The following is a 130115-nucleotide window of genomic DNA, read 5'->3' on the forward strand; positions in this document are numbered from 1 at the left end:
TGAATCAAGCTGCACCACGTCATAATAGTAGTGAATCGTGCTGCACCACGTCATAATAGTAGTGAATCGTGCTGCACCACGTCATAATAGTAGTGAATCAATCTGCACCACGTCATAATAGTAGTGAATCGTGCTGCACCACGTCATAATAGTAGTGAATCAAGCTGCACCACGTCGTAATAGTAGTGAATCGTGCTGCACCACGTCATAATAGTAGTGAATCGTGCTGCACCACGTCATAATAGTAGTGAATCGTGTTGCACCACGTCGTAATAGTAGTGAATCGTGCTGCACCACGTCATAATAGTAGTGAATCGTGCTGCACCACGTCATAATAGTAGTGAATCGTGAAGCACCACGTCATAATAGTAGTGAATCAATCTGCACCACGTCATAATAGTAGTGAATCGTGCTGCACCACGTCGTAATAGTAGTGAATCGTGAAGCACCGCGTCGTAATAGTAGTGAATCGTGTTGCACCACGTCGTAATAGTAGTGAATCGTGTTGCACCACGTCGTAATAGTAGTGAATCGTGCTACACCACGTCATAATAGTAGTGAATCGTGCTGCACCACGTCATAATAGTAGTGAATCAAGCTGCACCACGTCGTAATAGTAGTGAATCGTGTTGCACCACGTCGTAATAGTAGTGAATCGTGCTGCACCACGTCATAATAGTAGTGAATCAAGCTGCACCACGTCGTAATAGTAGTGAATCGTGCTGCACCACGTCATAATAGTAGTGAATCGTGCTGCACCACGTCGTAATAGTAGTGAATCAAGCTGCACCACGTCGTAATAGTAGTGAATCAAGCTGCACCACGTCGTAATAGTAGTGAATCGTGCTGCACCACGTCATAATAGTAGTGAATCGTGCTGCACCACGTCATAATAGTAGTGAATCAAGCTGCACCACGTCGTAATAGTAGTGAATCGTGTTGCACCACGTCGTAATAGTAGTGAATCGTGCTGCACCACGTCATAATAGTAGTGAATCAAGCTGCACCACGTCGTAATAGTAGTGAATCGTGCTGCACCACGTCATAATAGTAGTGAATCGTGTTGCACCGCGTCGTAATAGTAGTGAATCAAGCTGCACCACGTCGTAATAGTAGTGAATCGTGCTGCACCACGTCGTAATAGTAGTGAATCAAGCTGCACCACGTCGTAATAGTAGTGAATCAAGCTGCACCACGTCGTAATAGTAGTGAATCGTGCTGCACCACGTCATAATAGTAGTGAATCGTGCTGCACCACGTCATAATAGTAGTGAATCGTGTTGCACCACGTCGTAATAGTAGTGAATCAATCTGCACCACGTCATAATAGTAGTGAATCGTGAAGCACCACGTCATAATAGTAGTGAATCAATCTGCACCACGTCATAATAGTAGTGAATCGTGCTGCACCACGTCGTAATAGTAGTGAATCGTGAAGCACCGCGTCGTAATAGTAGTGAATCGTGTTGCACCACGTCGTAATAGTAGTGAATCGTGTTGCACCACGTCGTAATAGTAGTGAATCGTGCTGCACCACGTCGTAATAGTAGTGAATCGTGTTGCACCACGTCGTAATAGTAGTGAATCGTGTTGCACCACGTCGTAATAGTAGTGAATCGTGTTGCACCACGTCGTAATAGTAGTGAATCAAGCTGCACCGCTTCATAATAGTAGTGAATCGTGCTGCACCACGTCATAATAGTAGTGAATCGTGTTGCACCACGTCCTAATAGTAGTGAACCGTGTTGCACCACGTCGTAATAGTAGTGAATCGTGTTGCACCACGTCGTAATAGTAGTGAATCGTGTTGCACCACGTCGTAATAGTAGTGAATCAATCTGCACCACGTCGTAATAGTAGTGAATCGTGCTGCACCACGTCGTAATAGTAGTGAATCAAGCTGCACCACGTCGTAATAGTAGTGAATCAAGCTGCACCACGTCGTAATAGTAGTGAATCAAGCTGCACCACGTCGTAATAGTAGTGAATCGTGCTGCACCACGTCATAATAATAGTGAATCGTGTTGCACCACGTCGTAATAGTAGTGAATCGTGCTGCACCACGTCGTAATAGTAGTGAATCGTGTTGCACCACGTCGTAATAGTAGTGAATCGTGTTGCACCACGTCGTAATAGTAGTGAATCGTGCTGCACCACGTCGTAATAGTAGTGAATCGTGTTGCACCACGTCGTAATAGTAGTGAATCGTGTTGCACCACGTCGTAATAGTAGTGAATCGTGTTGCACCACGTCGTAATAGTAGTGAATCGTGCTGCACCACGTCGTAATAGTAGTGAATCGTGTTGCACCACGTCGTAATAGTAGTGAATCGTGCTGCACCACGTCGTAATAGTAGTGAATCGTGCTGCACCGCGTCATAATAGTAGTGAATCGTGTTGCACCACGTCATAATAGTAGTGAATCGTGAAGCACCACGTCGTAATAGTAGTGAATCGTGAAGCACCACGTCATAATAGTAGTGAATCAAGCTGCACCACGTCGTAATAGTAGTGAATCGTGTTGCACCACGTCGTAATAGTAGTGAATCGTGCTGCACCACGTCGTAATAGTAGTGAATCGTGCTGCACCGCGTCGTAATAGTAGTGAATCGTGTTGCACCACGTCGTAATAGTAGTGAATCAAGCTGCACCACGTCATAATAGTAGTGAATCGTGTTGCACCACGTCGTAATAGTAGTGAATCGTGAAGCACCACGTCATAATAGTAGTGAATCGTGCTGCACCACGTCGTAATAGTAGTGAATCGTGTTGCACCACGTCGTAATAGTAGTGAATCGTGCTGCACCACGTCGTAATAGTAGTGAATCGTGCTGCACCGCGTCATAATAGTAGTGAATCGTGTTGCACCACGTCGTAATAGTAGTGAATCAAGCTGCACCACGTCATAATAGTAGTGAATCGTGTTGCACCACGTCGTAATAGTAGTGAATCGTGAAGCACCACGTCATAATAGTAGTGAATCGTGAAGCACCACGTCATAATAGTAGTGAATCGTGAAGCACCACGTCGTAATAGTAGTGAATCGTGAAGCACCACGTCATAATAGTAGTGAATCGTGAAGCACCGCGTCGTAAAAATAGTGAATCGTGAAGCACCACGTCATAATAGTAGTGAATCGTGTTGCACCACGTCGTAATAGTAGTGAATCGTGAAGCACCACGTCATAATAGTAGTGAATCGTGTTGCACCACGTCGTAATAGTAGTGAATCGTGAAGCACCGCGTCGTAATAGTAGTGAATCGTGTTGCACCACGTCGTAATAGTAGTGAATCGTGCTGCACCGCGTCGTAATAGTAGTGAATCGTGAAGCACCGCGTCGTAATAGTAGTGAATCGTGTTGCACCACGTCGTAATAGTAGTGAATCGTGTTGCACCACGTCGTAATAGTAGTGAATCGTGTTGCACCACGTCGTAATAGTAGTGAATCGTGTTGCACCACGACGTAATAGTAGTGAATCGTGTTGCACCACGTCGTAATAGTAGTGAATCGTGTTGCACCACGTCGTAATAGTAGTGAATCGTGTTGCACCACGTCGTAATAGTAGTGAATCGTGCTGCACCACGTCGTAATAGTAGTGAATCGTGTTGCACCACGTCGTAATAGTAGTGAATCAAGCTGCACCACGTCGTAATAGTAGTGAATCGTGTTGCACCACGTCGTAATAGTAGTGAATCGTGTTGCACCACGTCGTAATAGTAGTGAATCGTGCTGCACCGCGTCGTAATAGTAGTGAATCGTGAAGCACCGCGTCGTAATAGTAGTGAATCGTGTTGCACCGCGTCGTAATAGTAGTGAATCGTGCTGCACCACGTCGTAATAGTAGTGAATCGTGTTGCACCACGTCGTAATAGTAGTGAATCGTGCTGCACCGCGTCGTAATAGTAGTGAATCGTGAAGCACCGCGCGTAATAGTAGTGAATCGTGTTGCACCGCGTCGTAATAGTAGTGAATCGTGCTGCACCACGTCGTAATAGTAGTGAATCGTGTTGCACCACGTCGTAATAGTAGTGAATCGTGTTGCACCGCGTCGTAATAGTAGTGAATCGTGTTGCACCACGTCGTAATAGTAGTGAATCGTGTTGCACCGCGTCGTAATAGTAGTGAATCGTGTTGCACCGCGTCGTAATAGTAGTGAATCGTGTTGCACCACGTCGTAATAGTAGTGAATCGTGCTGCACCACGTCGTAATAATAGTGAATCGTGTTGCACCACGTCGTAATAGTAGTGAATCGTGCTGCACCACGTCGTAATAATAGTGAATCGTGTTGCACCACGTCGTAATAGTAGTGAATCGTGTTGCACCACGTCGTAATAGTAGTGAATCGTGTTGCACCGCGTCGTAATAGTAGTGAATCGTGCTGCACCACGTCGTAATAATAGTGAATCGTGTTGCACCACGTCGTAATAGTAGTGAATCGTGTTGCACCACGTCGTAATAGTAGTGAATCGTGTTGCACCACGTCGTAATAGTAGTGAATCGTGTTGCACCACGTCGTAATAATAGTGAATCGTGTTGCACCACGTCGTAATAATAGTGAATCGTGTTGCACCACGTCGTAATAGTAGTGAATCGTGCTGCACCGCGTCGTAATAGTAGTGAATCGTGTTGCACCGCGTCGTAATAGTAGTGAATCGTGTTGCACCGCGTCGTAATAGTAGTGAATCAAGCTGCACCACGTCGTAATAGTAGTGAATCGTGTTGCACCACGTCGTAATAGTAGTGAATCGTGCTGCACCACGTCGTAATAGTAGGTGAGGAGAAAAACATTAAACTTGCCGCTGTTCTTCATTCAGCTTGTCTCGCCATCTGGCAAGTGGGGCAACTGGACATTTCTTCTCGGCTAGCTTGTTTATTAACAATAGCTTGTGCCACATTTGTGTGCTCCTTGCTCTTTTCATGTTTGTCAAATAAAGGATGGTTGAAATTCTTTGAGAATTTCCTTTATAAAACGCACCTGTTTTGTCTGCTAGATGTGGACTTGATCGGCAAATCTTGCACCACATTTCAGTGCACTCATCGTTAGCTTCAAGCAACAAAGTATTTTTTTTCGGCTCTGGCTCCAGTTGGCGTTTCTTTGTAGGTGGCGAAACGCCAAAGAAGCTGCTTAATGTCTGTTGCTTTTTGGACATCTCTGACAGTATAACTTAGTTGACAAGCAACATGTCATGTGTAAGGTTAGATGAGAAGATCGGTTAAGTATGCAAAGGTGCGGAATAACCGTCGCATTACGCATTCCTGATTTTTGTCGCACATGCATAGCTGCATATCAGTTATGTGCACCCGTGGTTATAGACAATATAAAAATATTTAGTTTGTTACCTATTAATTTTATCTGTATGGTTACTGTGTTTTATAGAGAAAGTACTGATGGACTGTGATGGATCAGACTCTGAAAATGAGACTGGAAATGGTGCTTCACCTTCAGATTCAGCAGGTATGTAGTCAGCTACTGAAAGGGAATGATAAGAAAGCTAGAAAAGGCTTCTTACGTCTTCTTAAGTCTCACCAGTTTAAACATTCACGTGATCTTAAACTATTCGGTAGGCTACTTGTGCGCTGTCGAGATTTCTGTCGGGTTTTTTTTCGTCACACATACAAGCCGCCTCACAAACAGCTCACGGGTAACAAACTTTATTTTTCGTGGATTATATCACTTTAACAGTCAAAAACATGCGAAAATCATGTCAATTTCGGTCTTGGTGAGTATCCTCTAAACACATTCGGTTATGTCTTAATAAGCATACATCGCACGTGACCGTATAATGTTGGTACTACAGGATCTGTGCACGAGCTCACAGTGACAGCAGCCATATGTCTAGTCTGTCAGTAATTTGGTTGTCAAAACAACAAAACATAGCTTTAATTTTAATGAATCAGGATTAATATCCTATGTATTTAATTTAGTCAGGACTAAAATACTACCCTGTGTTATTTTACATTTGATTAATTTATTCAGTCTCTGTAGTATTTCTGAATACTAGTGTCAGACCTAAGCAAAAACTTTTCTCTTTATAGGTATCTTTATTCTATTGTATTTATTTGTGCTACTTTTTTTCAATTTAATTCAAAGATTGAAATCAAGCTTCCTTGTGTTGTATAAATTCTTAAGAACAAAAATACCCCATTGTAAAAATGCAATGAGTGAGCATATAGGAGATAAAAGTAATTAAAAAAAAAGTCTAAACTTCCCCCATCAAATAAAAAAAATATTTTTTAATTAAATCCCCCCCCCCCCCCCCCCCCTGGATAAAGACTGTAAAGACTGCACAATTTGTCAAGAAGAAAACACTGTGGGGTGCGGCAGCTTTAGTTAGGTCCTATAACTAAAATGTTTAGTTTCTAAAGGCTTAAACATGTAAAGAAAAGAATTTACTTCTTCAATTTCCCAAGCAGTATTTTATGGTTAAGACCAATAAAGCCTAAATATTGTCACATTTTCAACCATGATAACTAGATTTTAGCAAACATGTATGTATAAAACTGTAAAGAAATGAGAGAAAAAACAAAGACCATGTATTTATTTGATATGTTATTCACGTTCATGTCGTGTGGGAATAAAATAAAAATAACTTTTATCCCAATCACAATTACTAATATTTATTTTTATTTTATTCAGTATCTTCACAAAACCCACGGAGAAAGTGGTCTAAAGAGGAGATCCAGGCTGTGGAAAACACTCTGATGAACAACATCCACTCTGGGAAGGTTCCTGGTAAAGCCCAATGCATGGAGTGCATTGAAAGGTCACCAGCAGCACTTCAGGGGAGAAGTTGGGAGGGGGTGAAATTTTATGTTAAAAATCGTATGCTTTAAAGCGAAAAATGTAAAAGTCCTTTACCTAGATGGGGGTTTATTTTCTGTTTGGGCAACAAGTTCAAAATGTGTTTCAAAACTCAAGTGAAAACACTGGTACTTAAATAAATGTTCAAGAGCATTAAGAAAACATAGATTCTTGTTTTTTTTTGTAATAGCCCAAATGTCCAAACTTCTCTTGGGGAAGTTTATGGGGGTTCTACGTCAAATGTCTTCTACTCAAAAGAATTCGGTGTGGTCCCAAAATTGTGGCACACTTGCATAAAAAATATAGATGGATAAACAGACCGATATAAAGACATACAGATGCCAGATTGATAGATAATACAGATAGATAATACAGTTTTGTGTTGAGTTTAAGGATAAAAGATTTCCTCTTTTCTTTTTCTCTTTTTAAGAAGAGAGAGGACAACAAAATCATCCTCACTGCTTAAAGACTGTTTTGTATTGTTTGGCGATTTTTTCCACAACGAATTAATACATATTGGACTCATGGGGCTTCCCAGGTTTCTGTACGTGACAAATTTGTAGTATTACGAATAAGAAAAACACAAATAGCAGTATATTTCGCAACCCTGTTGAATGCCAGGCATGTGCTGTTTTAATTCAGAGTTGATTCCAGTATGCGCAGATCATTATTCAGCAAACACAATTATACCCGTGGGGTCAATGCCCCATGACCATTTCCTGCTTGTCATACAACATGACTGTCTTATTTATCAAAATGTGGACCTTTTCAGATTCTCAGAGTTGAAGAAAAATAGATTCCTGTTAATCAGGAAGTGAGGTGAGGCTGTTGTCACTTTTTACATCCATACAAATGGTCTATTCAAATATAGGGAATTAGTGAATTGTAAAATGAAGTAAAAATCCATACAAATATAAATATAGACAATTCTCCCTTTTAAACAATTCTTTAATGATTATCTAAACTTAATATTTATTGTTAATCTGGTACAGGTTTAAATTTGTGTAAAAAAATCGTTAATCTACAGATAACTCATAATAGTGCCACACAGTGGTGGTTTGTGGTAAGACACAATGGGGACGTCCCCACCAGAATAGAAAAACCTGACAAATATTAAGCTTTCTAAAATTAAGAATTTATGATAATAAAGTTGATTTTTGGGATTCAAAAATTCCCCCAGACACTTCTGACTTAAAATGATGGCTTTATTGTATTTAGAAATTGCTGTCCCCACGTGTCACCTTCTAGTCATGAGTCCCCACAACGTAGCAAAAACAAGTATGTGTGTGTGTGTGTGTGTGTGTGTGTGTGTGTGTGTGTGTGTGTCCTTCAAATACATCCCCAGTATCATATTTTTTTATGATATAACTGCTGGGTGAACAAGTAATCACAAAAAAACATTGACAGAGTAGACTAGGCTATATAATGAAGATTTTACCAGAAATTTTAACTGAAAAGGCAAACGGCAAATTTGTCACGTGTTGCAATTTATCAAACGATAATGAGTGGTAACTTTAATCAACATGGCAGATTTGGCTGTAAACACAGCCCTGCAAATATTCAGTAGCCTACTACAGCACGAGACTGTGAATATGATTACTTTTATAGTTCGATAAATAAGACATTATTATTAAGTAACTTACATCAACCGCTGCGTCTCCGAGTGCTGTTTCGAATGAATCAAGAGGTTGAAGAGAATTGTTCAACGAATCACTCAGTGAGACAGTCACGTGTCACCACTTACTGGCCGAGTGATACAAGCTGCAGAAAGATAAAAAAATATATAAAAAATAAAAAAATAACACGGTTTCAGAAGGCTTAAACCTTAAAATGCATGTTTGAGCAGTTTTACCTGAAAGAAAATTGCCATGACATATCCTAATATGTCAGTGCCATTGTTTTGTCTCAAGATGCACCCCAGTAATTTTTAAGGCACATTTATTAAAGGTACTTAAATGCCCTATTTGAACTAAGGCCAAATTCTGGCTCAATTTAAGCCCTGTTTGTGAAGCAGGCCTTTATGTTTCATTTAGTTTTCTCAGTGCTGAAAAGCCATTAAATGACCTATAATATTTTTCAATGCAAATATTTTGTGGAAGGCTTGTTTTTTTACTTGAAATAAAAGTGAAATATAAATTAAATATATTTCTTCTCAAATCAATGTTAATAAACACCAGCTTCTATTGTGACAACTTACCCCCAATTCACTGACAATGTAAGTTCAGTGAATTGTATTTTTATTTAGCTGTATGTGTAAATTGACTGCCTTTGAATGTTGTATAGCCTATTTTTAAAACAAAAAAAAGAACATTCCATAACTAGGTAATCTTAAAAAATATATATTTAAGACTTTCCGTTTCAAAACCACTTACAATTAAAATAAGGAAGTAAAGCAAGGAATTGATCATATTAAGTGATTTTATGTTTAATAAGGGATACTTTATTTCGACCATCTACAGTGAAAGACAGTGCATTGGTTTTGCACATTCACTCACTTTATTAACGCGCGCCATCTGCTGGTCACTTTCCACACTGCAGTTAATGAAAAGAGCCAAACAGTCAGAGACGTGCTGATATACTGGTGTCTGGTGGGTGAATAATTCGATCATGTTCTAAACAAAAAGACGAATTACGAATTTCACGAATTACTAATAAAAACATTATAATAATGTATTGCATACATTAATAATTTCAAAGTAATGCTTTCATATTTTGGCACTCAGCATAGGATTTCATTTGAATGCTTCATAAACTTAGTCTTTAATCAATAACTGCAAGCATTAAAAGACAGAAGTAGTAAATTAATGAACACTTTGAGATCGTTTTAATTGTCCTGTTGATTGAAAGTTGTATTTAATAGCTCATGGAGATGCAGTATTGGCTTTATCTTCTTCCTCTGCAGGACAGGCCATGTTGCCATGTTCTTGTTTGTAATAAAACTTAAAGAAGATGTTCTTCCAACCCATGGCTTTCGCCAGCATTTCCATGTCTTCACTTATCATATCACAATGAGCCATCACAGTCTGCTTCCAGATCTCCTCTGAGTTACATATCTGGACACACATGTAGGCTACATTAACATAAAAACACATATCACACTCTTATAATTTCTTTAGCACAAAGTTTAAAGGGTTAGTTCACCCAAAATATTTTTTCATTAATTACTCACCCTCAAGTCGTTCAAAAAAACCTGTAAGACTTTTGTTCATCTTCACACAAATGAAGATCTTTTTGATGAAATTAGTTGACAGCTACGCAACTGATACTTTGATGCTTCAAAAAGTTCATAAAGAGATTGTATAATTCATATGAATTGAGCGTTTTAGTCCAAATTCTTTAAAGAGACGATTGCTTTAGTTTGAATTTAGGCTTTTTTTCACATATTGTATAATCCATCAACTCACACATCAGTGGTGGTATATGAAGCTCAAGAATGTTCGCTTGATGTGCGAGAACCAATGAGATTCATTCTCATGTTACGCAGCACATTTGAGCTTCTGCAAGAACCAATTATGTTCATTCTCGTGTTATGCATGTTTGAGCCTCCTCAAGAACCAATGAGATTCATTCTCGTGTGTTACGCAGCACGTTTGAGCTTTTGCAAGAACCAATGAGGTTCATTCTCGTGTTACACAGCACGTTTGAGCTTCTGCAAGAACCAATTATGTTCATTCTCATGTTACGCACGTTTGAGCCTCCTCAAACCAATGAGATTCATTCTTGTATTATGCAGCACGTTTGTGCACTAAAGCAAACTAAAGCAATCGTCTCTTTAAAGAATTTGGACTAAAACGCTCAATTCATATGGATTATACAATCTCTTTATGAACTTTTTGAAGCATCAAAGTATCAGTTGCGTAGCTGTCAACTAATTTCATCAAAAAGATCTTCATTTCTGCAAGAACCAATGAGATTCATTCTTGTATTATGCAGCACGTTTGAGCTTCTGCAAGAACCAATGAGGTTCAGTCTCATGTTACGCAGCACGTTTGAGCTTTTGCAAGAACCAATGAGGTTCATTCTCGTGTTACGCAGCACGTTTGAGCTTCTGCAAGGACCAATGAGGTTCATTCTCGTGTTACGCAGCACGTTTGAGCTTCTGCAAGGACCAATGAGGTTCATTCTCGTGTTACGCAGCACGTTTGAGCCTCCTCAAGAACCAATGAGGTTCATTCTCGTGTTACACAGCACGTTTGAGCTTCTGCAAGGACCAATGAGGTTCATTCTCGTGTTACGCTGGTATTGTGTATGAAATGTGCTATATAAATAAACTTGCCTTGCCTACGCAGCATGTTTGAGCCTCCTCAATAACCAATGAGGTTCATTCTCATGTTACGCAGCACGTTTGAGCTTCCGCAAGAACAAATGAGATTCATTCTCATGTTAGCATGTTTGAGCTTCTGCAAGAACCAATGAGATTCATTCTGGTTTTACGCAGCACGTTTGAGCTTCCACAAGAACCAATGAGATTCATTCTCGTGTTACGCCGGACGTTTGAGCTTTCGCAAGAACCAATGAGATTAATTCTTATGTTACGCAGCACGTTTAAGCTTCTGCAAGAACCAATGAGGTTCGTTCTCGTGTTACGCAGCACGTTTGTGTCACGGTTTTAGAATTCTCGGCCTTCTTCATGTCTCGTGGTTATGTGTGTGCGTGTGATTAGCGTGTGTGTCTGTGTGGGCGCGGCCTCTAAATTCCGCTGATTATTCAGCGCCAGCTGATATCACTTCATCCCGGCTATATATTCTCTGTGACTGATATATCTTGTTGTCAGATCGTTTTGGTATGTTCCTGTGTTGGTTCCTGTTCCGTGTCATGGTCTTCGTTGTGGTCTTCTTCGTGGTCTTCGTCGTCTGGATTTGTTCACCGTGTCTGCACTGCCGTTGCACTCTTAACATTTCCCGGAATGGATTATCACCACTGACCATCACCACCACCCGGTTGCCTATCGAGGTCCCTGTTATTTGTGTCTGACCAGTGCCTCTGAGTTTTGTCATTAAAGACTTTATTTCTGCAGTTTGCTTCCAGTCGTTTCCGAACATAACGATCTGACCAGTTATGAAAGCAGCAGGAGGATCCACAAACAGTCTGGAAGAGTTCATCAATCGCAGTATCGCCCGGATGGATTCGCAAGAGATAAACATCAGCCAAACCAACGATCACGAGCCCATGCAGGTGGGTGGGGCTCGGCTTTCCCGGGAGGAGAAAGAGAGGCGGAGATCCCAAGGACTCTAACTGTACTGCGGGGGAGCGGGCCATTTCAGTAACACCTGCCCGGTAAAAGGCCAAGCCCGATAGTAAATCTGAGGCTACTATCAGGTGGGATCTCCGCCGAAAAGACCTCATCACCCATCATCCACGCTCCTCCCGGTAAGACTTAGATGGGCAACCGGCACTCACACCTGTCAAGCTTTACTGGACTCAGGAGCAGAGGGGAACTTCATTGACAGTAAGCTCGTTCAGAGACTTGGCATTCCGGTTCATTCACTCACCCACAAGATATCTGTTCACGCACTTAATGGACAAGAACTTCCTGGTATTTCACACACCACATCACACACCACAGAACATCACCTCTGGCAATCATACTGAAGACATACCATTTCTCCTCATGGACTCACCTTTAGCACCCATAGTCCTCGGCCACCCCTGGCTTACTGAACATAACCCCCGGGTGGATTGGCACCAACACTCCATTTTAGCGTGGAGTACTCCGTGTTATGAATCTTGTCTTGTCTCTGCTTGTCCATCTGTACCTGTTTCTGTGTTTCAGGAGGAGGCAGGGGATTTATCTAACGTGCCCATCTAGTACCAGGACCTGAAGGAAGTGTTCAGTAAGTCCCGTGCTGCTTCTCTCCCTCCACCTTGTCCCCACGACTGTGCCATAGACTTAGTGCCAGGTAAGTCTCCGCCTAAGGGTAAGTTAAACTCACTCTCTGTCTCAGAGAGGGAGGCCATGGAGAAATACATTTCTGATTCTCTAGCATCAGGGTTCATCCAACCTTCTTCTTCTCCAGCGAGGGCGGGGTTCTTCTTTGTGGGTAAGAAGGATGGGTCCCTGAGACCTTGTATTGACTACCGAGAGTTGAACAACATCACGGTAAAGAATACTTATCCTTTGCCATTGATGTCTTCAGCTTTCGAGAGGTTGCAGGGAGCATCAGTCTTCACTAAGTTGGACTTACGTAATGCTTATCATTTGGTTCGCATCAGGAAGGGGGATGAATAGAAGACTGCTTTTAACACCCCCCAGGGGGCACTTTGAATACTTGGTCATGCCTTTTGGCCTGTCCAACTCCCCAGCAGTCTTCCAGGCACTCGTTAACGACATGCTGCGAGATATGGTTGATCAGTTCATATATGTTTACCTGGATGACATATTGATTTTTCTCTTTCGTACCGCCCGGGTTCTAAAAACATCAAACCCGATTCTTTATTGTGCATTTTTGATCGTTCCGAACGCCCGTCTACTCCCGAGTGCATTTTACCAGATAACCTAATTGTCTCCACACTCACATGGGAGGTCGAATCAAAGGTCAAGACAGCCTTAGAAGGGGTAACGCCTCCGCCTGGGGGTCCACCGAACCGATTATTTGTGCCGGAGGAGTTACGGTCTGACGTTATTCAATGGGGGCATTGTTCCAACGTAGCTTGTCATCCAGGAGTTAATCGTACCAGTTTTTTGGTCAAGCAACGATTTTGGTGGCCATTAATGGCTCGTGACATCCGCAGTTTGTTTTGACTTGCTCGGTTTGTGCCACTGGTAAGACCTCCAACCGACCCCCAGATGGGTTACTCCAACCTGGTCCCACATTGCCCTAGATTTTATCACCGCCCTCCCACCCTCTCAGGGTATGACGGTCGTTTTGACCGTAGTGGACCGGTTCTCGAAGGCGGTGGTGGAGTACGCTCATAATTCGTTACCAGTGTCATCCACGGGTCCATCTCCGTTTGAAGGTAGCTTAGGTTCACTAGCCACCTGTTTTTCCGAGTCGCGGTCCCCTCCGCCCGCTTTTTTCTCCAGATGTGCCACCGCACATGGACCAGAGCCCGCGAGACTCTGCTCCAAGTGGGGGCACACACCAAGGCTACGGCCGATCGCCACCGGTCGAAACCTCCCGTATACGTCGTTGGTCAAAAAGTGTGGCTTTCTACCAAGAACATCCCTTTGCGCTCCATCTCTAAAAAACTAGTTCCCACATTTATTGGCCCATTTGCCGTCACCAAGATCATTAGTCCGGTGACGGTCCGACTCAAACTACCTCCTGCCAACAGGAGAATTCATCCCGCTTTTCATGTGTCAAAGATCAAGCCCGTGTTTTATTCTCACATTAGTCCGCCAGTCCCGGTTCCCCCTCCACCGCGTCTCGTAGATGGGGAACCTACTTATTCGGTTAACCGTATTCTGGACTCGAGACGGAGGGGACGAGGATTTCAGTATCTGGTGGACTGGGAAGGTTATGGTCCGGAGGAGAGAAGTTGGGTACCTGCTAGGGACCTCCTGGATCACTCTCTTATCGATGATTACAATCGACAGGTAAGGGAGTCAGGTAACGCCAGGCGGCGTTCCTAGAGAGGAGGGTACTGTCACGGTTTTTCAATTCTCTGCCTTCTTCATGTCTCGTGATTATGTGTGTGCATGTGATTAGTATTATATATTCTCTGTGACTGATATATCTTGTTGTCAGATCGTTTTGGTATGTTCCTGTGTTGGTTCCTGTTCCGTGTCGTGGTCTTCGTTGTGGTCTTCTTCGTGGTCTTCGTCGTCTGGATTTGTTCACCGTGTCTGCACTGCCGTTGCACTCTCAACATTTCCCGGACTGGATTATCACCACTGACCATCACCACCACCCGGTTTCCTATCGAGGTCCCTGCGTCACTCGCCCTGTGCTGTTGTCTCTGTGTTATTTGTGTCTGACCAGTACCTCTGAGTTTTGTCATAAAAGACTTTATTTTTGCAGTTTGCTTCCAGTCGTTTCCTAACAGTTTGAGCTTTCGCAAGAACCAATGGGGTTCGTTCGCGTGTTACACAGCACGTTTGAGCTTTCGCAAGAACCAATGAGATTTATTCTCGTGTTACGATTCATGTTTGAGCTTCTGCAAGAACCAATGAGATTCATTCTCGTGTGTTACGCAGCACGTTTGAGCTTCTGCAAGAAAGAATGAGATTAATTCTTGTGTGTTACGCAGCACGTTTGAGCTTCCTCAAGAACCAATGAGATTCATTCTCGTGTTACGATTCATGTTTGAGCTTCTGCAAGAACCAATTAGATTAATTCCCTTGTTACACAGCATATTTGAGCTTCCTCAAGAACCAATAAGATTCATTCTTGTGTGTTACGCAGCATGTTTGAGCTTCTGGAAGAAAGAATGAGATTAATTCTCGTGTGTTTGAGCTTCCTCAAGAACCAATGAGATTAATTCTCATCTGTCACGCAGCACGTTTGAGCTTCTGCAAGAACCAATTAGGTTCATTCTCATGTTACGAAGCACGTTTGAGCTTCTGCAAGAACCAACAAGGTTTGTTCTCGAATGTCAAGCAGGTTCAGTTGAGCTTCTGTTTATGTTCACTGATCAATGTTTATATGTAAATAAAAGCCTAAATTAAATCTGTTCATCATGTAAAGCAGTTGAGTTTCTTCAGAAAAATTGGACTAAAACACTCAATTCATATGGATTAGTTTTACGATCTCTTTATGAACTTTTTAAAGCGTCAAAGTGTCAGTTGCGTAGCTGTCAATGGAGGGACAGAAAGCTCTCAGATTTCATCAAAAAGAGCTTAATTTGTGTTCCATAGATAAACGAAAGTCTTACGGGTTTGGAACGACATGAGGGAGTAATTAATGACTTATTTTTGATTTTTGGGTGAACTATCCCTTTAATAGGCTACTTAGTGTTTGGGGTTATGAGCAATAGTAATAGTGATGTTTTCTTTAGCAATGATCAGTAATAATAAAACAGATTCAAAATATAGAAAAATCCCTACATTTTTACCATGTAAAATATTATTTGACAGACATGAAACCTTCATTTGGCTAAACAACAACAACAACAAAAACAGAGAAAGGGACAGAGTATTGTTCTAACCTTCTTAAACCTGTTTGAGGTTTGGCTGAGACAGCCAATGTCCTGAATGGACATGTAGGAAAGGATTTTAAGGAGCAGCCGGTCAGGTAAGCGTTCCAGGTAGTCAAAATGCCCTTGACACAAAGCCAAAGTGTACTCCAGAGTCCTGGTGCCAAACACCACAGCTAACTGCTCTAAAATCAGGAATAGCATTCACAAAACATGATTACAAGTCGGATCACATATTTAAATGTAAAGCTGGAGAATAACTCAGACTGGATTGTTACCCTGCAACTTTGAATCATTCAAAAAGTCATGGTGGAACATTTTGATCTCTCCAGGTGCTGTCCCTCTGAATTCAGTTCGGACTGAAATCTTCCACCATCTCCATATAAGCTGTTGGTAATAAAGAGTTATGAAACGCTTAATATGACTATATAAACATTTATGTTTTTTTTTGTTATCTTAGTATGACAGATGTTATGTTAAAGTTAAAGAATTTTTATGGAATATTGACATAATGATTATAAATGATTCATCCGTGCACATTTTTTTTTTTTAAATGCATGTGCCCTCGTAATCTTTAATCACAATAATTTCTCCTCCCTCTTGCAGAGACATCTCTTCTCTGATGACGTCACCACTGGCACGAGGGCGGGACAACCTGTCACTCATATGAGATTGACCAATATCAAACCACAATTAATTCCTGATGGACAAAATCAAATCCCGCCCTACAGTTTTCTTTTTCGAGAAGCCGTTTTGCTCCGATATACATATCACAAATAGGGAAAAAAGACAATTGCAACTTCTGTTTCATGCTGACTTTAACAGGATAATCTATTTTGCTTGTCAGACATGACAGACAATATGCTGTTTTTGCAATTCAGGTAACGTAAAGCAAAAATTGACCACCACATTTAAATATTTGTCCCTTCGTAATCTCAGTTGAATTATCATTTTGTGTAGGCTACAGTTAAATACCTCTTTTTGTGTGATACAAAATTGGTAGAAGTCTTTAGAGGGAGGTGGACCTTGTCCAGCAGTTTCAAACAGAATTTCATCCAGCAGAGATGCCATATTTGGAGTGGACGCTTAATTGTTACCATGACAACTGGTATACAAAAAAAACGATACTTTTTTTTACAGAAAGGTGTTTTTTAATTTTATTTTTTTTACATTTTCACATCTGGCTTGACAGAAACACATACGTCTAAAATAATTTAAAAAATAGTTAACACAACATGATGTAAGGGTGAACGGTTTTTTAAGATGGTGGTGTTGAGGGGGTCACGACCCGGCGGATTGATATTATGAAATCTTGACGTACGTTACTGATGCACTAGTGATACACTCATAAAGCGCGGGGTTAATGGTGACACAACCCGTTCGGAATAGCTCCAATGAACGTTATTCTCGTAGTCGCAGTGGTTGATAAGGCTTCGGCTGTCATAATCGTTGTTCTTTAGTGTTGGAAGTAGTGCGTTGCGGAAGCACAGAGCGCTGTGGGAGCGGATGTGATGCGGCAGTTCGCAGGTCGCTCAGCTGATGAAGGTAAAGCTGCTGCTGCTGCACTGTGTCTAACAGCTACTACAACACTGGAACAAATAGGTAATTACAATAACACCAAAAATATACATATATATATATTTAACTTCAATGTCCGGGGATCGTCTTACGTCCTATGCGCATCGGAACCCTTCGTGTGAATCAGCAGCCGTGTAATATGAGTGAGAAAAGCCAGACGAAAGAAAAAAATGGTTTCCAGTTGTCATCCCTCGAGTCCTTTTCATGATTCCCTTGTTTGTTTCTGTTTATGTATTAGTGTTATATATTCACTGTTTGGCATTGGTATGATGGTACAGACAATGAGCCACTCGAATCTTTTTTAATAACTTTGGAGAGATATCGAGAGCGAATTGAGACTCGTTTACATCCCCTTTGAAATAAATATTCAGGACATTATAACCATAATGATGAGACCTGCATCTGAGTAGCACAATGTATATGACGACTTATTTTCTGGTGATTTTGTTAGTTTTTTAAGGGATGGGCCAGTTTAGAGATCTGTTAAAATAAATAATATTCTCGCCCACGAACTAGAAGGTAACGAGAAATGAATTCAAGTTTCTCTCTATTTCTCCTTTATTTGTTAGTAATGTCACAAAACGTCTAACGTTAATTTAAATGAGGAAGTTGCGATGCATCACAAGTGTGGATTTGTCTGTTGTATCCAGTCGTGTTCAGGTGAATGTTGATTAGTGTAGTTTGCTGGTGCTGGTAGTTTGTTTACGTCTTCAGTCACTTTGACCTGATCTTGCCCGCATACACGTCGACAGGAGACCGGCTTTGCTCTTTAGCTTTGCCATATGTAGGCCAAATACTGACAGCGACGGTACAGTCTTCCTCTTTTTAGTGTTATTGTATTGAATGGTCACATTATACTATGTTTTTTGTGCTGTTGTAATTAATGCATGTTATTTGTTGATAATCGCTTGTCACGCTTCGTCCCTTCAGCAGATTAGCATCGCTTAGCCGTGCTAACAGTTAACGTTAGCACCAAAGACAGCTGAACACAAAACCGTGGCCTTTTTCTTATCCAAAGCTTAAAACTATTTCAAGGTGTTTGTCAGTCTTAAAATGTTGTTAATTTGTGAGTGGCTAGATACTCTGATGGTTTTGAGTGTTTTATTTAACTTAGCATGGCTAGCGTGAGGGCTAGTATTAGCTGATCGTGATTATCACCTGGACTTCGTTAACTTCACTTAAATTATCTACCCATCGTGTGTTGTTCACTGTGGTGCCTTACAACAACCGTAGCAACGTAGTTTTGAATGTCCAAGCATTTTCATAGAACCACCGCAGATGTTTTGAATTGGCAAAAGCGCCTATGCAGGGCCACAAAACGCGAGACCGGTGTGTAAGGCCTTGGAGTGCGAAAATCAACTTATCATGCTGTATTTTGTTTATTTATAAATAACTAAACTCGTGTATGTTTTTGTGAGGTGAAATTGTGTGTGGTTAGGTTGTGTAAGGACAGTAAGCTGTGTCTAGGCTGATTGGAGTTTGTTTCATGGACTGGGCAAAATAAACAAAAGGATCGACTCAGGCCTGTGCTGAGAACGGCCTTCATAATCATGTCGTATTTTCATGTCAACAGTCCAAATACACACGGCAGCACAATCCCCAGTCAGCAAACTGCGCTTGATTGGATCTAGCGATGGGTTGGTTTTGTTTTTATGGTCATATGAAGGAATTCAACTCTAATCGTCGACAACAGTTCACCCTCTCTTTAGGGAAGTAACGTTAGAAGTCTCAGTAGTGTGCTCACTGCACAGGGTATGTTTGACATGTTTTGAGCTGTTTGTTAAATGTTTGGCGTTATGGTCGAAATTAGCGCTTTTCATGTTCGGTTCTGTAAATGTTTGTGTTTTGGGTTGTATATTTGACGTTTAGTAGTTTGAATGTCGTGGACGTTGCTTAGCTTGCCGAAGTAGCTTTAATGGTGGTGTTGTCGTTGTGAGAAGGAAGGCCTTTAGGCTCGTTTGAACAAAAAATCATAATATCTTTTGTCAAAATCCACCATATTTGAATGTTAACGGCTATCTTTAAAAACCTCGCGAGCTGACGACCTAGACACCGTTTTTATGCGTCACGATCTCTTCGGACGTTAATTTCGTTTGTATGTGTAGATTATTTTATTAATGATATGGATATAAATACTGTTTATATTAATGACGCACACTTAAATGTAACGTTAAACATCTAAAAAAAAATCTCTATTATCCTCATATATAGAAAAGCAGCATACTTGATCTGTGGGATGTTTGTACAATGCCTAGCCTAATTAGTGAACATAATTTGTACCTTTTTCAATTGAATGAGTAGGAGAGGCACAATTATGGTAGTAATGCATGAAACAAGCTTAGTTTATTAAGTTAAAATGTGTTCTATCCCTATCACTGCTGCTGAATGTGGTTAGAGCCTCATTTTATAATCTCATCTAAAGTCATATAGGGGTTATAGAGTGTGATTAAGTATAGCCTATTCATTCAGTATTTCTCATCCCTTTTCTTATGATATTACAGTCAGTTTTAGTGTTTCAAAAATGTCTTGCATATCAAAGAATCACATTTGGCATCAGTTTTGATTATATTACTGAACAAAATGGCTGCCACCTTAGTCTGCAGTTGTAATTTAATTCTTCTCTGATTTTACTTTGTCATTTAATGGAATCATTTAGTCACATTTGACTAAAATCAACTTTTTTTTCACTCCCCCTCCTCCTCCTCCTCCTCCTCCTCCTCCCCCCCCCATTATTGTCCACATTCTTGTCGCCCTAGGCTGCTGGTTGGTTGGGGCATTTGCACACGGCCGGTAAGTTCGCATAGCGCTTGCTGTTACCTTCATGCTCACAAGATGAGTCCAGTGTGGGACAGGTGTGGTGAAGATTGGGGTTAAACAGGAAGTTGACAATCTTGGTTTGGCAGTTAAGTTTCTTGAAATCCAGAATATAGCCTATGGCGTGGGAAGGGGAGGGTGTTTTTTTTTATTTATTTTTTTTTTATTTATTTTTTAAGTGCTTTAGATGTGTAGCCTTTAAATTTGTTGTATGTGGATAGAATGTTAGTGGTTCAGTATCAAGATGAATAAGCTTGCTGTGAAGAAAGGATGGTTCTGCCTGAGTGTTTTAATGGTCTTCCCACTGACTAAGGAAAGCAGTTTACACACTATAGCCTAGGTAATTACCATTTTTAATATATTCAAAATGAACACCCAGTTAAAGTCAACATGAAATCAAAATTGACCCCATTTCCTTTATATAGTTCCTGGTTTTGTGTAAGGAAACTGTAAATGATTCATCAGAGTGCATTATTTAAAAGAAAAAATGTTTTATCTTTCATTAGAATGTGATGACTTGCTCCACCTCTGAAACAAATTTCCTTTTTGACTTATTTTTCAAACCCGCTCTAATCTAATCACCTCCGAAACCATTTTCATGATCCAATCAATTCCTAATGTATAAATGGGAAACGTCTAAATGAAAAGTCAAAGTATTTATTCATTTTGGACACATTGAAGGACAGGACTGTATCTCCTGTATGGCAGGGTTCCTCTTGCTGCTTTATACTGTCTCTCAGCAGGCTTCAGGACCATTTTTTGTTTACTTTAGCTGATCTTGTGTCAGTTATAACAGGGGTAAAGTAATTAAAACCATTTGTTTCTCCTCCCAGCGGTAGTGCCAAGCAAGCAAAATTGTAGGGAGAGTTGTATTTAAGACCACTGAATATTTAGATACAATTAGTGTTTTTGAATAGCAACAGCTTTTTCAGACAGTTTCCCCCCTTTTTTTGAAAAATAATAAACAACCCTCTGCGGACACACAGATGCTCGAGTCGCCATTGGCTATTAAATTTTCTATTTTACTCGCCAGACTTTTTACATGGAATGCAAATGAGCAAATTCTATGTAAATAAAAAATATAATTTTCAAACATTATTAAAGCAACACTATGGAACTTTTCAACCTTCATAATATATTTCCAAGACCCTTGTGATGGTACATCGACTTACAATAGGTTAAATGACACGTCTGCCATAGCCTGACGTGGTTTGTATCGCTTTTACTCGCACTATGTAACTTCGGGTTTCGGGTAGTAACCCGAGCACAAAAAGAACTACAAAACGCGACTGTTTTACGGCATACGTCTCTTCCCCCACCACTTCCTCAAATTGTCTATGGCCATTGCAGACATCCCAAGTCTATAGCGTCTCCCTGATGCCCGCAAATTAGTTCAAATCTGCCGGAATCTAGAGCGCGCATGCGAGACAGAACATACTGCGCGCATAACATACATAGCGCGAGCACGGCAGAGAGGGAGAAAGCGAGAGACCTTGCGAGTGTGCCTCACGAAAGCTAGTCAACCCGCCAGGGCCGCCACCCCCCCCCGTCAACAATCCAGTCACCAAGATATACCTCCCTGAAATGACTTCTTGCAGGTTGGGATGTCTGCCATTGTTGATTCCAAAGCCGGTGCTGGATAAACAGCGAGCGTGCGCGTGCGACAGTAGGCTGCGGAAGGCTAAATTATTTACGACAGCGGTAATGGACAATTCCGCTTCCAACCTGTAGGGCGACCGCTAGGGATGGGAATCGAAAACCGGTTCCACTCGAGAACCGGTTCTAAATTTTACGATCCATCGATATTGTATGCCCTCGACGTTAACGAGTCCTCTTATCGATGCTCCTGCTCTGTCCCTTTTGTCCTTTATCAAGCACCATAGCACCGCGTCCAAAGCTAATCTTTGTCCTGCAAAGTCTTATTTGATCAGTGAGTAAAATTGTCTCTCTCTGGTAATGTAGATGAACCGCTGCGCTTGTGACAGGGCGCATGTTAAACTGATCGAGCAGAGAGAGAGAGAGAGAGAGAGAGAGCGAGAGAGCCCCGGTCGCGCGCACGCACTCTCTCTCTTCGGAGCAAGGCGAAAGTAGGCTTCACACCGTCTCAAAACTAAGCGCAGTCTTCCTCTCTCCCTCGCACGTATTAATCAAAATAAACGACACGATGGTAAGGTAGGGAGACTAAAGTTTTTTGTGGAGCATTCGGAGATTTGTTTTTCCTGAATTGCCGCTGGGTGTGAATTGTGCTAAAATACGTTGCCTTATCTTCTCTGAAAAGTGTTCCGCACATTCAGCTGACATAATCACACTTCAAATAAACGAAAAAAACGATCCAGTGATGAAATGTTTTCTGTGATGACACACATCTTGTGGGATGTCCCAACTGCCGGGATAATCACACAACGAGCACACGTCAGATAATGACACGTCCAATTCGCGAACTAATTACTCATTTGAACCGATTCGTTTTAATGAATGGTTAAAACAACTGATCTTTCCAACACTGAACTCACGGGGCGTTTAATCGGTGTATAACTAATCGGTAACACTTTACAATAAGGTTCCATTTATTACATAAAAAGTACAGTTTGCTTAGTCAAGTGTAAGCTTTAAAACAAATAAAACAACTTGTTTTTTCCCCCGAAAAAGACTACTTTTTCCCTCACAGTGCTATCAGGAATCGATAAGAGAATCGTTAAAGAATTGGATCGATAAGCAGAATCGTTAGTGGCATTGATATTGATAAAATCTTATCAATTCCCATCCCTAGCGACCGCTGAGGAAAAGTTCCTTGGTGTTGCTTTAAAGACAGTCTGTAATAAGAACCAATAATCAAACTACAAGAAAGTAGTTTTTCGTGTAGATCTAACAGTTGTTATATACAGATTACTTATAACAATTGAATAAAGTATTGAAATGTAAAATAACACCAGTCTTCACTGTATAAACGAAATCTAGATGAATCTTTGTTAGTTACAAATGTTATTCAGTCAAGAGCAGTGATAGATTGTTTTGCACTGAGTCTTTGACTGCTGTTACTTTAAGACATAATGCATGGATCCTAAATATACTGATACTGTTACACATGCGTTGTCTTTGTCGACTGTTTACATTCACTTACCGACTGTTTACTAGGATGCTCACCAAGACGGGCATTTTGAAATAATTTTGTGTGAAATTGTCCATTCAAGTACAAGACGTGAAAGACAACGCTATTCAGTTTTTGCATGCTGTCAGTCGCGGCTTTCTGTGTGCGCAAGTCCGATGTGTGCACACAATACTTCTCACACAGCGCGTGAGTGCCGAATTGAGTTCTTTCACGTCTTCTTGCGCTTGATTGATTAAAATTGGCAAGGCTTAAAAACGTGCAAATGATACATTTTCATGTCGATGCAGCACTGGCCCGATCAGGACAGTGACCATTCTGTCAACTCTTGGCCATTGTGCAGTCCTTATTGTCGATCCCTGCGTTTAGATCTAGCGCGTCAATTCTCCTTATGTGGCATGTGTAAACCTCTCTCTTTCTCTCACATGCACATGTGAGAGAAAGTGATAGAGGGCGCTCTCAGCCAAGCAACGGTGCATAGAGATAGGCAATTTTTTTTTAATTAGCACAGTCACAGGTTATTTAAAGACAAAGGGTCTCATTCACTAAGCATCCGTACGCACAAATTTGTGCGTGCAATGTGCAAATGAATGATTTCATGGACAAATACCGATTCAGCCAAAATTTCATAATAAAATTTATTCAGAAACAATTGAAACCACACGTACGCTTAAAGCACTTACTCTCTACGTACTTATAATCGTGTTAAGAAGTTATATTTCAACCTAACATGATTATAGTTCCATTGAAGTATGTTGCATTAATTGTACTAATCCATATATAAAATGATAGACTAAAATTATTAAATAAAATAAAGAGTTAGAAAAGCTGCAACGTTTCTCTGAATAACGCATAATAATACAGCTGGCTAATGAGAGGTCTGTAATCTGGGTCTGAATAAAAGGTGTTTATTGTGAGAAGTGGGGAGAATGACACACTTGCCAAATTCACTAACATCAGAACAAGGTTAAGAACAAATTCATTTGCGTACAAACGTGTTGTGAATTAGGCAGAGATTTTTCGTGAGAAGTTCTGTGTGTACAAATAAGAAATTATCCATGCAGTTAATAGTGAATGAGACCCATTTTTTTGTTGCGCATATGCTAGGGATTTTCTCTCATTGCAGAGGGTTGATGAAACTACCCTTAGATGTAACGCATTTGTAACACAGGCAGGTAAAATTATAAAATGATACAGGAAACCAAAATAATGGTAATCTTGATGTGTACCACACAAGATGGATGTAATGATTACTTAATTTGTTGGTGATCATTACGTCATTGTTTGTTACCCGTGGTCTGTTACTCTGTTCTTCAACATGATTGTGTAATAGAATAAACAGTAAAGTCCTTGGGGAAGTTAAGTTTGTTACGTCTGAGTCTCCGGGCCTATTGGTTGTAAAATATTGCCTTTGATTGCACTGCAGTGATTACATGATGCCTTCAGCAAGTTATTTGACACTTTAAGGGTGGGATGCCATAGCAAACTTTGGCAGCCTTTTCTCTCTACATTCCTAAATTCAGACAACAGGAGTGTTTTTATGTAGGTTATTATAAATGTCCGTCTTTGCAGTGTGAACTTAGTTTGTAGAGTTTTTAAGAAACAAGACAAGAATGTGTGAATTGTGATAATTTGTGTGCAAAGGCACCTTGAAAATTGTTCAACAGATTTGGACTACCACTAAATGTTCTGTTAGAAATGTTTGTGCATGTGTGTCTGTATGAATTTTTCCATTTGTATGTCTCATTCCTCACTACTTCTGGAAATGAAAAAGGAGAACTTTTACTTGCCTTAACTTCCACTCTTAAAGGTTCATGAAACCCCAAACCAAATTTTCTGAGATTTTATCAGAGGTATATGTGTTGAACACCATTGAAGACAATGTTAGCATCAGTTAGATTTAATAGCAGGGTTAAAATGGTTAAATTTGAGTTTTTTTCAGTTTTTTTTGTCTTCCGGGTTTAAAATCTTCATCGTGTCCACGTCACAGGCTGTGACGTGGCAGTGCACTGTGAGTGCGTTGATGACTCATCGGTGTCTCATAATTATTAATGAGACTGAGTTTTCATATCCTATGAGAAGACACTGTCTCTTAATTATTCATGACACCACGTGGATCTTTCCAGTGACATGTCAAACTGTGATATCGCGTAGTAGATGAGAGAGGCAATCATGGGACGCACGCAAGTGTTTGTTTTCGTGGTGCAAAAGTCCAATTGGGTTGAATATGTTTCCCCGCGATGCTGCCCTGCCTAGACTCTGGCTCTGGGCGGTTGGTTTTCCATCAACCACGGTCACATCTAAACGTGTGTGCCGCAAACATTTTTCTCGAGAGAGCTTCGAGAATTGGAGAATGGTGGACTTCGCCTTGTTGACGACCAATGCAGGTTGCGTCTTGCGAGTGATGCGGTACCAAGTCCCGAGGACTTTTCTATCCCTTCAGAGGTGTGTGTGTGTGTGTCTAAAATGAGATGTCATCCACCTCCACAGAGCCATCATTATTATGGGGGTTCAGGGGGCGCGTAGATCTAGCTATGCACGTAACGTGTTTTTTTTAAGCGGAAAATTAATAATTTTCAAATATATGTATTTATAGTGTCTATATAAACAACTATATATTTTATAATAACATTATAATTATACATGTAGCCTACATTAATATGTTCTCAATAGAATTATGATTACTGTAGGCTAATATAGCAGGGCATTCAGTTACTTTTGAAAGGACAATAATAAAGTGTCGTATTTCATAAGACTTTAACTTTGCCAGCTATAAAAAAAATCTAGCATTTCCTCACGTTTTACCACTGCTTTTAGTGACAGTCGATATGCATGGGATACTGGCGATGACAGTGATGGCCATACCACACCCCTTCTCACAGCCATCCACGCCCATTTAAGTTGCATTTTTCAAAAAGATTGTGAGCTAGACTTGAGCTGAAAGAGGGGGGTTTCATGACCCTTTAAAGAGCATATTGCAGGTAAAAAAAAAAAATCTAAATTAGTATATAACCTTGTATGAAAATACCTTATGAAAAGTTAATGCAGGATTTAAAGTGTTTTAAAACGACATAAGGGCACTAATTTAGTAGATAAAGTGAGCGTTTCTTGGACTGCTCGTAAAAACGGCTTTTTTTTTTTCAACATCGCGTCATTTTACGTCACGTCAGGGAGCCTCAGCTCAGTGCAGAGTAGGCTGGTATTCAGTGAGAGCGGCCGTCAGTCAGTGTGGTTTCGGTAGTTTTTGTATTTAACTATATCATCGTCATGGTAAATTATTATGTTTGTGGAGGTTGCAAAAACTCCGGCCTGTCAGGACATAGAGTCCACAGGTTTCCATAACAAGTAAAGGGACGGTGCTATATATCTTTCGAAAGCTAAAATTGCTTTTATTTTTTATTAAAGAGTGCTTTAATGAACAAATTGTGTCCTTCTCTTTAAATTAATTCAATTACAAGTAAACGTTTCTCAAGGATAACAAAATGATCTGCTAATGCTGTAAACTACAGCCCTTACTTGCACATTACTATAACATTAAAGCTTAACAACAGAGCCTAGACTTTTAGCCTAAATGATATAATAATAATCAACACACTCAAATAACAAATTGTATGAAAACATGTAAACTGCACATAAGGCAATTTTTGCATTAACATGTTTTTACTCTAATTTGTTATTGTTATATAATAATTTACACAGTTGCTGTTATTTTCATGACAACTATTTTAAACATACATTAAATAATCAAGATATCATAAACAGGTTAAGTAAAATATAATATATAGGCTAATATATAGCATTTATTTAGTGAAAGAGTTAGCAAACCAGCAAGCTGTGGACACTGAATGACTTGCCTGAGGTAAATATAAAGCTATGTGAAAAACTAAGTGTTTTATTGACGTATTTCCGCTGTTGAAACACTGATTGAGTGTTTACACGAGTTATGATGCCTTTCAGTAAGTATACTGTATCTTTCAACATACCTTCTGGTGTCCATTCATGTTTATTCTGTAACTGAGGAAGAGATGATCGCGCTCCGCGCTGCCGCATGCATACAGTGATATCTGTCACGCCACATCTAAGAGCGCCAAAACGGCATTTATTGTTTGCATTTCGTGATCAACTAGACATAATTTGAAAGATTACACCTTGCTTATTATCAAAAGTAACAAAACACTGAGCTTATTGCGATTATATGTGGTTAATTGTGGTTAGGCAACAGCCCTGTATTCGTTGTGTACACATAACACATGAGGTGCAATGAGCCGGGGCTGGGCGGGGCAGCAGGGGGCGGGGCGTGTTCGGTTCGCCATGAGAGTATCGCGATACGTATCGTGGGTGGTGTATCGCGGTTTTTCGGTTGGGTTCAAATATCGTTACACCCCTACTGTTTGTTATAACCCAGGTGAAAAAATATGTATTAAAAATGTATTTTATTATGTTTTTAGTACAATACAAATATACTCAAGTATAGTTTTTATACATTTAATAGTATATACCCTAAACATACTCATGTCTGCTGGCCTGATATACGATGGTAATAATCTGTACAATATTGTGAGTACGGTGTATCGTTAGCGAACGTGTATATATCTGTAAGCTAACACTGGTCTCTCTCACCAAGAAACCTGTCCTGTTCTCCACTGGTTCTCCTCACACCACAACTCAATTAGTCTCTGACCGTTCTGTCTAACATTAATCCTGGCCTGTCCCTGCTCTCTTGGCAGCATAGCAGGCTCATAACTGTATGGCTGTGGTCCGTCATACGAGTAAGTATTTCCTCAGCGTCCGAAATGTCATTGCGATCCATTGTTTTCCTGTTGTTTGAATCGGCCGCTCTCCCGCCCGTTACGTCACGCCCGCCACGGCCATTTTCAGACGCGGAAGTAAAATGTTCTCACAAAAACGACTCCAGAAGCTTCTGTAGCATATTTATAAGTATATTTTAAAGAAAATATAGTTCCTACATTATTTTTCTATACATTGACTCGTTGGATCCTCTAACCTGCAATATGCCCTTTAAATGTCACTCTCCTGCAAGGATACATGTTTAGTGGCTGGAGCATCCATATTTAAAATGACATTTGCCCTGAGAAAAATGTATCCAGGCTAAGAGTCTGTAAATCCCTGCCCCCCATCTCACAACTCCCTACACTAGACAAATGTTGCAATGTAGGCTTTTATTTTATACCACAAAAGTTATTCAATAGTCTCATATGAACCTCTAATAAGTAGGGCTGGGCAATAGGGCAAAATTATCACGATACAATTTTTCATATTATTAGTCGATATTAGGGGTGTTCTCGGTAAAGAATCGAACCGTACTGTTCTTCACCCACGGTAACCGTTCAGCACACACTTGCACCGTGGTTCGTTTAAAATCTGACTACGCATCTGTTTAAAAAAACAAAACAGACACGAGTATGTTTGTATGCATGTTTCTGTCGATAGATACGCATTCTGGCTTCCCCTATACTTTGTTTAATGCGAGTGCCGTATGCTCTATATGACCAGTCATTTACGCCGTCATCACCCTGGGGTTGATAATGCGCAAGCGGAGAGACCTGAACAGCACTTGGAAAGCCCTCAAAGTGCTTGAATTTCACTCTTAAACGATTGTATGAACCCTGAGATGAATAATGCAACAAAAAAAGACTATTTCTGCCACGGTTACAGTTAGCGTTACTCAGTCCCTCCAGTTTTTCGCGATTCTGCGATCGCTGAATACAACGCAAAATCAACAAAATGTTGCATTTTTTTGCGATCCTGCATAATTCCTAATTTAACCGCAAAATAATCACAAAAATTCAAAAAAAGTCCTCACAAAGCATTAATTAACTAGAGATATTTCAATTGGGTGATTATAATTTAAAGTTTCAATGCATTTTTACGTGGGTACAGATTACAGAATAGATGTTGCGCACGCGTGATGTCTGTGAGCGGTCTGTCAGAAAAATGGCGAAAGAAAAAGCGTCTCTCCTGCCCTCTCAGCGCCCAGGTTTTCATTAGGCAGTAGCCTACGGCAAACTTATTAACGCGTTTAACATGATTGAATGACATAACAAAAAGTATTATATGCTCGATGGTACTAAAAATAATTATTAAAAGCGCAGTATACCGTGAAAGAGAACTCATTTCAGCCAGTCGAGTGACAGTCTGTCTCTGACTGCAAGTGTGTGTGTGTGTGTAACTGACTGACTGACTGACTGCGTGTCACCGCCTGTCGGCCTAGTTAGAATATTGAATTCTCTTTATAGCGCTTGAACAAATACACATAGCTACAATTACTTCAAAATATTCATCTTGGCAAGTATTTACGTAAACCAATCAGTAATAACTGATTGGGACGTTTGTCATTACTGTAGTAGGTCTTAAAGTGACAGTAACCTAATTTACCTGCTGTTGTTAATGTTAATCAAGCAACAACAATAGGCTACAGCACAATTTTTAAAAAAGAATTTGATTAGACCAAATAAACAAGCTTTATGCATTTTGTTTGTGATTTGTGTCATGTATGACTATTGTGCATCTGACATAATACTATTATGGTAAATGTGATGTCCTGATTATAAAATATAAAAATCGCAAAATATTCCACAAATTTCTGGAAATTACCACCACAAAATCAGTCATTTTGATCGCAAAAATCACATTAAAAAAATGGTGAAATCCTGGAGGGACTGGTTACTACATTCAATCTATGGTTAATGCTGATGATTTGTGGATTCAAAAAACCTTCTAAAACTTGTTCGTTCATGGCACAATGTTTCTCCTGGTTTCCATGTCAGTGTTTGATCTGATACCTGTATTTTATAACAGAGAATTCTGCGCTGAATTTGGATACTTCCCACTAGTTCTCGCAGCGATTCTGTGGTGAATTCAAATGCTTTCTGGATCTCCTAGCGCAGTGAAGTAATGGTGTCTTGAGAGCGCGTGTAAACCTGTTCTAAGCTTGTGCTGCACTATTATTGCTCCGAGCTGATAAACGGTCCACGCAGTGTTAAACGATTAGCGTGGTTTCATTCCACTTTCATTTCGTTAACTGTTTGATTAGACCGTTAGATTTAACGTTTGATTAATTGTTTGGAAAAATAATCGCTAGTTCCAGCCCTCAGTATATTCTCACTTTTCCTCCAAACATTTCATATTGTAGATGTAGGTGTGCTTCTGCTAAAAGTGATCATTTATTTCCATTTGTATGTCACTCACGAAAATATCCAGTTATGTATAGGTTGCAAAAGATTTTCATAGCAGCACTTGTCAAAATCAACACCCACAGATTTCCACTCAAAGCTCAGCAGGGTTTCTGGTGTTTAAAACACCCGTCATTCACAAAATTGTATACCCCATTGCTTGAGTATTTTATTATTATATTATATTAGAATTTTGGAAGCGTTTTGAATAACTGTTTCTTAGCATTGTTTCTGAGAATAACACTTTCAGATCAGTGAACTGCACAGTCTTACACCAGTTAATGCATAATGAACAATAATGTGTACTTTTGTAAACTGTCCTCAGATAAAGGTTAGAAACGGATTTCGCTTTGCATATCAACACCTTTTATCCTACAAGCTGCTTGCCAGCTCTTCTGGTGGCTTGAATGCAAATCAGTTTGAGTTTTGATTTGAAAACCAAAGAAAAATGTTTTCATGAGTTCAAACTCATCATTTGTAAATAGACTTATTTCAACACATTCCACCATATTTAATTTTTGGGGGCTTCAAATTAAGCTTTGTTTTAAATAACTTTTGATTAAAAGTAACCACATTACTCTGATGTGGAGTCTCATTTTGAAATTTTATGGCTCACGGTTTTCATTTGCAAAACTTAGCCAGCATGATTTGGCCTTTGTGTGGTGAAATTGATTAGTTTTATGGTCTTAGGATGTTTCTATAGATTATTTAGATGGGTTGTGATTTATAATAATATTTTCTTGTTATTTCTAATAAACATTTACTAATAGCTTTTATTTTTATTTTAAAATGATCTATAGTATAGGGACGGACGACTTGGCCAAAAAAGTCTGCTCTGGATATTGTCATATATTGCTGTTGCGAATTAATAAGCATTAATCTCTGAAATGCTGAAAATGTCTCATAAATTGCTGCTGCTGAGACATCCAGAAAAAACGAACAAAAGTTGTGTTGTCGGAATGGGAGCTAGTGCGTGCCAGGGCCAGTCACGTTTCCACGGTCACTTCCGGGACTTGATCTGGGCCTCATCTGGGCTTCCTCGGGGCCAATGGGGCTTGAGGAGTGGTCATGAACAAAGGCGGAGTTTATCTGAGTCAGGAGAGCTACTCATTTCCCATGTTTTCATATTAGGCTACTAGCTAACCTCCACAATTAAGACATTTAAAACTATTCTTTAGCTCAAGTTACCTTTAGACACCAGTGTGTGTTTGAAGAACTCTGCTTGAAGAACTTAATCAAATCATGTATGATTTTAATTGTGTATTTATGTACTCCGGTTAAATCATATTCTCCTGTAAATCTCGACTCCTGCGTTCTGTCCGTGAGCTCCCTCTGTTGTTCTGACTGAAAGGATAGAGACGGGAGAGATCGCTCAAAGTCAAACTTCCTCAGATCGCATCATTTCGTGAAAAATGTATAGATATTTTTAAATCCGAGATCTGAGGCTATTGCCCCTGCCTGGCACGTTGTTAGCCCTGGCTTGCACTTGCTAGACAGTGGAAAAGCTGATAATGAGGCCACTCTCTGCTGCCAACAAAAATAGACTAGTTGCTTTTATAAAAGTTAAAGTGCCACTATTATGCTATTTTAAAGTTTCCTAATTTTGTTTAGGTGGTCTTCATGCATCAAAGGTAAAAAAACACATTCGTTTTCTCATAATATGACGAAGAAACTTTTAAAAATGTAGGCTACTTGAACTAGGGCTAGGTGAAAAATATTGATTTCTCGATTTTAATCGATTCTCATTTTTACGAACCGGTTGGGCTATGCTGTTTTCAGTTGATGAATGAATGGAACATTGTAGCGAGCATCCCATCCAATAAATCGCAATAATCTTTGTGCTTTGTTACTATTGATATGAAACAAAGTCTCAGATTTCAAATTAGGTCCATTTTCTTATGAAATTCAAAAACATAAATAGTGTGTTGAGTCAACGCTGTGGCGTGAGATCGCTCTGGCTTAGCTCAGCTCAAGAGAAGCAGCAGCGCGGCGCGCACATGATCTTCTCTTCCGCCTTAATAATACCAGTTACAGCGCGAAATAAACATGAAAGAGCATCTGAAAGTGTGCTAAAAGATAGAGTACAACTTATCGAAATCCGTATCTTTCACATGGAATCGCTCAATCAGTGTTTCAACCGTGGAAAGACATCAGTAAAACGCTTGTAAACAATGTAATGTAACGTCACATTTAACTTACCTCAGAAAAAACATATCCAGTGCCCATAAACTCGTTAGCTAGCTAGAAAAAATAACTCTAGAGAGGAGCATTTTGCCAAATATATGCACCATATTGCATATTCATTATAATTTTTAATGTTTTTCAATATTTAATGCATGTTGTTTGAAAAAATCTGGCAAGTTTTTATGCAGCCACCATTTAAATGTTTATATTTCATATAACTTTATTATTATAAAAATAAATAAAAGTGTAATTTAGGTGTTTGTGGACAAATCAGGTAATTTTTACCTTCAATATTATAGTAGGCTAATGAAGCATAGTGGGCTACAACTGACTACAATAGAAAGTTAACCAAACCATCTAGCCCCTCGTTTAGGAACGAGCTCCTCGGTTTGTTCTGGCTGGTTCTTCTCCTGCTCGGAAACACCCGGTTCTGTCACCCCTTCATTCATGCTGTTATTCACGTTTCTGCCTGCATCCCCATGTGGCGTGAAAGATTGCAGTCATCCAAATTTTTGGGCTAGATGGTTTGGTTAACTTTCTATTTGTTGTATTGACCATTTTAGGGTGGTTTGGATAAATAAACGCCAGTCTCAAATAGAGGCCTGGTCTGTTTTTTAGTTTCGGTTTGTATTTAATCTTCTAAAACCCGTCAGATCGTCTGTTTAAACCAGTTCTGTGGTGCAGATTGCGCGCATCTGGGCGGAGTTGTTAGCGCAAGCAGAGTTAGCGGAGGCCGGAGAGAGAAGGAGATCGTTTTACAGGGTATAGCCTTCATTCTTTCTTGTTGATGTGTTTCGGGCAACAAGTTCATAGGCTCGATGGATATTACCAGTAATGTATTGTTCAGCCCATGGCTGTCACATCGTTTCGTTTTTTTTTTATTCTGCCAATAATCTAAAAGCTATGGTTATATTAAATGTACAATTATCGTTATGTATATACTGACTTCACCCTGTGCTGCAACATACATTTAGTTGTACATTCATTTACAGAAATCAGCTGGTTGAATTCAAATTGATGCTGTTATCGGATTTTCAGGTGATATTCCCAATTCATTCAGTTAACGGACGCTCTGAGGTAAAGTGTTCAGACTGCAGACTAAGCAACGATTGTATTTAATTGTGCCGTAAACAATGTTTTTTTGCGACACCACGATATAAACGATATGGCATAATATGAAACGATAGGCTTTTTATATCGTCCATCCGATATATATCGTCATATCGCACAGCCCTAAATAAACGCTATAAATATTTCTTACATTCTTTGTGACATTCTCTGGAATTTGGTGTTATGGATAAAGTTGGACAAATCATTAATGGTGACCAAGCTCATGATTAGAATACATGACATACTGTCTAGTCACACAAGTTAAAATGTTTCAACACATCTGAAGCTCAAATTGGATCTAAACATTCTTCATGGATGATTTGGGTCTGTCGTTTGTCTTAGAAGTGAAGTGACTTCATGAGTAGATCTAGCCTTGAGCTTTCATTCCCATTAGAGTCCAATGACGCCATTTGTCATAGTCTTTCATTTAGATTATCTCTTATAATCATGCACCCCACTTAAGTGATGGTGCTGTTGGACGCCATCTCGCATACACACAGGATAAAGGTGTGGTGGGATTGTGTGTCTCTGCGGTGTCGTAGTGATTGATGGTGAGTGTTGTTCATTACCACTGAACTGAGGAGGGACACCAAGGCCCCCTCCGGCTATTTTCTGTCTGTGCTCAGGATGTGTCTTATCTCACTGCGTGTTATGATGCCGGCCAACATGCTGTCGTCTTCAAAATTGCCTCAAGCTTGTTGATGCCAAGCATTACTAAGGAAATGGACACCAAATGCAGATTTGATTGGTCGGCCAGTGTAAAAGTCATTCATATTAGTGTTTGGTTTTCCTGAGCATTTGTCCTTTTCTCCTTCAGCGTCTCCATATAAAGCTATTGTCCTATTGATTATCTCGCTCTCGCTTACCCCTCCGTCACGTTCTTGGATCATTTGTGCTTTGGTGCTGTGATGTATGCTAGTATGAGATGTGAGTAAGGTTATTGATCTGTGACAAGCGATGATGCCGTGGATGTGCTGTGGTATATCTGTGATTTGAAGCTTATTGGCTTTGCATAAATGGAATGGGAGATGCATCTGGTCCTGGTTGTTTTGACCAGGTAGTGTAGAAATGAATTGATCTTTTGGTTGCAGGGCTCGCAAAATCGCAAATTGTTTCACCCTGCCCAATGGGCTATCTTAAATAGTTAAATAAATTCCGTCCTTGATTTGTTGTTCTACTTGAATTGTTGTTGTAAGGTAAAATACTATCACGGTTGAATGCGTTTTCGACTACCTCTGAAAGTGGTCCAAAGTGGACAAGCTCAAAATGTTTTAGACCCTGTATATACCTGTATTTATATAATAAATTTATATTTCATAAATTTGTATTTATAGCATAGCTCAACTAACCTTCCTTTTTCTCTCTCTTTTTACCTCTCTTACCAGTGAATGGTAGTGTCTAGAAAGGGTATGTCCCTTCAGGAGAGAGGTGCCAATGTCCAACCGGCCTAATTCCAATCCAGGGGGGTCACTGCGCCGTTCACAGAGGAACACAGCCGCGGCCCAGCCAATAGACCACACACTTGCAGGAAGGTGAGTGTGCAATCGGCAATCTGTATGTAAAACTGTTTGGCAGACTAAGGTTAGGTCTGAATGTGTACCTTTTATCTAGAGCAGTTTTTCCTACAGAATTTGTGCAGCAGGTGTCATGTTGAGGTCACACAACCTTTCCAATGCTATTCTTTTTATCTTAAAGGGATACTCCACTTTTTTTGGAAATAGGCTCATTTTACAACTCCCCCAGAGTTAAACTGTTGAGTTTTACCGTTTTTGAATCCATTCAGCCGATCTCCGGTTCTGGCGGTACCACTTTTAGCATAGCTTAGCATACATCATTGAAGTGGACAAGACCATTAGCATTTCTAAAAAACAAATGACCAAAGAGTTTTGATATTTTTCCTATTTAAAACTTGACTCTTCTGTAGTTACATCGTGCACTAAGACAGACGGAAAATGTAAAGTTGCGATTTTCTAGGCTGATATGGCTAGGAACTATACTCTCATTCCTGCGTAATAATCAAGAAACTTCACTGCCGTACCATGAGTGCAGCAGCCGTAATGATATGACGCAGCGCCTGAAAATAGTTCCGTTGTGTTGACGGAAGGTGGCCTATTTTCAGGCGCTGCGTCATATCATTACGGCTGCTGCTCTCATGGTACGGCAGTGAAGTTTCTTGATTATTACGCAGGAATGTGTAGAATACATTGTCTAGAATAGTATGATTAACTGATTGTCATATAAACATCCAGACAGTAATTTAACTAATTTAACACTACTGTTCAAAAGTTTGGGATCTCTTGTGCTCACTAGGGATGTGACGGTGAGGATTTTTTCACACCGGTTAATCGATGGGGGCTCTTAATCGATGGGGGCTCTTAATCGATGGGGGCTTTTAAATCGCTAATTTAAAGGCACATGTAAAATGCGCGCGTTTGCACGGGCATGCATAATGGTGGTCGTGTGGAGCAACACTGTTTTGTTATTGTGCGCTGAATTGCCACTCATTTGAAAACTAAACTAATTTTTTTTACATTGCTTATAAAAAGCTGATGCAACAGTGTGCACTTCACTTTCACTTATACATTAGCGTCAATTCATCCTTCGCAGGGAGTTTGATGTGATCTGACAAATCAAAATCCACCATTTTTGTCCGACAAAGCAGTCAGGAGAGTAGTTTAGTAGTCTAGATTAGTAGATTAACGTCGGTGGATTTGAACTTGTCTTTAACTGAGGCAGTCTCTCACGACACATTAGAGCCACAAAACGGTAGGCCTATTGTTTAATTTTCTTTGACTGACCAAATTGGAAAGTTGAGACTTTGTTTCATTTTAAATATTACCTGCTCGGTCCTGTCTGTCAGCACGTTGTCAGTGTCCTTATAGGCTACGTGAGTTGCACGTATAAAATTAAGTTAACGAACAACCTCGATCCATCAGGAAACGCCATAGGTCGCTGAATTTCACTGCGCTTCATGAAGAGTTTTTCTTTTGCGTGAAGAAGCCGTTCGCCGGAGATGTGTTAAAGATAGCAGTGCATTCATGATTATTAGGCTACCGGTTTAATAATCCTCCTGGCTCCGGGTCTGAGTGAGTCATTTACTCTCTTACCTTTGTTCTTTGATTAACTTTAATGACACTTTAAGACCAGCTGCTGACAGAGACGCGATCGACACGCGTCCCATTTTCTCACAAATCTCTACGTTAATTTAAGACTTTATTTAAATCATTTAAGACTGCTCTTATGAGGACACTCGACAAAACTGACATTTTGGCATAATTTGTGTGTGTTATGGTTTGTTCAAGCCCGAAAGAGAACTCGATACTGATGCGCGTCTTTTCTGTGGGTCGCGTGTGTGTGTGTAGGCAGGACAGCGTGGTCTCTTTAGTCTTGTCGCGCTTACCGTAAAACTTCAAATAATAGCCGAGTCCCAAATAGACGCCTGTCTCTTTTACACGCCTGGTGTGGCTTCAGGTTTGGGTAAATAAAGGCCGGTCTCAAATAGAGGCCGGGTCAGTGTTTTAGTTTCGGGTTGTATTTAATCCTCTAAAACCGTCAGATCGTCCGCTTTTTTGCGGCCGCCAAAGCAATTTTTTGTCCCTTCAAAGCCTTTTTTGATCGATGAGTGATGTAGAATAGAATGACTGCTGCGCTTGACGAGAGAGAGAGAGAGAGAGAGAGAGAGAGAGAGAGAGAGAGAGAGAGAGAGAGAGAGAGAGAGAGAGAGAGAGAGAGAGAGAGAGAGAGAGAGAGAGAGAGAGAGAGAGAGAGAGAGAGAATGTGGAGCATTTGGAGATTTTTTTTTTTTTAGAGATTAGAGACATACACTCAATGAACAACATCTCAACACTAAATTATAAAGGCCTGTCTCATATAGACGCCTGTCTCAAATACAAGCCGGTGCAATTCGACGGTTTGGGAAAATAAAAGCCCGGGCTACTATTTGAAGTTTTACGGTAATATCATTCACATTAATAAGAGCGTGATCATACAACGGTAGTCAACGGCTGACAGAAAAAAACGGATACTGCATAATTGCGTTAAATTATATAAATATATGCCTATATATAAAAAAAATTTTGCGGTGTCGCGGTGGACAAGTGATGAAACCGGTGTTGCGCCTGAACACTGTGTAACACCGGTAACACCGACTACCGTAGCAAGCCTAGTGCTCACCAAGGGTACATTTATTTGATTCAAAATACAATATTAAAAAAGTAATATTGTGGAATATTCTTACACTTCAAATAAAACAGTTATTTTAAATTGTAATTTTTTCCTGTGACGGCAAAGCTGAATTACTCTTACTCTTCAGTCTTTTAGTGTTGCATGATCCTTCATACACCATTCTAATATGCTGATTTGTTGCTCAAACATGTCTTATCAATGTTGAAAATAGGCAATACACGGCAATGGAGAAGTAGTTGCTATAGTTACGAAATCTCTTACAATAAACAGAACATAATGGACCAATGACTTTTGAACAAGTTTAACATTTACTAAACTATACAGCTGTACTACAATATCTTAGTTATGGAGATTATTAAAGGCGGTCTGACGGACGACACGAAGCATCATAAAATTCAAGAGCATTGTTTCTATACGACACCAGTGGATGCTCAAAATCCTGCCGCACCACTCACATAGTTTTTCATTAAATTACATTATCCAACTCATTGTTATTGTACTCGCGCGTCAACGCAACTTTAATCAGATTCACAGATTTTTTTTTCAGCCTCGAACTTAAGAGCGACAGTACAGAATGACGCGTTCGGTGTCATAGAAGTGACGTGGCTTGACGCCTAGTCTTGTCTACTAACCGGCTTTACAGTAGGCTACAAGAAATCTAAACCAGACCCAAGAACAAAAAAGGGGAAAAAACACCCTAGCAAAAACACCCTAGCCTGCCACTATAATCAGTCACTCTTGCGCACAAGACAACAGCCTGGCAGTGAAAGTGATGAAAATATATGAAAACGGTGTTCATTCAATTTTATTTTGACAACACACACTGTTTCACGCCATAATTTCAACAGGCTTATTTTGAAAATGTACATTGGTTCTTCCTCCTGCTCAATTTAAATGCAATTATCCATCCGTGTTTGAGTTCAGCAGATGACTTAAGGGACCTGTTTGATCCCTTAATTCTTTAAGGGCTAAAGGGTTACTAAGGACTTTGTTGCAACGCATAACAGAACTTAAGGAAACTCAAGTAATTAAGGGAAAATACTTAATGACAGCCTTAAAGTTCCTTAAGTGAACACTAGTGTTTCACAATATACCGGTACTGGAAAGGTATCACAATACCTTGCTATTAATAATGGTACAATTTGAAATGTTATTAGTACCGGTTCTTTAAGAGTGACAGCACTCTAAATAATAAGAGCAGTATTTCTTTATTTGCGCCTATGTGTGACAGCTGGAGTCAGGACGTGTGTGCAGAGCCCTTTTTCCACTGTTTACATTCACTAAACAACAGAAGCAGAACAGTAAAATATACACGCAACGCTTGACAAAGAATGCATGCACGAGAAAATTAAGACCTGTAGCGTGTGCACACACCTTTCACACAGCATGCGATCGCGACTTCAGTTCTCTTTCGCGGATTATTAGGTTTGAATAGTCAAAATTCTATGTAAAAATGCACATCCTGGCGAGTATTCACGTAAACACTGTCGGGTATGTCTTTAGTGAACATAAAGCGTTTGTAAAAAGAAATCTTATGTGTTCTTGCAGGTCTTAAGGGGCCGGACCTGCAGCCTAATATTCGGTGTGATTAATGTTAATCAAACAACAAAAGAAAATAGACAATCACCTAATGCTTGACTAAATAAATGTAATCTATTTATTAAGAATCAGTCTATAGTTAATTTATAGAGTGAAGACTTAATTTTTTCAGCCACAGTAGGTCTATTTAACAGTAGCATTCAAAAAAGAAATTAAGCACTCTTTATTTATTTGTCTCTTATAGTATTTGTCATATTGTTTGTCATTTTCTTTTTTGCTTATTTTTAATAACAAAGAGAAAATAAAATGATCTATTGTAATTGTAAAATTATATATACTAGTGCAAAATGCCCGTGCAAATTTTTTTTGTGTGTTTTTAGCAATTGTTGGTTTGGTGTGTTTGAGTGCACATTGTTACAATTACACAGCAAAAGTTCGGTGACATTTTTATTTGTGCATGGTTGAAAGCAAATACTGATACTGACATAATGACACACAATAAATATGGAAAATTTATCCTATTTATTTTGCATTAGTATGAAGCTGCAGCTTCAAAATGCATGAATTACACTTACGAATAACAGTTAAATGCTGCAAATATTTTTTTCTTACACTTGAAGGGCGATTTACACCTTTACAAATCTTCTCTTGCACATGCAAATTTAATTTACGCTTGCAATCTTATGTACACTTTCACAAATCTTACCCTGTGCATGCGATTCTTTGTCATCATTTTACCTTCATAGATTTGCTGTCACACGATCGGTAAGAGGTAGGGCTGGGCGATATATCGCACGATATTGTTATGCGCATCTAATCAGTAAAGCCGGTTCCTTGATTAATAGTAAATCACCTTCACCTGCTTTCAGATAGAGCGGCATTTACTACAAAGAGCCGTAGTTCACTGACAAGCTGAACCAAATCGCGTTAAAATCGAGGACATATCGCCAACGATATTTAATGCGATATGGCTCAGCTTGTCAGTTAACTACGGCTCTTTGTACACAGCAAAAACTCAGTGTTAAATGAACACACCTGGGAGTGTATACGAGTCCACACTCAAGAGTGTTAAAGTTAATGAGATATTTAAGTGATTAATTGAGTGATGATTGAGCATTATTGAAGACACCTAAAGCAGAATCACTGAAGGAGAAAACCGGAATTTCAGGTCACCATTATGGAGATGAGTGTTTGCTTTAGTTGGGCTCTTGACCCTTATATTATTAACTTTAGATTTTGATCGGCTGTTGTATCCGAGTTATACCTGTCAGATGAACAAAGAAAAAGAAATGATCTAATAGTGTTGGTTATGACATTCATCATTTGAACTAATTGTTTGTGATTTATGCTGTTGGTTACAGCATAACTGAGACTCTGCATAAATATCCAGAATTTGTGATATAATATAAAGGATTTCTTAAGTTGTAAAAAAAAAAAAAAATTATTTTAGGCAGACACAGATATCAAGATTCAGTCAATGCATCTCAACAATGGTGACGAGCAGAATATTTAATTAGGAAAAGTAAATTACATAGACAATTCAGATCATAATTTATTCATACCGCAATGCATGATGGGAGCCATTAATGAGTTGTGATTGGTGGCAACAAGGATTATTATTGTCACCACGGTTGAGATTCACTGGCTGATTATTGATGTCTGTGTTTCTAAATAAATGCATTTGAAAGTGATTTGATCAGAACAATTTTTATTAAATGTTTTGGATTATAAGAAAAATACAATTATCATATGCTGTAGAACCACTAAACTGTTGCTATCAAGTTAAACCAGATCATCTGAATGAGTTTCATTTTTCAGATCACAGCATGATGATGTCAAAACATAACCAACACTATCAGATCACACTTGTCTTTGTTCATTTGACTGTTATAAATCAATAACAGCAGACAAACAAAATTTAAACTTAAAGTATAAGGATCAAGAGCCCAACTAAAGCAAACACTGATCGCTATAACGGTGGCTTACAATTTTAGATTTTCTCCTTCAGTGATTCTGCTTGTTATCATCAGGTGTCTTCAATAATGCTCAATGATCACTAAATTAATCACTTAATTATCTCATTAACTTTAACACTCTTGAGTGTTAATTTAACACTCTCATATCTGCATCATATCGTCCATCTGAAAGCAGGTGAAGGTGATTTACTACTAATCAAGGAACCGGCTTTACTGACGAGATGCGCATAACAATATCGTGCAATATATCGCCCAGCCCTAGTAAGAGGATTACTATACTCGTTAAGCTCGTTAAAGCCTGCTATATACTGTTGAATAGGCAGGGCAACTATTTACCATAGCATATTAAACATCACATAGTTAACATAGCACATTAAACATCACATAGTTAACATATACATGCTAACTTCAGCGCGCATGACACATAACGTTAATAGCATTTACTACAAATGATGGCCGTGAAAGAGACTTGCGAACGCATTAAATATAATATTAAGAAGTAAACAGCGTAGCTGACTTACAGATTCAGTTAACAAATGAATAAGCGCGACGATTCAGGGAGCAAATCTGCTTTCTTCGTCCCTCTGTCTCTGGTCCTGCGCTGTGCTCACTCAGTGTGCAGTGTGAGAGGGGGAGTGGCCAGCGGCTAGAGCGGCCAAAACCAATGTGTGCTTCTTTTAGCGATATATTTAGCGATATCTTTTGCATTTCTAATCCAAACAACTTCAAACTCGGCACTGCACTTACTCGTGCCCGTAGCAAGACACCTGTCAAGTTTGAGATCCATCGGACTAACGGTTCGACAGATATGCGATTAACAGACAGACACACACACAGACAGACAGACGTTCCTGTAATTTATAGATAGATATATTTTAAAATGACTCGTATCTTGAAATAAGATTTTGGTTAGCGAATGTTAACATGATGATAATGTCAATGTTGCAAACATCTCTGTAAGGACGTACACACTAGCATGAAATTATTATTATTTTATTTAATAAAGGGGAGGGAATGGTTAAAAATGCAGGGCAGGAACATGCTGGTCAAGTGAGTTTTAAGTTTTTTTTTTTATTAATTTATAAAACAATGTAGTTCTGTCATAATTTTCAATTACTTTTACTGTTTTAGTTTTTTTCCTGTGGTATCGATTCAGTATCGGTATCGGTATTTTTGTCTGGTATCGTTTCAAAGTCATAATTTTGGTATCGTGACAACACTAATGAACCATGTTTCACTAAGGGTACCCTTAACCTTATAGCTAAGGGCTTTCTTAACTTAAGGACTTTCTTTTAACCGGGCCCTGACCCTAAACTTTTGAATGGTAGTGTAATATAACTCATGATCTCAAGACAGAACCAGCACATAAGAATAATTTTTTTTGTGAAGCAAACTATTCTGGTTATGCGATACCAGCAATAGAAATATATGTAGGTTATTTAGGGGTGCCCAGTCGGTCTCTATAGTCACATTCGATTCAGACTGCAAACTCACAACTTGAATAGAATATAATTTCTTGTTCCACTGTGCTGTGTAATTCAGTAGCAGCACAGCACCTTTCCTGAATTGCAGTGTTGGAATAACTGACGGTGTGTCTCATTTAGGCCTGATACACAGACACGTGGGGTTTCTTTTTGTCTCTTCTCTTTCGAATAAGTTTATATTTATAACTTTATATCCTTCAGTGGCTCAGCCAAATGGCTTATAGTTTAGTTGCCCAACTCAACAAGGGTGATGCTCTTAACTTATGAGAAATGTCTAGCTAGAAACTTGTAATGATTGCTGTTTGTCTTCACCATTGGGCTGACGGGTGTGTAGGAAGTGCTGAGAGTAGGGCTGGAAGAGTAGTCAGCTTGTGAAATTGAATTTGAGGTGTTCCTCATCTACTGCCCATCCATCCCACACTGCTCTCTGCTGTTTAATTCCCAACCTCTCCAGGTTGCAGCCAGAGCAAGTAAACCAAAAAGCAAATTCCCCACCTGAAAGTAGAAGATCTAATTCTAAGGCTTCCAAAGCCCCGCCCAGCTCTGCTGTCGGCTCCGCCCGCGGCAACGCCTCTCGAAGGTATCCCTTTTTCCTCCTGTATTGTGTGTGGGTCTTTTGTGACGTAAGTTCACCATGTGCATACTCCTTCTTCTTGGGTACTCAAGTCCTTCCCCTTTCTGTTTGTTTTTACAGGAACAGCCTCTCTCTATCCGTGGGTTCACACTCGATCCCAGATCCAGATTTAGAAGCAGCAGGAACTTCAGGCCAGCAAGGGAGACGGGAGGGCAGCAGCACCCGCGCTCTCAAACGCAGCTCCGCAACAGATCTCAACATCACCTTTTCGCCCAGCCCGGCCAAGCGGCCCAAAGCAGTGTCCAGCCACCTTTCGGAAAGTTCAGCCAGTGGGCCATCGGCCCCCGCAACCTCACCTGAAGTTACAGAGCCGAAGAAGACTCCAGCATCTGTCAGCACCAAGTCCAAAAAGAGACGTTTAGCAGCCGAGCCGGCTCCTGCCAGAGCCCTGAGCAAGAAGAGCGTGTCCTACCCTGGCCCCAGTGGGGTCTCGAGCACCCCCTCTCAAAAGCGCAAGAAGGCAGACGCCTCTTCGTTGTCGTCCTCTTCCTCCTCCATCCCCAGCTCGAGCAGTTCGGCAGCCCCCCTGCCACCCCGCAGCGAGGCCAGCCGGGCAGCCAAACCCACCAAGCTGGCGTCCAAATCGGCCGCCTCAGCCAAAGCTGGGTGTAGCACCGTGACTGACTCCTCCTCTTCCTGTGCCTCTTCCTCATCCTCCTCTTCCTCTTCCTCCTCGGCCGCCACAGGCGCCAACAGCTGTGCCCCTCAGGGCGCCCGGCTAAAGCAGGGCAAGGATCAGAGCAAAGCGCGGCGGTCGCGCTCCGCGTCCTCCCCTTCCCCCCGTAGGAGCAGCCGGGATAAAGAGCAAAACAAGGCTGCCGGCTCCTCCAAGTTTGACTGGACGTCCCGATTCAATTCCAAAGTCAACCTGCCAAAGCCCAAACTGTCCCTGCCGGGATCGGCCAAGGCTGAGACCTCCTCCAAGCCTGGGCCCTCCGGTCTGCAGGCCAAACTAGCAAGTGAGTGCCCAAACTGCTATACAGAGTTTCCTATCATTTGCTTCTGTATTTTTAAAGAGCTGTTCCAGGTTCAAAACAAGTTGATCCTGTTAAGCACTCACACTGAGATCATAAGTCTTTCCCATATACCCACCAACAAGCACACATATACACATTCTATTATGTAATGTAGATTAAAAAAAAAACTAAAGCTCTTAGGCAATTCGTGGTGTAGGGGTTCTCAAGTTCTGACAAAATAGGAGACTAAATAGTCTGAAGGTTGGTGTGTCTAGGCGATCTTATTGAGACTGGTACAGACTTGGTATCATGACAGCACTAGTTCAATTTTACGGTACCAGTTTTGGTACCATAGAAAAATCCACTGGAACTATTTTATTTAACTATTTGAAAATAAAAATATATAATTACTAAAGGCGCAATATGTAAGATTTTTGGATTAAAATATCCAAAAACCACTAAATCAATGATATTTTGTTGATTTGTGTACTTCAGTTATCCCAAGTGTTTCCAACAAGGTTTAAATCCATATAAATCTGCATTTTTAACCAGTTCAATGCGTCGCCTGTCAATGACGTTATCCGTGTTACCCTCGATTTACGGAAACCCCAAAGATGCTTTGATATATTATGCATTTTATTAGACCGGTGAGCAACTGTTTGGTTACGTTTATCGACAGAAAACCAATTATTTTTATATAGCTAAACATGATTAGTCTTATTTTATCTTGTTTTTTTAATTTACTGTGAATAATGTTTGTACCATGCCTCAGAGACAGCACTATTTGTAGTTGTAGTGACTAACAGCAAAATCAGAAAGAGCTTTATTTGTAAGAACAATAATACTGCATTTTAGAGCATTAGCTCATCCATGAACTTGAGTCCCGTCGGATTGCTTTCCATTGGCTCTGGAGGTGAAGACGACAACTCCCATGATTCCACACTCATTCACGCCGCCATCAAGCTATGTCTTTGTTATTGTTTTGAATAAGTGACCTCTAGCGGCGAAACTTGCATTCTGTACCTTTAATAAAAATTATTTTAAATAAATGATTCTTTAAAACATCATATTTTCAATTAAAAAAACAAACATTGCTTTAAAATAGGTAAGTAAACATTTAGTAATAAATTGAATAAAGGAACACATTACATAAAACAAGTGGCAGTTCTGTTAGTTTGCATTTACATTATCGGATTTTTTTTGTCCCATCCATTGCTTTGTCAATAAAAGCAGTTTTGAATGACTACAATGCTCAACACAACACACTCAAAATCAGTATCGCCTTGGTACCGAAGTGCCAGGACTTCTGACAACACTAATTAAATCAGGTGGTGTATTGAGCATTTGTGTAGCTGTAAAATCAGGGCTGGGCTCTTTATCTAGATGTCAATGTGTCCACAGTCTTGAACAGCCTACATTCTACATCTAGGCTTCAGTTTCATCAGAGCTGCACATGTAGAACACCAGCTGCAATGGTGCTAGAAGTGGACTTCAGTTTTCAGACACCTGCTGGAAGTGAGGCAATGACACAAGCTTTTCCATGACAGATCTGATCTAGGTCTTCTGCAATGGACACTGTAGGCGTTGACAGACATGTAGAGTGAAATGACAATAATTCAACCAAGAATATTTGGAGGATATTATACATTACGCAAATTACACTGCTTTTGATCCTGTTAAGCACTCGCACTATGAGGTCATTAGTCTTTCCCATAGACCCACCAACAAGCACACATATACACATTCTATTTACTGTAGGCAATCTCGAAGTCAAACACCATTACAAAGCATACTTAGTTTATGTTTTGAGGTTAAATCTGATTCTCAAGTACTTTTGTTTTATTCCTTTCTGAATCTGGGTCATATTTCAGCCCAAAATCAAGAGGAAAATTATAGAGAGAAATTAATTTTACAAACCAAAAAAATCAGCATATCTTCCCACCAAATTTGTAGAAAATTTTTTGGAGTTCACATTATATAAAAAATATTTTTTATTCTTTAGATTTTGGGGTGAAATATAACTTGACCGTTTTCATGGGATTCAACCTCACAGGCATGGCAAATTGCTGGTATTTCTACTGTAATTTCATCTGATCCTTGATCTGAGGGCTAATATCCTGAGCAACCCAGCCTTCACAAATCAGTGTCTTCAGTGGCGTGATCGTTGTGATGGTGATCATTTCTTGCCCCAGTAATAGCGGATGAAGCTTTGGTCATGGCAGGGGGAGCTGGCTCAGATTTCAATCCAGTTCAGTGCCAGTGTCCTGGGCTAAAAATACCAGCCTCCTGCTGCCTTACAGTATTGTATGGACAAGAGTCGCGGCTGGATGTATGCTGAGGTAGGAAGGTCTTTTGGTATAGTAGTTATTTTCTGTGTGGATGTGCCTTGCAGAGCTTTGAAATATCAGAATGCCCAGAGGTGGGTCGGCACGCTGGCATGCATGGATATCTAGGCTTATGAGTGCTATTGGTTGGATGTTTAGGATCACATATTGGTTAGATGTTTGTCTTGTCCCTGATTTATCCACTAATGGTTGCTGTAAACTGTTCGGTGAAGGCTCATTGGAGGTGTTTATTTTGAGTAAGAGAGGTCATCCTGTGTAGACAGGTCAGGTTGGGTTGATTATGGAAAGACATGAAGAGTCACGGGAGGGCATGTTGCCAAAGGGCATGGGGCAGAACTTTGCCCAGAATAGACCCTCAGTGTTAGGGTTTGACCACCAGACTGGAGCTGTTGTGTGAATCATCTGACTTTATAGGGAAAGCACTGTCAGAGGTCTTTTAAAGGTTTTGTCTTTAATTTTTCCTTCACTTTCTTTCTATATCCAGCAGGCTGAGTGTTATGACGGTACATATACTGTGTATCAGATGAGTATTTGAAGTTTAAACCGCTTCGAACAGTTTAGTTTTGATGCCTTGTATAACTCTTGGTTGTTAATGGTAGCTAAGCAACGATTAGCATTTTAATAGTGCATATTAATATAGAATTCAACAGATGTGCAGTTAAATGATCACAGGTTTCTCGCACATAGTGAAATGGCTTGATTTCACTTTGATTTTGATGCATTTGAACTAAAAATAAAACTGAAAAAATATAATGTTATCAGACTAAATTTTGTATTGTTCACCAGATCTGGCCAACTGGCCAAACAGATTCATATTTTCACGTTGTTTGGTTCACAGTGATAATATTTTACACACTTAAGATATATGTTGTGCAAACAATAGATTGACTGAAGACAATATCTTTTATTTGACAGACAGTGTGCTTCAATGCTGCCTGTGTAATTTTGCACTGCGTCCAAAAGCTTAGGCAATGGGCAGCCGATTAGTGTCGCTGTTTTATCAGGCAATGACTTTGCAGGCAGCGCTTGCGCACAAAGGCACCACACGATACTGATTTCTGACAGACTTCTGAGGCAGCATTACGGTTTAATGATCTACAGTGAAATAGAGAAAGATCTAATAACTAAGTGAATATTTAATTACTACAATACTAATTTCTTGCTTGAAATTAGGGCTGCACGATATTGGAAAAAACTGACATTGCGATATCTTTTTTTTTGCTGCGATATGAAGAAATACAGAATTTTTCACTAGATGTCTTGAATAGCTCAAGAATTAAATAATTAATAATTTTATAATAATTGGGGTGATTTTGTAGGTAACTGCATATATAAATATAATAATATAATAAAAAAGCTGATTTTTTTTATAAAACAAATAAATTGCAATAAGCTAAACTTGTTGTAATAAATAGTTAACTTATAATAAATACAAAAAATTCTTAGCATCAGTGCCAAAGTAAAACGAGTGGTGGTCATCATAGCTAACAAATAAAGATTAAATTAAACTTAAACTGTATATATATAAAAAAAAATCTGTTTTCTTTCTTTCTTCTAAATGGAGTGCCTAGCAGATAAATAAATTAAATAAAACATTTCTTTCTCACAACTGTTGCATAATATAGTAAAATTTAAATATGAATGTTCAAATATACCAATTTGACTTGAGCATTTTTGGTCAGGAATACCAGTCTATCCACCATCGCAGGCTTGAGACTTGAACGTTGGCAAGGGACTATGTTGCCACTTGCACTGAAAAGCCTCTCTGAGGGGGAACTTGTAGCAGGAATAGATAGATATTTGCGGGCAAGCTTGGTGAGATGTGAAAAGCTTACTCTGTGTGTGTTCCACCATGCAAGTGGATCTTGCTCTTTGTCTATGGAAGGTGTTAGCAAGTAGTTGCTTAATTCTGCTTCCACAGCATCCTTGAGGGTCACAGAGGAATCACCCTTTGCTGCAACTCCGCTCTAAGGGCTTCTTGGCTTTTTTTTGCCTGGGACGTTTCAGCAACCTCGGGCTCCACCTCAGTGCTGCAGCTTAATGTCTCCTCCTGGCATTCCATCATCTCTGATGCAACTCTGGCCTTCACTCTCGGCTTGTTGTTTGCACTGATGAAGTCCATCTTGAACCGGGGTTCCAAACAAGAAGCCACGTCAAGCAGCTCCCGAGTAGTGTCATCTTTATATTTCTCATTAATGCAGTACAACATCTAGGGCTGGACGATATGGCCAAAGTTTATATCACAATATATTTCTTAATTTCGGTCGATACGATATAATTCCGATATCGATATGAAAAATATAAAAGCTTCAGAAAATGTGCCAAGAATGCCCACAACGGATGTCTGTACCTACAAACTTCTGAAAAATGAATTTGCCAAGTCTATGAAACCTCCTCCAATAAAACTTTATAATATTTTATAAAATAAAAAAGTATAAATAAATGAATGTTCACCTTTTATTTGTATGTAGCCTTCATCCAAACAAGAAATGTGAAATCACTGTCAAATAAACAAGACTCAACTTATTCATATTAATATCTTTAAACTTTAAACTATAATATAGGCTGATTTATATTATTCTTATAGATTGAAACAAAAGTGCTTTAGCCATGATAAATACTATTAAAAGTGCTCAGAGTTGCTGCAGAAATCAGAAAGAAGAGTGATCAACAACAAAAACACATGTTGCTCGGGCAAGGACATTGTCGAGTGTTTATGACACCCTGAATTCATTCCGATTGATCAATCTGAATGTGTGGTGTTTACATGAACGCTAAAAAAGTTTTCGGGTTGATGTGCTTGTTTATATTTCACAAACTTCAAATCGGAATATATGTTTTTGACATGCGCTCACTGCACAAAAGAGTTTCCCGGTGTTTGCGCATAACCATTCTCCTACATTTGTTCTTTATTTGTTTTAAACAGCAGAGTTAATATGTATCCGTTTCTGGTCATAATTTGGAGACAATGAGCATATGAACCGTTGTGCCGTGCTTAAGGGTGCTCCGATTGATCGGTCGCCGATCATAATCGGCCGATAATTGCTTTGGGATGTGTGATCGGCGGTCTCTATAAAGGCCGATCCAGAAAAGCCGATCAGATGACGCAAAACTCGCGAGACAATTTTTTTACGCCCTGGTAAAAATGGCTTCACCGGTCTGGCAATTCTACAACAGGGCTCTCAAGTGTCAAGCATTGAGCGTGACAGTCACTCATTTCGGTCTTTTGTCACGCTCTCCCGCCACACATTGTATTTCTCACGCTGAAAAACTATTTGTAATATATTTAATATGCCGCTGGCCAAAACTCTGGCCGCGCCGCTCTCACTGTGGAACCGGCATGAATCAAGCGCGTTTCCTCTGGTGGTGTTCGCCGAGCTACACAATAGCCAATCAGAAAATAGCACTATTGTATCTGGGTAAGATTTAACGCAACAACCAATGACAAAAATGTATCCAACCCCCGTGCGTCCGTCAAATCACTCGTACATATTTTTTTCTCTCATCAAAACTGAATATGTTCATCAGCGGTTACAGTTATATCAAGCAAGGATACTTTTGTGTTTTATTTTGTGATTACACCGGAATGAATAGAGTCCGCAACGGCGATAGATTGAAGCGCGCGACCGAGTGAAGCCTGCGCGAGGCACAGAACACTGTATCCATGCAACTGATCGCCGCGGCAACGAGCGCGCACCTTGAGTTCAAAAACACATTTTAGCGCTAGATTTCTTATTTAATAGCGAACTAAATGAATGATCTGCTAGTTAACTGAAGATGTTTTATTTATTTTAGTGCTGGGCAACGATTAAAAATTTTAATCGCGATTAATCGCATGATTTTCTTGCGATTAATCGCGATTAATCGCATTGTTACGCGCAAACTTTAATAATGAATTCTAAAGTAGTGTATTACTCACTTTTGATTTAAATGTACTGCTATATACACAAAAGTGTAATAACATGTGGTTTGCAAAAACTTTAAACAAATAAGGTGCTTTATACCAGCAGTATTCCCTTTACACAGCAATAAAATATTTATTGTAAATCTCAACCTAAACATTAATGTAATCAAATCAAATATTAAAACAAAGCTATTTGCCACTGCCAGGGCATTACCTTTTATCTAGCTTGTTAAAACGAGTCCAGTTTTCTTGGTTTTTTTCTTAACAGGTATCAACAGGTGTCTTTTAGCAGCAGAAACAGTCTATGTAGTCAGAGGTCATGAGATATAAGTCGACCAACGTTACTTCTCTGATAGTAGCGTTTGGTCATGCCATGGTTTCCCACGTACACTAAGATTGCATTAAACAGAGATAAAGCCCAATTTATACTTCTGCGTCGAACTTACGTCGTACCCTGACGTGCACCTCTCCAAAAATGTAACAATGCGTCAATTCTACGCGCACCGCAAGCGCTGATGGCTAGAACCGCTCCACGGGTTTCACATGCTCCCTCTGCATGTGTAATTGCGCGTCAACGCGGACAACGACGCAGAAGTAAAATCAACCAACGTAGTGTATAGCGACACTACGAACAATACAATACACTACGAACGACACAGAAGTATAAATCAGCCTTTTAGAGTGAGGTGAATTGGTCGAGCGCAAGGTGCAGCGACAAGCGGGTGCGTTCTGTGAAACTGTTGCGGTCATGCTCGCCTCACGCGCTCGCGCGTTGCCGAAGTTGAATTGTCTAAAAGGACTTTGATTGTCTATAACTTTTTGTACACGACGCGCAGTACAAATCATTGGAAGAGAGACTGATCATCGGCTCGCTGTTTGTGAGTTTCCAATATTTAAAAGTTATCAGGACATCAACAGAAGGGAATTCACATTGCAGAGCATCCCCGCTAAACTATACACGCAGGCACATCAGGTAAAGTTATGTATAATTTTAATTTAAGTTAAAAAGACTACAGCTGCGTAGCGCACAGAAGCCGTTGCCGTGGTTACTATCCATAGAGCGCCTGTCATTCACTCGCGGAGCGCTGTCTCCCTTTCTGTTCACCTGAGAGAACCTGCCAAAGCCCCTCCACTGCTGGTTTGGGTGGGTTATTTGCTGGCTGACCAACATCCCACCCCTCCTGTGATCATGGTTTGACTGTAGGCCTATGTCTTATTCAGAGCCAGTGTGCAACGGACTTTTAAAATAAAAAAATTAAAAAAACTGCGTTAACGTGCGATAACAAAATTGTCGGCATTAATTAATAAATGCGTTAACGCGATAATAACGCGTTAACTTGCCCAGCCCTAATTTATTTATATTAGGTACATGGTGGGACAGACTTCACTGGATCTAAAAAAAAATCAATCTAACCATAGATGTGACCAGTGGTGGCTTTCTTAATCTGTTTAAAATAATTTTGTAAGGGTTCTTCAAACACACACACACACACACAAAAAGTTTTCTCTTCCTCTCTAAATGCCCACAAAATCTGACTAAGCATCCCAGAAAAAAGCAAAGTTATAGATACCGATATGAAAGTTGTTAGTTTTTTTGTTTTGTTGTTGCAGTGCACTTTACTACCTGTGGTCCTTTAAGTGTATTAGAAAAACTGATGGCTGACTGACTCAAAACATTATTTTGGCTATAGCCTTTTTTGTTGCTGTTTTTAGTTTAAAGTAGTCTAAAGCTAAATTTAAAGACTCAGATGTTCTGTCTTTTATTAATTTTATTTTATATTCTACAGGAAAGTTGTATGTCAAGCCCTAAGCTGCTCCCAATAACCAAGCTGCTATGTTAATACATGTTGCTTGCAAATAAATACACAGGTGTCAATTCATGATGCAGTGTCTTCTCTTAAATGTAATACTTAATGTGTACATTGTTGTTAAATATAGTTTAATAAGTAATGCTACATGATAAAAAGAAGTCTTCAAATAGACCCTGTAATCGGTGATCGGTATCGGTATCGGGTGATACAGCTTCCAGTAATCGGCGATCGGTGATCGGCCCCAAAAATCCTGATCGGAGCACCCCTAGCCGTGCTGCTTATATTTATCACTCAGTAAAAATGCCCCTCCCCACGCATGCCCAAAACCAGACGTCTGTGGATGAGAATCGGAAACTAGGACTGGTGGGACGTTGTCCTAGCCTGGTCCCACCAGACTCTCGTACATTTAATTTGTACAAAGAGTCTGGCCTCGCTCCATTGACAAGCATTAACTTCCTTGTAGGCGGGTACTCTGTTGAAGATTAAAACTATTGGATCTGCCCAGAGCCACTCTGGATCTGCCATAACCAATCGCTAACGTTTGGTCGTGGCGTATAGCGACTCAAACTAGCGCACGACATCGATGTCTCAGCCACTCCCTCTGTTCGCTGATTGGACCGGTAAAAAATTTGCCGGAGAAAACCAAAGAATACACCACAAACCCAGACGTACTACTGAAGGAAAATGAAAATTGAGCGGAAGTACGTAGGAGGGCGGAGCCAGGCTAACGTTGTCGTCCTCCACTTCACAGATGTGGAATGAAAGGAGAATTTCAGAATGACGGGAAACTCATTTATATGACACTTTATTCAACAGGAAGAACAGCTCGTTTCGTGCGTCATTACGCTATTCTACGTCATTGCACATGCGGAGTCCTTTCAGTTTCGGTTGTCAATATGATCAAGTGTTTACATGTTCTCTCGATAGGATTAGAAAAGGAATAGACCACCTATTTAATTCGGATCAAGCTCAATCTGATCGATTTAAGGTGTTTAAATGAAGGCTTTGCAGTCTGATTAAGCTGTCAATACGATTACTAATGGATTATTTGGGTTAACGTTACATGTAAAGTGCCAGTGACAAATCCTGTAATGTATATTGAAATATTGGAAATGTTTAAAAATCATATCACCGTTTTTGAAAGAAATTATATCGTGATATATATTGATATTGAATTATTGTCCAGTCCTAACAACATCTCCTCCTTCAAGGTCTTAGTCAGGTCTGTGTCTTCCTCTTGCTTTAGCAGCGTTGAACAGGTGAAGAACTGGCTTCACATAGGAGACACTAACATATTCTTCTCCTGAGAGTGCATCTGTGAAGTCCAGTAGTTGGCCCAGTGTCTTGCTTACAGATTCCAGGACATCTATATCTTGCCAGGTTGGAATCAGATGCCGTGCCACCTTGTCCTCAGACAGGACCTGAGTTAAAGCCTTCCTCTGCTCTAGAATCCTGCTGATCATCATCTGTCTGGAACCCCATCTTGTTTGGCATACTGATACTAAGGAATGTGCTGGTAAATTTAGCTCCTTCTGGGCTTTTTCAAGAGCACCTCTGGCCTTCCAGCTGTGAGAGAAGTGACCCACCCGCTTCTTGCAGACACCTGTGGAACGGTCCATCCTTTTTCACTGCAATTTTTTTATTTCAAGGGAAAATTTAAAAACAAAACTAAGTGCATATTACATTTAATACTATAAAAAATAAATTGCTCATAAATTAAAATCAGTTTTTCATTTAACAATAAATGGCTAACAAAACTATCATTTATGAAAATGATTAAACTTAGGGAAATGTTATATTTCAAGTCAATTCATGCATGGCATAGCAATAGCAACAGTAATAAAAATAGCACAGGTCGGGCATACATTACCAACTGCAAGATGCAGTCTGTGGCCGAAGCACTGCAGCCTGGTCCACTTGTTGAGAGCGGCAGTCTTCACCATGTTCGCCGCATTGTCTGTTGTAATACGTCTAGTTGTAGACTAGACGTCTCATCTAGGCCCCAAGCAGCAAGTGCTTCTCTTCTCCCTGTTGCGATGTTCTCACTTGTATGATCCTGCGGGAAAAATGCTGTTTGCAAACTGCGACTTTTCAGTTTGAAGTCCTCATTAATAAAGTGTGAGGTCAGACTTATGTAGGGCTCCGTTGTTCGGCTGGACCACAAGTCTGTTGTTGCTGCATAATTTTCCACTTGTGACAGCTCGGTTTCAACTTGTGCCTTGCATCTCTCGTACAGCTCTGGGATGGCAACTGGAGAAAAATAGGTGCGTGATGGTATTAAATACCGCTTGTCAAGCGACCGGATCATGCTTTTAAAACCCTCTTTGGTAATGGTGTTAACTGGTACCACGTCTTTCGCGATGTGAAATGTAATTGCATCAGTGATATCTTTCTGCCGCTTGGAACCCTTCTCATGTGGTGTAATACTGGCAAACGAATCCGAAATAGTTTTTTTTTGCTTTGGACGACAATCAGATCTGGCTTTGCACTCGTCATACAGGGCTTTGTTGTGCCGACTTAAATGATCAAACAAATTAGTCGTGTTTTCGCGTGTTGTGGCAACAATTAAGGATGCACCGATCCACATTTTTTCACTTCCGATCCCTGAATTTGTATAACAGCTGATACCGATTCTATTCCGATACCAGAGCTGTGTTTGCTTTAATATTATTATTATTATCATTATTGTTGATTTTATATGATGCTGAAATAAACTCCTCTCAACAGGCAAGTATGATATGTATGCATGCATGTATGTCCCAAAAGGCAACTCAAGGTAAGTATAAGGTCAGAAAAACAGGAAATCCTGTTAACAGGAAAAATCTGAAAAAAATGTAAGGGTTTCAAATTGATTGTCATGTCAATATTTATTACATTCCCAAAAATGTCAAATACTTGAGTCTTGAAATATAAGAAAAGTGCAAGTGTAAACATCTTACACACACACACACACACACACACACACACACACACACACACACACACACACACACACACACACACACACACACACACACACACACACACACACACACACACACACACACTATCAATAAAACAGTGTGCATCTGAACAGCACAAATCAAGTTCACTGGCTCTTGTAGCATCAACAAATCAAGGTTTTAAAATGTCAAATATTTGAAATGTAAGAAAAGTGCAATAACTGTAAACCACTCACTCACTCACTCACTCACTCACTCACTCACTCACTCACTCACTCACTCACTCACTCACTCACTCACTCACTCACTCACTCACTCACTCACTCACTCACTCACTCACTCACTCACTCACTCACTCACTCACTATCAATAAAACAGCTCCAGTTGTTCTCCCCCCTGGCCAAAAAAATCCTCGTCCTCTTTAACGTGGTGCTGTTTTAAATGTTTGATTGCGTTCGTTGTGTTGCCCGACGCGAGGGAACTTCTGCCACTGAATTACGGCTTTGCAGACATTGCATTTCGCTGTCTTGCTCTGCGGTTTCAGTGTGAAGTATTTCCACACATCGGACATTCTGCTAGCTGGCTGCAAACTGCAGAATGGATTTCCTGAGCAGAGGCGTGTCTCATAACTCTGTCTCTCATTGAGCCGCGCCTCTGTTCAGGAAATCCATTCCGCAGTTTGCAGCCAGCTATCACACTAGCCGGCAGGAATCACTTTTGGAGTCATTTCAGCAGACAACATTAAACCGCAGACTTGGCTCATGGATATCGGATATCTCCGCAGGTTGGATCGGGAAAATACGATACGTGAATTATGCTGGTATCGGTCCCGATACTGATACTGGATCGGATCGGCCCCATCCTTAGCAACAATTGCAAGGCACTCCTGACAAAGTACCTGCTTCTGGTCAACATCATTCTTTCTGAAGCCAAAATGTTTCCAGATAACTGATGATGCGTTTCTTTTTTGCGTCCAAATCTTCCATTTTCTGTGCTTCTTTCCTGTTCCTAGCTCATTTCGCCATGTGCATGTGAGCCTGCAGCCTGCTCAACGTGAACCAACTCTGCTTTGTAAATAGTTTTTTCTTCTTCATTAAATCGGAGTAAATTTCCTTATATCAGGCAAATATGAGAACCGTGCAAGTTTTTTCTTTTGAATCAAACAAAGATATTATATGTTTTGCCTTACTACATCGCACATCCTGCCATGTGACTATACTTTGCGATGTCAATGCTAAAACGATATATCTTGCAGCCCTACTTGAAATGACATCAAAAGTGGAAAAAGTTGGTCAGAAACTTGCATTTACACACTGACCACCAACTTTCAGATGCCATATTTTTTTAAGCTCAGGTGTCAAAGAATTGAATACCATATGATTGTGGGATATCATAGGCAGAAAAGTATACATCTATGCCGCCTTCAAAAACCGATCAGATGAAGGTATCTCAGTATCTAGTACTTGGATTCTGACATGCCTTGTTGCCTTCAGCTTTCGGACAAAGCCTTTGTTTTGATAAGGAACTCTGGCACTCAACTCTTCATTGGATGGCACATTATTTAAGGCTGGTCCATTGGTTATACTACTGATATAAGATAGGCTGTTTGTGAAATGAAGTCTGACAGAAAGGTTTCAAATTGATTTGATCTGTTCAATTGTATGGATTAATTTACTCATTAACCCACAATGATAGTGAATTAATGTTTGTGGTAATTATCCGCATTATAAGCACAGAACTTGCGGCCCGATCTTGAGCATGCAACACTGTTACTAGGGTTGGTAATCTTTAGGCATCTCACATTCTGATTCTGGGAGTCATGATCTGATTCCAAAACGATTCTTGATCTACTTTTTCTTATTAGTTTATTAATTAGTTTATCGAAATCTTTTTAAAGATATAAGTACTTTTTAAAATAATACAAAAATTAATTAAAACGATTGAATGTTAAAGGGGTGGTATAATGCCCTTTTCACAAAATGTCAAATAAATCTCTGATGTCCCCAGAGTGTGTATGTGAAGTTTTAGCTCAAAATACCCCACAGATATTTTTATATAGCATGTTAAAGTTGTCACTTTTTGAGGGTTAGCAAAAACGCACCGTTTTGTTGTCTGGCCCTTTAAATGCAAATGAGCTGCAGCTCCCGACACAGTGGGCGCCGGCGGAGCTTCAAGAGTGTGTGTTAGCAGCTCCGATTACCTCATGCAGACACGCGCTAAAAAGGCAGAAACTGTTCTGCCTTTTGTGTTTAAACTGGAGTCAGACAAAGATGGAGAGACTAAGAAGTGACAACATTTAAAATGCAACTGTCCTGTCTCTGAATGGTTAGTTGATGAATTTATGTTGCTGATGTGGAGTTAACTATCTTCAATTAGCATATTCTGTCAGGATAATCTATAAATCGCTTGTATAGGAACTGTTGTGAGATGTACACAGTGACTACAACAGCTCTTCCTCTTCTCAACATGGACTGCGTGTTTCCGGGGGCAAGGGTTTATGTAAATTTTAGGGTTAGTGATGTCACTAACCCGGGAGGAAGCTCGTGTAGTTCCTACCAGCCGTTTGTTGTAGTCCTTAAAAAACGATTTCTTTAAAAGCAAATATCTCCCTTTGCTTTGAACTTTGAGCGTTGTAACTTTGCAGATGTTGTTTATGCTCAAACAGCAACATTACACACTAACTAAAGTTAGAAAAGTGAAATCATAATCAACCACCCCTTTAAGAATTTTCTGTACCTTCTGATGTTAATTTCATGTTTATTTTGTGCTAAAATAAAGTAGTAAAGCGGAAGAAATGATCAGTTCACATGCACTCTGAGTCTGCTCTGCCGCTTTGCTTGAACTGAACATTTAAGAATGCCAAAACGGACTTTACTGTTTGGTTTCCCAGAATAGACAAATATCGATTCTTGGGATTTAAAGGGGTCATATGATGGTTCTAAAAAGAACATTGTTTTGTGTATTTGGTTTAATGCAATGTGTTAATGTGGTTTTACGTTTAAAAAAAGTCATTACCGGTATTTTACACATACTGTACATTATTGTTGCTCCTCTATGCCCCGCCTTTCTGAAACGCGCCGATTTTTACAAAGCTCATCGTTCTGAAAAGCGCATTGTGCTCTGATTGGCCAGCGATCCAGTGCATTGTGATTGGCCCGAAAACCTTAAGCATGTGATGGTAATGTCATGGCCTTTACCATATTTGGAACATCAGCTCCCAAAGCAATAATGCCAGGTGATGTCGGTAACCTTATCAATTCGAGCCCGAATCTGATCCGGAAAATATAGATGATCGATCAAATTTGTCAGCGCGACTGGACCAGATCGTATCAGATTGGTAAGGTTTTATTTTATTGTGGACATAATTACTGATTATAATGACTTGTACTGTATTTTTACGTGCGCCACGCAACGGGCATGAGAAACATAAAACTATGTCTGCATTTGTGATCGTAGAAACGACAAGCAAGCGCAACTCTATACTGCTCAAAACTCGAATAGTCAGTAGCAAATTCTTAAAATATGAAAACATATTGAGTATGTCTGTGAGTCAGAAGCGCCAGAATGTACATGCAAAATGGAATTGCCCCACTTTTTAGAATCAGCTTTTGTGCACAGCCGGCCTTATAGCTACTCTCCCAGTTTCTGGAAACCGTCCTCCGAAAAATGCGCAGCACACAGTCGAAGATTTTAGTTGGACTGTTCTGGAACAGTGTTGTAAATAAAGCTTAAGCACTTTCGCAACGAAACTGCTTGTTTCTTTGCGTAAATACATTTTGGCAAGGCAAGGCAAGTTTATTTATATAGCACATTTCATACACCATGGCAATTCAAAGTGCTTTACATAGAAGAAATTAAAATAATCAAAACAAATAAGAATAATTAAAACAGTTTAGAATAAAAAATAAAATAAAGTAATACTGGTCCACCCCTGTCTGAGATGGAAGAGATTGAGCCGGTTTACGGTGCCACTGGACCTCTAGCCCAGGGACATACTCTGCTGGGGTGGTGCTACACCAGTAATGCCCAGCGGGGCCCCCACAGAGCACGCTTCGCGTTTGGGCGGTGTTATGAAACTCTGCCCCCACATACTGACGTAGATTTGTGGGGGCATGTTTGAATGAAGTGTTTTAGGAAGGTGTGCCTAAAAAGAATATCTCTTTTAGGGCTGCAACAACTAATCGATAAAATCGATAATCGATTATGAAAATCGTTGTCAACGAATGTAATTATCGATTAGTTGGTCTGCTTACGTCACGGGGAGCGTTTACTGGTGATTTGGTTGAAACAGGTGCACTAATGCATAATTTTTCCTGTCCTTTTAATCAAGCCTGTTAGCTTGCTGCGTACCTCCATTCCGTTCTCTTTTTATAGCATTTGTCTACTATTAAGTTTTAATTGTTTTTCAAACGCGATCTACTGCGGCTCTCTGTTCACACGCTTGTTTTCAGTCTTTCTATATTTATTTGATCAATTTATAATTAAAATTAATTCTATATTTTAGATGTTTTTAGTTTATATCTTACATCTGAACAACATGCCTGTGTAAATTTGTTTGAACAAAAATTGTGTTAAAACATAATTGTATACAATTATACATTTTTCTACATTAATCATGGTTGTCAACTTGCCATCAGCAATTATCATTAAAAACAATGCAAATATTGATATTAGTAAAACACAATGTGTAGCTTTTGCACTTTTTAAAGTACACTTTTACACATAAATACTCCGATTTAGTAGCCTGGGTTTCCCCATACTACCTTTGCGCAGCGCGATTTTATTCACGCTGTTAGGCAGTCTGGATACCATGGACCAAATTTTCGCCTCAGCGAGGGGACCAATCACAGAACGGGGAGGGAGCAGCAAGACGATGACGACGTCTATGCGACACACCGAAGCAGTTTGTTTATACCTATGGATCAAACATGGCAGCAGACGCGAAGTTACCTTTCGATGCAGCCTTAGATATTGTTATAAGTAGTTAAGAACGCAAATAAATCTCGGACCCATCATCTTCTTCCTTGGCTAATTTATTTCGCTCTACATACGTCATCTGGTATAATTGAAATGATTGGCTATGAGCTACGTACAGGCGCATTTGATAGACATTCGTAGCACCCAATAAACGGCTCTGGGCATTCGTAAACCACGCCTCAAATACGAGAAAATGAACATGTCAATGAGAAGTGGTCTGACGTTAGCCAGGCTACCGATTTCGGGTTTTATTTAGTTATAATAAACAACAAATCGAATTGAATTTATCCGATTAATCGAAAAATAATCATCTGATTAATCGATTATCAAAATAATCGTTAGTTGCAGCCCTAATTTCTTTAGGGTTGACACTTTGAGCTTTGTAACTCAGCAGATATTATACATGCACAAACAGCTACATAACAAAGGAAAACAAGATATCGCATCATTTGACCCCTTTAAGAATCAGTATTGGTTCTTCAAAATGTGAATCAATTAAAATTGACCTAATTAACACATCGCTGTTAAAAAAACAAAAAAAGAACAAAAATCTGTTGCATTGATGGCACAAGAATGTTTTTGTCGGTCTGAACAGACCCTCATTCAAATTAAAATGTTTGTCACTGACATTTGACTGTGTAAATAGGCATTTAAAATTTGGTGAAACAAAGTTATTTAAGGATTATGCCTTAAGATGCTACCTGCATAGGCAGCACACTAGGCTTTGTAATTAAGCATATGTTTCTGGCTTAATCAGAAAGAGAGCATATGACTATGGCTGATGAGGAGCTTATGTTATCGTTAAGTGTAGATGGTACGATGTGACTCATTTTACACACAGTGCTATGTGGAGAATATGCTGGTTTCTGTGGAAACAGTCTTTACTCCACTGCTTCTGACACTACTCGCCAAAAGATGATCCGTTCACATGCACTTCGCAGGACTGCTTCACTTGATCTGAGGTGCTACTGAGATCTGTCACGGCACATTAACTCCTTAACCTGCACCACATCGGTGGCCCAGATTATTTTTGTTCAACATTCACTGCACGTTAAAACATCACACTCTTACTTGATTTGGACAAACTGTGTATCATTAGAAAGATTTAAGACTCCAGTTTTAATATCTGACCACTGTTTGGCCATTTTTTAATTTATCAGGAGTGCAAAATAATCAATCGTTAACTTATGTTATTTTGGATGGAATAAAAACACGCACTCCTTTTCAGTCACGTCTACTGCGGTTTATTTGTTCACACAGCTGCACTGAACAGTGTCCGTCAAGGCTTTCTGAAAGATTGGTTTTCTGGATTCTCTTAAGAATTGGTTCAGCAAAATGAGAGAGATTTTTACTCAGCCTGTATTACATGTATTTCAAACAAAGTTTCAGCTCATGCGCAGTTGCCACGTTCAGAACTGGTAGCATAATTGGTGTTTTTTCCTATCAAAATGCAGGAGGGATGTCTGAATTTATGGCTTGCTATCCTTTAACTGTTGCTCTCTTACCCCTTCCTTCTGATTATTATGAGTGTAATGCTGTATGTTTCTGTCTCTAGGTTTGAGGAAGTCCACTAAGAAGCGTAGTGAGTCTCCCCCAGCAGAGCTCCCCAGCTGTCGGAGGAGCACACGTCAAAAGACCACGGGCTCTTGCGCCAGCACCAGGTACTGAACCACCAGCTTTTTCAATCCAGAACAGTCTACTGATCTAGAACATGCACAAACTAATAAATCAAGCCAATGGGTGAGAGATCACTCTGATTGGCTGTCCAGCTTAGTGAACTAGCACACAATAAAAAAGCAAAAGTAATGAAAATGAGCAGATGACTGTCAAGAGGGCACTCACAGAAGGCTGTTCTAATTTTTTTTAATGATCTTATCTGGGTATCCCAATACGCGAATATACGACAAGGCCGTCTGTAATGAAGTAAGTGATCAACATGATTCATATTCAAAATGGTAATCAAGCTCTGATTTGTTAACATTTTGTATATCCGCAGTTGTAGTGTCGCTTTCCCTTTTTGAATGAAGAGTATAGACTTCTACCACCCGCTGATATAGACTGTTATTTACTTACACGCAGGTGAAGAACGCATGTGCTACTTGAAAACAGTAAAAAAAACAAGAAAACACTTTTCATTCCCACCAAAAAAATGATATATGACGCTACCCTGACTAAGGTCTATTGTGTCTGGATCTGATACAGAGATGACAATACATGAGTAGTTGGTTCCTCCATACTAATCCTGTTCATTTACTTAGATTTACTAGAACCATTAATCAGCCCCCTCTATCCCCTCAGCTGTATTTTGTGGTAACTGCAGATGGGTGTTCCTGTTCACTTACTTGCATTACTGGAACTTCCAGTTCATCCTCATGAGAAATCTGGTGCTATGTTGTGTATTGTCTTGCAAAAGAGATTTGTTTATGAATGTTTGGGAACTCAAAGACAATGTTAAACGACAGTTATAAAACAGATATTTCTGGTCCTTGATTTTGAATTGCTTAGGCTTGTTCTAAGCTGATATGAAATACTCTGAATCAGGGCCGTCCCAATCATGGGGCAGGGCCTAGTGCGAGGTAACGTAAGCGGTCGGCAGTGATTGCATTGTGGTGGTGATGTCACCCTCTGTCTGTTCATTGCGGGGCCCAGTGGGATCGCACCATTTGCACTGCAGGGCGGCCCTGCACTTAACACAGACCTGACACCTCAAAACATGAATAATTATTCAATTTCTGAAGTGTTTATTTTATGATATTTTAGTAACCTTTAACTTCTACTTGTGTGATTCTCAGTTGTCTGTTTGGTCATGTAGTGTTTTTCAACCTTTATATTTGTAAAATTTGTCTTTCACTGCCTACAAAGCCTTGGTTATATATACAGGTCCTTCTCAAAAAATTAGCATATTGTGATAAAGTTCATTATTTTCCATAATGTAATGATACAAATTAAACTTTCATATATTTTAGATTCATTGCACACCAACTGAAATATTTCAGGTCTTTTATTGTTTTAATACTGATGAGTTTGGCATACAGCTCATGAAAACCCAAAATTCCTGTCTCAAAAAATTAGCATATTTCATCCGACCAATAAAATAAGTGTTTTTAATACAAAAGAAAAAAGTCAACCTTCAAATAATTATGTTCAGTTATGCACTCAATAGTCAATACTTGGTCGGGAATCCTTTTGCAGAAATGACTGCTTCAATGCGGCATGGCATGGAGGCAATCAGCCTGTGGCACTGCTGAGGTGTTATGGAGGCCCAGGATGCTTCGATAGCGGCCTTAAGCTCATCCAGAGTGTTGGGTCTTGCGTCTCTCAACTTTCTCTTCACAATATCCCACAGATTCTCTATGGGGTTCAGGTCAGGAGAGTTGGCAGGGCAATTGAGCACAGTAATACCATGGTCAGTAAACCATTTACCAGTGGTTTTGGCACTGTGAGCAGGTGCCAGGTCGTGCTGAAAAATGAAATCTTCATCTCCATAAAGCTTTTCAGCAGATGGAAGCATGAAGTGCTCCAAAATCTCCTGATAGCTAGCTGCATTGACCCTGCCCTTGATAAAACACAGTGCACCAACACCAGCAGCTGACATGGCACCCCAGACCATCACTGACTGTGGGTACTTGACACTGGACTTCAGGCATTTTGGCATTTCCTTCTCCCCAGTCCTCCTCCAGACTCTGGCACCTTGATTTCCGAATGACATGCAAAACTGAGCAACAGTCCAGTGCTGCTTCTCTGTAGCCCAGGTCAGGCGCTTCTGCCGCTGTTTCTGGTTCAAAAGTGGCTTGACCTGGGGAATGCCGCACCTGTAGCCCATTTCCTGCACACGCCTGTGCACGGTGGCTCTGGATGTTTCTACTCCAGACTCAGTCCACTGCTTCCGCAGGTCCCCCAAGGTCTGGAATCGGTCCTTCTCCACAATCTTCCTCAGGGTCCGGTCACCTCTTCTCGTTGTGCAGCGTTTTTTGCCACACTTTTTCCTTCCCACAGACTTCCCACTGAGGTGCCTCGATACAGCACTCTGGGAACAGCCTATTTGTTCAGAAATTTCTTTCTGTCTTACCCTCTTGCTTGAGGGTGTCAATGATGGCCTTCTGGACAGCAGTCAGGTCGGCAGTCTTACCCATGATTGCGGTTTTGAGTAATGAAACAGGCTGGGAGTTTTTAAAAGCCTCAGGAATCTTTTGCAGGTGTTTAGAGTTAATTAGTTGATTCAGATCGTTTAGAGACCCTTTTCATGATATGCTAATTTTTTGAGACAGGAATTTGGGGTTTTCATGAGCTGTATGCCAAAATAGTGCCAAAATTGCCAAAATTTAGTGTAGTATGTATTATCCCAAATTAGGATAAGTCTATTGTATTGTAATTTTTTACATGTATTTCTAACTGTTGTAAGGCCATTGTATTTTTTTTTTTTTTTTTTTATAAAGCGTGGCTGAATCATTGTATTGTTAATGTATTATGTCTTGTATGTTTATTGTATTTATTATATTTTGTATTTTATGTGGAACTTTTATTGCGGCCTTCTTGGCCAGGGCTCCTTCGTAAAAGAGACTTGTTCTCAAAGGATTTCCCTGGTTAAATAAGGGTTAAATAAAAAAAAAAAAAAAAAAATCATCAGTATTAAAACAATAAAAGACCTGAAATATTTCAGTTGGTGTGCAATGAATCTAAAATATATGAAAGTTTAATTTTTATCATTACATTATGGAAAATAATTAACTTTATCACAATATGCTAATTTTTTGAGAAGGACCTGTATAAACCCCAGAATATTACTGAACTGGAGGCCATTGCTCATGAGGAATGGGCTAAGACTCCTCAGAAATTAAGCCAGAAGCTGAAACAGCTGAAAGTCTGTCAATTTTGTCTGTAAAGTAATAATGGGGGTTGAAAAATTTTGATTACAACTCTGTGTGTGTTATATATTTATAACACACTGTCAAACCCTGCACTATATGATTATGGACATTTTATTCAAGTAAATAATTTTTGGTTGTTTGCCATCGTTTTAGTGTAGTATGTATTATGCAAATTTTATTGAGAATATTGGGCTTTCCCTTTCACTGTTGTGTTTTTATACCTTTCTAGTCGGCGAGGCTCAGGCCTGGGCAAGCGCGGGACAGCCGAAGCTCGCCGACAGGAGAAAATGGCCGACTCTGACAACAACCAGGATGGGGCCAATTCATCGGCCGCGCGCACAGAGGAAACGCCCCAAGGGGCGTCAGGTAAGAGAGCTGCAGTCCCCTAAGATTTTATTATATATTGTATGTGATACTGTGATGTGTATGTTAAGAAAACACTGACGGTACCTTAACACAACGTATGTTTTATTGACAACGTATGTTTTATTCTACATCGATCTCTTATACTCATTCTGTCTCTGCTGTTAAGCATCTAGCTCAGTAGCTGGAGCTGTTGGCATGACCACCTCTGGAGAGAGTGAATCAGATGATTCTGAAATGGGAAGACTGCAAGGCATGTTTGCTCTATTTTTATATCATTCATTTTCTAAAAATACAGTTCGTGAAGATAAAGTAATTATATGTTCAGTGATAAGAAAAAAAATGTGTTCTTAGTGTTATGTTAGTATTATGTTTTGCACAAATCTCAACATTGAATAGATGATTATTAGATTATAGATGTGATTGGAGTATTTACAACATTGTATTTAGAATGAAGATTTAGGAAAAAAATGGTGTTAGTGCATTGCAAGTATCTTGCAGTGTTGTTTGTTTACTTGTCGTAGTTTAATCAACAGTTTTAATTAAAATCGCTTAATTATCATCACGATGCACAATTTTCTTATCTTCGTTATCGACAAAAATAAAAACCTTTGTTAACATTTGACCAAGACTGATCAAAGCATAATAAAACACAAACGTCTAGTTGTGTGTGAGGTTTCATGTTTTGCTCTCTCCACAGCTCTGCTGGAGGCCAGGGGTCTTCCTCCTCACCTGTTTGGCCCCTTTGGGCCCCGTATGTCTCAGCTGTTTCATAGGACCATTGGGAGTGGAGCTAGTGAGTGACCTTGACTGATGTTTGTGACATTTTTGTGGGATGATTAAGTATTTCTTCTGCTCAAGTTGTCGGCCTTCTGTCTCCCTCTGCGCTTGCAGGCTCAAAGGCACAGCAGCTGCTGCAGGGGCTGCAGGCTACAGGTGATGAATCCCAGCAACTCCAGGCTGCTATAGAGATGTGCCAGCTGCTAGTGATGGGTAACGAGGAGACGCTGGGAGGATTTCCTGTCAAGAGCGTCGTACCTGCCCTGGTGAGTATGCATCAGGAAATTCACCTGGACTAAAGCCTGGTCCACACTGTAGTTTATGCTGGCCAAGAACACCCAATTAGACAGGAGTAAAAAAATTCTTCAAATCGCCAAATAATAATGCCCAGATACTGGTTGCTGGGTCGCTGCAGGTCCTTAAAAAGCCTTCAAGTCAGTTTCACAGGATTGTGTGAGTCTATTGGTGGTGGACCTCTGTTCCTCAAGGGGTCTGGGTGAATGCCAACCGAAACCATCCCCCCTTCCCCCAGCCCATCCCTGTATATTAATTCACTTTAGATTACATTAGGGAAATTACAATACTTTTGTATAATAATTTCTTCACTTGCAAGCAGGGCTTACATTTTTTTAAAATCGGTTCACTGCAAGCTGGATCAGTATTTTAATGTTTCTGTTCATGTGTTCCTTCTGTAAAATGGTTGTGCCGAAAGCGGTTTGATCAGAAAAAAACCAGTTAATAATTTTTTTTTTTGACTATACTTTGTACTAGAGCTTGAATTGAAACTTATACTGAGAGCTTGTGACTAAAACTCGTAACTCGAGTGGATCTTCAAACTGTCGGCAAAACCTCATACAGTAGCTCCATCTGCCTCTATCTTGAATGAAGTGCTGCCCACATAGAGTACAAGATGCAAAAAGTGCTACTGGGGTATAAAGTTCGTATCATACGAGGCCATGGCACTTGGAGTGCTGCACACATTTTGGAGACCGTCTCTGCTTGTTTGCAAGGCACGGTTAAATAAAATTTGGTTCCTTGAAAAAGTACAGCGTTTTTTTTTAAATCCAAATCATGATGTGTGTAAAGGCTAATGTTTTATGTATTTGAGGAGCGGAGAAGAGTGTCTTAGTCTGGTATTTGCCGTTTAGTCATAGCCAATACAGCCTGTGCGTAACACTTTGTCTTTTATAACACAAGCTTTTTGCCAAATATATTAAACGACTGTAAAAACTGAGTGCCCACATAGCTACAATAACCTTTGTAAACTGTAAGTTGATGAAGACGTGATGCGATGCACTTACTGCCTCAGATGCAACCGTTTTAATGACGGACAAAACACAAATCTCTGACAAGTAACTCCATTTGGCATTGGCCATACAATTTGAATTTGATTGGTTGACTGCCAAATTAAAATCTTAAACGGAATAATATATTTTTTTTGTAAATTTATGTTTTTAGTTATTTTACGATTTAGGATGTTTGCTCTACCTCGCCCATATGGTATTCATTTTATTTGTTCAGGTCTTAGAAAAGTTCTTAAAAGGCCTTAGATTTATGCTTTCTGAAATATATAATCTGAGAGAGATAACAACCTCCTCTCTGTGCCAGGAGTCAAGCCACTCTCTATTCTTACCCATATGTCCTGTTCCCCTCTTGTCTTCGCAGATCACACTGTTACAGATGGAGCATAATTTTGATATTGTGAGTATTAGAAACGTCTGTGAGTGGGTACGTGTGTTTATGCAGAGATAGAACATTGTGCAAGACTACCAAGGCAAACTGCAGTGAATCTATCACCTGACGATCATTTCATCCAATACATTTTCAATATTCAGTTGTTCAATTTTGATACTTAAAATTTTAGAATAACGTAATAGCTGTTCACCATGTGTGACTTTTCTGCAGATGAATCATGCATCTCGCGCCCTCACCTACATGATGGAGGCTCTGCCACGCTCCTCGGCTGTGGTGGTAGACGCCATCCCAGTCTTCCTGGAAAAGGTAAATGGCACCTCACTGTTTCTTTGAACCTTGGCTACCCAGTATGTAGATAACATAATTAAAGGGGTATATAAAGGAAAAACGTATATAAGAAAAATAAATAAGAACAGAGTATAAATTTAGACGTGTAACAACGTTTTGCCTCCCTCAAAAACATTTTTGACATCACAACTATGTGCATGTATTTATACAGCTTATATTTACAGAGCAACACCTATTCTGTGTTTACCGACTTGATTGGAGTGTGACATTTCACATGTGAAATAAGTTAGACAGTGGTGAAAAGTTTGTTTAGAAGTGGCATCTTTTGTGCTTGTTCTCTCAAATATTTTTTTCCCCTTGTGTTTACAGCTTCAGGTAATTCAGTTTATTGATGTGGCAGAGCAAGCCTTGACCGCCCTGGAGATGTTGTCACGTAGGCACAGCAAAGCCATCTTACAGGCTGTGAGTACTGATGGTTTCTTGTTACTTAAATGCTGTTTCAAATTTGTGTTAATTTCGTTAACGAAATCTATGACGCAAAATGTTTGTCGATGACCTTTTTTCCATGACTAAGACAAGACAATGACGAAATGAGACCAGCGTCATTAAATGATAACTCTGACTATATCAACATGGAATATTGGGGTAAAATGTTGTTAAAAAATTAAAACTTCTCCAAAATCTCTTCGTTTTTGTTGAAAGTCTACAAGCTTTCATGCTTGCGGTTGCCAGATGTCAAGATTTTAAATCCCCCAGACAGAGCTTTTCTCTTAAAAGGATGCATTTTCTGCCCTGTTTTAGTTAATCTTTGCATTCTGGCAACCATGCGCACATGTAGTGTTGTTTTTGGCGGCCTGTTTTAATTTTAGTTTTAGTCTAGTCTTTGTGTCAAGCTGTCATTTTAGTTTTTATTAGTTTGTCACGTTCATACTCTTTTTAGTCTAGTCTAGTTTTAGTCAATGAAAATTGTATTTTAGTCTATTATTAATAACACTGCATGAGAGATGTTCTCAGTTTCTTTCTATATTTTTTACTTAAACTTCAAACAAACCAAAACAATGAGATTATAATAGGCTAGATGATTTTCTAAAGGCACATGTAAAATTTGGATTAATAATTAAAAAAGTATTAAAATAAGTACAACAATATTGGTGGATAACATTTGGACTATATTTGTTTTCTTTTAAAAGAAATACATAGGCCTAGTTAATATTTAGCTTGCATTTAATTCAATAGAGCCAAATACTTGTTTATTCTTATTTTCATTGGGATTTATTATCCCTTTATAGTATTATTTATGTTTTTATGTCAAATACCAACAAGATATTGTTTTCATGTTTTCAAGTTTTCTACCTCAGGTTGAAAATAAATTTAGAACAAACTAAACACTTAATAATTTTGTGATCTATTCAATCAAAGAGCCCTGCAGCCTTTGACTTAATTTGTTATTTTTAAAAGAAAAATGCTGGATGTTTACAAAGCACTTCTCTTTAATTCCAAAGGAAGAGATTGATTATTGTTTGTCATTTTCTAATTTTGTACTGTGTTGTGGCAGCAATAAATAACACATTAAAATCTAGTGTTGAGTGTTCATGTGATATTATACATTAGTAGTGTTGTGAAATTAATTGATGCATAATAATCGTGATAATCGTTAAATCGTGATTATTTCTCAGACAATAATCGTACTTACAAAATCTGTAATCGTTGCATCCCTAGTTTAGAATGCAAACAAATCTCTGACCCATCGTCTTCTTCCTCGTCTAATTTCTTTCGCTCTGCATACGTAATCTGGTATAATTGAAACGATTGGCTATGAGCTACGTACAGGCGCATTTGATAGACATTCGTAGCACCCAATAAACGGCTCTGGGCATTCGTAAACCACGCCTCAAATACGAGAAAATGAACATGTAGTTCCCAGACCACGTCTCAATGTCAATGAGACGTGGTCTGACGTTAGCCAGGCTAAGTATTCATAATGTAGAGAGTGTTAATATGATAAATAGCCTATGATATCACGTCACTAAATGAGGTAAAATAAACCATGCGTGCGAGATTTGTGCTTAAGGGTGATATAAATGTAAACATTTTATTCTGAAATGACAACAGTCATTGTGATTTATAATTTCAAGCAAAATAATTTTGATTTAATTATGCAGCATGATGAAATTGGGACTGTTTTCAGTGACTAAAGCTAGACTAAAATGCCCCGACATTTAGTCGACTAAAACTTGACTAAACAAAAACAGGACAAGGTTGAATGATAACTAAAGCTGGCAAAATGAACACCATTTCAACCAATAAGACCCCAATTATTTTGAATAAAATTTAATAACCACAAAAAAACACTTCAGCCAGTTGATCTAATTAGCCTTTATGTTAGCCATTGTCTGTTTTATAATGGCTTTGAATGTTAAATCTTTTCTATTGACCCCATCTTATTTTATTATGGAAAATGACACACCACTGACTGAGGCTGTGCTGTTTTTTGAAAATGTCTCTTTATAGGGAGGTCTGGCTGACTGTTTGCTTTACTTGGAGTTCTTCAGCATCAATGCTCAGAGGAACGCATTAGCCATCGCTGCTAACTGCTGCCAGAGCATCACGCCGGACGAGTTTCACTTTGTCGCTGACTCTCTGCCCCTGCTCACTCAGAGACTCACACACCAGGTGATGAGCTGAAAGACACCGCAGACACCTCATTCATATTTATAACAGCAGATGAACAGACATCATGTCTAGATCTGTAACACAAACATAAACACTCGCAAGGACGTAAGCGTTATGTTTGCCATAGTGTTACTGGTGTGATTCACACCTGGTTGACACTGTTGGCAGACTTTGGGTGTAACAATAATTCAGCACTGTCTTCCTCAGATGAATCAGCATTTTTATTATGACTTTTGTTTTACAGGATAAAAAATCTGTCGAAAGCACTTGTCTCTGTTTTGCCAGGCTGGTGGACAACTTTCAGCATGAGGAGGTGAGATCATTACTCGCACAAGCACAGCAAATTTTATAAACCTAAAAAACAAACCTGTCTGAACAATTTTAATAAATTTTTTTTAAGTTGTAAGAATGAGAATTGAATTGATTGTTGAAATGTTTCATATAAATGAGCAGCATGTGTTTTGTTTTGTTTTTTCATTAGAAAAACATATTCCCTTGTATGGAATACTTTAAATCCTTTATTCAAGTACTACAAAATGTATCTTCGATTTCATATCCATCTATGAATTTTGTCCCGCTGTTTTCAATTGTCTGGAACATTTTTTTTCCCAAGTACTAGACTGTTCATCGGATCTTCACAAAATTTTGCAGACAGCAGCTCTAGACCATGCTGGCAAAAAGTGATCAAAATATTTTTGATACATTGAATTGTCATGATTTAGAAATGCTTTGTGAATCGCTTCAAACTAAGCAAAGTCAAAATAACTTGTTTGTGAATTGACCGTCACTTAAATTGCTAAATATATTTGTGCATTCATGATGACCTCATTAACCTCTCCCCTGTGTCACTGTCCCAGAACCTGTTACAGCAGGTGGCGTCACGGGACCTGCTGACCAACATCCAGCAGCTGCTGGTTCTCACTCCACCCGTGCTCAGCTCTGGCATGTTCATCATGGTAGTGCGCATGTTCTCTCTCATGTGCTCCAATTGCCCATGCCTGGCTGTGCAGCTCATGAAACAGAGTAAGTCACTCACACACACACATGTCCTGCCTGTTACCAAAAAGACAAGAACACCAACACAGGAAAGAATGTGGTACTTGTTCAGAGCAGTTTTTTTTTCTCCACCAAGTTCAACACTGGATGGGAAGGCATGTGGCCTGTTTTACGGACACATGTAAATGTACATTGAGTGACTGTGTGTTTTGCTTGTTCATAGATATAGCAGAGACCCTGCGTTTCCTGCTCTGTGGAGCATCCAATGGTAGCTGTCAAGAACAGATTGACCTTGTTCCCAGGAGCCCCCAGGAGCTTTATGAACTCACCTCACTTATTTGGTATGTCCTGTTTTCATAAAGCTCTCCTCGATCTGTGTGGCTCTGCCAGTGACATCTGATTGACATGCTTGGAGTAAAAAAAAGACTGAGATTGGAGAAGTTATTATGAAGCTTAAAGGATTAGTTCACCCCAAAGTGAAAATTGTCATCTTTGCTAGCAATTCAGCCGAGTATTGAGTGTTTGATCACTCGGTTTTATCTCTCTGCTGTAGTGAGCTGATGCCATGTCTGCCCAGAGAGGGCATCTTTGCGGTTGATGCCATGCTGAAGAAAGGAAGTGCCCAGACTACAGAGGGCGCCATCTGGCAGTGGAGAGATGACAGAGGCCTGTGGCACCCGTACAACCGTATTGACAGCCGTATCATTGAAGTATGTTCAGCTAACTACATTCAGTGCAGATGTAGTTTCGTGGGTAGACATGGGTTTCAGAAGACCAGTTAATGATTCTGAATCACCATGTGATTTTATTTCTTACAATTTTTCAGACCGCACACCAGAATGGAGAAGATGAAATAAGTCTGTCGACACTCGGCCGTGTCTACACCATTGACTTCAACTCTATGCAGCAGATAAATGAAGACACTGGCACTGCCCGTGCCATTCAGAGGAAACCCAACCCTCTGGCCAACCCCAACACAGGTACACATGCCGCACTCACACTTAATGAAATGTTCCAGATTGTTTAACCGCATTTGCGGCAAACTGTCAAATAGAGGTTGTTGACTAGGGGTGGGACGATACAGGTACCTCACGATTCAATTCTGTGGCGATATGTGGTCCACGATATGATAATATCACGATTCGCGATATCTACGATATTCAATATATTGGAAGAAATTTCATCAACGATCTATCACGATATATGTGACTGAAAAGAAAGATTAACAATGCATGTGTACATATTGAGAATTAATATACCGGGTTTTTATTTTCCCAAATCGTCGAACTGCACCGGCTTGTATTCGAGACAGGCGTCTATATGAGACAGGCCTTTATAATTTAGTGTTGAGATGTTGTTCATTGAGTTTAGGCGAGTATCTAATCTCTAAAAATCTCCAAATGCTCCACGTGAAACTGCGGTCTTCCGACCTTTTACTATCGTGTCAATTGATTTTGATTAATATGCGCGAGGGAGAGAGCAAGACAGCGCTCGTGTTGTTTGAAGACGTGAGTGTGCGCGCGCGCGGCCGTTGCGCTCTCTCTGCTCGTAAAACCCGAAGTGTCTCCACACTTTAGAGTGGAAACTAGCGGGTGGGTCTTTGATTCGTTTTATATTGTTTTCCGCCATTCTTCTCGCTTCTCTCTGTTGTTGTTAGTTAACTTGTGTTCTTCACCGGCCGCTGTTTGCGCCACTTTACCCCTATTTACTCAAACAGCGCCCCCCGCAAACAGAATGGTAGATATTGGGTAGTGACAGTGACACTGACAACGGGTAAATTAATCATTTTGTGTTGTAATAAAATATCGATATTGGGCGTTAGTGTATCGATTATTTATTGCGACAGAGAGCACAACAATATATTGCAATATCGATTTTTTTTCCCACCCCTATTGACCGATTTTTCCGATACCAATAACTAAAACAGGAAAATATGTCTGAAAACGGATTAATAGCTGACAGTTTTAATAAAATCAATATGAACCAAAACGTTCCACTTAATGTAAAATAGTGATGAACATTATTAGAAAATTAGAAGACTTAACCATGAGAATCTTTTGTCATTACATTAAATGCATGTCTAAGCTTCATCACTACTGACACTGATGCTTTTATTAGTTTATTGTCATGTGTGAATGAATAATGTACAAGAAATGGAGAGAGAGAGAAAATTGACAAAATAAAATCAACTTTTTAAATGTAATTTTCAATTTGTATTGTATATCTCTCACATGAATATTATGCTGTGCTAACGTTTAAATGTTTATATTTTACTTTACATCTCTTTTGTGTATAACCACTTCATGAAATATTATTTTGTAAGAACAGAGAAACATTTGGAAAGCTAAAAAGAGAAAACAGGCTATTCCTGTGTATGCATCATGTATTTGTGCAGTGTGCACTTTGTTTTCTAAAGCAACAATCAGATAATCAAAAGCAAAAACCCAGTTAGCATTTTTCCACATTAACATGGTTCATATTAGAAGTTACAACAAAATCTACTTCACAACACGTTTTCTTTGGAGCACTCATGTTTATTGTAACCGATAGATCACCCTCAGCCCCAAAAACATACCGTAAAACTTAAAATAATAGCCGAGTCCCAAATAGACGCCTGTCTCTTTTACACGCCTGGTGTGGCTGCAGGTTTGGGTAAATAAAGGCCGGTCTCAAATAGAGGCCGGGTCTGTTTTTTAGTTTCGGGTTGTATTTAATCCTCTAAAACCGCCAGATCGTCCGCTTTTTGGCGGCCGCCAAAGCAAATTTTTGTCCCTCCATAGCCTTTTTTGATCAATGAGTGATGTAGAATAGAATGACTGCTGCGCCTGACAGGGCGCATAACGAGCAGAGAGAGAGAGAGAGAGAGCGCCCCGGCCGTGCGCGCGCACTCTCACGTCTTCAAACAACACGAGCGCTGTCTTGCTCTCTCTCCCTCGCGCATATTAATCAAAATCAATTGACGCGATAGTAAAAGGTCGGAAGACCGCAGTTTCACGTGGAGCATTTGGAGATTTTTAGACATTAGAGACTGGCCTAAACTCAATGAACAACATCTCAACACTAAATTATAAAGGCCTGTCTCATATAGACGCCTGTCTCAAATACAAGCCGGTGCAGTTCGACGATTTGGGAAAATAAAAGCCCGGGCTACTATTTGAAGTTTTGCGGTACTTCATCTGCACAAAGCATAAGTGATGTCTTATACAAAAAAGGCAAATTAAGATGAAAGGTATGCGTCAATTTTTTCTAATATGTAACTCGTACGAGTTCAAACTAGGGCTGCACGATATTGGTAAAAAATGACATTGCGATATTTTATTTTTCTGCGATATAAAAACAATTTCACCAGATGACTTGAATAGTAGGGGTGCACGATTCAGAAAATGTCACGATTCGATTCGATACCGATTTTTTGTCTCAAGATTCGATTCAAAATCGATTTTCGATTCAAAAACGATTCTCGATTCAAAAAAACGATTCGCAGTATATAAATGTAGTTTACTTTTTCCTATGTGATTGATTGCAGTAAACACAATTTAAAAGAAAAAAAACACAACAAATTAAATGTAGTTTGATATTACTTTATGTCTTCAAACAAAAATAAAAACTTTTGCAACTAAAAAGTGCAAAGTGCCAAGCTTTGGCCAGCTTTCAAATACATTTAATTCAAGTTTAAAATAAAACTTAAATAAAAAGCTTTTACATTTAGCTTTAAAGTGCTGTAGTCAGATCAAACAAACAATTATGCTAAATGTGGTTTAAGGACTACTTCAGCTACCAGGCTGACTGTTGAAATGTGAACTCGACTGGGCACATTGAACTTCCTAAAAATATACTAATGTCATAGAACCCTTGCGAAATAGTTTTAAATAGATTTTAAAAAGCCACCGCTACTGGTAACATCTATGGTTAGATTGATTTGTTTAGATCCAGTGAAGTCGTTCATAGGCGTAATTTGCGGGTATCTCCAGTTAACTAGCAGATCATTCATTTAGTTCGCTATTAAATAAGAGATCTGTTGTTTTTGAAATCAAGCTGAGCGCTGTCAGCGCTCGTTGTCGCTGCTATCAGTGTCATGGATACAGTGTTCTCTGTGGCTCGCGCAGTCTTCACTCGGACGCGCGCTTCATATCGCCGTTGTGGTTCCGGTGAAATCTCAAAATAAAATGCACACAAACGTGATGAACATATTCGGTTTTGATGAGAGAGAGAAAAAACTATACGAGTGCGGTTTAGAACCCGTAACCTCTGACACGCTTGGCAAAAGATCTACAGACCATTAAGAACTCAAACATAATCAGCGGATCGATGCATTTATTTACGGGTTGAGCAGAGAGGCTGCACAGTTTGACCAGCGGGCGGCAAGAACTTGCAATGTAACTATTTATCAGACCGGCCCTCGCAGCCTCGAAACACTACCGAACCACCGGTAAAAGTCCCGACTCACCCGATTGCCACTCCGCCCGTGCACGCCATAAAAAAAAAATATGAATCGATTTTTGGAATTCTATGAATCGATTCTGAATCGGTAAAGATTGAATCGCGATTCAAATGTGAATCGATTTTTTTGCACACCCCTATTGAATAGCTCTATTTGGAAAGAATGAATCATTCTAGAATGACTGGGGTGGTTTTGTCATGGAGTAAATCCGCATAGAAACTAATATTAATAGAATGTTAACTAATGTAGTTAACTAGACTTTAATAAATGGAACCTTATTGTAAAGTGTTTCCGATTTATGTCTCTTGAGTTCAGTGTTGGACAGATCAGTTTTTTTAACTATTCATTAAATTGAATCTGTTCAAAGGAGTCATTAGTTCGCGAATCGGACGTGTCATTAACGGACCACGGCACACGTTGTGTGATTATCCAGGCAGTTTAGTCATCTCAATTCATTAATATGCGTGAGGGAGGGAGAGAGAGCAAGACAGTTTGAAGACGGTGCCGGGGATTTCACTCTCTCTCCTCGTTCTCTCAGTTAAACAAGCGCAACAGTCAGTCATCTACATCACTCACTGGTCAAATAAGGCTTTGGCGGGACAAAAATACGCCTTAGTAAGGCAGACAGAAAACAGCGCGCAAGTTCCAGTCTTCTTGCGCTTGATGTTTAAACTGACAGGACTTGCAAGTTGAGAAACTCTCACACTATGATGGTTAAACTTTGCAATTAATCCGCAAATCACAACAAGCGTTACGGGCCGGGGAGCTGCTGGCCCGTAGCCTACTGATCATGATTCACGGATCAACTACGATCCCTATACTTGACATCGCACATCCTGCGATGTGACTATCGTGGATGCGCACATCGCGATATCGATGCTAAAATGATACATCGCGCAGCCCTAGTTCAAACAGCTAATTTTATCCTCTAACCTCTTAAATTATTAAATAACTGTATGTAATAACGCATACTTGATACATAACGTGGCTTTTCTCTGCCGTGTTTTAAATTCACTTCTACCTGTGCAAAGCATAGTCACGTGTCACAACAAACTCCATGCAAAGTCCGGACTGGTTTTTGGTCGGTCGACCTTTGTCATAATTATGACCAGTGGTAAACCGTAAGCACACTTAAAATGGAGTTGTAGATAAGCATGGAATCAAACTTTGCTTCCATAAATGTGAGTCATTACTAAATGATATGAGATATGTTTAGTGTGAAATGTTGTAAAACAGTGTCTGTCTTCACAGGAGGGCACTTGGAGGTGCGGCGAGAGGACGCACGCGCTCAGCTGATGAAAGAGGACCCTGAGCTGGCCAAGTGCTTCATAAAGACTCTGTTTGGGGTCCTTTATGAGGTGTACAGCTCCTCAGCCGGGCCTGCCGTCAGACACAAGTGCCTTAGAGCCATCCTCCGGATCATCTACTTCGCAGATGCAGACCTGCTTAAAGACGTACTGCGCAACCATGCTGTGTCTAGGTCAGTTAGTGACTGAAGTGCCACGTGTGAGAATTGGACCAAAATCTTATCATTATCCAAGTGATTTTATATCGCATAATATAAATCAAGTTAATAAAATGGTTAATAAAAAAATTATCAAAATTAAACAGAACTGAGAAAATCATAATCCATGTGCTTTTTCCCTGCTACGTGCAAGGGGGTCATAATCCGATCTGTGCCACGTGAGGAAAAAAATCGTTATTGATTTATTTGAACCATGTATTCTAAATGTGGCCTAAAAGGCCTTTTACTTTCTAAAAAAAAGTATAAACTATCAGATGACCGTAGGTTTGTAGTAGATTGTGTACAACAGGTTTTTCAGCAAAGTTGGAAACAAATTTTTGCTTGTATTAAGTTTTTTGGTAAGCATTTTTCCATGTCTTATCATTCTCGTGTAAATAACGTAAAGCAGTCCTGCTCACTGATAGTGGCACACATGTACTATATACACTGGTATGAAAACTACACTGACATATCTATCACACATCTCTACCACCTGTTATAGTCACACCACCCAGCCCTAGTGTGTGCAGCTTTTTCCATTTCACAATTTAAAGTTTTTCCATTTGTTTGATTTAAAGTTTGACTAATTCTGAACTAATATGTGCAAATGTGTGTCTTATGTCTGTAGTCACATAGCTTCCATGCTGTCGAGTCAGGACCTGAAGATTGTAGTGGGCTCTCTGCAGATGGCTGAAATCCTCATGCAGAAGCTACCAGATGTATTCAGTGTTTATTTCAGGCGCGAAGGTACTGTTGTTTTTATTTTATTTTATACATTTTACACCATAATTCTATCGAAGTTACTCCACTGAATGAAGTAGCTTGCTATAACAGGATTACAAAAAGTTGTTTCCAACGTTTTCATCACTGGGAAAAAAAAAATTTCATTACAGTAATACATTACTCTCAACACTGGTGTTTTGTTGCTCTTGTTCTGTTCAGGTGTAATGCACCAGGTAAAGAACCTAGCTGAATCCGAGGTGTTCCTCACCAGCCCTCCGAAAGCGTGCACCAGCGGCACAGCTAGTCTTTGCACCACCACCATCACCACGGCAACCACTACAGCTGCCTCTAACGTCACACCCGACTTGGGCTCCCCCAGTTTCCAGCACAGCATGGACGACTCGCTGGACCTCAGTCCTCAAGGGTATAGAGCCACTTTGACACGCACCCATACTGATCTAGAGTTTGCAGGCCTGGCGACACATGTCTTGCCATTAAAGTTTAAAAACAAATCCCTCTTTTCTCTAGTAGGTTGAGTGATGTTCTGAAAAGAAAACGCCTTCCTAAAAGAGGCCCGAGGCGTCCAAAGTACTCCCCTCCCAGAGACGATGACAAAGTGGATAATCAGGGTAAGTTGCACTTCTTGTGTTAAAACATTGGCCCCAAAATCTACTTGGACACTTGGGCCTGGTTTCACAGACAGGGCTTAGATTAAGCCAGGATTATACCTTAGTTCAATTAGGACATTTAAGTAGTTTTAAACTTAAATTAACTTTGAACATTTAACTTTTTTTTTTTTTGTGCCTTAGAAAAAAAACATTACTGTGCATCTTGAGTCAAAACAATGGCACTGACATATTTTAAGATATGCCAGTGCAAGTTGCTTTCAGTTAAACAGCACAAACATGCATTTTAGTCTGGGACTAGACTTAAGCCTTGTCTGTGTAACTGGGGGCATACGTTTTATTTAAAGCTACACTATATCTGTGATGCATGCTGCATCTGTCTCTCGGGAGCCGGTATAACATGCTCTCACATTTTTTATTTTTCACCATTTTGGGAGAAGTAAAATGTGGCTTCAACAACCAAGTGCATGAACTCTTATCCATTTTCGTTTGGAATGCTTCTCAAACTACCTCCTGAAGTGGTTTGAGTGATTGGACTTAAAACCGTCTTGAAAGCGTGGTATTTTCAGTATCGGATAGCTATCTAATCAGAGAAAACGCATGAAGTGACCAAGTGAAAATAGTCCCTTTGTAACTTTTTTTTTTTTTTAAATGAACAATTTATATAATAAGTGCATCATAAAGCCATCTTCCAAACCATGTTTTTTTGCCTTACTCTGAATCACTATGGTAAGCCTTTTATAATGTATATTTAGGAGTTATCAGAACATTTCCCGGGAAACTGCATACATTCATCATTCGTCCATGTGTTACTTTCAGGGTTTCCGCGGGGCATTAAAAAGCATTAAAAGTCCTTAAATGGATTTTGCGAAAATTAAGGCCTTAAAAGGCATTAAAAAGCATTAAATTTGTTTCTTACAGGCATTAAATTTTTTTATAGTTTTGAAGAGAATTTTATATAAATTTATTTGAATATAGCCTCCATAATTAATCATTTGTATTTGCTGTCGCAACATATGTACGTTTGTGTGATAAATACGCGGAACCAGTTTGGTAATTGCTTCTGGCCGGAGCAAAAGTGCCGTGATGCGGAGGAGATGCGGGTCTGTTGTACAGCGGTGGACAGGTCTGAACCTTGAAAAAATGAGAGTGCAAATTCCAGCCAAAGTGGCTGGAAAACAAAACTTTTAAGACATGGTTGCAGCCCGTTAGTGGTAAAAATGATAAAGGATTTTGCGGCGTTTGTAAAAAAAGCATTTAAAGTTGTGGACAATGGGAATCAGCGCCGTAAAACCCCATATGCAGTGTGACGGCCACAAATCGGCGTTAGATTTAAATAGTACATTGTGTTTAATTTTTCGTTTAATGAGATCTAATATATGTTGCTAGTAGCGAGTAAAGAGAGTCTCTCCGCAACGGATTGAAGCTCGCGTCCGAGAGAAGTGTTGTGCACGAGCCACAACAACAGAACGCAGGCAAAGACCGTATATTGTTCTTCTATACTCTTTGACGCAGGGCTCTCAAGTGGTTACGCATTGAGCGTGACAGTCACTCATTTCGGTCTTTTGTCACGCACTCCCGCCACACATTGTATTTCTCACGCTGAAAAACTATTTATAATATATTGAATATGCTGCAGCGCCCCAAATGTCTCTGGCCGCGCCGCTATCACTATGGAACCGACAGGAATCAAGCGCGTCTCCCATGCAGTTCTTACCAGTCGAGCCTGCCACTTATCAGCCAATCAAAAAAAAGAAAGGGTCTACACATTAGCCAATTAGAAAATAGCACTATTGTATCTGGGTAAGATTCAAGATAAGTCATGATCTCCTGTTTTAATGTTACAAAAAATTCACAACTTGTTTGACACAAACAATGGCAACTTGATTGCTGCTAGAGAAACGTTTCCCAGATAATTAGCATGAGTTTTTCATGAGTGTCTGTAACTTAGACAACAGTTTTACAGCCTGTTCACTGACAACACCTGCTCAGAACAAGTAGTTTAGGCCTAGTCATATTTTCGTTATCACACGATGACTGACATATTGTCAAATTATAAACATCTCTCTCTCCAGATAGGCTTAATAATTTTATAAGCACTAAATAAATTAAAGTGTATTGCATAGTCGATGTTATAGGTCACTTTTAAAATCATGTCATGTTTTATAATTATATCCGGGCCATGGATGCATTAATCATTGCATCTGTCTTTCAAAGATGTCAGGTTAAAAGCAATTAAGCATCCTCTCATCCGCCCTGAGAGGAAAGCCCCCTAAAAAGGCCAGGTTAGAGGATGCCGGTCCAGAGAAGGTGGCGAAAAGGGCCCATTAGAGGAGAAGACGGTGCAGGTAGAAGAGGAAGAGAATAAATACTTCGTATTTGGTTGAATTGTCAGTGCCATGTGTCAAATCTTCTCTATTGCAAGTGTGAGCAATTATTAATAACAACAACAAAAACACTAATAATAATATTACTAATGAAACACCACCATTCATGCGACCCGTCCTTACATCTATGTGTTCCAGAAAAAAAAAAACATTTTATTTATATAAATATATATATATATATATATATGTGGTTAGTCATGGGTCGTATATGGCATTAAAACATTTTAAAATGGCATTAAAAAGGCATTAAAAAGGCATTAAATTTAATTTGAAGATACCTGTAGAAACCCTGTGGTGGGCACGGTGGGCACGCACTGCCGATGATGGCACCAGTTGTCGGCGCGACGGGAGGATGAAGGCTGAGGCGGGAGTCGGTTCGGCCCCATTCACCAGTAACAGCGGATTATCAGTGAATCCCAGACAGTTGTCTCCGACGAAAGTTTATAAAACTATCCCGTGTAAAATGATCACTTACAGAGGTGGGTTTTGGCGGTGATCCTCAGCTCTCCATCAAGGTGGCTCTTCACAAAATTAATCCACTTCTTCTTGATGTAATCGTTTTTCGGAAATTTAAAAAAGGACACCGATCTGTTTTGTACGTGATCCGGTGATCGCATCCAGGTAGTAGGCCTACGCATTTCCGTTCCGTGACGAAGACATAGCTAGCTAGCAATCTGTAGGCTGTGTTACTAATAGTACTGACAGTAACTCGCGATTGAGCGGCAAACTGATGTGAATGTGCTCTATAATATTGTTAGGAGCGGCAAGCCTCAGCGGCTCCAGTGCGTCATCAAGTAGGGGCGTGTCCAGGAGCTCAAGGGCTCCAGTGCGTCATCGAGCCCCGTTTTAGCCCCGCCCAGAAAATCCGGAAAATAGCAATGGTGAAAAACTGTTAAACGGTCTAACTCCACAATTCAGTTCTTCACAGTCTTTGTAATATGTTTTAGCAATACATTTCTAACATTTATAATGTGTTTATAATTTTTTTTTTGAAATTGCCTTTACAGGGACTTTAATAAGACATTTTTCGGATATCCGTCTTTCCTTATTTGGAGAGTTTTGATGTTGATAGTGACATTAACACTGATAGGGTGATTATCTGTAACCGTGGGTACAGCGGTACGTGCATCTCAAGCTATCAGATTTATCCGTGCAGAATAGTAGAGCTGAAGACAACTCGCATAATTACCAAAACAATGTTTCGCTGCAAGTAACTTATAGTTTTATGCTCAACTGCTTGACGCCCAAAAGTTTCGTAGTGTAGCTTTAATGCAATGACATTCATACAGTTTGAAGTGCCTTGAAAGTTTAGCTAATTTTTGGCATCATGTTTTGTTTTGAGTGTTGTGAATGATGTTCAGTACGCAATACGCATCCATCATCATTACACATGAACTTTAATCTGGTCATTATAATATCTCCTCCACAGCTAAGAGTCCGACAACCACACAATCCCCCAAGTCCTCTTTTCTGGCCAGTTTGAATCCCAAGACCTGGGGTAAGCTGGGAACTCAGACAAACAGCGCCAACTCAGAGCCCTCGCGCACTGCAGGGGTCAGTGGTCTGGCACGAGTGCCGCCTAAGGACTCTGTATCAAACAACAGGTAAAGCTACAGGTTTTATTAGTGTTCTGATTATAATTGTTTTTAATTGTATTGTTCAGGATTGTTTGTGGAATGAGTGAATGAGCTCATTGATAACAGATATTTGCAGCTCATTGTTTCTAATAAATACATTATTATAATGTGTTGTGGTTTTAAATAGGGTTTTTATGATACACTAGGGGTGCAACGGTTCAAATTACTCACGGTTCGGTTTGTATCACGGTTTTAGGGTCGAGGTTTCGGTACGGTTATGGTATGTGCTATGTTCAGGGAAAAAAGGACTACTATCAAATAAAAATAAAGAAAATAAGAACAAATATTCTAACTACAAGAAACAGCACAAATAAATACAATAGACTAAAGATACAAATAAAATAAACTGTTTTTCAGGTAGGTCTAAAATTAGTTTTCAGTTACAGAAATTGTAAAATAACATTGCATATTTAATTGTATAGATTAAATATTAATCCTTATTAAAGTTATAAAAGCTATTCAATCTAGAACAGTAAGTTTTCCTTGTCTTTTGTTTGATTAACATAAAAAACACAGACTGTAGGAATATTAGCTTACTGTTACTTTCAGATATAATGCACGGATCTAGTACACACTGATATGCAGTCTGAGACACTGGTTTGTGCGCTTCAGATTGATTTTAATTATTTATTTGCCCTTTATTTAACCAGATTTAACTGACTTGATGAGATGATAAAATTATTTTACAGATGAGTGCACAGACACACACAATCTTCTCGCAGCACTAGTGAGTTCTCATTCGAGTCTTCTGGCTCTTAAATGTTTAAATTGGAAAGGCTTAAATGAGTTTAGTTTGAACAAAGATGAACCGCGGTGCAAGTGCATGCCGAACCGTGGGTGGAAAACGGTATGGTTTTATTATTATTTACACCCCTATGATAACCGTTACACCCCTATGATACACATTAATATATAAGCTACCATTAATGTATAAGCTATCAGACATTATAAATGTCTGTGTCGCTTTTGATCAATTTAAGGTGTTTATAGTTTTTATTTCTTTAAAGTGCCCCTATTATGCTTTATTGAATATTACCTATAACGGTGTGTAATATAGCAGTTTGCAAATGTAAAAGGTCTGCAAAGTTTAAAGATTAACATGCATGACAAATAAAGTTGTCTCCTAAAAAACGGTTATGAACTGCCGAAATAAGTCGTCAGTAATGCCAGTCTCACTTCTGTAATATATCTAGTAGGTTTGTAACACATTTGCATAATGCCAGTCTATGGTTTTCATTGGCCAACTAGTGTTCATTCTGTCAGCTATTTTTAATTTAGTCTTAAGCCGGGTGCACACTGTGCGATTTTGGCCACGATTTGGCCGTCTGAGACAAATTTTGCAAATCCTCTGATCCTAGGCTAAAATCTGAAGTCTTTGATCGTTAGTTTGACATGATCACCAACAGCCGATTAATGACCATTGCGATCAAATTTAAGACAAAGTTGCGATCTTATTTTCAAGACAAGCCATGACCAAAATTAACGTTAGAGATTTCTTTGTAGCCGCCATTTCAATCCTGTGTGTAATGCAGCTCACATCACCGGACCTGTCATTGATTGTAAAACTCCGGATGAGTTTATTGGACTATTGGATTATTGGACTTCCATCGAAAAGAGCACTCATACGCATGGTTTATTTGAAGTCATCTAGTTTCCTGATTTATTATAGGCTATTTATCATATATATTAACACACTCTCTCTACATTATGGTAAAACTGGTCAAACAAAAATAAAATAATTCCTTAATTAATTAACATGCATTATTGTTTTTCTATTCAAACAACAGCAAAATACACTTATATTGTCGAGCAGAGGTTGTGCAAGTACATTTATTCCGCATGCACAATTGCAAACAATTTAGTCTAGATCCATGTTTGGATTTATCACAGATTTAGTTGCAGCAAATAGTGCAAGCGGACTAGCTGAATGACATTTTCATTTAAAGGGTTAGTTCAGCCAAAAATGAAAATTCTACCATCAGTTACTCAGCTTCATGTCATTCCAAACCTGTAAGACATTCGTTCATCTTCAGAACACAAATGAAGATCTTTTTGATGAAATTTGACAGTTTTCTGTCCCTCCACTGACTGCCTACGAAACTACCACTTTCAAGCCCCAGAAAGGTTGTAAAGACATTATTAAAGTAATCCATGTGACTCCAGTGGTTTAACATTTTAAAAAAGCGGCGTGAGAGCTTTGTTTGTGCAAAAAACATAACATACCACTTTATTTACAAAATATTAATCTCCAACGTGCCTTCAAGCAACACAACGTCTGATCTCGTGTCAACAACACGTGTCGTGGTGCTCTCGTGAACACACATTTTGCTCTCGTGAAGAAACATTTTGTAGCAATACGTTTTGTGTCGACATGTCAAGACGATGCTGTTTGCTGCACTGCGAATCCAGCTTGCATGCACTTCCAAAGGATGATGACTCGCTCTGGAATTGATATGGTAAAACTGATGCCATCATTAATGTTCGTATCACTGTGTGTCAAGTGCTGAGGAAGACTTTGGAGATGAAATTTTAATGGGTGTTTCGTTTCTGACTCGTGCTGTAAACAGTAGACCAATCACAACAGACGGCCATCTGATCAATCAGAGTAGAGTAGTCTCTCGGAAAGGAGGGGTTTATAGTATGAATCATTAATCCTTGGTCAAGCCCTTTCAAACACTGAGAAAAGAGGTGATGCTGCAATGTATATTATGAGAAAATGAAAGTAAACCTATTGTAGGAGGTCTCTAAAACTAAATTAGTAATGTTTAAAATGGCATAATGCAGAAACAAATGACACTAGTACAATTAAATACAACAAAGATGCATTTATAAACTTTTGTTTTACTTTTTTAATGCTGACACGCAATTTGCTCATGTAGGCTACTTGTACTCGTAAAACTACCCCGATACAACCGCACCGGAGTCCACTTTAGGGGCCGTTCACATCGCGTTTTTTGTGCGCAAATTCGTTATTTCAAGTGTAGCCACGTGGCAAGCGGGCTCATAATAGAAGCGATTAGCACATTAGCCTAATCGAAAATATTTCCATATGTAGCTCTTTCCTCCTTGTCAAGTGGATTCAGAGCCACCGCATTAGCAGCACCACCGGGCGCCATGTCTCAGTTTTTTTTTAGGTGTGTAAGTGAATGTCGTGATATTACTGATCATGTGAAGATTTTGCAGCGGCGGCGCTGCGCTGCTGCTGAATACATTGTAGGGGAAACACTATTACCTTCGTTTTCCGACAAATATTACAATTAAATGGTGGGTAACATATATATATATATAATGTATAAGAAAATTACAAAAAGCATATCACTCAAACGTCCTGTGAAATCCATGCTAGCTAAGTCTGTGCATGAAATCTCGTTCGTTAACATAGTCAGGGTCTGAATCTGGCTCGAATTGGTTTGAAATTGATGCCATCCTCAATATTTACACTAGAGAAGAACTCACAGTTATGGAGGGGTGGTTATGAACATGCGCTAAGCCCTGCGAATCACAAATCAGCTAACCAATCACAGCAGATTTCGGAAGTAGGGGCTTCATCGAAATCGGCATGTTCGAGCCAGACTGTGGAGAGAGGTGCTGTAGTAATGTAAAATCTGTGGGGGGAAAAAAGCATTTTTTTGACCAATCAAGCATTAAAACATATTCTAGTGTTTTTCTAGCACTTTTAATAACTCTGTTTAGTACTAACAAGCATATCATACTTTTTATTTTGTCATTCATCCATGTTTCTTAATTGCTTCTCCCGGTCCTTGGAACTTATGTAAGATGGCAGGTGAGAAGTTCGCTTTCGCTGTTTAATTCATTGACATCATGTGCGCAACATCTGTATCCTCGTGAAAATAATGCATTTACAACTTTATTTTATTTAGGGATAACTAAATTAGATCATTCTAATCTATTTCTGTGAGACCTGTTAATTATTCCGATTATTTTGTGGCAAAAATGACAAATTATACAGGATTGCAAAAAAATTTGCGTTGTATTCAGTGATCATGGAATCGCAAAAACACTGGAGGGACTGATATTAGGGGCACTTTAAAAAAAATCTTACTGACCCCAAACTGTAATGTTGGATATACCCTTGAAGGTTTTTTTTTTTTTAAAACAATCATTGCTCAAGTTTGCAGATAATTGTTCAAGTCAGAAGAAATTATAAGCAAAAATTGTCAGATGCATGTGATGTAAACAGTGCTTGGTTATCTAACAGCTGTATAAAACATTTAAATAAAATTGATTGCGGTGAAAAACCGCAATCAACTATTGAATTACTGTAATGCATTAAAAAAGTACTGATAACCGTAAACGTGTAATAAATGCATAGATAAATGCACAAGTCATGTAGTTAGTCTGTCACTGCCGTTCTTTGGTCTCTTGGTTAAACAGTTTAGTTTTGATGAGTTCTTTTGGCATCTGTAGTTAAGTTTTTGTTCACTTTTCAGGGATAAGATAAAGGCTTGGATAAAGGAACAAGCCAGTAAGTTTGTGGAGCGTTACTTTAATTCTGAAAGCGTGGATGGAAGCAACCCTGCCCTGAATGTCCTGCAAAGACTCTGCAATGCCACAGAACAATTGAACTTACAGGTAACCCCTGGACACAAAGTTAACATTTGTAGCCATTATAAAGCAGTTAATATGCCAGTTCTGTCATGCTGCTGATGGTATTTTATTACCACTGAAACAATATGCAAGTGATAACTATTTATTATGCTGTTTATCACTTTTTAATGTTTACAGTTTAGAAAGAAATACACGTTTGTTTGGTTTTGTGTCATCCAATGGAAATTATTAATTCTCTAAAACTATTTTCATGTGTGTTTCAGGTTGACAGTGGTGCAGAGTGTCTAGAGGAGATAAGCAATATTGTATCTGAATCGGACGTGTCCTCCTTCGAGATCCAGCACAGTGGGCTTGTGAAGCAGCTGTTGTTGTATCTGACATCAAATAGCGAACGGGACACTGTCAGTAGAGATGAGAGAATCAAGAGGTTCCTGCATGTGTTCTTCGGCTGCCCGGTTAGTCAGACTGTCAACTGCTGTTTTTTGGGGGGGGTTTTTGCCTTTGTTGGATAGGACACTCAAAGAGAGACGGGAAGAGAGGGGTGCATGATCGGGGAAGAAATCATAAGCTGGGACTTTGGATGCCAGAAGCAATGTTGCACTTTGTCGCATTTACTACTGTGATGTTTACACTTGAAAAAACAAATACAGCTTCCTGTCTTTCACATTGCTGATTTCCCTTCCTTTCCTACAAATACCATCAATGCAATTACTACTAGCTGGCACAGCTTACCATAAAAAAGCATTCCTGACACAATTTATTTGATAATTATATATATATATATATGAGAGAGAGGCAACTATGTTTTTTTAACAGTGCTAAGGTGTTACTTTTCCTTTAGCGCTGAATGTATTTGACACATTAATTGGGCTAAAGTTTTATTATTATAGTTGTCACTGGTGTAATTAGTGTGACTCATTGTTTGTTATATGTGATTCAGATACCAGGGCAGGAACCTCTGGGGCGTTTGGACCCAACAGAGAATGGCCCACTGCTATCTCTGGTGCACAAGATGAACAACTGCCTTAGTCAGATGGAACAGTTTCCTGTTAAAGTGCATGATTTTCCCAGTGGAAATGGCAACGGAAGCAGGTAATGCCCCCTGAATTATCTTCTCTGATGTTCTTGTTGCTGTAAATAAATCCATATATATATATATATATATATATATATATATATATCTTTTGGTTTGCGCATATATATATATATATATATATATATATATATGCATGCAAACCAAAAGATATAATTAATTATTTGTAACAAATAAATGAGTTTGTGCAAAAACAGTTGCGTTAAAACAGTTGATTTAAAAGCAAAAATATTTTTTTGTTAAACTTTTTTATCTCATGCTAATTGTTATTCTTTTGGGTTTGCAGGGGTTCACAAGCCCTTAAGTTCTTTAACACTCATCAGCTGAAGTGCCAGCTGCAGAGACACCCAGACTGCACCAATGTCAAGCAGTGGAAGGGTGGCCCAGTCAAAATCGACCCCTTGGCTCTGGTACAGGCTATCGAGAGATACCTCGTGGTTAGAGGTATAAACACAAGAATGTGAACATGATGTTCTCAGTTTTCTGGTTTCTGAGTTCTCAGATAAAATGTTTGATTTTTGCTGTCTCCACAGGGTATGGAAGGATCAGGGAGGAGGATGAAGACAGTGATGATGATGGTTCCGATGATGAGATTGATGAATCTTTGGTGTGGAAGTTTTTTCTTCTTCCATGAATTTCTTCCATGTAGTCTATTTACTATGTGTAGTATGCAGTTGTTTTGCATATAATAATCAGATGGCCTACTAAATTTGTTGTAAATTTGCAAATTTTTGCAGAGCATGGAAAATATTTTTTACACACAATTTTCATTTACTATTTTTGAATGGGGGGAAAAAGTAACATTGTGCAGGCTTTACTGTATAGTATTCATGTAGTATTCCATTTTGAACTTGGCCATAATGTACACTACTGAAAGTGTCCTAGAAGACTAGTGAAGTGTTCTCTTTCTCCAAATTAATACTGTGGATTTCTAATTGTTTTCCAAAGGCTGCCCAGTTCTTGAATTCCGGGAGTGTACGTCACAGGCTACAGTTCTACATAGGAGAGCACCTGCTGCCATACAACATGACCGTTTATCAGGCCGTCAGGCAGTTCAGTTTACAGGCCGAGGAGGAGAGAGAGAGCACAGATGATGAAGCAAACCCTCTGGGACGTGCTGGCATCTGGACCAAAACACACACTATATGGTACACAATTTGTACGCCATTTTCTCACAAACTACACATTGACTAATTTATTGGGCCAATTCCATAAAAACGGTATGTCTGTTACCCTGTTTTTGTCCTTTCTTGTATTCAAAGTGTATGTTAATATGTATATCTGTGTGTGTGTGTGTGTGTGTGGATATTACAGGTATAAGCCAGTAAGAGAGGATGAGGAGGGCTGTAAAGACGCTGTTGGAGGGAAGAGGGGTCGTGCACAAACAGCTCCCACTAAAACCTCCCCTCGAAATGCCAAAAAACAAGACGAACTGTGGCATGGTAGGAAAAATGTGTGAAGTTTACCAATAACCTACAAACGACAAAATGTGCTGGAATTTAATATGGAACTGCACTGGAATTTGTCTTTATTCAGACTATGGAGTTTTTGTGTGTGTTTTCAGAGGGTGTGTGTCCTAGTGTGACAAACGCATTAGAGTCATACCTCATTTGTGGTCCTCCAGAGGGCATCACTTTTGATGACCCTTCCATGGAGGTGATTCTGCTGCTGAGGGTCTTGCACTCCATCAGTAGATACTGGTTCTACCTGTACAACGTGAGTACCTCCGTGTTTGAGAACACTTCCATAAGTACTAAAGCACAGAGTTACAGTAACAATACACAATCTAGCAGTGTGATTCTCATATATTACCCCAGAAGCAAAAAAAATATATATATTTATTTATTTATATATATTTTTATTTTATATATTATAATTAAATATTGCATTTATTTTTTATTTATTGCAATTGGTATTTTTATTTATTGTAATTAATTACTTTGATAAAATCATTATTACAGTAGTTTAATTGCTGTAATTAAATTGATTACATCAAGTGCATTACAATATCTTTAATATATATATATATATATTTTTTTTTTAAGATATTGTAATGCACTTGATGTAATCAATTTAATATATATATAATATATATATATATATATATATTAGTGCTGCTGGATTAATCGAATCGCAATCGTAATCGCGATGTCAAACCTATGCGATTATATAACGCAAAATGCCGCGATTTTATATGAACACAGCATCTCTTCTTTTTTGTCATCCTTTGACTGGTGTTACATGATCCCGCTCTTATTCATGCAAATGCCTTAAAACCATTTTGCACGACAAGAAGTCAAAAGAGAGCGCGCTGCCTGTGAATGTCCTGAATGTGACTCACAGAAAAACGCTCGCCAGTATAATGCGCATGCACAGACCGCGTGCCAGAATACAGTTCTCTTTCGAGCTTGAACGAACAATAACACACACAATTATGCCAAAATGTCGTTTTGTCGATTATCTTCATAACATAAGAGCAGTCTTATGATGGACAAAAAGAGTTGTGCTTGTGAGAGAATGAGGCGCGTGTGAGATACGCGTCTCGGCAACAGCTGCTCTTAAAGGGCCAGCAGCGAATAAAGTGTTCCGTCAGTAAAGTTAATCAAAGAACAAAGGGAACAGAAAATTACTCACTGCTCTTGACTAAAGAAGTTTTGTGGGTTTAATAAGGATTAGTCTATATATATAATTTATAATTCATGCAGCGCAGACTGTTTGATAACTTTATTCAATTTCTGTATATAAATCTGTATGTAAATCCTCAATCCTACCTGTTAAGACAGGAAGGGCACAGGTAAATATGGTGTTATTATGGGTTTATGTGAGGATTGTTTTAAGTTCACTTAATTTAAAAGCTGTTATTATTATTTTTTAAGCCTAATAAATATTTTAAAAGTTGATAGCTTTCAATTGTATTGATGGAATCACTGTAATGTTGGATGGCTATAATTAACGTTTAAAATGTGGGGGGTGTCGTCATTTTTATCCAGACATCAATGGTTTATTGACCATTATAGGTGTTATCAATCATTTAGTTGTTGTTGCTAGTTTGAGTTGAGAAATACACATTAATACACAGAATGATCACTAATCTGTGTGTGCATTTTACTTTAGAACCAAGCAAGTTGACTCATGAAACCATTTGTTTATTATATCGCAATCGCAATATTGACCTCATTAATCGCAATATGACATTTTCCCCAAATCGTGCAGCCCTAATATATATATATATATATATATATATAATAAAAAATTTTTTTTATCAGTTTACCTTATCCTTTTAATCTCTCTTTGTCCCAGAATGCTGCATGTAAGGAGATCATTCCCACTGGTGAGTTTATTAACAGTAAACTGACAGCAAAGGCCAACAGACAGTTGCAGGATCCACTGGTCATCATGACAGGAAACATCCCGACCTGGCTCACTGAGCTCGGCAAGACATGGTACCGCAAACTCTTGATCTTACTGTTTGAATTCATGGTTGTAAACACCCCCCACCCCCCCAGAGTCTCTTGTTCTGTACCTTTTACACCTCTAATCTTCTCTCTTCTAGTCCGTTCTTCTTCCCATTTGACACACGGCAGATGCTCTTCTACGTGACGGCGTTTGACCGTGATCGTGCCATGCAACGTCTGCTTGACACCAACCCTGAGATTAACCAGTCTGACTCGCAAGACAGCCGTGTCGCTCCACGCCTTGACAGGAAGAAGGTTGCCTTAAAATTCCTGTTTAAGCATTTCGTGCTGTAATTGTTCCAAATTTGCCATAGCTGTAGTATGTTTTCACAAACTAGTATCTAACTTTCTCTTTCTCCTTGTTTTGTTTGTGTAGAGAACGATAAACCGTGATGAGCTCCTGAAGCAAGCGGAGTCAGTAATGCAAGATCTCGGGAGTTCCAGAGCCATGCTGGAAATTCAATACGAGAATGAGGTATGCATGACTGACGATTAGGCCAGAAACATAATTTCTAAAAATACACAGCCACTAATTCTTGGCCAGTCAATTTCAAACATATTGTTTGTACACATACATTCTGTGTGTTCTTACATTACTGTATTACAGTAACAAACATTAGCGCCAAGAGGGCCTTTAAATTCTGCATGTGTGTTGTTATTCTGGTAGCTTGCTATAAACATGCTGATAGTTTAACTTGCTCAGCAAGGTTCTATTCATACTACTACTCTGCCATGACAGTAGTACATGAAAGGGAAAACTGATTATTATGCAAATACCGCTTTGGCACCCAGTCAGAATGATTTAGAATGCAAAATTCTTCTGTGAAATCAAACTTGTGGAGCTAGCAACAGTTGTGCTCATGTACTTGTGTATGTTTCTGCCCTAAAACATCCATCAGTCACATGTCCCAAAGGTTTTGTTTGCACTGTCAGTTCAAATACAATATATATGTATATCTGACTAGTTGTATTGTGATCAGTTTAGTTCTTGTGTAATTAGTTTAGTTTTAGTCTGAACCACATAAAAAAACACCTACATCTGATTTTGCATAACCAATCCAAATCACATTTATATATAGTTTTAGATTTGATTAAAATAATAATTGCCCCAACTGAAAGACCCAGACCCAATGAGTGTGCTTGTAAAATAACGGTTTATAAAAACAAGTGTGTCCGTTTCTGCTTGGAGTCCACTTTTCTGTCAGTGTTGTTTGATCTGTTATGTCTGTCTTCTCTCTGTCTCTGCAGGTGGGAACAGGTCTCGGTCCTACGCAAGAGTTCTATGCTCTGGTGTCTCAGGAGTTGCAGAGGGCTGATTTGGGTCTTTGGAGAGGAGAGGAAGTCTCTCTCTCCAACCCTAAAGGTAACTGTCATATATTTGTCAAAATAAATTTGAGCCCTGTTTTCAGTGTAATGCAAATAGCATTTTACTGCTGTTCACTAAGTTTGTTTTTTCTCTGTTTGTCCTGCCTCCCTCTCTCATTCTCTCTCACACACAAACACACTGTCTGTCATGGAGCAGGGAGTCAGGAGGGTACCAAGTATATGTTCAGTTCTAGGGGTTTGTTTGCTGTACCGTTTGGACGAACTACCAAACCAGCTCACATCGCCAAGATCAAAATGAAGTTTCGTTTTCTTGGGAAACTCATGGCTAAAGCGATCATGGACTTCAGATTGGTATGTTTACTCTATTTGTGAATGTTTTCCAGAATCTCTGTATGAAAGATGTGTTACTAGATCTTGATGCTGGGAACACATTTTCTGGTTTGAATGCACACCAGGGCCAGAACGGCAGTTTTATTTTTGTATAAGTGTTTTCAATCGATTAAAAAAATTAACTAATTAATCACACATTTTTCTGTAATTAATCGCACCCAACATTAGTTTTTAATATTTTTAAGTTGTAATAATTTCATATTTAATCTCCAAATTAATGTAGAAACAACATACAGTAGCCTATATTTAAAATATTTCTTTAATGGCATCTTTTTTTTTTTGAAAGAAGGCCAGTATCACCGATACCAATACTACTACTGATGTTTCTTTGAAATTGATTTCTTCTCAATTTTAGCCATTAATTACAGGCACTCAGCATTACAGTATAATTAAAAGCTATTAATTTGAACATTTATTATGCTTTTTAAAAAATATAACAACTATTAATTTAAGTGAACTTAAAACATTCCTCACATAAACCCATTCAATTAAATGCTGCATTTACCTGTGCTATTCAATATATCAGGACTCAATTTTGTCTATTGGCCTATTCAGACTGGTTAAGATTTTTACTTGCCCTGTCAAAATGCACAAACAGTTGTCAGTTTTAGTACATCAAGTTAAACCAAATGAAAAAAAGAATATCATTTTGGAATAAAATATATTTTTCATTTTATTCCAGGTTACGTTTATAACGTAATGAAAATGGTTACTTTTATAAAGTTTTAGTAAATTATAACAACCCTCATTCACACAGAAGGCTCTCTGGCAGTTTTACAGAATCAAAGTGTGAACGTGGCAACTGTCTGAACTTTTTAATTTTGTGGGTTTTACCCCAGACACAACAAATTAATGGTATATTGTAGAATTTTGTTAATTGATGTGTTCTTTTTTTTTTGTCTCCAGTTGGACTTGCCTCTAGGTTTGCCTTTCTATAAGTGGATGCTGAGGCACGAGTCCTCCATCAGCTCTCATGACCTAGTTAACATTGATCCTGGTGTCGCCAAATCCATCCAGCACTTGGAGGACATCATCCGCCAGAAGAAGAGAATAGAGCAGGACAGATCACATGTGAGCTCTGACCCCTAACCTCTCTACATAAACACAACCATATTTTGTTTTGTTTATTGTATCTGTCTGTATTTGTTAGACGCGGGAGACCCTGCAGCAGGCCTTGGAGAGTCTCAACATGAACGGCTGCTCGGTGGAAGATCTGGGGTTGGACTTCACTCTGCCTGGATTCCCAAACATAGAGTTGAAAAAAGGGGGCAAAGACGTGCCAGTCACCATTCACAACCTGGAGGAATACCTCAGAGTAGGGGACCGAATAACATGACACGTCACATCATTTGTGTAGTCTGAATGAACCGCTCTAACTTCTTTGCCTCTTGCTCCATCTGTGTGTAGTTGGTGGTCTACTGGACACTCAATGAGGGCGTCTCCCGGCAGTTTGAGTCGTTTAGGGAAGGATTTGAGTCTGTCTTTCCTCTGCAACACCTGCAGTACTTCTATCCTGAAGAGGTCAGTGCTTTCACTTCTATTCATTCAGCAGTTCACTTTAAGAGACAAGCACTGAAGGTGCTAACCTACCTATTTTAAAGGGGTCATGAATTAAGAAATAACATTTTCCTTGATCTTTTGACATAGAATGAACAGTGAAAGTAACAAACTCATACAATGTTATCATATTTTATCTTTCATTTACTAGAATAGTGCATATTTAGAGCTCCTCCAGAAGGGTTCAGTGCTAAGGATGTTTCAAATGTCAGCGGTTCAAATGTTTAGATGCCAGTGAAATATCATAATTATCTATTCCAATTTTGATTTTATAAAAACTACTAGCCTAATGAATGTAAATTTCACCAAGATGGGAGGTTTTTACTTAATTTTGTTATTTCGTCCGTGAAAGACGTGAAGGAGAATTCAATTCAGTATTCGTGCTCTGTCTGAGACAGCAGCAAACACTGAGACGCAGTTTGTGGGGCGCGCGCTTCAGATAATTGCGTTCATGAATATTCTTGACCTGCGAATGTCCTGTAATAATGTAGGGAACCACTCGCTATACATACATCATGTAGCAGTTCATGTTTTACTTACATGTACGATTTAGTTTTAATTCAAATGTCACATGTGCTGAGTGAACGATCAGCAATCAAGAGCATTCAACATAAGTTCTCTCTCTCTACTGTCAGTTTCTTATAGTTATAGTTTCTTTGCCATTGACATTCGACCGAATTACAAACTTCCCACTTATGTCTGTGAAAAAGGGATGTGCGCTCGTTTTACTATGTTGTTTAATATTCCACTAATTGGATGCGTTTACTTCATAGAAAGCCTTCTCCCCCCCCATTATACTCTATACCCATATTGTTGTCAGTGTTTCTTTACTGGACACAAACACTGCACACATGCTGCGTGGTATCAGTTGTTGGTATCAGAGCATTTTTATGAGTACACGATCGCAGTATCGGTGTATCCCTAGCTATTTAAATAGACTAAATTAAATTATATACAGAAAGCAATCAAAGAATGCTCCCTTTGTAATCGCCGGAGGCGTCAATCACTTCAGCAGCGCAAGCTCTCACCAAAATTCACATTATAATCAACGCCGTCTACACTGCACAAATCTCTTATTTACATCATGTTTGTGCTGTGTTAGTTATAATGAAAGCATTTGGAAGAGTGCAGAAATCATGTTGCAATGGGGAGGTCATTGCATTCGTGTGCTCGACAGACGTATGAAACGGGAACTAAATATAATGTTATCATCAACACTTTTAAAAATGAGTTAATCTTGGCAGCTGTAAGGTTTCATTGGTGTTCCAATCATAGCAGTGGGCATTCGCCATTTAAAGAGTTCAAATCTGAGGGCCAAAATCAGGGTGGAAATGGCCTTTATTTCTTGTGTGTGCTCTCCCTTTACAGCTGGATCAGTTGTTATGTGGCAGTAAGTCAGAGTCCTGGGATGTGAAGACACTAATGGAGTGCTGCAGACCAGACCACGGCTACACGCACGACAGGTATATAATCACACCGGCATGCTCATACTAAAGACTGCAATACTTTTGCCCAGATTTACAGTCCGGAGGAGTCTGCGCTAGTTGCATAGTCTGAGCCAGTCGGAGCTGACAAATTTAGCAGAAAATCACACAGTGTGATAGACAAAGACTTTTGATTTTCTCTAGCTTCAGAATCCAGTTAAAGGATATAAAACATGTTTAATATTTTGAGTCGGTTTTAGAACACATTTTGTTTTTATTTGTCATGCATCTTCTAGCAACCAGGCATACGTTTCTGTCTGTGTTTCTTGTGTTGGGAATGACTTGTAGCCATCCTCAGTCATGCACGAGTGCCAGTTTTTCCTCTGTAACCATTTAGTGTATGATGCATTGTTTTAAAATCTTGAGACAAAACAATGGCACTGACATTTTAGTCTGTGACCAGGCTGAAGCCTTGTCTGTGAAACCGGGGGTTAGTGTATTCCAGCCTTAATAACAAAACCAGTAGATGCATAATCACAACATGCATTATAATCAGACAAACTATAATTAACATCCCTGGCTGTATGAATGACAGAACTTTTGTTGTGTTTGTCTGTAGCCGTGCAGTGCGGTTCCTGTTTGAGGTGCTGAGCAGTTTTGATGCGGAGCAGCAGAGACTTTTCCTGCAGTTTGTCACAGGGAGCCCCAGACTTCCTGTCGGAGGTGTGCATCAGTTTCAATCATTGTGATTTTTGTGGTCACAACAGCAGAGGCATCAGCTTTCAGAGAGATGTTCTCAGATAACGCGGCCTCTGTCTTTGCTTCCTTTCAGGATTCCGGAGTTTGAACCCTCCCCTCACCATCGTTCGGAAGACGTTCGAGTCGACGGAGAACCCAGACGACTTCCTCCCGTCGGTGATGACGTGTGTGAACTACCTGAAACTGCCGGATTACTCCAGCATCGAGATCATGCGCGAGAAACTGTTGATTGCTGCGCGCGAGGGCCAGCAGTCTTTCCATCTGTCTTGATCTCACCTCCTGCACCCTCACACTCAAAATGGCCTTCAATCAACTCACTGCAGAACCACACAAATCGTGACTTCTTCCTTTAGAGTTGCTCTTCCTATTTCATTTCCCCCTTTTTCATTTTTCTTTCTTTTTTTTTTAAACACCCACATTGAGGCAAAATATGTACAGCCTACTTGTTTAAAGAAAAGCAGCTTGCAGAAACTAAACAATAGAACATAAGAGACTTCCTTTTGACTCCTAAACAGGAGGAAAGGGTGTTATGCGACTCATCAGATTTCAAAAAAAGAAAAGAAAACATTTTTTAAAGAAATGTTTAAAAAAATAAAACACTTCAGAGCAGATTATTAAAATATATCAGTAGTTGAGAGATGTTCAATCTGAAAAAAAGAGAGGAGAAAAACCTGGGTGACATTTTAAATCTTGCGTTGCTGTCTGATGTATCAAGAATAAAGGGATGTTTTGTTTTTTTTCTCTACTGGTGAATGACATCTTCACTGTGTGTTCCTGTTGGGGAGGGGGCATTCATCAAGCCGGCGAGGGTTCCTATAGCTCCAAAGATCATTTGTACAGACAAACATTTGCAGATTTTGCTTATTCGACACATTTGATAGAATAGCTGTGTGCTCTCCTGCCCAGTTTCCCCTCTGTTCTGTACTATACCCCCGGAGTCTTGTTGCATTTTGGTTCCATTTCATTTATTTCTCTTTTTCCTCTTGTGTTACTTTTCCCCCTCCTTTTTATTTGAAAGGGTTTTTGAACGTGTAAAAGAGTTTCAGTTGGTTGAATGCGGGTAGTGTTGGAAGTGTAGTATCTTTATAATATTATTATTATTATTATAATTATTATTATTGTTTTTTTGTTTTTTTTAACCCAAGTTGAAATTGTTTTCTGGCCGACATTTCACATAGAGTGTCAGCTCCATGTTGAAAAGGTATATCCATTGAGTTGGGTAAATAGACTCCTATATGGTTATAGTAGTGTGCCTCTGCTGGACTTCTGGGAACCTGAGGTCTTTAATGATGGGCCTGCTGAAGTTGCTTGGCTGATGAAGCCGGGCTTTAATCCCATAATGTAGCTGAGCACAAGAAATTCATTTAAAAGAATTGGCTGGTCTTATTTTATGGTTTCATGGCCAGATTGCATTTCAAAAAAAAGGAAAAAAAAAAGTTCATTAAATAAAATAAAGTTTATATGCAGGTTTCACACCCGGTTTGAGGTGGGATTGTCTGCTTTTTTATTTTCTATTGTTTCTTTTTTTCCTCTTGCTGTAGTTTATTTTTGCACTGCTGGCTTGGAACAAACCGTGGTGTGCACTGCAGTCTGTGGACAGGAGGAGGTGCTGCTGTGCGCTCTCCTGTCCTCATTGTTCATGTGCTGGTTTCTAAGATCTGCAATAATTTACTGCATCAGGTTCATGTTTTTACCTGAACATAAATAAAGTAATTGTTTGACTCAGCCTGTCCTTTTACTGACCAAGCTGCAGTTTGTGTTGCTTAACGAGTCCAACATTGTCAAGGATCAAATGCAAGTTTATTTGCCTGAAGTGATTAAACTTTAAGGTAATATAAAATACAACTAAATTTCTACAAAAAACTACTAGAATCGACAAAAAACAAGTGGCTGACCTGTATTTGGGTGTAATAAGAACAGATACCCCCATGAAGTATGTCCATTCAGCTGTTTATAGAAATGGCAGAAATGTACAAATGTAATTCATTGACTGTATTTGAGCTATGAATATCTGTTTCCCTGTTGGTTGCTTGAGTGTTGGAGTGTGTACAAGTAATTCACTTTTAAATTTACAACAAAATATCGGAGTTATTTTTTTTTTCAAATAAGTAATGCAAGTTACTTTCTTCTTTTCCCATCTATTCTCTGACAGCTCGCATGTCCCCATTCGTGAGGTGTAGAGGCGTTCTGTGCCCTGTGTAAACATGATGTTTATTGTAGTTCTAGACTAAATGTGAGCATGCACTTACTCATCTCACTTGCACAAAAACAGAGTCAATATTCCTCAAAATAAATTAAAACGGTGAAATGCAAAATCAGATATTACGCAAACCTGCAATAATTAAATGTTGAACAACACAAATAAATTTATTAACCAATGTCTTAAGTTTGCTGCTGACCTTCGATGATCCAATTAAACCATATAAGCAAAAATGACTTTAGATAAACATCACATGTTTTTTTTACTTATTTTGTTTTTATTGCTGAAATAAGTGTTGAGCTTTCTTTACCTGCATCCTATTCCACAATGGCAGCACAGCGGAAAGGTTTGTTTGAGCTGCATTCTCTACTGTAGGTGTGAATTTGCATTTCCTTTAGCTTGAGGCTTATCAATTGGACTTTTGGTGGACCTTTTTTATTATCAAAAAAACAAGCAAGCCCAGCCAAGGTAAGAAAAAGTAACGTAATGCATTACTTTCCACACAAAGTAACGCAATTCGTGGAGTAACATTTAGGGAGTAAACTTTTAAAATTAACTTTCCCCAACATTGATGTTGGTCAACAAAAAGACATCAGGAATTAACACACAAGCTTCATAACTTATTCATAGAAATAACATTGACTGCGTATGGATTTAAAGACGCGAAGCTTTATTTCCAAGCATTTATGCTGTCGCTTAGTGGAATATAATAATAGGGGCTGTGTTGTGATATTTATTGTATATTCGAATCAATTTCTGCTCATCCAGATTCATGCTTAATATTTCTTGCATAATTAAGTACATCATGAAATCTTTTTTTATGTAGGTTCAGTTGCCAATGTGCAATATTATCTTAAAGATTCATGTATATCACTTATCCTGCCCGCCAGTGCCCGAAAAGACTAAAACTGCGAAATAATTAATTCACTTATATCAAATAAAGTTGGCTAATCCTGATCCGCTGAAAATCGGGTGATTCATGTCAAGGTTTTGGCTGTAAATCAATGATGCCCTCTTGCGTTTGTTTGAGAATAACAATATGGCCGCTTGAACATTTCATGCTGGCAGTTTAGAGTAGACTGCAGTGAGCATCCCCGTCATTTATATGCAACAGTGGGAGTATGCTAACTGAATATTGTTATTTTTTATTGTAACATTTCATGCCGAGGTTAAATTCTGGAGGGCAGTTACCGACCACTTGGAAGTTGGAAGCATAATTTGGGTACAGTGGAGGGCCCTGAGGCGAAAGGCCTTCCCTGGTGGTCTAGTGGTTAGGATTCGGCGCTCTCACCGCCGCGGCCCGGGTTCGATTCCCGGTCAGGGAATGTGAATTTTTGTCCTTCAACGATGATTAAAAACACAGACACCTGTGCTGCAGACCTGTCCAGCATGGGTTTTCCATACCAGGGTTGCATCTTGCCGCTAGACCATACGGGACTTTCTATTTAGGAAGGGTAGCGCGTCAGACTCCAGATCACAAGGTTGCTTGTTTGGCTAGCCAGATAGCACAAGTCTATTTGATGTGATGTTTACATCTGGAAGACGTATTTTTAAGAGTGTTTGCTCATCTGCAATACGTCTATAGGACGTTTCCTGTCAGATATCAAATAGACGTTTAGAAGATGTCAGTTTAACATGCATTCTAAATCATTACATCTTAAAGACATCTTCTAAACGTTGACATCTGACAGGAAACGTCCTATAGACGTATTGCAGATGAGCAAACACTCTTAAAAATACGTCTTCCAGATGTAAACATCACATCAAATAGACTTGTGCTATCGGGTCTCGAGCGTCACAGTGCTTACAAAGTGACGTGCGACGGAATTTATATTCTAGAAGGATGCATTGCAGGCAATTCTTTCAAAGCCTTGTTGCACGTGTAGTTACAAAACAAGTGTGTGCATATTAACTAACCAACCAACAACATCCCCCGCACAAGATGAATATTGTATTATTTAATACAGTTTCTTGCTAGCGTAAGTCCTGAACCAAGATATTTGGGACCAAGTACAATCAGAGTTTGTGTTTAAATATTCTATTAAGCAGGTGTAAATTAACACATAAAAAAAGTATAAAAAAATAAAATAGCCAACAATTTAATGACAAAGATTAATTACGTCAACTAAAGTGACGGTTGGTCACATGAGGGGCCACAAATCTTTTGGTTTCTGTGCTCAAGACATTGTTAGTAAACACTAACAATTGCGAAATTTTGGGCCACAATGTCATCAGTTTCATGGGTGAATGTGGAAAAGTAGCCTACCCTACAGCAGGGGTTTCAATGTTTTAGATGCCATAGACCCTCTATTATAATCATTCATGTGCGACGGACCCCCATCCAAAATTTAAAAGGCAGAAAATACTGTGAAAAGTCTGTAAAATATTTAGTTTCTATTACATTACATCATTGCATTTGTTTTTCTACCCACTGTAGTGTACGGTTAGATGTATTTAATTTCATTTATTTTCTAGCACCCCTTGTGGGACCCTGGGGGTCAGAAATGCACCTGTTGCTAAATGTAACACCAGCTCTGACCACACGGCGGCGAAACGGCCACCGACAGCTCTCAAATGACTGGAAATAAAACTGCGTCCTGTGGGAGAAGTTGGTAGAAACAGCGAGCATCTCGCAGTGGATTATTCAGAAATACAACATTTCGCATTTTTGTTTTCATATCAGCTGCAAAGACACGGATTGGTGGACAGAAAAGGGGTGAGTGAGTGTATTTTGAGAGCCTGCTTTTGCTCATATGATGCTTGAGGAAATGTGTTTTGACATCAGCTTTCCCCAGTAAAAGTTGATGTGCGAGAAACACAGCATCCTTATGCAAGCAATAAAGATTTAATTAAAAATTCTTTTCAGTGAATCCACAAATAAGATTCAATGAATTAATGTATATCGATGTGTTCAAAGTTGGTCTGTTTAATTGCGGTGGTCGCGTTCACTCTGAATAAACAGTCACGTGCAAATGATCACAATACACTATATTTCAGCTAATTAAAGTTGTTTGTTTGGCAGATTTGGATTTTAAGCTTATTATAGCTTTAACACTAACGATACATTTCGCGGTGGACATGTTGATGTCTAAAGTGGCTGAGATATGTAACGGGGTCATTGATTTTCTAAATTGTATGATGTGCACAATGCACCGAATACCATTCGTGATGCCATGGGTGATGTAAAACATTTGAAAAATAATATTGGTCAAGTTCGGGTGAACCATTAAATACATTTAATTAATGATAGATCAAAAATGTCCACCCTGTTAGGAACAAATGTACAGTACAACAGTTTAAAAAACGTATGATTCTAATTTATGGGCATTGTGTACGTTGATAGCTCTTGTCCCCTTTGAACATTAGTTAATAAATTGTCAGGAAATATATGTATTATGATCATTTAACGGGTTTTTTTTAGATACAAATGCTTCGAATACTTTTCTGTTTACTTTTTAAAGTACTACATTATTGGTTCTACAATACATTTTCATTGTCACTGAAGTATTAGTATTTATTTATTTATTGTTTTTTTTTATGACATTATTGTAAAAAACAAACAAACTGCCTAACAGGGTGGACAAAATAGAAACAAGGTGGACAGGTGTATACAATTGATGGATGGATGATTTCCTATCTCTCACATACAACCAGATATTACTTTTGTTTGAACTGGATTTTGATTGGAAAACATATGTAAAACATTACCAAAGAAGAACTTCTTCAACTTACATAAATTACTAAATTACTCTGTTAAGTCTTCTGATTTAACAGGGTGGACACTAACAGAGTGGACATTCTGACCTGAAATCAGCCACTGCAGCATGTCTGGAAAAAAAGAAGCTAGAAGGTTTATCAAAAAATAAACATAAATTATTCATATTTTCCTTAACAGAGTGGACTTATTGAGGTTGACCGCATCAAATTTGAAAGATAAAATTTGTAAACAAAAATGGACAGAGTTAAAATAATAGAGGATCTCATTCACTTTCCCAAGTTGTTTTCCATCCAAAGAGGTGATCAGATGGCTTCTTTATGATATGATGCCATTTAACTTTTCCAACTTTCATGTGAAGGTAAAGTAGTCAAAAATAACAGAGTGAACATTAACTTGAGGGTCACACTAAAAACCTTTATTATAATTGTTAAAATAAATGTAATAATTGAAAAAAACTATATATATATTAGAGAGAATCATTACTGATATGCCCAACAATGTAATTTATTTTGGAAAAACATCATGTATAGTAGGCCTAAGTACTGTATTTATCATGAAAACAGGATACGCACGCCTGGGGACATTGGTAAAATGGTGATATATCACAATACCAATGCATTTTCCAGAGAATCCACTGGCACACAAATCGGACTGAACTGAATCATTGAATCAGACTGTTAGACTGTCAGACTGTCAAGTCTGTTTGCAAAGCCTGCACCGAAATTTACCAAATAATCCACAGTGAAATGTAGGCTACCGAATACAAACAAATAGGGGTGTAACAATATATCGTGTCACAATATATCGCAATACAGAAATGCAACAATATCGTGGATAGTGACAATATGTATTGTGTATAATTCACCCATAATAAAACTTTTGTGTGAGGAAAAATTCAAGTTCTCAGAGTTTTAGTGTCAGTACTACATTAAACTGCTATATAATGTTGAATATAATGTACAATAATGCAATGGGGGAATATTTGTGGGTCCTGATAATGCCAAATGTCTTATGTTACCAGTAAAAAGTGGCCTATATTATTTTAAATATGTCTAGGCAATGACAGAGTGCAAGCATATTCTTCTAAAATAATTCTGTATTTTCATAATCATGTAGACTTTTATTCTGGTGTTAATTTACACCCCCAATGGAAAACCAAATTTAGCTTTTTAATCAACAGTAAAAAAAAAAAGTCTTCTTTCAATGTCTTGGGATATCGCAATAATATGGTATTGTGAGTTCAGTATCGTGATATGTATTGAATCGTGACATGAGTGTATCGTTACACCCCTACTAACAAATAAGGCACTGCTGAGACATTTACATTGTTGAAAAAACAAACAAACACTTTCCTAGCATTAGGATAGTTTGTGTCGATATTTTCTCGTTCTCATGTCACTATTCACTAACGCTCCAGTGGGCGGAGCCAAAGACGCAGTGATGTAGACGTAGGCGTTGATATTCTTCTGCAAAGGGGGTCTTTCGCTGCCCTGTGACGTCACAAGTCTCCACTTCTGAGATCCTGTCGTTTTCTGGCCTTGGTTTCAATAAAAGCAGTTTTTGGAATAACAAGGAAGTTTTGAGTTTTGGAAACTTACAGGGTATTTTTTAGGGGTGGTTAATCTGTCTGATTTCCCGATTCGATTCGATTACGATTATTGAAGTCCCGATTCGATTACAGTCGATTTTCGATTATTAACGATTCTCGATTAGCGATTATTGATTTTCCATTTCACAACAGTAAACGAAAATACACTAGACCAACATATGATTATATTAGCAGCAACATTTTGGTATTAATTTGCACTTTTTATTTGTTTGATATTCAATGAAAATGTAATGATGGTTACTGAGGACATGCAAACATGCTTGTTGTCTACTACTTAGGCAACCCATTATCTTTAAATTAAATTATTTTTTAAAAGCAATTGTGTTGCATTATAATGCAAAGGCACCTGGTTCTATTAATTGACAGCGTTAAAATGCATTTTGTGATTTCCTTCAATTGAAAATCTTTGAAGCAAGTTTGGGGGATTTGAAGGGCACCCAATTCAGAGAATCACCCAGAAATTCAAAAGAACAGCATTTATCTGAAATAGAAAGCTTTTGTAACATTAAACAATACCGTTCAAAATTTTGGAGTCGGTAAGATTTTTTATTTAATTTTTTTGGGCGAAAGAAAAAAGAAATCAATACTTTTATTCATCAAGGATAAATTAAATTGATCAAAAGTTACAGTGAAGACATTTATAATGTTACAAATCAATTATCTGAATCTTGTGTGTGTGTGTGACTATAAATACTTTGCTTTAAAAGTACAAAGTAATGACCCATAAAGAATTAACGTACAATATATTTTATTAACATTGCAAAGAACCAACAGGAAAATAAATGTGTGCCTAAACTAGGAGCATACTTGTAGTAAATTAATATTATAACGACTGGTACAGCCGAGTGTTTTTCCTCCTCTGGCTGGAAACGTGTCATATGGTTTCTCATATTTGTCGTGTTTCGGTCGTTAGTTTTATTATACAAAGCTTACAACTAGTGTGGCTCTTGTCCAGCTCCTTTCCCCCTTCAACTTCAGAAGTCAAAATATCTCCACACGTCAGCTTTTAACCTAACGCGGAGGGTGTTTAGCGCTCAGCCATCGCGTCTCTGTTATGTGCACGCCACAGACGGTCCGGCCACTGCACTTCCGCGCTTCAGAGTTCCGTCTTTCGCGTTCCGTCAATATTACGTTATTATAAATATATCAAATTTTTTTTTTTTTTTTTGGGAAAAATCGATTTTTTGACATTTGTGAATCGATTCAGAATCGTCCACGTCCGCATCGCGATGCATCTAAGAATCGATTTTTTCCCCCACCCCTAGTATTTTTATAGTATAACAAACTCTTAACTGTCAAAAGATCAAGGAAAATTTGAATTCTCAGTTCATGGCCTCTTTAATGTAATTAAAAAGTTGTCTCTTCACATATGGCGCTTTTCCACTGCATAGTACGGTACGGTTCGGTTCGGTACGGCTCACTTGTGGTGCTTTTCCACTGCATGGTCCGGTACGGTACGGCTCGCTTCGGCTCGAAACTGTTTGAACCCTAGAAACAGTTTTGAACGATGTAAGCTACTCTACTCTTATCTGTATGACCAAAAAATTACGGAGTCGCCTATTAAGTTATTTTAGCTGTAATAATGAGATAAATAAATTAATCTAAATGAACGCGCCGCCGCGTTTGTCGAACACTAACTCACGATGCCAGAATAAAACCCGACTTTAGAAAAATGCATAGGGTCACTCGGCGTGGTGTGCCAAAACACTTAATTATAAACTTCAATATTTCATTCAAAATAATCTCAACACGCTTTGTGAAATTTTGAAAAGCCGTGCATGCATTAAGGCCACTGGAACTAATGAACAACTGAAACGCTGGTTTTGATTTTATTGTTTTTCGTTTAAACGTGCCTGTTGCATATCTCTATTTTATATATTTGATATTGGTGAAGTAGCCTATAGCATTGATTAGCTGTGGAGGGAGGGGTGTGGGGATTAAAATAATTCAGCAGAAGTAGGGATGTTTAGACCAGAAGGAAATCCCAGTCCCCCCTGGCAAATCACACTTTACTTAAAACCATGTTTTTAAAAACTCTAGGTTGTAGGGAACAGACCTCTCTGCCATGCGCGCGCACGGTTTGGAGCACAATATCTGTCTCGCATGCACGCTCGCTCTAAATAGATTACGGGATATTTTAACTAATTTACGGTATAACTAGTCGATCACGAGTGGCTCAACAGGTAGATCTATAGATAAACTATATCTTTCAGGAATTTGACCGACCGGGTTGACACTTCAGCGTGAGAAATCGGGGGGGTGGCGTGAGAGCCTGGAATAAATAAATAAAAAAATATATATAGCCTATATAAAACAAAACTGTATGGTGTAACAGAGTTTTAGAGCTAGACAAATCTCTCTGCAATAATAAATATAAAATATACAGCAGACCATGTTTGTGCGGGATTTGAACCTGTGTCATCTTGATGATGAACCATCAGTTCTACCGCTCGGCTATGAATTTTGTTACTGAGAAATAACCAAACGTTTGATTCTCACATGAGCGAGAAAACGTTTTGTCTTTAGCCTGTGAGTGTAGGCCTACTTTAACCTTTTACAGTTTTAAAAGATTATATCTTATCTGTATGACCAACAATTTGTTGTAGGCTTATTTGGAAATTACCATAACTTGTAGTATTTCATCCTTAGGCTACTGTTAATAGACATTAGCCCCACTTACGTTTTGCTAAATGTCCCTTTGCGCCACCTGGCGGTCATTTCGCGTACGACTTTGAAATGCGACTGGTTTATTTTTACCGCGGTGGATGGCTAAAAATGGTATGTGGATGGCTAAAATGTGTGACTAAAAATGTGCTTTTGGCTTTCATTTATATTTTGATTGTTTGTATATATATATATATATATATATATATGTATATGTATATATATATATATATATATATATATATATATATATATATATATATATATATGTATATATATATATATATATATATATATATATATATATATAATGAGCCTTTCATTCAGGGGTGTCACACAAGAAAGAATGCAAGGACAATATATATATATATATAAATAAATAAATATTTATATACACACACACACACACACACACACACACACACATATATATATATATATATATATATATATATATGTGTGTGTGTGTGTGTGTGTGTGTGTATATAAATATTTATTTATTTATATATATATATTGTCCTTGCATTCTTTCTTGTGTGACACCCCTGAATGAAAGGCTCATTAGTATGCAGTCTGCTCAGGTGAGAACTGCCTAATTATTATTTAAAGTTTTTTTTTCACACAAAATTTCAATTGAAGTTATTGTAAGGTGAATTCAACAAGGCATGCTGTGTCTTTGAAGCAACAATTAAAGGTTAAATAATTTTTTCGTGATTTGTATGGCTGACACGCAGCGACATATACAGTATTATCAGCTGTATGATGTGTTTTTACCCTGAAATGATTAATTTCGAGAGAGAGACCCGCGCGCGCAGCGAGGGAGACTAAATAAACTTGTTAAAAAGAGATCCAGCGCGAGAGAGGCAAAGAGAAACGCATGTTTTTAATTTAATTATGTTTCTTTGGACAATTTTCGTTTTGTAGGCCTACTGTTTTAATTGTTTAATTTAGCTGTAATTTCTTTGGCAATACAAATTTAAAATGTCGCAAGAATAAGATTAGCCTAGTGTTTCTTATTTTGCATCGCAAAAGAAATAAACTCTAAACAAGATGCAACCCTGTTTTAAATTAAACAATTTAAACCTTGAAATGTTCGAACTTGGTTTCAAACTTAAGTAATTTTAGTGTTCTTTTACATTACACAATAATTTAGCAGACTAAAGACGAGCTTCTTCATTTTCATTTTCTGATCGGCTGACAATCTTCATCAGTTTTTGTCGTTTGTGCAGCGGCTGCGGTTCTACAGGAATGTAGCAAATTTATGTTGTAATGATAATCAAACAAAACTCTTGACTTTAAATAAGTAAACAGATATAAACAGTTACCTATTTAAGCATCAAGGTGGGAAAATATAAACGTAGGACAACATCGGTTAACAACATCTATGCTACATTGAGATTCGATCTCGGGTCTGTTGAAGCTCCTCGAAGCTCGTGTCGTTGCGTTGATCACTGAGCTATCGTCTGTACGCTGTTAAAGTTGTAAAGCCTCGTTCATGTAGCCTAAATGTTTTTATTGCAATGTTTTATGTTGAAATGTTTTCATTATTTATTCAATTACATTTCAGTAGCCTAATTTCAGTATTGTGATTATGAATTATTTTAACTACGTTTCACTTGTTGAATTCTTCTGCTACCAGCTTTCAATCGCTCTGAATCAGCGCGGTGCGGCAGCAGATTACGCATTAGAGAGAATAAACCGGAATAAACGAACACTTTTCAGAGTCTATGATTGTAGCGCCTCTTAGCGGTAAAAGGCAGCAAATACACCACACATTTTACCGCCGCGGTGGAACAGCTGATGTGGGCGTTGTCATGGCTTGCCTCGACATTTGCGTTTGAATAGCGCGCGTCGTCCGTGGGCGTGTCAGATTAACGCGTAATGAAGTGTAATGAGCTGGGGGAAAAAATACTGACAGCACTCTCTTTTCATACAGATTGCATAAACTGAGAATATTTGTTTTTTATATAAATTACTTCATTTAAAAGAAGAGAATTCAAGCTTCATAAAGAAAAACCTCTCGTGCCTGTGTGACAAGTAATCGCGGAGTTACAGTTAATCTTAGGACGCGTTTCAGAATGGACTTCACTGACAGAGAGAACGCAAAACTCGCATCATGTTTGTTTTTCTTTATTTGGTGAAAAGCACAACACTTTGTTTTTATTGTGAGTATCCACAAAAAAAATAGAAACTTAACAGGATCTAATGATGTACAACACTTATATGTAAGATCAAAATTAACAGAGTAATTTGAGTCTCTTTTGCACTGATAAGGAAAAAAGTGAGCTGGTATCGCCGGCGAGACCGCCGACCCCAGAGAGTTAAATGGTACCTGGTCTGTTGAGGTTCCAAGCGTACCGTACCGGTACTAAAATGTGACGTAAAAACACTGCAGATCACTGATTGGTCAGACAGAATCGTCACTACCAGCGTCATTGGACACTAAACCCGCTAGATTTAAATAACCAGTAGACAACAGCCAACGCGGTAGCATCTGTTTTTTAAACTTTAAAAACAAATGGCTGAATCGTGGTCAGTGGACGAGGTGCAGACGTTCCTCTCGTTGGTTGCCGAGGAGCGGATCCAGCGAGAGCTGGATGGGGCAAAACGGAATGAAAAAGTGTTCCAAGAAATAGCTCAGCTCTTAGCCGCACATGGCTATCACCGGACCTACAAGTGTAGGGACAAAATAACGATCAGTCCCACCCACTTTGAAGAGGTACTAACTGCGGTGGAAAAGCAACCGAGCTAAAGCGAACCGAACCGTGCCGTACCGAGTCGAGTCGTACCACACAGTGGAAAAGCGAAGCGAGCCGAACCGTTCCGCGCCGAGTCGAACCGTACCGAGCCGAACCGAGCCGTACCAGCAGTGGAAAAGCGCCAATAGAAAGAGATATGTGACTTAACTTATTTACATGTTTTGATACCATTTCTGTCTCTCTCTCTACTGTAGTTGCTCCCACAAAACCTACAGTATGAGTCTTTAATACAATTTATACATTTATTTCAAAGTCTTTAAGCGACATAGGTTTTCCAAACATTACCAGGAGACAGTTCAAAAATAGTCATCACAAGGCTGTTGGCATTTATGTTTTAGGCATGAGACATAAAATGCTTTTATGGCTATTTTAACCAACGTGATTTTGCATTGTTCACCCAGAATGATAAATAAGCTTATGTGGCTACTCACCAAATAAATATGGATTTGAATAGAAATTATAAACGTAACTGTTTATCTTAAAAAGTGGTCCAGTACAACATACACTATTATTAAAAATGGGGGTGTTTCATTAATAATATTGTTATTAGTGTTTTTGTTGTTGTTATTAATAATTGCTCAGACTTGCAGAAGAAAAGATTTTTCCACCGTCTCCTGCTCTGTCTCCTCCTCTAATGGGCCTACCCTTTTCGCCGCCTTCTCTGGGCCAGCATCCTCTAAGGTCCTTTTTAGGGGGCTTTCCTCTCAGGGCGAATGAGTGAGAGGATGCTTAATTGATTTTTACCTGACATCTTTGAAAGACAGATGCAATGAATAATGCATCCATGGCCAGGATATAGCCTAATTATAAAATATGACATGATTTTAAAAGTGACCTATAACATCGACTATGCAATACACTTTAATTTATTTAGTGCTAATAAAATGATTAAGCCTAGGCTATTTGGAGAGAGAGATGTTTATAATGTGACAATATGTCAGTCATCGTGTGATAACCAAAATATGACTAGGCCTAGACTACTTGTTCTGAGCAGGTGTTGTCAGTGAACAGGCTGTAAAATTGTTGGCTAAGTTACAGACACTCATGGAAAAACTGATGCTAATTATCTGGGAAACATTCTCTAACAGCAGTCAAGTTGTCATTGTTTGTGTCAAACAAGTTGTGAAATTGTTGTACCATTAAAACAAGAGATCATGACTTACTCTGTGCTCAAAGTGATGCTCGGAGCTCCAGTGGTTTCCTCTGTGGGTGAACGAAACTTTCGGAGAATGTTGTAGCAGAATCACGTGAACAATTCCAGGATATGCTTTTTTTTGTCATTGGTTGTTGCGTTAAATCTTACCCAGATACAATAGTGCTATTTTCTGATTGGCTATTGTGTAGCCCCTTTCTTTGTTTTGATTGGGCAGGCTCGACTAAGAACTCCAGGGGAGACGCGCTTGATTCCTGCCGCCGGTTCCATAGTGAGAGCGGCGGGGCCAGAGAAATTTTGGGCGCTGTGGCATATTAAATATATAAATAGTGTTTCCACGTGAGAAATACAGAAAGACCAAAATGAGTGACTGTTACGCTCAATGCGTGACACTTAAGAGCGCTGATGTGAAATAAGATAGCATTGCCATGGTCGATGGTGAATATTAGGACATAGTATCTGACCACTGGATTGTGCGATTAGACCCTTCAGAAACAGTTTTGAACCGATTTCAAACCCTAGAAACAGTTTCTAGGGTTTCACAGTTTCCCTGTGTTCATAGGGCCCTTTTATTTCTAGGGCCCTATGAAATCCGTTTTATTTTTTCCCAAATTCCGTTTTATTTTTTCCCAAATTCCGTTTTTTCCGTTTTAATTTTTGGGAATTCTTTTTTTTTTACCCTTTACTGTTATTTTAGTCATAAAAAGAGTGTGCTTTTAAAGTTAATGATTAAAATGTATACAAATAAAATAGGAATGACCTTAAATTACAGACATTTACTCAGTAGCCTTTTCAGGACAAATACTGCATGATGCCAAATGACACTGCACTCTTCAAGTAACAACAAAATATGGTTATGAGCTTTAAACTGTTCAGTAAAATAAATTATATTCGTTTAAAGTTTAAATAAAAGTCACACTCTGTCTCTCTCTCACCCAGTGTCGCTCGCGGAGTTCGCTTCGCTTTTGTCCATTCCGGCGCCTCATAGACAGACGCGGTGTGTGTGTGTATGTGAGAGAGACGCGTGAGTGATAGAGAGACGAAGGGAGAGCGGGGAAAGGAAATACAACGGAAAGAATACGCCGCGTGTTTTAAATAACGTAAAAAAATGAACGAAACGCAATATGTGGCGGCCGGAGTTGATTTTGTGGCCGCAAATTAGTCTATGTGTGTGAAAAACACTGCATAAAAGTCACGTGCGAACTGCTCGGCTCGGTACTGAGGGCTTATAGCGTCGAGTTTCTTAACTTTTTCGCCGAGGAAAGCAGAGCCATGGAGAGCCGCTTCGCCATGCTTTCATTGTTTTGATGCCGTCATTGGAGCTGAAATGACGGGAGGGGTTGTGTCGCCCAGATTTGCTTCCCCCGGTCTGCATTTTCACCAGACATACGTTCTTCTCCCAAACAAAAACAGAATTTCAATCCAAATATGTAAAATTCCACGAAATTCCGCGTTAACACTAGATTCCGCGTTATTTGTCCAATTCCGTAATTCCGTCCGCGATTCCGTGATCGCGGAAATCATAGGGCCCTAGTTTTCCCAGGCTAGAAATATATTGCAAACTCACTCTTTCTTCACCCAAGAAATGATAAAAAAAGTGTTCTTATCTCATGTAGAAGTGTCATAGTCAAAATGCTGAATCTGTAACTGCACGAGAGGATAATATATGAGCCCGTAAGTTTCCCACTGACATGTTGGAACACTCCTCGGTTTTTAATGCTTTATTTAACAACACAACAGACATAACAAATGGAATACTCAGAGTCAGATACGCGAATGGTTACATTTTGATACCACTACTGGGAAATAAACTGATTTAATAATAAAGTCTTGTAAATGCGGTTTACTTGTGTTGCCAAGGTTACACCAAATTCTGTGACCATCAGATTCTGTGAGCAAAGAGGGTGCTGTTGTCACTGTGATGCTTGATCTCGATTACGTCACACAAACAGCATCAATTCAGACTATAAGCCACTGAAGATTAGGCTTGGGTATCGAGTATCGAGTATCGATTGGAACCGGGACTAGCTTTTCGATTTTCCCGGAATCGTTCAAAAGTTTAGATTTCGATTCCTATATAGTTTCGATTCACAGTCCGCCGACCGGACACGCCCGCGGTAGCAGAAGCGCGGCTGTCTGCTTTGCGAGTGGCAAAACGCATTTTCCAGCTGCACAGCTAGCACTGTGAGTGTCTGGCTCACTCATTGGCTGTGCTGCGGCAACTGCACATCCAATGGTGCGGGCGCCTCCAACGTGTGCGCCAATGAGCTAGCATTACATCATACACGTCAGAGCCCGCCAAGGGGGCGTGGCCCGACGCCCCCGAAAAAATAGCCATTATAGCAGCAGTTTACCACAGCTCGCTCGGAGCGATCAATGTCGGTTATATATACTGTAAAACTTCAATTAATGTTAATAATATTTGTTTCAATCACCGAATGAAGTCTGCTATATTTAGGACAAGAGTCGTGACCTTAAATTGCTTGCACAAAACTCTTGATCCAGCACTCAACATTTGTTTATTGTTGTTCATTTAAACCGTTATGCGCAGAGAGCGTGAGGGCAAAAGAGAGAGAGAGTCTGCGGTTGAGCGAGAGTGAGGTCTGCGGTCTTGGCCATTAGTTGATTTACTTTTTTTTGTGTAAGTTAATACGTTGTCAAATATGTTTAAACTTAAACTACCTATACAAGTAGTTATGTCTCTTTGTATTAATTTGTCCTGTTATTGACGTAATGCGCGTCATTGACAAAATGCGCAACCAGATGTTCGAATAGTTCGAATATATGTGGTTTCTTTAGAGGGAATATTCGAACGTCATTTTTGAGCAATTTTGACAGCCCTAGGTTAGCCCTTCAGTGGGAGCACGGTAACATGCTCAAGTACCTGCAGCATCATACACTCATGTGTAAATGTGTTTTCATGAGGTTTTCAAAAATAAAGCTCTCTTGAGGAAAGTGTACCCCTGTGAAAATATATTCATAATTTATAATATTTATATTCAAGTTCATAGATTTGATATTTATATTGTAGTTGAAAACAGCCCTGTGAGAAATTCATAGTAAAGTTCATAAAAAGTTAAAAGTTCATAGAATTAAAATTGATGGAGAAGGTCAGACTATTTCCTTCAGAAAGACTGTTGGTTAGCTAGCTCATTTAAAATATCCTTAACTTTTTTGACCCCGCCTCTTAAAAGAATCGGAATCGAGAATCGTTAGGAACCGGAATCAAAACAAGGAATCGGAATCGGAATTGGAATCGTTCAAATTCAAACGATACCCAACCCTACTGAAGATGAAATCTGTGTGGCACTTTTGTTTTGAAATGCTGGTTATTTACATCATAAATGCTTATTTGCATGTAAACCAGGACAAAGGGTTATTCAATACGCAGATTTTTGTGAGTTTTCAGTGTATTGGTGTGCATGTAAACATGCTCAGTGATTGTAGTAATCGTGCATGTTAAGAACAGTGTGAATGACTGAAGGTTCACAGTGCCCTAACAAGCAGTTGGTCCCAGAAGCCAGACCCATAACTGGGCTGTATCCGGATGCCACATACAACCATCCAGCTTGGATAGCAGATCCCTCCTGAAAGGAAGCTGCTTCAGTTTGCCCACCAACAAGGTTAGAAGAAAGGGAAACCATGGTTTGGGCAGCCATCCTGTGAAGTGTCTCGCCATACAGAGGAATCAGAGGAAAAGCATACAGAAAACAATCCGGCCAATAGTGACAGTGTGTCCTGCCCCAATGGACTGGACGCTTCCATCTGGGAAAACCACAGCAGACAGTGAGTTGTGTTTTCCTAAGCAAATATATCTACCTTCCCGAACTACTGCTAAATATCCTGAACTACATCCGGGTGGAGCCTCCGCTTTCTCTGGACAGAGCATCTGCAACCTGATTGACTACCACTGGCAGATAAGCAGCCCTCAGTGATGCAAACCGTGGAAGTGACCAGGTGAGGATATTGAGAGTGAGCCGCAAAAAGCTCTCCAACTTTGTGTCTCCCTGGTGGTTCAAATTGAAAACCGTTGACGTGTTGTCCAAATGTACAAGCACGTGGTGGCCCGCAAGAACCGGAAAAAGGCCATAAAAACTGCATGCATCTCCAACAGGTTGATATGATTTATTGACCGGTCCCTTGACCACTTGCCACTGATACCTCGCCCCCAACCCATTAGGGATGCGTCAGTTAAAACCTTGCGACGAAAGGGGACAATTCCTAACGAAACGCCTGCTGTGGAAAAGGCTAGCAATGTCTACTGGTAAAGGGCACGCACACACACAATTGCGAGTCACTACAATTTGTCAATGCCAAAGACGGTATGAATAAACCGGATAAGTTTGTTCCATACCTGCAGGAGTCGCAAATGAAGTAATCCCAGGGGAATTACAGAGGAGGCTGTCATCAGCATTCTGATCAGTCTCAGTAACACCTATACTGTAGAGACGCTCCCAGATGAAACTGGGCAAGAAGGTTTAGGATATCCGTTGTCTGAGACGGAGACAGAGAGGCCCGCATTGTGATCGAACTGATAGTCATCCAGATGAACGTGGTGGATTGTGCGGGAGACAGAGAGCTCTTTACCCTGTTCACTGAGAGATCCAACTTGGCCATATGGTCCAGCAGCAGCTGTGTATTGTGCAAAGATTGGACCCTCATCTGAGCTAGGGATGTAACGATACCAAAATTCCACTACTCAATACCAATACTGTTAAAATTGTACAGTTCTCTGTACCAATTTGCAAAAAATATATCATTAAATTCATTGAGATTATTAATTCATTACAAGTACATAATACACTGGGAGCGTCACGCATGCTTCAGAGAGTGTGTGTGTGGTAAATGAAACCGCGCTTCTGCGCCATTCATTCTCACAGAGACACGCAGAACATGCAGGATTCATATTTAAATAGTCTTTTTGCAGTTAGTTAGTCTGGAGCCCTGCTCTTAGATAAACACAAAAGTGACTGAAAGCAGTTGCCTATTAGCGGGTACCAAATATACTCTGTTCTACCGGTACTACAGAAATGCTGGTGTCGTCACATTTTCAAAATTTCAGTACTGAATTGGTACTGAAGCACCGGTACTTTTGACAATCCTAGTCTGAGAGCAACAGAGCAACCAGTCATCTGGATACGGTAGAATTCACAATCCCTGGGGCCACAGGGAGACAGGGCAGCCTTCATAAATCTCATAACACACGAGGGGCTAGGAAGAATCTAAATAGAACCATGAACTTGTAACTCCTTGTTCCTGAAACTGAAGCGTAGAAACTTCCTGTGATGCATTGAAATATGCTTGTGCCAGAACTGCAGAGTTTAACTGTTGGGCAATGTCGCTAAGATCCAAGGGTCTGACACTGTGCTCTCCCAGTAACTCAGATGATGTGTCATAAACGTCTGACCACCGACCCTAGCGTATCAGGCCTTAAAGTTTGGGCCTTTTGAAATTGTGGGGGGATGCTGACATGGACCCCCTAGAGAATAGGGACTTTCGCACCGGAGGAACCTTTTCATAGTTCCTAGAACTATTGGCGGAGTCCCCGGATTTTGGCGTGTTCGCACCGCACTCTTTTTGGAGGATCTAATTTAGCTCCTAGTTTAGTTCCTAATTTAGCTTCAGAGTAGGCTCTAAACCAGCACTTTAGAAACTAGGGATGCGCGGTATACCGGTACTGTAAAAATACCGCTATTATATTTCAAACGGTACAATATCATAATTTTGCTCAATCCGGTATTTGATGCGATGCTGTTTCGAAGTTCACCGCTAGGTGACAGTACGCTACCCAAACTGACGCGAAACCGGCAAACGGTGACAACGGAGGAACACAATGGCTCAAACAGATGAAGCTCATTCTACACGCCCGAAATGAATAGGAATAAAGAGAGCAGTAAGAGTGAAATATGGCATTACTTTGCCTACAAAATTAATGAGAAAGGTGAAGCAACAGACCTCAATGCACCAATCTGCAAATGCTACTTTAAATCATGTGTTGCCACGGGGAGCCAACACATAAAATCTGGCTAAGCACTTGTCACTTGCTCATCCTGACTTGTTCAAAGAGTTCAGAGATCGACAGGTGAGTCCATCATTCAACTGATTTAATTTAGACTTTTATTCACAACACTGATCAGCGCACATACATAAGAGCTTATCGATTAAATATGATACGGTAAACACGAAAGCTCAAATGTGCTTGCATGACACGCTGGAACCAATGAAGCACCGGCCTCATAATTTTTGCACTTTCAAACAATCATTAATTGAATTTGAATGAGTGAAGAGATTATTAATACTAATTTTAGTATTAGTGATAGTAAAATAATACTGCCGCTGTGGCGACCACTAGAGAAATCAGCCGAGAGAGAGAGAGAGAGAGAGAGAGAGAGAGTAATAGTAATATTACTAATATGAATGTTAGAATAACACTTTACAATTAAGGTACATTTGTCAACATTAGGTAACCTGACCTAGCAGTATTATAGCATTTATTAATCTAGCAACAACAAGAAAATATGAAAGCCACTCCAAAGAAGCAAAAAAAAAAAAATTTGGATACACCCCTGAGTGGAATCACAACAGATAATGCATCCTCAAACATCAAAGCATTTAAGGGGAAGTCTTACTACTGGGTTCCTTGCTTTGGCCACAACCTACATCTGGCAGTGAACAAGGCTACAAGCCTGGACCGTGTGGGATCGTGTCTGTCCAGGCTCAGAAAGGCTTTATGTGCATTTTCTAGATCTAACAAAATGACAAGGCTTTTAAAAGAAAATCAACGGCTCCTTCACCTCCCAGAGCACAAGCTGGTTCACGATGAACCTACCTGCTGGGGTTCTACATTTGATATGGTGGACCGTTTCTGTGAATAGCATCAAGCCATGTGCTGCTTTTGCCGAAAACAGGAATAAGGGGTGCCTAATGCCTCCTGACAGACATCACCACACTGGAGACAGTGCGAGAGGTCCTGGATCCAGTGCCTTCACTGATGCCCTGTGTAGAAAAAAAGAGACAACACTTTCTTCTGTCATCCCTGTGATGTGGAAGTAACTTTCACATGTACAGGACAGTGGTACAGACTCGGTGCTAACCTGCAACATGAAAACAGATCAGGAAAGATCTGGAAATGAGATACAGCAATGAGAAGTTACAAATCCTTCTTAATTCAGCAACCTTCTTTGATCCTAGATTTAAGAACACATTTGTAACTAAGGAGAGAAAAGTGACAGAAGTACTGCAAAGAGCTGTCACAGCTGATCTCTCTAATCCACAATCAGTGATGGAGTCAACTCAGGCAGAGCAGGAAGAACAAACAGCTGCCAAAAAACAAAAACAAGACTTGGGTAGCCTCCTGTCTACTATTGTATCAGAGAGAAAAAGAAAAGAGGTGGGAAAGGGAGATGAATGTCTGTAGCGCAGCAGAGAGCAAGGGGGTGGGACCTGTAAGTTGTGATTGTTCAAATTTTCAGGCTAAGTCAACGTTTTCTCAAAACTCCCTACTGCAGCTTTAAGAACTACCTTACTAACTATTAATAAGCAGTAATTAGGAGTTTAATGAAGCGAAAGTCGTAGTTAATAGTTAGTTAACAGTGAGAATTGGACCCTAATCTAAAGTGTGACCCAAAAAATTCAACAAAATGTACTTTATCTGTCTGAATTATTCTTTATGGTTGCATATGGATTTAATTTACTATTTCTTAGTAAATGGATTTCTCTTGCCATTTGACTTCAGCCACCTCTCCACAGCTGATAATGAATCACACTGCTGAATCTCTGGGCCTTCGGATTAGGTCTGAAAGGCGTGGGGCGCAGAGGAAGTAACCTCTGCGGACTTCTGATTTTATATTATTTTGGGCACTGAAGGCTCTTTCGCAGTTGGCAGAGCTGATTGGCAGAACAAGAAAAATCTGAATCAAGATGAAGAATGTTTTACATGTTCATCCAGGTTGGACTTGCCATGAAGATCATTAGACACTCGCCCTTTCAAGCATCTTTATTCCCCTGGCATTTCTTCAACTTGACATCCAGATTGAACAAGCTTCTCTCGGTGAAGACCTTTAGCTCCTTGTTGCCGTTCAATAGTTCAAGTTGTTTTCTGTCATCAGTTCACTTGTCATGGTTGAACACTGCAAATGCTGGCATCACAGCTTGTGCATTTTAATCTTTGTTAACTCCAAGCAGGTTATCTAATTTAGCATGAAGGCGTTTCCCACAGGCTGAACATGCATGCTCCATCTGTTGTCACAGATTGTCCATCAGACTCTCTCTTTCCCCTCTCAAGTCAATGCCCTGAAAAGTTGTGGTATGAGCACCAGGAGTTTGCTTTTCCAGACACTCTATGATGAAAGTTTCCAGCAAGTTTCCAGGTAGGTTTTCATGTATTCAAGACTGGTCAAACAGCTCTCAACTGCAGCAACAGCGCTTGGTAGTTCTGCCTTCTGTAGAGTCTGACTTAATGTTGCTATCTCCTCCAGCACATCAGTTAGGATATTCCAAAATGCAACAAACTGCAGAGCCGTCATGGTTTTGACAACCTTTTTCCCCCCACCAGCAATGTCACCATTGCGACTGGTTTGGGCCAAATTCTCCACGTGAATGGCAACAGCTGCATGTTGCTTGTGCAGGCTCACAAGATCATCTTGTGATCATCTCCTTTCAGGAAGACCTTCAGTGCCCTGTCTATATGAGGCACTGAACATGTTCCTTTCACTGGCTTTGGTTTGAACGTAGATTCAAGTTCTTCACAAACTATCGTAAGTTATCTGTGGCTCTTTGGGCTGAAATGGTTGGTTTTCCAAATCAAGTGCAAGGTATCATTTACACATCTCACTAAACTCACCTCTTTCAAAACCCCAAGAAGTCCCAGCTCCAGCCTGTGAGCCATACTGGGATGTCTATCAGTTTGGGATTGTTCACTCTCAGTTTTGCAACAACACCAGCGGTTTGGCCCATGTTCACATTTGCACCATCAGCACAAAATCCAACAAGCTTTTGCTTCCAGTCATCTAATCCAAATTTTGACATTTAGGATTGAATGCAGTCAGTCACACAATCACCATGAGCATGTGACAGCTCTGTGACAGAGACAAGATGATTTACTGGCAACCCATCATGTATATACCTTACATAGATATCAGTTATGATTTATCTGATCCAACAGATTCTTCTGTGACAGACACATACAAGACATGTAGTTGGACTCTTTATTTGTCTTTATATCCTATAAATCTGCGGCAATTTCAGCCCAACAGACATCATTATCATACGTTGGGGAAATGTCCAGGCCAGTTTTTTTCTGCAGCAGAATTAGTGGCTTCATCTGAGTGAAACTCAATTCTTCCTTTGTGATATAGGCTAATATGCTGTATTCATTTTCACAGAAAACTCACATCTCTCTGCACTGTTATTTTTATTTTGAGTTTGAAACCCTTTTGTGATCGCAGATTCCTTAGGGTCTTTGCTTAAAGCCATCACACTACTATGGCAAGCTGCATGCCGTTTGCTGTTTGAGTGCGCTGTGAGATTTTCACGTTTGAAACTGCGCGACCCTGATACAAAGTATGTTTTACTTGCGAAGCTAGGTTTTCTACTGCAGTATTTGCATATCATCCCATCTTCCTCCTCATCATACGAAAGCTAATCAAAGTCCTACAGCCACTGAGTCTGGAACTTTCCCTTTCCATTACACTTTTTGATTCAGAATGCACAATCTTTTCCACCACATTTGACATGCTTGTCTGGGGTTCGCCGGCACATTCATCGTCTTCTGTCTGCATGGAACTGGACTCTTTAATTCTTTTTGCGCTTGAAAAAAAAACAAGCTTTTTCTGCTCAGGCTGGAATTTCTTTTTTGCACCCATTTGCATCCACAGTCCAATAAGTAAAAAACACCATTTAGATCTAGTGCATAAATTATCTTTGCACGGCATGTGTAGCCTATCTCTCTCATGATGAGTGCTCGCAAGTGAGAGAAAGCGACAGAGGGTGCTCTTGGCTAAGCGAAGAGTAAAGTGGACTGAGCAGGCATTGAAATTATATCTGCGCAAAACTTATTCTTTGCATCTAACTCAATCACAGGCGAGTGAAATTGGAAAATGTACTATCCATTGCCTAATTAAAGACATCTTTCAGTCGCCTAGCGGGAAATTTGGTCCCGTATTCATGTGATTTACTCGCAATGTAGAGGGTTGGTACACTGCACCAATGTTAGCGGCTGAGTGGTCGCAGTCAGCTTCATGTGTCTTTCCAACACCTCAAATACATTGGGACCAAAAAGATGTCAAGTAATGATGGGTAGATCCAACTAGGGCATTGGATGTTCCCCTGCAGTGCTTCGTCTGGTAACATCACCAGTGCAGCAACCGGCTGTTCGACTTCAGTTACACTCCGCACTCCAATAAATGTAGCTTCTGTCATTAAAGCCAGAGTGTGAGCATTCTTGGAATGAATTTTGGCCATACCTGGTCCTTTGAGGGCACTCAAAAGTTCTGCAATGAAGACTGCAGACATGCAGGCATAGCAAAAGTATCCATAGGTGAAGGTCTGCCGAAAAACACACTAGACTGAACAGGATGTGTAGAGCATTCATCTAGGCCAAGACGGGCTACTGCCATCCGAATGATTTCCAATGTGTCATCCACCAGGGGTTGAACAGTCACCAGAACCACCAGCCACTGTAGATCCCACTGGCTTGTTCTTATGCTCAGAATATTCAGTGGGAAGATGATCCTGGAAATTTGTGTCGGAAGCACATGTAGACCTGGACACCTAGGCGAGGGCCATGAGGAGTATAAGGTGAAAGGGTAGAATCTTCACTTAACGAATGTGAGTGAGCATCCTTAGTGGAAGCCACAGCAGCAGTAGGAACTGGGTCTGCTGGTTGGAGGTTTTGTAAGAGACATTTCATGTCCGCCATGTCTGAAGAAAGGCAATTAACTTTCTCACTACTAAAAGATTTCTTCTTAGCCTGAGGAAAACTAGCAGCTGCTGAGGCACAGCTCTTTTGAGCTCTCTGCCGCAAAGTAAGTGCTTCCTTTAGATGCTGAACACCCAGGCTTGATGGGCAGAGATCATGCTCATCGTCAGAAAGAAGCTCATCAGGACAGAGCTTGCAATTCAGTGGATAGAGAGTAGATTTGGAGTGATTAGTCATTTTTAACTGTAATTCTTAGAAAACCCACTGTGCGAGAACTTGCCAAGAATTGTAATGAGGAAACCCGTCCGAATTCAATCCAGTGCAAAAACATATCGTCACAGCTTGAGAGGACGAAAATTCCCTGCTCCTGGACAGCTGCACTTGACAATGAGAACTGATAACACAACGACCAAAATGAAAGAGGCGGGGCGCTGAACTTTACTGGCTTATTTTCCCTCAGCTTAGCTCTGCTCATGTCACGTGACTTTCACTGATCGGTGATTGGCCCCAAAAATCCTGATTGGAACACCCGTAAGGATAAGGTTTTTTTTTCATTGTGACATTATTTTAATTATCCTAATTCAATTCATTCTCATTACAGGACTGTGAGCCAGTTATTGTAATGTGTTTTTACATCATTTCAATGTAGTACATGTTGTATTGCCTTTAATTTATGCTTGTGTGTTTTTAAAAAAAGAAAAGAAAAGAAATGGTCCTAAAACAGACTTTATTATATTTTTTCTTTATGCAAAATACAATTTCTTATTATTCCTTTTGATTTTGGGTAACATGTGAGTTAGAATAAAAGGTAGAATAACCTCCAACTTGTCTTAAATCTCCAAATGTAAGATGTTTTATGGATTTATTGGGTGCAACATTAACAGTTTGGACGACCTCGGCTACAGTTCCGCTCCAAATATCTGACCTTGAGGGGTGTAATTTCAAGGACGTCTATTTGGCGGGCTGCATTGTTTTGATTGTGAAGGTAAAGGAATGTATGAATGGGCACTTTGCTCCCACCCTCATCCCTGCCACACAAAGCCTCTCTTTGACTGTGAGCCTGGAGGGAAACCCACTCCCACCCTGTCTGGGACAGCATACACAAACCTTGTTATGAACAGACTCTGGTGTGTGCGACTGTGGAGAGAAGGGCGGGATGGAAAGAGACCAAGTGAAAAGCTATAGGGATGGTCATATGGATGTACTTCTATCTACTTTTGGTAGCCTGAGAGTCTGCATATGGGGGCTGTGATCACGCAGTGGAGGAGGAAGAGGGCAAAAATACAAAAGACTCAATGTTAGACTCTGTCAATCTCTCTCCCCCAACGAAAATACTTGTTACATTTAGTTAGTGATCTTTATAAAGGTCAAACTCCCAAGCAATCCATGGTCCTGAACGTAACATGCTCTGCCTTTCTACATTCTCAGAGTTAATTGTGTTTTTCCTTTGGCTTTGCTGAGTGGTTACTCACTTGCTGGAGAGATGCTAGGTGGCAGGTAGGGTGTTGTGACTTGTGGGTGTTTTTTAGGGGCCGGTTGCACGATCTTTGTGTAAGTTGCAACTTAGTAGTTGTGACGTAAAGTGGTGCCAAGTTACAACCTCTGCACTACTAAATATTTTTTTCATTGTTAAATTTAGCAGACCAAAGAAACTTACTTGATTACCCTGGGGTTTGTTTTATTTGTATTTTTTAGAAAAATCATGTTAAAAAGAGTATCAAATATACATTAGGCTTTTGAAGAACATTTATTTTGTACATCTCTCAATAATCATTGTATTGCATTGCATATGTTTTGCTCTCCACAATAAAAAAACTACTCAGCTTTGATCATAAAACTAAGCATTTATACATAATCTTACTAAAACATTATTGTGAGATAAAGAGTGAAAACTGATATTTATATATGCATTTTATTTAAGTAGTCCTATATATTGTTGTAAAGATCTGATTGATTTACAATACAAGCTATCAGAATTTCATCTTACTTTTTGGATATATAAATATCAGCAACTGCACCTATTTGCATTTGTCTGCTTAGTTTGGGGTTCTGAATAAAATTGAAGTGTTTTTTTTTCTCCTTGAGTATTAGCTTCAGGCTACATCATACAAACCATATAAGCCACAAAAGCCTGATTTATCAAGTGTGATACTCAAAAAACACATGCACATTTAAAAAAACGTTTTCACTTTGTTTAATAATCTGTTCCATTTTTTTCAACATTTTTATTATTATTTATTTACTTATTCTTTTATATGTCAAGATTTACAGGGTTAAAAAAGTCATGAGTCAACTTTTACATATCGGTTATGCATCATCAGTTTGAACAACCATGTGTGAAGGCACTTTGCGTTTCCTTCTAGTGCATGCATGTGTGAATTGAAGCGTGTTTTTAAACACTGCATTCCTGAGATTGCTGAGCCGTAACCTGGAGATTAATTGTAACTGGGTGATCGCTTAAGAGACCAGACCCAGTGGCCTGCTTTGTGTCCAACACATACAGTGATATCTTTATACAAATTAAGGTGTTATGTGTTTGTGCTTTATTGATAGTTTTTGCTTTTGTTGACCACTATTTCAAGGACAATTAGGAAGAAAACAAATAAAAAGCTTTTATGTAACTCAAATATTAGATATTTTTTCCACAAATATGCCTATTTTATTTATTTTTTAACAATTATTCCATAATTTAATGAGGACCCAGTTCTGGGCAGGCTGTTGATTTGTTTGTTGAGCGTTTTTCGGAGGTCCAGAAGACGTCGCAGGCTATGCGGCACTTCATCCCTCGACGCTCGAGTTCCGCGTCAGGGCGCTCTAGGAAACAGCCGCCTGCCCGGAAAACAGCCTCCGCCACCAGCTTCTCAGCGTCATCGACCAAGAGAGCGCCAACGCTCGAGCTCGGCTGGCTGTCGCAGGCCGCCTCCTCCTCGCGGACCCAGGCCCAAGATCACGCTGTATCCTGTGCCACCAAAGTCTTCCTGACTCTAGGAAGACGGCGAAGGTCGAGTCCCACTGCGGCCGGACCGCCTTTGAAATCAGCACGTGTCACTCTCACAGTTGCCGCGGCTGCGGTGACTGGAGATGTGTATTCTACAGCCAACGAGCCAGTTGTGCAACCTGCTCAGCTGTACCCAAACGCCGTTTTCACGGCGACCCAGATAAATCTCAAAAAGAGCATTATGTCTCTCGCCGAAGGTGTTTTAAATGTAGGAAATGTGCCCACCTCCCAGTGTTCACCCCTACACATAAGCACGGCCCATTCAGTGACACACACTCATTCAGGGCCTATTTCAATAAAGGCGGTTCATGCCGATTGTGTTTTAAGTGTAAAGAAGATGCCTTCTTCTCAGCACGCACGCTTACTGTTAAACACTGCGCCCTCTGTGCTGCGCACACACATAAATCATTCCCCGGCCCACGTGACCAGAATGTTATGTGTAAATCATCCCGCTGCATCCCTCAGCGCGCTGCCTCAGATAAACACTGCAAGCACAGTGTCAATTTATCATCCATATCAGGTCTCCGGGTCCCTAGCTTACAGCGACCAGGGCCCAGATACCATTCTACCCCTAGCTATACGTGCAAAAGCATGGGAAGCTATCCCGGGCGTGTCAGATTGGGTGCTGAACATTATAAAACGAGGCTATTCACTGCAGTTCGCTCGCCGACCCCCGCGCTTTCGAGCCCGGGTCGAAACTACAGTAGATCAGAAAGTAGCTCATCTGCTTTGAGCCGAGATAATGAAACTGTACTTGAAGTGCGCCATAGAAACCGTCCTTCTAGACCAGAGCGAGTCGGGTTTCTACAGCCGTTACTTACTGGTACCCAAGAAGGATGGTGGTCTCAGGCCCATTCTAGATCTCAGGCTTTTGAACAGAGCTCTCATAAAGCGATCGTTCAAAATGATTACAACCAGACAAATTCTCGTGCAAATTCGCCCGAGAGACTGGTTTATATCAGTGGATCTGAAAGACGCTTATTTTCAGATACGAATAGCCCCCCATCACAGGCCTTTCTTAAGATTCGCCTTCGAGGGTCAGGCTTACCAGTACACCGTCCTTCCGTTCGGCCTGTCCTTAGCATGGACGCTGCGCTCGCCCCCCTGAAACAACAGGGTGTGCGAATACTGAACTACAGGGTGATATGGCTGCTGAATACGTCAGCAGCCATATCATCCTGTAGCCCAAGACCGGTTGCCCACTGAAGCTAAGCAGGGCTGAGCCTGGTTAGTACCTGGATGGGAGACCTCCTGAGAAATCCAGGTTGCTGCTGGAAGAGGTGTTAGTGAGGCCAGTAGGGGGTGCTCACCCTGTGGTCTATGTGGGTCCTAACGCCCCAGTAAAATGACAGGGACACTACTGTCAAAGAGCACCGTCCTTCGGATGAGACGTTAAAAACCGAGGTCCTGACTCTCTGTGGTCATTAAAAATCCCAATTTCGAATGTCCTTCGAAAAAAAGTAGGGGTGTAACCCCGGCATCCTGGCCAAATTTGCCCCTTGGCCTCTGTCCATCATGGCCTCCAAATCATCCCCATACTGATTGGCTTCATCACTGTCTCCTCTTTACCAATAAGCTGGTCTGTGGTGGGCGTTCTGGCGCAATATGGCTGCCGTTGCATCATCCAGGTGGATGCTGCACATTGGTGGTAATTGAGGAGATCCCCCCTTCCATGTAAAGCGCTTTGAGTACCCAGAAAAGCGCTATATAAATGTAACGAATTACATTACGGGTCCCGCATCGAGCATGGGCATCCGGTTTACGTCTCAAGGTAACTCAGAACTGTGTCACAGCTCTTGAGCCCTGGAAGGCGGTCGGCTGGTATCAGACAGGTGTAAACCTGGGGCTAATCTCGAAACTGAAAGTGGTTTCAACAGACGTCTCCAATTCGGGCTGGGGCGCCCTCTACGAGGGCAGACCAACTTTTGGCCTGTGGTCAAGCCAAGATAAACTGCCTAGAGATTAAGGCGGTCAAGAACGCCTTACGATTCTTCCTTCCTCTCCAATCGGGGGTACGATTTGGGGGTACATCAACGGGTACCCGTCAATCTCCCAGACGGGGTGTTAAACAAGATCATGCAAGCTAGAGCGCCCTCTACTAGACGGCTTTATGCTTCCAAGTGGTCAGTGTTCTCAGGTTGGTGCTCAGCTCGCAACCTGGATCCACAAGATTGTGGGGTATCAGAGGTTCTCTCCTTCCTACAGGAGCTTTTGGATAAGGGCAGATCCCCATCCACACTCAAGGCATATGTGGCGGCTATTGCTGCGTTTGTCAAACATTCGCACGGCCAGTCACTGGGTAGGAACGACCTTGTAGTCCGCTTCCTCAGGGGAGCTAGAAGGATGAACCCTCCTCGACCCCCCTCGGTTCCCGTATGAGACCTTTCCTTGGTCCTAGAGGCCATGGAGGGTGCCCCTTTTGAACCTCTACAGTCTATGGAACTTAAGTATCTCTCGTTAAAAACCGCCTTTCTGGTGGCTATCACCTTAGTCAAGCGGGTGGGTGACTTACACGCACTTCTGTTAGCGCGTCGTGCCTTGAGTTTGGGCCTAATGACTCCAAGGTCATCCTCAAACCGAGACATGGTTATGTCCCCAAAGTGCTTGCCACTCCTTTCAGAGCGCAAGTCATTTCCCTGTCAGCCCTCCCCGGATCTGACAGCGAGTCTGACGTGAATCTCCTTTGCCCAGTCAGGGCCCTGAGAATTTACGTGGAACGTTCGGCTGCTTTCAAACAGTCAGAACAGCTCTTTGTTTCTTTTGGTGGCCGCACTAAAGGTCTAGCTGCCTCGAAACATAGCCTTTCCAGGTGGATAGTGGATGCTATCTCACTGGCTTATACATCTAAGGGCCGTCATTGCCCTCTGGGTGTCAGAGCTCATTCCACTAGAGGCATGGCCTCTTCGTGGGCCTGGTCCATTGGGATTTCTCTTCAAGATATCTGTATGGCGGCAGGCTGGGCCTCTCCGTCTACATTTATAAGGTTCTATAACCTGGAAGTTCCCGCTCGTCAAGCTAGGTTGTTATCAGTCTAGTTAATCTGCTCAGTTCTGCCAAACTCGCTTCCGCAAACTGCAAAGTTTCAGTTCAGGCAGACTAATACCTTCCCTGACTGTTATACAGTGTTAAGCACCCTTGTTCACTTTAGGTAACCACGTTGCCTTTTATCATTCTTATTAGCCCACTCCCTGTCGGCTTTTATATCCCCATATCATATGAGCTCAGGGCACTCTCCCTTGGGTCAGTGTTGTGGTAGATTTAGCACGCATGGCGTTTTAAATTGGATTCCCGTAGCGTAAGCTAGCTTACGCAACACGAGAGTACTCTTGTAAGAGAACGTCTCGGTTACTAACATAACCTCTGTTCTCTCTGGAAGAAGGAACGAGTGTTGCGTAACCCTGCTGTGCTTGTGCTACCATCTGGTTTCGCTTCAGTTGATGAAAACCAAGGCGCATCCTATCGCGCTCTGGCTTATATAGGCATAAGCCACGCCCATTCGCGCGGGACGTGACGACTGAGGGAACCAGCGCCCTCATTGGTGCTTATGTCACGAGCAGTCCCTCGATAGGTTGTAGCAGTTCTCGCAGAGCAGGCAATAGGCGCGTGAGCTGCCTCGCCTAGGTCTATTTGCTGCAGCAAACGCGTTTTGAATTAATACAAAATGATAAGGATAATTTTTGGCTTTAGTATTCTCGAGAAAAGAGGTTTTCCCGCAACACTCATTCCCTCTTCTAGAGAGAACCGAGGTTACGTTAGTAACCGAGGCATGTATCTAAGTGCAGGGGTTTTTAATAAAGAAACAAGTTTACAAACAATAAGCAACACGGAGAACAAGGAACAAAAACAAACGTAAAAAAGGGGGCATCACATTCAACAACTGACAGAGAACAAGTTAAACAAAAGGGCTATATGCAGTTGCAAACAAG

The 130115-nt window shown here is 39.7% G+C and overlaps 2 protein-coding genes and 1 non-coding gene across 9 annotated transcripts; 2 read left to right on the forward strand and 1 right to left on the reverse strand.

Annotated features, from left to right (window-relative positions):
* Positions 1 to 9664: 9664 nt before the first annotated feature.
* fbxo36a (F-box protein 36a) lies at positions 9665 to 16949 on the reverse strand. Its single transcript, XM_056239406.1, has 4 exons — positions 16854 to 16949; positions 16157 to 16265; positions 15891 to 16063; positions 9665 to 9856 (listed from the first exon to the last, which is right to left on the reverse strand). Exons 1-4 carry the CDS (start codon positions 16947 to 16949, stop codon positions 9665 to 9667), a joined length of 570 nt encoding a protein of 189 aa, XP_056095381.1.
* A 380-nt stretch (positions 16950 to 17329) lies between these two features.
* trip12 (thyroid hormone receptor interactor 12) lies at positions 17330 to 99895 on the forward strand. 7 transcript variants are annotated; one of them, XM_056239390.1, is made up of 42 exons: positions 17330 to 17480; positions 35249 to 35395; positions 43502 to 43627; positions 43742 to 44640; positions 62172 to 62277; positions 65714 to 65850; positions 66017 to 66100; positions 66548 to 66643; positions 66742 to 66893; positions 68293 to 68328; positions 68533 to 68628; positions 68980 to 69072; positions 71122 to 71283; positions 71528 to 71596; positions 72141 to 72306; positions 72503 to 72620; positions 72833 to 72989; positions 73106 to 73259; positions 77972 to 78200; positions 78853 to 78971; positions 79167 to 79371; positions 79476 to 79576; positions 83390 to 83564; positions 88049 to 88190; positions 88430 to 88621; positions 89107 to 89258; positions 89546 to 89703; positions 89793 to 89866; positions 90208 to 90407; positions 90574 to 90701; positions 90824 to 90975; positions 92560 to 92702; positions 92813 to 92969; positions 93091 to 93189; positions 93963 to 94077; positions 94234 to 94391; positions 95337 to 95501; positions 95581 to 95745; positions 95838 to 95951; positions 97356 to 97450; positions 98031 to 98134; positions 98244 to 99895. In XM_056239390.1, the coding sequence occupies exons 2-42, from the start codon at positions 35298 to 35300 to the stop codon at positions 98438 to 98440; spliced, it is 6288 nt and encodes a 2095-aa protein (XP_056095365.1). In that variant the 5' UTR covers positions 17330 to 17480; positions 35249 to 35297; the 3' UTR covers positions 98441 to 99895. The 7 variants fall into 7 exon arrangements, with proteins under 7 accessions (XP_056095365.1, XP_056095369.1, XP_056095368.1 ...); XM_056239394.1 differs by having other exon boundaries at positions 79479 to 79576; XM_056239393.1 differs by having other exon boundaries at positions 17331 to 17480; positions 94237 to 94391.
* Positions 99896 to 101623: 1728 nt separating this feature from the next.
* On the forward strand, positions 101624 to 101695 carry trnae-cuc (transfer RNA glutamic acid (anticodon CUC)). Its single transcript has one exon. It is a non-coding gene; the product is annotated as a tRNA-Glu (tRNA).
* Positions 101696 to 130115: the final 28420 nt, after the last annotated feature.

Source organism: Rhinichthys klamathensis, unplaced genomic scaffold, assembly GCF_029890125.1.
Source record: "Rhinichthys klamathensis goyatoka isolate OS25496 unplaced genomic scaffold, OSU_Roscu_1.1 h1tg000561l_1, whole genome shotgun sequence".
Lineage (NCBI taxonomy): Eukaryota > Metazoa > Chordata > Actinopteri > Cypriniformes > Leuciscidae > Rhinichthys > Rhinichthys klamathensis.

What these genes read in the sequence shown, in the direction of transcription:
- fbxo36a (XM_056239406.1), bottom strand. Translation starts at nt 16,949, where the DNA reads ATGGCATCTCTGCTGGATGAAATTCTGTTTGAAACTGCTGGACAAGGT. An exon ending in TTTGTATCACACAAAAAGAG is followed by an intron (nt 16,266 to 16,853) that starts GTATTTAACTGT and finishes TATTACCAACAG; the next exon opens with CTTATATGGAGATGGTGGAA. An exon ending in CCTCAAACAGGTTTAAGAAG is followed by an intron (nt 9,857 to 15,890) that starts GTTAGAACAATA and finishes ATGTGTGTCCAG; the next exon opens with ATATGTAACTCAGAGGAGAT.
- trip12 (XM_056239390.1), top strand. Translation starts at nt 35,298, where the DNA reads ATGTCCAACCGGCCTAATTCCAATCCAGGGGGGTCACTGCGCCGTTCA. An exon ending in CTCAGAGACTCACACACCAG is followed by an intron (nt 71,284 to 71,527) that starts GTGATGAGCTGA and finishes TTTGTTTTACAG; the next exon opens with GATAAAAAATCTGTCGAAAG. An exon ending in TGACAAAGTGGATAATCAGG is followed by an intron (nt 79,577 to 83,389) that starts GTAAGTTGCACT and finishes TCTCCTCCACAG; the next exon opens with CTAAGAGTCCGACAACCACA.